The sequence below is a fragment of the Mytilus californianus genome, unplaced genomic scaffold (genome assembly GCF_021869535.1).
Source record: "Mytilus californianus isolate M0D057914Y unplaced genomic scaffold, xbMytCali1.0.p SCAF_3, whole genome shotgun sequence".
Classification (NCBI taxonomy): domain Eukaryota; kingdom Metazoa; phylum Mollusca; class Bivalvia; order Mytilida; family Mytilidae; genus Mytilus; species Mytilus californianus.
Genome location: NW_026262679.1, coordinates 107581697 through 107703592, shown reverse-complemented (window position 1 = coordinate 107703592; position 121896 = coordinate 107581697). Strand labels below are relative to the sequence as shown.

The 121896-nt window shown below is 31.8% G+C and overlaps 2 protein-coding genes across 10 annotated transcripts; one reads left to right on the top strand and one right to left on the bottom strand.

Annotated features, from left to right (window-relative positions):
• The first annotated feature begins 267 nt into the window (after positions 1-267).
• LOC127733600 (uncharacterized) lies at positions 268-3062 on the top strand. Its single transcript, XM_052242931.1, has one exon. It carries the CDS (start codon positions 393-395, stop codon positions 2427-2429), a length of 2037 nt encoding a protein of 678 aa, XP_052098891.1. The 5' UTR covers positions 268-392; the 3' UTR covers positions 2430-3062.
• Positions 3063-19230: 16168 nt separating this feature from the next.
• Positions 19231-77678, bottom strand: LOC127735722 (exocyst complex component 4-like). 9 transcript variants are annotated; one of them, XM_052245992.1, is made up of 33 exons: positions 77534-77678; positions 71678-71718; positions 70759-70847; positions 70493-70555; positions 68890-69028; positions 67987-68075; positions 66403-66479; positions 65828-65975; positions 65138-65295; positions 63570-63596; positions 61849-61919; positions 61120-61258; positions 59637-59663; positions 56188-56259; positions 55689-55820; positions 54013-54033; positions 47379-47459; positions 46507-46549; positions 46372-46416; positions 39880-39943; positions 39266-39366; positions 38131-38148; positions 34022-34095; positions 32907-33045; positions 31503-31584; positions 30655-30862; positions 29289-29378; positions 27904-27935; positions 26606-26720; positions 25394-25512; positions 24082-24177; positions 22790-22901; positions 19231-19876 (listed from the first exon to the last, which is right to left on the bottom strand). In XM_052245992.1, exons 1-33 carry the CDS (start codon positions 77585-77587, stop codon positions 19703-19705), a joined length of 2940 nt encoding a protein of 979 aa, XP_052101952.1. In that variant the 5' UTR covers positions 77588-77678; the 3' UTR covers positions 19231-19702. The 9 variants fall into 9 exon arrangements, with proteins under 9 accessions (XP_052101952.1, XP_052101953.1, XP_052101951.1 ...); XM_052245993.1 differs by lacking the exon at positions 46372-46416 and adding an exon at positions 46327-46371; XM_052245991.1 differs by lacking the exon at positions 46372-46416 and having other exon boundaries at positions 46462-46549.
• Positions 77679-121896: the final 44218 nt, after the last annotated feature.

The window sequence follows — 121896 nt, the reverse complement described above, 5'->3', positions numbered from 1 at the left end:
ATTAATTGCAAAGTTTCAGATACAGGAATGGTTTAAAATGCAGTGATAAGTTGATTGTCATATCTCACAAATATTCAATAAAATACGATCATAACAAAAGGGAGTAGGCAACACTGAATCAAGGAAATTTTTCTAATCGGATCTGAGTAGAAAGGAAATATTTTTGAACCTTAGAAAAGTATAAGTATTTCCTTTTTCTGAGTTGCCAACTATTTATATTCACTGTCTCATTCTTTTAACTCAGTTATATGTTAAGAAGTGATTGAAGTTCATGCATAAACTTCAACTTTTACCTAACTGCTGAAAAGTTTGACTCTTTAATTACTTGACTGATTTTGATGTAATCAGCAGCGTCTTGGTGTATGTTGGGAAGATAGTTTTACCAAATTACTATGGACTCTAGAAATGAAGAATTAGAAACAGCTTCAATAGAATTATACCAATATATGTGTAATGTATTGGTCGGATCGGAAAAAATTGTTAGATATAGACGATTGTTTTTTAAATTATTTGATGAAACATGGAATACACAACATGGCTTTGAATTAATCAGTAGTGGAAGTAAATCGGAAGGTTTAGACCTTCATGGAAGTGATTTTGACGTGATGACTTTACACAAATATTTAAAGGTCTATGAGAACATTGACAGTTCAGGTTTTGCTGTAAACATCGATACAAACAATGCTCAACCAGGATTTGCTCTATTAAACGTTCCGGAAAGCATCGGCAAATTTTGCCCCGTTTTGTTTTCTAAGACTGACAATGGGTACCTACTATCAAGTAGAAAAATTAAAGATTTACTCATGGTTAAACCCCGTTTATATAATGGGGCTTTCAGTATTCATGGTCCAAGTGTTTGTCATAATGAAGTAGATTTGGATATGGTTTACTGTTTACAGTGCAACACATGGCCGTTTGTAGCCAAAAATTGGCTGCTCAGAAACAGATCATCTGAATGGCCTCCTCAAGAACTAATTGACAACATTGCCGAACAAGGCGTGTTATTAGTTCCCGTCGGTAGCAAGAGTTCTTCGAATGACGTCAACGAATTGGAATGGAGAATGTCATTTTCTTTGTCAGAAAAAGTACTTATTCATTCTTTCAATCACGTGCAGATTATTTGTTATGCCTTGTTGAAGATTTATCTGAAAGAAATCGTAAATAGTAATAAGATTTTGTCTAAACTTTTGTGTTCATACTATATGAAAACGTTACTATTCTGGATACTGGAGGAAACAGATGGATCGAAATGGACATCAGAAAATTTAATTCACTGCTTTCTGGTTTGTGTTAAACGTTTATTGTACTTCATTTCATGTAACTATCTTCCTAATTATTTCGTACCTGCACACAATATGATTGACGGGAAATTGTCAAACGAAGCACGCAACGAGTTGATTCGCATGTTAAACGGAGTGCTGTCTGACAAAGGATGGGAGAATATCTTTCATGCAAATTCTTTAGACGGATTTCGGGCTAGATTATCGTTTAACCTGGTGAATGGCTATAATGTTTTTGATAAAGCTATATTTCCTCTTTACATGACTTTAGAAATGAAATACTTTGACTTCGAACATAAGTGTAAGCATGTTATTCACAGAATAGTGTCTAGTCTTCCAAAAAGTGTAAAAAATATATGCGCGTTGCAATTTTTGTGCTTTAATTACTCTTCGTTGTCTAATGTCAAGTTTTGTAATGGTGATCCTAAATGTCGACGAGCTAAACAAAGTCATAATAAGTGTACGTATATAACATATAGACTAATACTGGCAAAATTGTTAATCAATACGTACAGTGACGCTGCATCAGGGTGGTTATTGCTTGCAGCATTTTTCTATAACCATCGAGAACACTTCAAAATGTTTCCACTCTTAGATCTTGTAACGGTTCAATTATCCATTGACAGACTTTATTTATCACATCATTTGAAAACCAGTTTTATACACACACTCACCAGAAAAAGACTGTCGGCGAAATGTTCGTTTCTAAAACGATTACGGCAAGAAGTAATGAAGGATGTACCATACAATATAGATACTAAAAATTCATTTCTGGCTCATGAAAATTTAGGAGCTAGTGAAATTCATGCATTTCTTCCGTGCTACCCAGTTGTTATTTTACATTATTTTTCTTTTTTGATTCATTTCGAGCTTGGAGATAATTTTCAGGCGGATCGTCAGTTACGAATGCTTCAAAATACTGTAGAGAACACTGTTTCTGGAAACACACATTTATGTGTAAATGCTAACACTTATCTTATGAGAGCATTACGTTTCTCTAATAATTTAGCAGGATTTCACTCAACGTGCATACGAGTCTCACAAATAATGAAACAATCAGACGAGTATAAAACATTTCTGGAAGATGTGTCATCCGTTAATGATAAAATAGCACCATTAGCTAGGATGATGCAGAACCTTGACGGTTAATTTACAGCAATTAACGTATCGATGCAAAGTTATATACGGCGGAACACTTGTTAATCTCCTCATCCTATTATAAACGTCCCCTTTACTTTTCAGGAAAATTCTTCAAAAGTCAGATAGAAAAACCATGAACAACCTCTAAAAGTGTATTTCAACGAGTGTTTTTTTTAAGAAGGTCAAACTACAGCTGAATAGTTTCTAACAGTATATAAATTGCTTAATTATTTTTAAATACATTCAAATTCATTACAAAATTAAAAAATATTGTGGGTCGACTTTCCCTGTCATGCCTGATCCTTTGACTTTGGTCCAGTTATTGAGTAGATTATCATGAGACGTCAAACTTAATACTACTGCTGGTAGCCTGTTAGTTCTCCAAGGCAAATAGATCTCTTTTGGAGAAACAATTCATAGATAATATAAAATAAGGAGATGTGGTGTTTGCCCATGAGACAACAAAGTTAAAAACGTGGAGTTTAGCAATTATAGGGACTGTAAGGCCTTCAATAATGAGCAAAACTCATATCAGATAGTTAACTATGAAGAAGCCATGACAAATGTAAAACGATTCAAACGAGAAAACTAACAGCCTGATTTATGTATAAAACAATAAACCAAAAACCAAAAACCAAAAATATGAAATTCAGCTACACAACCACTGAATTATGGGTTCCTGACTTGGCAGCCACACACAGAATTAGACGGGGGTTTATGACCTTCCCTTGATCTGGGACAGTGTTGTAAAGGCACAGCATAAGAGCAAACTATAAAATCAGCTGCAATGGGCTAGACTCATCAGATCGATACAAAGAACAATAACACTAAAGATACAAAGTACCATCTGAGAGTACCCGCAGTTACTGAAAGCAAGTTCAAGCAAATAACAACCAGAAGAATCATGTACTTTTTTATGTCCGGACAAAACAGAAAGTACAAATAATAATCTTTCAGGTGGTATACAATACAGTCGTATATTAGGTGAATTAAATTGTTGTTTGCTTAACGTCCAGTGGCAATTAGTTCATGTATATTCATGACGACCTATAACACAATATCTGTAAACTCTGCATGATTAACATCGTCGGTATTCTACATATGTCAAAACTTGAAATTTTAGCTTTCGCATGTTTAATGGTTGAATGAAAGGTATTAGAGTACTTTGACAAAAAAAGTTTGAATTAAATGTTACATGAAATAATTCCTTACTTTTTAATGTACTTTGTTTTTCAGAGGATTACGCAATTTTTATTCAATCATGCTTCTTACTAAACAATAAAACTATTTATATCAAAATAAGAAAATGTGGTATGATTGTCAATGAAACGACTCTCCACAAGAGACCAAATGACACAGAAATTAACTACTATAGGTCACCGTACGGCCTTCAAAAAGTAGTAAAACCCATTTAAAATTCAAGAGTCTATCCTAAATTGAGGTAAATTATATGGCCTTCCAAATACCGTTTCGATCCCTAACATCACTGAAGAGACATTAATTGTCGAAATCCGGATATGGTGTACAAATTTTTGCACCTCATGTTTGCGGTATACCACCTTCTCCGCAAGTTTATTGTTTTCTGTTTGGTATTAAATTAAATATAAGATCTCTGTTACATCTGGTGATCAATTTATTTGGCAATCGTCAATGGCAGTCAGCAGGGTTTAAGAACATCCGTTGTTCGACCTGCTTGTCAAATGCGTTTTGTTCAAATATACTTTTTCACTTTTTTGGTCTTTTGGAAAATGTTGTTTGTGCTGTATTTAGACCACTCTACCAAGAAATTTGTTTTCCATGCACACGTATAAAAATTGCGGTTTTTATCCAACGCAATCATAGGTTTGAACGTTGTTTTCAATTTAGACTCGTTTATATATATATATATATATATATATATATAAACGCCTAAAAAGTGTACACAACAACACCAATAACAAAAAAAGGAACTATAAATGTAATTATTTATAAATATTTCGGATAACAGATATCCTTCATCAGTAAATATGATTGTGATGTTGAATGAATCATATATCAGTCTACTTAAATTAAACTATAACAATCTTGAAATTTATACAATAAAAAAGTCAAACCGAACATCAGGTTAGACGCTCGCACAATTCTAAATATGTGTTAAACACGACATAGGTTATATGACTAATTACAGCAGAGAGTTCAAATATATGCTTTAAATAAAAATAATAATGTGCGATATGAACTAGCACAATTCTAAAGCTTTAACGGTGACGACAGTTATGATGTTACAAGAACGATTGCGTCAATAAGAATTCCAAATAAACAGCACTGAACGATCTAAATTTGTAAATATTTCAAATTTGACAACGGTAGAGTAGTTACAACAGAGTCTGCGTATTTAAACATCGCAAACAAACGGCCGTTAAAATATGATAATAAATTTTGACTAAGGTTAACTAGTTGAACGTGGCTTGGCACTTTCACATCCCTCAAAAATTAAGCAATTTAAATTGGTATATTCAACAGATTTTAGAGATGAGTAAAGTAAAGAAATAGAAACAGAGACTGTAATAATAAGTAATATAACCCAAATGTGAAGCACTGCATGGAGTCGAACTACATCTTTTCATTTATCCCATTTGGTGCCAAAGTTGTTAATTTTCTTATCCAAAATCTTTCCCGAGTGAGTCTATCCTCCCTAGACCAAGCAGAGTTGTGGTCAATGATTGTAATGGTCAGTCGATTGAGATCTGCCTTAGTGTGGCCAGGGGATCTCAAATGTCGACTGAGAGGGAGGTCTGGCTTGCATTGGTAGTCGCTACGATGACCGTTCATTCGTTTGTGAAACGGCTGTTCTGACTCGCCAACATACTGTTTACCACATTTACACTGTAGGAGATACACAACATTTGTAGTCTTGCAATTAACATTGCAAAATATGGTGTATTCTGTACCAGTGGAGTGACTGTTAAAAGTCTGGGTAACCAGTATTTGTTTGCAAGTCAGACATCGTTTGTTCCCGCAACCCTTGCAAGAGCCCACAGAAGAAGAGCCTGCTTGAGAGGATAAATCAGCTCTCACCAGCAAGTCTTTAAGGCTTTTGGGCCTACGGAAAGCCAGTACAGGTGGCTCGGGAAAGATCTTGGATAGTTTAGGATGTTTTTCGATTTCTTTCCAATTTTTGCGGATTAGGTGAGATAAGTTGTCAAATTTTGGATGGTAAGTCAACACAAAAGGCACCCTCCTGTTGACCTTTTTGACTTTATATTGTAAAAGTTCATCTCGGCTGATGTTGTTAGCACGAGAAAAACCTTTATCAATGTCTTTTCTTTTGTAGCCCCGATGTTTTAGGTGACCGCGAAGTTCTTGTAGTCGTTTTTTTGCAATATCGTTGGTGGAGCAAATCCTTTTTATTCGTATGGCCTGGCTGTAGGGAATGCTCTTGGTGCAATGTTTAGGGTGACAACTCAAAGGAGATAGATATTGATGTTTGTTTGTGGGCTTGCAATACAGATCTGTAAATATGTTTCCATCCCTCACTTGCGTTGTAGTGTCAAGAAATGTGATCTTAGAGTCAGAGATTTCATATGTGAATTTTATTGAGGGATGGGCATCGTTGGCATGTTGAATGAACAAATTTAGTTCTTGTTCATATATATATGATTAGTACGTCTAAACAAGTGACAACTCCATCCATTGGGTCACCAGTGAAGTTGATACACGGCTGAAAACACATTTTATATTCAGATTTACTCTAAATATCAGCACAACAATGTTAAATCTGCAAATTTGCGGAAGCAAATTTTGTTCTTCCCTCGCGTGGATTCGAACTCATGCTAATGGGATATCGAGACATCACCGCCTGCACTGTGTCCATCGCTCTAGACCACTAGTCACCTAGATTGAACTTATAATTCAGCTTTAGGTGGCCTAGTGTTACCTTTCCTCTTCAGTAGAATCTAGAGTTGTAACACAGTACATGGTATATTAGGCATGAAGATGGAATTGATTGCAGATTAGCTAAATATTTATCGTAAAGGATCGTAAGATACAGTCACAGAAATAATTATTTTGATAAGTACGTTTAAACAAGTGACAACTCTACGACAGATTTGTCACTTGTTTAGACGTACTTGTCATTATTCTCATAACCAAATGTTAACAACATAAATGCTAGATCGCTGTTTCAATTGCTGCTAGGTTAAAACGCACAAATGACTTCCAATACAACCTACCCCCTTAAACCCCCTTAAACCATTTGTGTATTTATTAGAATTACAATGATGTGTCCAACCTCTTCTCCGAGTCAGTATAAAGTCGTGCAGTGAGCCAGGACCCAAGACTATTGAAAAGTTAATTGGTCGCCATACTTTCGTGACTTCGAAATTTTATGCAAAATAAAAAATGAAAACATTTTCGACAAGAAAATATACTTTTTTTTTTTAATCTTAAATAAACTTTCTAAGGCTGAATTTTCCGCATTGTCTTGTTTTGTTGAATATCTTGCTTTTTAAAGACACATTCTGGTTTCAGAGTAAATGGTATACTTCATACCCGGTAAAAGTTTATTACACTTTAAAATCTTTAAAAAAAAAAGAGATTCACGCCTTTGACTGAGTGATCACAAGAAACCCTTCTTTATTTGCCAGTAATGTTTATAATAGCATATTCCGTCTAATGTGCCGAACAAAGCAGGGTTTTAATTCTCAGACTAATTTCACAACAAATAACTGCCCTGGCTTTGTAGTTTTTTCTCAAGCTGATTTTTTTTTTCGAAACTTTACAAAAAATGTAAGTAAATATTCTGTTCTTTACTAAACAGTTGGAATTTAGACCATATGTTGAGTTAAACAAAAGTAGCCGGGATAAAGTTTGGAAAATAACTGTCCACGTTTTTTCTGTCATGTTTAGACACTCCCCTAAAAGATAGTGATGGTAGCCATCACATAGGGTCTCGCAGTATGTAAATCATTACATTGCTATGCTATGGTTATTCCAGTTACATGTGTATACACAGGAATGTCTAGGTTAAACTAAGTTCTTTTACCATGATCACCAAATTGACAATGACGTGCTGTTTATTTACCATTTGTATGCCACATTTTCTAGGCAAGAGGTAAAGTTTAAACATTACTTTACGAAAATTTTACGGACGCCATTACTAGTTGGTTGATCGTTATGAATATCTATTTCACAGATAACGACGGATATATCAATTGTCGTAACTACAATTCCGTCCTCTTTTCCTCGAATGTGATGTACCGTTTTAGACTTATCACCGGGTTTTTACTAACATGAGCAACACGATTTTTTGGACATATGCACACGGGTGGCTCAGTTGAACTAAGTTTTTAATAGTGATTTTCAACGTGCATTTTTCTTCCTTGTACGCAACACATCTTCTAAGAGGAGTGGAGACTATTCATTCCAAGTTTCATTACCGAACACCAAACGATTTTAAGGTAGGATAGTACATGATTGACAAACGGACAGAAGGGCACATGCAAGGACGGACAAGCTGATTACTATAGGTCTTCTGTTGATTAAACGGCAGGGTTCTAATTAGTAGCTACCACTCCTGATTGACTGTTAGTCTATGCTTAATAACGAATTGTGATAGGTACAGGGACACTTTAAAGGTTGAATGGACATATTTAAGTTTACCACTATATCTGTAAATTCCCAGTTTTGCAAACTTAGAGTATCAATACCAAATATGAACATCTTACTGTTTGAATTTCTTAGATTTTATAGATTTAACTTCATCAGAAGTGTGCAGAGCCAAACATGTATAAACATGAGAATTTCTATTACTATAACCAAATTGGGAATGGAGAGTATTCAACATAATCTGAGAAGAATGTACTGACAATTTACAGTATCTTGAGAACAAAATTAAGTTCATTAAAAAATCCTCACCATTAGAGCACGAAAATACGGTCATGATTTTGTGACACACACGCATGTACAGATGGAATAACAAATTTTATAATGAGATTTAAACCTAACAATATTGAGTCACCATATTGTAAAAGTAGTGGAAACCAGACTTATTCGGTATGGGTTTTGCTCATTTTTGAAGGTCGTACAGTTACCTATAATTGCTAACTTCTACGCTATTTGGTATCTGGTGCAGAGTTGTTTCATTAGCAATCGTACCTCATCTTCTTATTTTCATATCAATGCTTAAATTCTATAACATGACCATTAGAGTATGAATGAAAGTAAATTCAACATGTTTTGCTGTTGACAATTGTCATTTCTGGATATAGACTTCAGGAGTAAGTCTAAGAATTTAAAGTTTAAGCAGCCAAGATGGTTTAAATCATGAAGGAAATGTGTGTTTCTTACTTTTTTTTTTAGCTTTCGGTCAGTTTCTTTATCAAAATTGTAATGGAGCCTATTCAAATTATTTGCCCTTTTCATACATGAAAATTGTGGTTTAAACCTGGTTTTATAGCTAGCTTAACCTCTCACTTTTATGACAGTCTCATAGAATTCCATTATATTGACAACAATGTGTGAGCAAAACAAACAGACATAATAGGTAAAAATGTCAAAAATTGGGGTACAGCAGTCAACATTGTGTTATAATCTAAATCATTATAAAAACAAACAACTATGTCAACAAAGAAAAACAAAATGACACAAAGACACTCTATAGACAAAGCACATAAGCAAAAATGAAAGACAAGAATACAAAAAAAAATTGATCATAGCACAATAACACAATGGCGGGATGTATAAATACCGTGCCATGCCAAAAGGATATTACCAAAAATGAACTAAACAGTATAGATCAAAGATGTTCTCGATAAAATTGCATTTCTATCAGTTCATATCAGTTTGAAGACTATTTCGAACCCCATGCCCTCTAAGTCATGGTACAGTGACTTTGAAATTTCAATGTTCAGTTTTCTGCTTAGGGCGAACAATTCGGATAATAAATATTTAAAAGAATAAAAACTGAAACAAAGATATTTATTAGTCATTTTTATTATTATGACAGTTTTTTTCTTTGGATTTTCTTCTTTTCAGGGAAAAATTTAAAATAAAAAATGAACGAAAGGAAAGGAAAGCGGACGGTAGTATCTAATCGCATCAATCGTCAAGTGTTTAGTAGATGTTTTATCTATATGATTATATCTACATTGTTGATAAAAATAGTTGATGAGACAGAAATTTATGGGAAAAGAAACTAAGAAATGAAGTACTATTTAATTTGAATAAAGCCTTCACTCTTTTCACTTGTTTGTACAATCTGTATTGTTAAACAATTAAGAAAATCAATTGTGATATGTTTGAATTATATTGGCATATATTCCATGAATAATCAGGGGGACAAAATACCAACAAATTAAATGAAATAAAAGTGGGGCGTTCGAAACGAAAGGTGACAAATTTAAACAGAAAATGGAAAAAATAAGATGTTCAAGGCAGACATTTTGGCTTTGAAAGCCTCCAATGTCTATATATGGATCCACTCAAAAGTTATTGCAGATGCAACATCCCAATAATGTCTTCTTAAAAGATAATCGAATTAAGAGAGCGAGACATTGAACTTAAATGTCTGACAACTAAGAAAAAGGAAATACTCATACTTTTCACTGAATGAGAAATATTCCCCTACTTGACAGATCCGATGAGAAAAATTTCCTTGTTTTGGTGTTTCCCACTGCCTTTGTCGTTTATTGAATATTTTTTTTATATGACGATCATCTTAGCATTGTATTTTAATTCATTTCTGTAACCGAAGCTTTGCAATATTTAACTGATAATGAAATAAATATTATCAAGTAAAATCCCTTATGAAATATGATAAATAGTGACCTTTGAACATGAATGTTTGACTGTTAACGTCAACGAAAATAACACTTAATGAATTGCGTGCGTCTGAAACGTTTTCTGGATTTAACCTCATCAATCAGGAACCCTCAAACCGAAACATTTAAAAGCAACCTATATGACCAAAAGGGACATTAAAAGAATACCCAAATTCATCTTAGGTTAACTTTGTAAGAGGCAGTTGGAACTTTAGTTTCTTAAAAGTATCTTTTTATCAACGGGGAATTTAAGAAAAGTATGTTATAAATTATTTCAGCGCAGAAGCACTGACCACTGTGTTGGTGATACCCTCGACTGTACAAACAGTCCACCAGCAAAGGTATTGACCAAGTGCTAGTAAATGAAAATAGCACTTCATAAATTTTGTGATCCGAAGCTCTTTTCTGGATTTACCTGTATCAGGAAAATCCACATTTGTTCTTTGTAGGTTTTTATATTTTTAAACGTGTATCTGCTTAAATGCATAAGCTTAAATTAACCAAAGAATCTAAGAAAATCAATTTGTTTTAATGAGGAAGGCATTGAAGTTATTACAATCACTGGCATACTGTCCCTAGAAGAAGCATTACAACTTAAAAAAAATATTTAGAATTGAGATCATAAAAGTTCTGAGATTGTAAATGGCCGTTTAATTAAAATCCTTTTTTCCATTATTCAGAAACCCACTAATTCAATGGTTTTGCTCGATAAATTGCTGTCTCATCAACTTTTTTTTTATCAACAATGTAAAATTTTCAAAGCCAAAATGTCTGCCTTGAACATCTTATTTTTTCCATTTTCTGTTTAAATTTGTCACCTTTCGTTTCGAACGCCCCACTTTTATTTCATTTAATTTGTTGGTATTTTGTCCCCCTGATTATTCATGGAATATATGCCAATATAATTCAAACATATCACAATTGATTTTCTTAATTGTTTACCAATACAGATTGTACAAACAAACGAAAAGAGTGAAGGCTTTATTCAAATTAAATAGTACTTCATTTCTTAGTTTCTTTTCTCATAAATTTCTGTCTCATCAACTATTTTTATCAACAATGTAGATGTAATCATATGGATAAAGTAAAAAATATACTAAACACTTGACGATTGGTGCGATTAGATACTACCGTCCGCTTTCCTTTCGTTCATTTTTTATTTTAAATTTTTCCCTGAAAAGAAGAAAATCCAAAGAAAAAACTGTCATAATAATAAAAATGACTAATACATATCTCAGTTTCAGTTTTTATTCATTTAAATATTTATTATCCGAATTGTTCGCCCTCATCATATATTATTGCGTGCAAAGTTATCTAACAAATCATCTGAAAGTTTGTTGTGTTTCTCTATTCTATAACTATTATCGGACACATTGTAACAGTATGTTTAAGACATTTTTTACTCGTTACTCTGTAGTTTATTAATTACCGCAATTTTGCGTGTTTACATATACATATAAGTCCCATTTCAACAATCGACGTTGTCGACATCGGGGGCAAGAATTCCGCTCAAACAAGTACTAGGGATTTCTTGAATTTGCAATTAAGTTAGATCTATTGCTTCTTGTTATGTCTCATGTGACTTTGAGATACACATAAGGCGCTATTCTTGTGTTGCTACATGTTCTCTAAACAGCAAGTTACAACTTATTATGGAGGTCTGTTAAGGGGCGTTTTGCTGTGAATGATTACTGAATCCGGCGTTACAGTTGGTCTGATTTGAACACCGGTATACTACTGTTGCCTTTATTTGGGATGCAATCAGCAGTACATATATGTTATAGTACATAAATATGTCAGGCCCTTATCACGTAAAATAACCCTTACAACAACTCTTGCTATATGCTTCCATTTTGCTATTTCAAAATACAAGGCTTTAATAAGGGGACAAGGCCTCGAAATAGTCGTCAAACTGATAAGTATTGATAATAATGCAACTTTATAGTAAATAATCATTGATCTATCACAAGTAGTTCCTATCAAACTGTTTAAGTAGAAAACTTAAAATTAAAAATTGCTAATTAATTTAAAGTCAATGGACCATGGCCTACGGGGGCAGGGCCTTAAAATAGTATGCAACTTTATAGAAAATATCATTAATCAATCAGAATCAATTCCTATCAAACTGACTTAAGCAGAAAACTGAACATTGAAATTTCAAAGTCACTGTACCATGACTTAGGGGGCATGGGGCACGAAATAGTCTTCAAACTGATATGTACTGATAAAAACGAGAACATCTTTGATCTATACCGTTTAGTTCATTTTTGGTAATATCCTTTTGTCGTGGCTCGGTATTTATACATCCCGCCATTGTGTTATTGTGCTATGATAATTTTTTTGTATTCTTGTCTTACATTTTTGCTTATGTGCTTTGTCTATAGAGTGTCTATATGCCCTTTTTTCTGTGTTGACATAGTTGTTTGTTTTTATAATGGTTTAGATTATAACACAATGTTGACTGCTGTACTCTTTTGACATTTTTACCTATTATGTCTGTTTGTTTTGCTCACACACTGTTGTCAATATAATGGAATTCTATGAGACTGTCATAAAAGTGAGAGGTTTAGCTAGCTATAAAACCAGGTTTAATCCACAATTTTCATGTATGAATATGGCAAATAGGTTCGGCATTGATAGTAAAAAAAATATCCGATAAAAAACGTCGAAAGCAAACGATATGATCCTACGAAGGCTAATGTTATAGGACTAACGGAATAATATAATAGGAACTTCGAAGGAATTCAAATGTGCAAAGTATATTCCTGCGCATGTTGCCATTTGTCAAATGTAAACGAGTGGTATTTAGAAATTTTCAGCGATGAAATATTTCTTACAATTGTTCTTTAACATCTTTACCAAAAGCACAGGGGATAAAAACAATGTATGAATTTCTATTGAGCCCTTTTTCCCATGTGCAACGTTAATTATTTTCGGTTGATCGTTTAAGGTTATTCTGGACATGTTTTTTGAATTGCAGGATTAAAAGTATGAAAACTAGACAAAGTGATGCCCCCGCACTCCATTCTGAAGTAACTGTATTATAACAAAGTCAATGTAGGACTTTCTTCGAGATATTATTGTGTCTAGGAGCCACAAATGATGCCCCCGCAGATGCAAAGTGTTATTTAAAAATACACAAAGTTGAGCATGGGAGCACATAGGTCAAAGGTTCAGATCAAATGGTAGCTCCTTAATCAGCATTGTATGACATCTATTTTTAAGCACCTCTTATGCAAGTATATACTCCAAAAATGACAAAGTCCAACTTTCTCCCAATTCAGCAAATATTAATAAAAATCAAAATCCTGACAACATGCACACCTTCAATATATGTACAAACAGCCAGCAAAGTGAAAACTTCCTAGCATTCAAACTGTAGGAGGAGTTATCCGGAAATGCTATGCACCTCTTATGCAAGTATATACTCCAAAAATGACAAAGTTCAACTATCTCCCAAAAGAGCAAATATTAATAAAAATTCAAACCCTGACCACATGCACACCTTCAATATATGTACAAACAGCCTGCAAAGTGAAAACTTTCTAGCATTCAAACTGTAGGAGGAGTTATCCGGAAACGCTATGCACCTCTTATGCAAGTATATACTCCAAAAATGACATAGTTCAACTATCTCCCAAAAGAGCAAATATGAATAAAAATCAAAACCCTGACCACATACACACCATCAATATATGTACAAACAGCCAGCAAAGTGAAAACTTCCTAGCCTTCAAACTGTAGGAGAAGTTATGTGGAATAACTATATACCCATAATGGGACGGACGGATGGACGGACGGGGGTAAAACAATATGCCCCCAACTTTTAGTTGTGGGGGCATAAAAATGTCTAATTAGTTATAATTAACTTACAAGCCTGCTAGATAATGGCAATGGCACCAATTTCAGCATTCGTTGGGAAAAAAAGCAAATCTGCTGTGCTAGCATAAGGCAGCTTAACTGCCTAAAAATATCATTGATCTGTCACAAGTATAGTTCCTGTCAAACTGACTTCAGCAGAAACCTTAACAATTGTTGACGCAGCCAACATCGACGACGACGCAGAAAAAGCAACACCTATGTCTCGCCTTCCGCGACTTTCGTCGCAGGCGATACAAAAACACAAGCTCTATATTAGATACCCTAAGGATCATTCAGCCCAAGTAAGATTGAAATTGGTCCAGTAATTCCAGAGATCTTTGAAAAATTTACACCGGACACCGGACTGACGAAGGAAGATGGACGCAAAAGGATAGCCTTTTAGGTCAGGCGAGTTAAATGAAAAAAAGGACAATAATGAATATCAGATTTTCATACTTTATTCTTTTAAATTTTTGTTATCCCAATTATTCGCCCTAATCATACACTGTTTCCTGCAATGAGGTTTTCTGCTTTTAGCCAAAGAACAAGATCGATTTTTTTTCTTCTTTTGCAATGGTTTGTGTTCTGCTTGAAAAAATGTTTTGTCATCATTGCAAGAAAAAAATCAACTATATATTTTTGCATACAATTGTATTGACAAGAAAGTTGTCTTCAGCTTTCGGTCATTAACAGTAGCACAATTTAACAACGAAAGATCTCTTCTGTATCTCATCCTTAAAGATATGTGCAATTTTTGGTTTCAGAGTACTATTACTGTTGACAGAAACATCAGGAAACTACAGGGGTTAATGCAGAGTTTACCAACCTATCGAGACCACTTTCTTACATGATATGTAACATACTAAAGGAATATAAAGATACCCGTAAGTCGGCCTATAGAGGTAACTGCATATTTTATTGGAATATATTTTCGGGATTATGCGAGATAATCTTTCACAGGTATAGCTTTGGTGTGTTACAGAGAGGTCGGATGTGGTCAAACTTTGTGTTGCCAGTAAGCTTAGTGAAAATTGTCATATGATTGTTTAGGAAGGGCAACTAAGTGGTTTTCTGACGGTGAAGTTTTTAGAGGATCGATTAGAAATTAAAGTGCCTTAAATTGATTATGCTCATTTAAGTGGAGTACATTGTGACATTCTTTTGCTATAAATATATTAATATTGAATATGAATATATTTTTCATAAAACCTAAGGAAATTCTAGTTGAATAATAGATATGGGAACTGTAAACCAATTACATTTTGCTACAATTTATAAAAAAAATCTTCAAAAAGACTTAGGTTAGTAGAAATAATAATGCAAATTTAAATTTTCTTGAATATGTTAAATTTTATAAAAAAAGAATTGGATCTTCTCTTATATCAGTGTTTGACAAATGGTACTTATTTTTAATATCATACATGTAAACAATGCAGATATTAACAACTTATTTTTAATATCATACATGTAAACAATGCAGATATTAACAACTTATTTTTAATATCATACATGTAAACAATGCAAATATTGAACCAATTTGTTGTCAAAGTAAACTATGATGAACCATGAAGATTTCTGCCAGAATAACATTAGTTTTCTGTTAGATATGGGTTAGCCTTCAACATGAAATAGGAAATCTCCAGAAAATCTATTTCATTTGAATGAAAGGCAAGGTGAGCACTAACATTACTATAATTTCAAGCAATTTGTTGTTATATTTTTTTTTATCGGGATAGTACAGATAGAATCTGATAAAAAGAGAGTCATTAGTGCTAAATGGGCTAAAAATAAATATATCAGTAGATTTCTCAGGTATATCTATTTCCATAGAGTCTGATGTTAAATATTCTTCCCCCTCTAGGTTGGGTATACTGTTTTTCCCCTTAAAACAAGGAATTATTTGAATCTGGAATAATTTTGAATTCTGGAAAATTGATGAGAAATTTATGATGAAAACTAACCCAACTAAATAGGGTTAGCCATGCGTGCATGGCTAAGGGGGTGAGTTAGTTCATACTGAAATGATAGTGAAAGTAAAATCAACCTTAGCCATGCGCGCATGGCTAACCCTATTTAGTTGGGTTAGTTTTCATCATACATTTCTAATCAATTTTCCAGAATTCAAAATTTATTCCAGATTCAAATAATTCCTTGTTTTAATACCCATCTTTGTGTTGTCCCATCCTTATTTCCAACCATCCATTGAAATATCCCCTACCTTTTTTTTAGTAACTACAATCCACACAAAGTGACGAACTTTCTACAATTCTATATCCAGTTTTTAAGTGAGGATGCTTTACTGTATGATAAATTTTCACATTCTTTGATCATCAACTTCATGTTTACTGGACACTTAAGGTCAAGGAACAGTAAATGGGCTATGTCACAGATTTTGGTAAAATTTTGCATATAACTTGGACTCGTTGAATTATATCTGAAAATCGAAAAATAATACCTTTATCTTGTTTATTTTCTGAAATATTACTGATTGAAATTCTTTCAAAATAGATGAACATTTGTATAGGAAGCACGTGAAATCGAAGAAAAACGTTCATAAATTTACCTTAAAATCATCATGTTTTAAATTTTTACTATTTAGATTTTTCTTAAAAGACTATATGTTGTTGAGACACAAATTTTTGTTTTAATGATATAAAATAATCATATGGTCATTGACTTCGTTTTTTGTGTATTAACCAATCCGTTACCTTGAATGTAGTGAAAAACGTCAAAAATAGACGTTTTACAGTCTGCAACACGATGACGTTATAATTATTTCAACGTTTTTTTATATTTGTTCACCTAGTACACCACTTTGATTGATGTATACCGTAAAAATGAAGTCAGTGACCCTATTATTATTTTACACCATTAAAACAGAAATTCATGTGCTTTCTATAAAAATGGGCACCTATTTTGAAAGAATTCAATCCGTAAAATTTCAGAAAAAAAATTTGTAAGGGTTCCGCAGAACCCAGTGTCTCGCCTACTTTTGCTGTTGTCTATGTTTTCAGTGTGATAGGGGAATGTACATAATAGATTTACAGTTTATGAATCTAATAAATGTTTTAAAAACTTCAACTGCAGACTGTATGTAATGTTAACTGGAAGAAAAACTAAGTCCATTTATAAGTAATATACAGAAAAACTGGAAATAAATTTTTACAAAATTTCCATCTAGATACTAGCTTTTGATCATAAACAAGCTTCTGTTCAGTTTTGGTACAAATCCAGGATAGTTTAAGAAAGTTATTAAAATTTTTAAAACTTTAACCACAGAGCGAATGTAATGTTAACTGGCAGAAAAACTAAGTCCATTTATAAGTAAAATACAGATAAACATGATTTTTTTTTAAACAAAATTTCTTCTGAATACTATCTTATGATCATAAACAAGCTTCTGTCCAAGTTTGGTAGAAATCCAGGATATTTTAAGAAAGTTATTAAAATTTCAAAAACTTTAACCACAGAGTGAATATTTGTGGACGCCGACGACGACACCGACAACGGAATGTAGGATCGCTATGTCTGGCTTTTGCAACAAAAGTCGCAGGCTCGACAAAAAAGAGGTAAAGGCATTATCTTTCGATTTTCAGATACAGTTCAATGATCTAAAGGTGTATGCAAAATTTTGAGAAAATCTGTGACATAGCCCATTTACTGTAACTTGACCTTAAATGTTTCTACACTAGCCATGTATGAAATTGTCATCTAATGACCTAGGAATTAGAGCTACCTGAAACTTGGTATCAGGCTTCATGTGAGCCTGCTGTACCATGTGTTGCCTGTTTAATCCACTGCTAATCAACTTCCTGTTTACCTAATACTTAAACTGGGGCTATCAATTGTGAGCAATAACTCATGGTTCAACTTTTAATCTTTCATGATTTTGAAAGCTAAGTTTAGTAATCAGCAGTCAAATTTTATAATGAAGTTGTTGATGGGTATTTGTCTTTTTCTTCAGTTAACCTCTTAAAAGTTATTTTGCCTTCAATAACTTCAGGTTATACCGAGAAAAATGACATTTCGTAACCTCTTAAAATTTAAACCTTTCCCAGCTATTACAGTATTAACCACATGATTACTATGTTTGATTGTACACTTGAATTTGAATTCTAAATTCTTACCAAGTTGGAGAAGTTAACAGATGTCAGATAAACAGGACTTGAGTAGAAAAGTTTGTTCCAAGGAGGAAATCAGGGCCCTGAACTCTAAAGTAGCGTTATATTAATCAGTAATCTGTCATCAGAAGCCATTATTCCACAACAGGAAATTATTAGTGATGTTACGCAGATGAGGACCATAGCTAATGTACATGAAAGTCTGGTATTTATTTGTATTACTTAGGCCATGAAAAGTAATTCTTAAAGTCTCACCTTAAAGCAAAGACCAAAAAAATTGGTAGAATAATATTCCTATGGTTAACATTTTAATGAATATATATGCCAACTTTTTCGTAAAAGATTATCTGTGAGCAATAAAAGAGGAAGTTGAAGTACAGAACAAAATGGCCAAAATCAAAACTATGACAAGACAAATAACAAATCAGTCCATAAATTATTACACATAGTACTAGTGGTTGAGGAACATGAACCCAACAATCAAAGTGTAAGTGAGTACTAAAGGGTAAAGATTGCTTTCATTTTGCAATATGAACTTAAGATTAAATATAATGGAATAATTTGAATAAGAGTAATCTAAGTTATCTTCCTTTGTTCATGATTGCATGATTGTAGTTGAACCAACATATAAATTTATATGCCATGCACAACTTATGTAATTTATTATTATGTTTTTTTCACCACTGAGGTTATACGCATAGAAATCAATTTGAAACTTAAATATCTGAGTAATGTTATGAATAAGTTACATGACATGTGTCTGGTTAGGTACTCAACAATGTTATCCTAACTACGCTATGGTGTTTAAGCTCTCGAAGGTAGAGATGAGGCCTGGAAATAAAACTCAAGGCAGTGACAATTGGGGTTAGATTGCATGAAAAATGTGATAATACTCATGCACTTGTTAAGGATAAACAGCTTGAGTTCCATCAGTAGAATCCATCACATTACCCATGACTAGCAAATATCTGGTCTTGCTCTGTGAGGTACATGTAGCTCAAAAATAGTCTCTAACATATGAAAAGAACATTGTTATTTATCTCAATTTTATATATATAAACATACAATCAACATCAATATATCACAAATTAAACAAAATAATATTGCACTGTTTAAAAGGATGAATAACTTTTTCATCAATTCTATTCATAGATAGTAATCATGATTATATATGTTTGCTAAATAAATACTGCAATGTTTTTAAAGTGGCGTTTTGTAATTATTTATCTTCGCATATCAATGTTCAAAAAGCTTGTATTTAATGCTTGTCAATTATGTAGGCTGATTTAGTCCATAAAGTTAACATTTTTGGGAAACATGGAACAGTTACAATAATATGCAACATTGTAAATCATTCGCACATAAGCAAATATTATGAATTTTTTTTTCTCAAAAAAACTGTTGTATTCATATACTGCTGGATCATAACTCCATGATGACTTTTATATCACAATAAAACAATACATGCTCGTAGTTATCCAGTTCTAAATGGATATGATTATTATGCAGATGAACCATTCTGTGTTTTGTTCATGACTTCCTCAAGTTTATGTAACAATGTGTCTAGATTGGCTGGTTTAATGTGTGGATGGCTTTTCTGGTATAACTGGAACAGTGAGACATATTCTGTATAGGAATAATCTGGTCCTTTCTCCACAATCAATGACAGCACATCCTATAAAAAGACAAGCATGAATCAAAGTGATTGTAAGCACTGTAGGGTAAATTGCTTTAATTTATCAGTGGAAAGTGAAATTAAATATTGCATTGTATAAAGCATTGGTTGTAAGTGATTCAGGTGGCAGGTACCAGTTTTGGTGTACCAGAACATATGTCCCACGCAGAAATTTTGTTATAGTTAAGCAATGAGGTAAATAATTGCATCATGTGGACTGAAAAAATAAATGAATGTAAATTCTAGGCTATTATACTACATAAGTAAGTAGTTGCATAGACAGGTTGGGGATTTCCTTCACATATGGGTCCAATCAGAAGTCAAAATTGTGGTCTCCTCTCTTGACGGCATCCAATCAAAGTGGGGAAAAAATTCAGTTTTATGTAAACAAAAATATCTTGAGATTTTGATGGTAAGGATAGGTGCGGACAAGGCTCTAATTCATTAAATATCATTTATCTCTTGAATTTTGCCTAAAATTCTTGTCTGACATTAGCAGGATTCTGAAGGTGAGGATTAGATTTGTATCAGAGCATCACATTTTTTGCCTTATTTGCAATGCATTTATAAATTTTCAAATCTCCATGCTGGACAGACACCCAAATTTAAAGGTTTTCTATATATTCACATAAGCATGTACACATCTTAGTTACTCGAAACCATAAATTTTACTTGTATATAAGTTTGAATGATTTTTCAAGAAAATTAAATCATAAATCAATGAAATTCTAAAGATTTATTGTAAAATAACTGGTTTCTGCCACCTCAACTACAATTCTCGACAAAGGAAGATAACTCCATTTTTTTAAGATGACTTTAACAATGACATCATTGATATTTTTAGAACAGATATTAGATTCCTGCACCTTGCAAAAGTTATGCAATTTTCTTGACAAGTATAACATCATTTTGTGACTTGAATATATGAGCATATATTTCATTGATAAATTTCTGGAATAGTTCATGGATGGGATGTATAGAATGTTATGATCAATGCACTATATTTTGTGTATCTCAAAGGTAGTGATAAACCTTGGAAGATTTAGATATCAAGTCAGTACCATAGGGTTTTGATTGCATTTCATGCAATCTTTACCCAAAAACTATCATTTAAAGTCCCAATATCCTAACTAACTTGGAATTTTTGTCAACCATTCAAATCTTTTTCTGTATAAATTATGCAGATTTATTTTCTTTTAAAGTACTTAAATACTTTGGACGTATCTATATATTTTAAAACACTTAATATTTAGCTAATTTCTCCTGTTATGAAATTAGCTAGCAACAGGATAGCCATGGTAGCCATCAGAGAGGGCCCTGCAGAATGTTAATAAGTAAATTGTGATGAAATTAGGGTTATTCAATGCACATGTATAAGATTCAAGATTCAAGATTTTATTGACCAATCATGGACCCTCAAAGGGCATATACTCAAAATTTGAAAATTTCACAATGATTATCATAGAATAGAAAATTATCAAAGATATATTGCTAGTGCACAAATAAATGTACAAAAAGAGGCAAACAAAAATATGTATTGTATATTGTGTATCATGGAATTTGATATAGTTAATAATTAGCGTATAATTAAATTGGAAGGTTTTCTAAGATATGCTCCCTTATTTTCAATGTAATTTTTATATCTTCCATAGTCATTAATCATATAAATCTGTTAAGACATACAAAGTTAGGAAAAGCTGTCCATTCTGTGGTAATAAAGTCAATCAAAAATTTTCTTCGCTAAAAAGAGAACATTATAAGAGGAAATGAATTTCCACCTCGACATCATAAGAGAAACATCTGTCACATATTCATTCTTCATAAGGCACACTTAGTTAAGTGTATCGCCCAGTATCAACCTTTAACTTGTAGTTACTTAATCTGAACTTTGTATAGTTTTTTTCTTTTTCTTTTTTGAAGTCTTGTATAACAACAGGCATGTCTAAGTTCAACTACTGTGAAAGTGCTTTTATTCGGGGGTTTTAATTTTCGTGGTTTGAGCAAAAGTTACATGTTCGTGGGTTGTTAAATTCGTGGATTTTAGTTTTCTGAAGAAAAAAAATAAGGAATTTGGAGCAATCAGAAATGAAGATTCTTTATAATAATCATATGTAGTTTTATATGATTTGTGGACATTGAAAAATTAGGTGTTTTTTTTCACTTACTTGTTCCGTCTTTCATAACTGACAACATTCAACAAATTTTTAATAAAATAATTGCTTTCAGAAATATGCTAAGCTGATTCATAAATGACAAATTTATCTCGATTGAAGGAAACTGCAAAGTAAACATTTGAATTGTTGCTCACGTGTAACAAAGTGATGACACTAATTAACCAGAGATCGAATGATTAACAGATTAAAAATCATCAAAGGTGTTAATTGTTTCATAAACATGTTACTTAAAAAAAAGGCTACATAAACAAATTCATAAATATATTTTGAATTGTAGAATTAGTTTTAATTCCAACATGAAATATTTTTTTTCCTATGAGAATTTTGAGTAGATAACATGAACACTTCATCATAGCATATCATTACCGGAAATTTGACTTTCATCGATCGAAACAAAAATTTATGCGGATTAAAAGGTTCAAAGTTGTACAGTTTAGGTTTTTAAAGATTACATGGATAAAAGCCTGCCTGCAGTTGTATATAAAAAAAAAATAGTTCATAGTGCGTTTGGCGATATTCGATGTGTTATTAGTAACAGTGACCTTGAACTTTGATCTATCGACATAAAATCAATAGGCTTCTGTCCCTTTCCATTATCTACACAATGTATATTTTTTAATCAAATCAAACAAGGGTTATTCGAGTTACCATCTTGACAGAAAGATAGGACAGATGAGCAATGCCATTACTGCCGGTATATACTTCTGATTTTTTTTTAAGCGGCATAAAAAGCACTTACATCAGGGTTCATATAAAGGAGCTCATAATACTGTCTTGCATGATCCAGGTCTGTTTCTCTAGCCATTGTAATGTTGGTCAGGTTTTGTTGTATGGCAAATAAATTTCTACACCTAAAATATTAAATCCAATGAATAATTTCAGAAAACTTTCCTCTTGCATTTTAAACATGGATATAAGCTTTTGATCACATTAATTCACAGATGCAGGCATTACAACTATTTAGTATCTATTTTCTTTATTTTCCTGCCCAGGCATTAGCTATGAGTATCTTGACAAAGATGACTTTGTGAAATTTTGGAAATAAAATTATAACAAAAGACTTGTAGGTTTCTATATCATACTAGATGCATATGAATAATACTGATTTTGCAATGAAATATTCCTGAGAGGAGACATAATTCAAAAATGTGTGGTCCAAGAAAGCTCTGTTATTGTAGAGAAAGGAAACTGATGAATGATTTATTCAATTTGTTCCATATATATATAGCAAAATTTGCAAGGTTCAATATATTTTCAATATTGAAAGTCGTCTTGTAAAGTTTTCTTTTGAATCATTGTCTGTAATTTCATTTACCTTGTGTTCAGTTGCTTAAAAAAATTTAAATTGGTCAGACAAATAGCATATCCAGTATTTTTGTTCCCTAAAAATTTCTACATAATTTGGTAACTGGTTGAGGACCACACTAATTAAATATATTCAGGATCAAGACTTCCTTCTTGTCAAATTTTCCCCAAAATATTCCTATATAATGAAATTCAGAATATGACATAAGAAAAACACAAAAAGAAAACATCGCTAATTTGGTTTGGCCTTTAAAATGAGGAAATTTAAACTCTGCAAAATATACCACTTAACAGTATCCATCTCAAAAAAATATTTTAACTCACAAAATGTCTGACAACAAAATCAACATAAATTTTAAAACAAAGAAAAAACTGTTAAGATCATTTCATCACACAAATACATCCAAATATAGAATATAAGAATTCCTTTATATGGATATTGTAAAATATCAATTTGCAGAAACCTGTTTATCAGTATCATTATTAAAAAAACAGTGCACTGGAATAATCAGTGTGTGATAATGTTTGTCAGTTACAATTTAAAGATCATTGGTTGACCCTTGGGTTTCTTCTACTAAATGAACTGAGCATCATCAAAATAAGCAAAAATGTGCAAATGCACATAGTGAAAATAAATTCCATGAAAAACAGAAAAAAAAACCTCTCCACAAGCACTACAAAAAATCCAATACCCTAAAAAATATTTCACTATTATTTACAACTTACATTTTCTTTATACCATTCTCATTTATCTTTTTCAAGTACTGTATACTACTCATTAAAATGGATGAAACTAAAAATCCAAGACTTTCAAATATATATCTGCAATAACAAACATATTATTACTTCATGAGAATGTTAGTGTTATTGGTTGCTGACTGCCATATTTGTTGTTCATTTCTTTTTTATCATAAATCAGGCTCTTGTTTTTTTTTGCTTTAATTATTTCACATTTTGTCATGCAGGGGCCTTTTATAGTTTATTATATATATGGTATGAGTTTTGTATATTGTTGAAGCTGTACAGGGACCTCTAGTTGCTCAAATCCACATCATTTGGTTTCTGGTGGACTGATGGATAGTTGTCTCAAGGGCAATCATACAGCATTTCCATCTTGTTATAAGGCCACCTTTAAAAATTATTTGATGTTGCCTACCCATGCCTCAAGGGGTTTGGTAGGTAGGTAGGGATTTTATTTTTTTATGGCCAACAACATAAGTTACAAGTTTTAGACAAGAAAACAATGTTAGAGCAGGAAAAAAATATTTGAAAAAAAAAATTTGAAACAATTTGTGTCATATCATTTCAGCAAAATGTTAAGCAGTTTGGCAAATGCATAAAAAAAGAATAATCTTATCTATAAATACTCAATCATTTCTTTCTATCTATAGCCACAGTGGTTATGTCATTTAGAGGGAACATAAAACAACATTTTGACACAAAACATCTTAAGTATCATTCAAGTCAAGTTTCATTCACTATTTATTGTTCTGGTGATGACTATATCCACTGCTTGTATGAGAGTAGCAAGACAAAAGAAATATAACTGGTGCCTAATGAACTAAGCTTTCAAGAAATATGTCAGAAATGTATACACTGTTTATAAACACAACCTGACACTATAATGATATGCAATCATAAGGTTTCTTTCAAAGAAAAACTGTCATTTTATTTTCATATGAAAATAAAAACCTTTAGTTCACAAGTTAAAAAAATCCTGTAATTTCACTCTGTGATGATTTAAAACAACAGGTGTATATTATGCAACATCATAAAGAATGCTTAGAAAAAGATGTAGTTCCTTGCAAGTTCTACTTTATTTAAACTAAGTCAATGTAATAAAAAGAATAACTAATCCAAGAATTCAAATATAAAAAAATATTCAACATGTGACTTAAGAGATGTGATCAATAACTCATGTGCTGGGTTTATTCATAAATTATTGTGTTGTTCCCTCACTTTTTGCATATTTATCAATATCTGCATTCTTGGATAAGTTTTCCTATAACCTCAGATAATAAACCCATTTTAAACTTACTTAAATTTTTGTGGTTGTAAGCTCTGAACCAACATTTCTTCCATTGCAGATAAATCTTTATTTAGTTTAAGTACATTTGAATCTGGATCAAGATCATCTATAGGACCAGCATAATTTGACTGAAAAAAAAATCAGTTGAAAATAGAATCTGTTCATTAACTAACGGTTATTGATTCCCATACTATTTTCTTTCAAGCTATAAATTTTTAAATATTGAGAACATCCACTTTGACTAAACCATGCCTGCAATCTAAAATTTTAAAACTTTGAATTAGATGCAATAATGTATAGTAAACCAAATCTGACCTGGCATGGAATCTTTGTCTAGAATTCCAGGCATGCATGCAATACAATAGTAAATAAATCATAATATCATACCTTACATATATGATAAACATTTCTATTGGGTAAGACATTATCATGTGACATGGAATTATTCAGTTATTTTTCATTTTAATGCAAGGAAGGATTATTACCCTAGAAATTAACAGCCAGTGATGAATAACCCTTTTATTCACCAGTGAATAAATTTGAACTTCTTGATTTGTGCATGAATTGTCTCCCATCAAAATGATGTATCAGGCATATGTTAACAAAATGGCAAAAGACATCAAGTGACAATGAAACAAAGCTTGGAAATTTATCTAGTGCCAAGGATATCTTTCGTAAATAGCCCTTTTCAGGGCCATCAATATTTTACAGAAAGAGTCTACTTATGTTGTACATATGAGAAATTCTAGGACATAAATAATTATATAACGTAAGTGTTTTGACAATCTGTTACTACAGTTAATGTAAGTGCTTTTTCAATGGTTCAAAAGCCATCTACTATAAGTTTGGTATAATTTCACAATTGTGGCCCCTTAAAAGAAATGAATATTCACCTTTTTTATGGGCTATAATTGTATACTGTGGATTCATTTATTTTCGTGGGTATCAATTTTCGTGGATTGAAGAAAACTTGCATGTTCGTTGATATTTGATTTCGTGGTTTTGCCAATCTCTGTATACAAAGCCTATTGAAAATATGATATTCGTTGAACATTTGAATTCATGGTTCACCTGTACCCACGAAACCAACGAAAATTGGTATCCAACGAATAATAATGAATCCACAGTTATATACTTTAGATGCTTGGTATGCTCAGTAAAACATCCATGCAGTCCAAATATAAGAATATAGATATAATATAGAAGTTTATAATGTTATACCTGTTTTGCCACTGGTAACAGGAAGTAGAAACAATGAACTCTGACCTCCAAATGCAACAACAGCAAACAAATTTCAGCTAAGTCTTGGAAATCTTTAACTAACATTTTAAGTGATCTGAAATATTCAAAGGTGCAAACATAAAATGAATTAATGACTAATATTTTGGGTCAATACAAAACAATCTAGATACAACAACGATGAAATAAAATATGCAAGAAAAAATGCATTAACAATAACTAAATTTTTCCCAGTGGAAATTCAAGTAGTAAAATAACCAATCTCTGTTCTTAGTTCTACCCTTGTGTCAGTTTTTATTGAGGAGTTTAATAGAAATTAATGGAAACTTATGTGCATAGTGTTTTGTATTCTGAATCATGGTCCTTCCCTTTGCATATATCACCCTGCTTAGTAGCTCTGTACTTTTTGTATCACTGCTTTGAAACCTGAGCAGAACTTATAAGCTATGTCACAATGTTTAAGCTGAAGTTATCAGCGATGTCACAATATATGTGCAGAAATTATCAAGCATACTTTTGACAAGCGTAAAATTGTCTAAGGGTGGGGGAAAAGACCAGAAATAGCATTATAACAGATTATCTGGGCTTTTAGCTGATATCAAAGTGCAGAAAACCTAATAGTCTTCACTAATTGAACTTGATCGTCTCATAATTGTTAGATCACTTGTCGACATCTACCTGAAAACCCATTGTTTCCTTCTACTACTCTTTCTTTCGACTTAATTTAAGACAATAACCATCAAAGCATACACAAAATAATATTGAAAGCCATGGAATGAAGCAATTTTGTAAATTATTACAAGGTATGCTATGTGTACCCTCATTCATGCAATAATAGTATTGACTAAAACAGGAGAATTCTAATGAGAAAGAAGTCAAAAAATAGAACATTAACTCATCAAAAAAGATTTCAAAATCGAATGTTAAAAGTACTTACTCCAAAGACTTATAGCTAATGTTTACAGTACTCAATCCAGTGACTTACAGCTAAAGTTAACAGTACTTTCTCCTGTGACTAACATCTAATGTTTACAGTTCCTACTCAAGTGACTTATGGTTAATGTTAATTGTACTTTCTCCAGTATATAATGTTATAAGTACTTACTCCAGTGACTTATAGCTAATGTTATAAGTACTTACTCCAGTGACTTATAGCTAATGTTATCAGTACTTACTCCAGTGACTTATAGCTAATGTTATCAGTACTTACTCCATTGACTTATAGCTAATGTTATCAGTACTTACTCCATTGACTTATAGCTAATATTATCAGTACTTACTCTAGTGACTTATCAGACACAGGTGGGTATTCCTGAAAATATAGAAAAAATAGGCTGCATTCTTAAAAGATTATGTGTATTCAGATATTTTTGTGGGTACTCATTTTTGTTGATAAAGGTTTTTTTTTGCATTTTGTTGACACCTTCTTTTATGGTTTCATCAAATTCTGCATACCTGCCTAAAGTTTGTATTTTACCCAAAACCTAACTTAATGGTTCACCTATACCCATGAACTATGAATATAAGTATTAAACAATACTGTATCCACAGTTTAACATATCCAAACAAGAATATGATCTATCCACAGCATCATCATAAACTTCCTTGACCATGACCTGATATGGGACGGACAAACAGATGGACGGATGCACTGACCAGAAAACTAAATGCTCCTCTTCTATAGTAGATGGGGTATAAAAATTTGTTTTCTCAAAAAGTACTTCTCTGAAATATATCAACAGCAAAATAAAGAACTTATTCAATATTAACTTTTCTGACATACCATGTTTTCTCCTCTCAATTAATATATTATTAATCATATGGTCAGTAAATTGCAGAAAATTTGGACGTAACAGGCTACACTCAGCCTTAAATATACATAAAAAGGATAACAGGCTACACTCAGCCTTAAATATACATACAAAGGATAACAGGCTACACTCAGCCTTAAATATACATACAAAGGATAACAGGCTACACTCAGCCTTAAATATACATACAAAGGATAACAGGCTACACTCAGCCTTAAATATACATACAAAGGATAACAGGCTACACTCAGCCTTAAATATACATACAAAGGATAACAGGCTACACTCAGCCTTAAACATACACAAAAAGGATAACAGGAATTACCAAAAATACAACAGACCATACCATCCATAAATATTCAACAATTCCAAGAAAACAGACATACAAACAGTACAACAGACCATTACACCCATAAATATTCAACACCTCCAAGAAAACAGACATTGCTCGTTGTTGAAGGCCGTACAGTGACCTATAGTTGTTAATTTCTGTGTAATTTGGTCTCTTGTGGAGAGTTGTCTCATTGGCAAGCATACCACATCTTCTTATTTTTATATATACAAACAAAGACAAATAACAACAAACAACTAACGATCCAGAAAGCTAAACTTGGTACAGGCACAAAATGTTGGGTTAAACCAGTTTTACATGGACATAAACCTCCCCCTCTGTGCCATATACATCAGGACAGAGCATTTTGGGGACATTGCTCCTTTATTTGGATTCTAATGAATGCTTGAAAAACATTAAATGAGAATAATAATTTTTCGCCATGAGCAAGGAGCATTTGATATCATAACATATGATAGAGCAATGATAAACATATAATAGTACCAGTAAATACTTTACTTACCCTGGTGGATAATTCTATTGAACTCATGGAGGTGGGTGATCTGGCTGATAGTAACTGGCAAAACTGTCTCAATCTTCCAGCAAACCATTCCTGTTCAAAAGAAATTTTCAAAATGATATTTATTGGTGGATGTCAACATGTGTCATTGCTCTTTCTTTTTGCTCCTAATGTACTTCATTTGTTGACTATCTTGATACAGATCATATCAAACAAAATAGTGCTGTTGCATATTGATAATTATCCTGTTATTTTCTAAAATAGTAACAAAATAAATGGGGAATGTGTCCATGGGACACAGATGATGCCCCCGCTTGCATATAACGTTATAAAGGGATATAACTCAAGAACTGTTAAAGTGACAACCCAAATTTGTACTTGATTTGAGTTTTGTGGTAATAAGCATTGTGCATATGTTTCATAACATTTGGTTGAGGCAAACTAAAGTTAGAGAACAGAAACAAATATTTCAGGAATTTTTCCATTTGTAAAGGGGCATAACTCTAGAACGGTAACAGTGACACCACCAAAATTCAAACTTGATCTGAGTTTTGTGGTAATAAGCATTGTGTAAAAGTTTCATAACATTTGGTTGAGGCGAACTAAAGTTAGAGAACAGAAACGAAAAATTCAGCAATTTTTCCATTTGTAAAGTGGCATAACTCTAGAATGGTAAAAGTGACGCCACCAAATTTGAAACTTGATTTGTGTTTTGTGGTAACAAGCATTGTATATAAGTTTCATAACATTTTGTTGAGGCAAACTAAAGTAAGAGAACAGAAACCAAAAATTCAGTAATTTTTGCATTTGTAAAGGGGCATAACTCTAGAACGGTACAAGTGACGTCACCAAAATTCAAACTTGACGTTTGTTTTGTGGTAATAAGCATTGTGTATAAGTTTCATAACATTTGGTTGAGGCAAACGTAAGTGAGAGAACGGAAATGAAAATTTCAGCAATTTTTCCATTTGTAAAGGGCATAACTATAGAATGGTAAAAGTGATGCCACCAAAATTCAAACTTGATCTGTGTTTTGTGGTAATAAGCATTGTGTATATGTTTCATAACATTTGGTTGAGGCAAACTAAAATTAGAGAACGGAAACTAATTTTGGGACGTACGGACGGACAAGGGTAAAACTTAATACCCCATCCACTATGGCGGGGGCATAAAAAGTACTGTTAATTTATTAACATTTTCTTTTCTCAGATGATTATCATTTATTGATTTCCATTGAGTGAATTATTATTAAATATTAGAAACAGTAAACAATAGTATTATTATTCAATCAATCTTTTCGGTGTTCCCTATTAGATGAGAATCTAAGATTTACTTTTCATGGCCTACATACCGTAATACAATTACATACCAGACTTTCATGAACATTAGCTATGGTCCTCATTTGTGTAACATCTGTAATAATTTCCTGCTGTGGAATAATGGCCTCTGATGATAAATTACTGATCAATATTAACGCTTCTTTAGAGTTCAGGGTCCTGATTTCCTCCTCAGAACAAAGTTTTTTACTCAAGTCCTGTCTCTCTGACATCTGTAAACTTCTCCAACTTGGTAAGGATCTGTAATTCAAATTCAAGTGTAGAATCAAAGACAAAAAACATGTGGTTAATACTGTAATACTACTTAGAAAGGTTACAAAATTCCTGTCATAATCTCAATTTAACCTGCAGTTATTGAAGGCAAAATAACTTTTATGATGTAAACTGAACAAGACCAATACCTATCAATGACTTCATAAAACTTTGACTGCTGTTTAGTTAACTTAGATTTCAAATTCATAAAAGATTAAAAGTTCAGCTGTGAGCTATCATCCACTCATGATACCCTCTATAAGTATTGGGTAAGGAGGAAGTTGATGAGCAATGGATTAAATAGGCATAACACGGTATAACATGCTCACACGAAGCTTGATACCAGATTTCAATGTACTCTGATTTGTAGCTCCTAGGGATAATTTGATTAAAATTTCATACATGGCCATTTAGGGTTAAGAAAATTTAAGTATGCAGTTATCATGAAGTTTGATACCAAATGTCAGGAAACTCTGATTTATAATTACTGATAAAATTGTAAGCAATATTTCATAGGACAAACAGACAGACTGACAAGACATCTCAAACAGGTATAAACTGTATACAAGCTATGAGTGGGGATAATAAAATGTTCCATCAAACATCTGACCTTACAGAATATACATACCTGAGAAATCTACTGATATCTTCATCTTTAGCCCATGTAGCACTAATGACTCTCTTTTCATCAGATTCTATTTGTACTATCCCTATTGAGAAAAATAATAACTTACAATAACATGATTAGATAATAGTAATGCTAGTGTTCTCCTTATCTTTCATTCAAATGAAATAAATTTCTGGAGATCACCAACTTTATGTTCAAATCTAACCCATACATGTGACAGAAAATTATTGTAATTCTGTCACAAATCTTCAGGGTTCATCATAATTTACTTTTGACAAACAAATGATTCATTATTTATATTGTTTACAGATAATGCTATTAAGAATTTCAAATTTTGTTATCAAAATATTTCACCAAATTGTCAAACACTGACACAAAAATATGAGTCTCACTAACAAATACTGTAAACCTTCTGTAAACCAACTTAACGACATTGACTTTTGATGTGGTGACCGGCAATTTTTGATGCACAAATTTCTGTGTATTATTAGTAACTTTGACTCTGCATCAACCTCAAATTTGGTCTCTGGTGGAGAGTTGTCTCATTGGCAATCTTACCACATCTTCTTATTTTTTGATTTTTTATACATATCTGACCTTCTCTGTAGTGTAAACACACTGAAGCTACACCTGTGCATTATTATCTCATATGATTCCAGCAGTAGTAAGACATCATAAACAGTCAGGGGCATTACTTAAACAAGTAACTTTTAAAATTACCTATACAAGTAATGTTGAAAATGAGGCTATTTTAAAAATTACTTATATAGGTAACTTTTCTAAATATTATTTTTATAGGTGTCCAATTATACAGATTTTACTAGCTTTAACAATTTTTCACAGTGATCTGGTTATTTTTCCCATGAAATATAAAATCTAATCCTGAAGAAACACTAATTGCCTTTCTGACGCACTTATCTTTCATATTCACGCTTCTGGGTCAAAGATTGGTCTCTTGGGACTATTAAAATATAGTTTTCCTTGAAAATCTTGAAGATAGACAGATATAAATAGATAGAAACTTGTGAATTAATTAAGACTTGAAGTTATTTATAACTTGTAACCCAAAACAAATATATTTGTTCCATAAATAAGTGTTATTACTAATTCTTTCAAAGATGTATTAAATAACTAATTCAAGTAATATTTTTGTCATTATTTTTAAAGTAACCCTTTATGTCTATATTTCTTTCAAATCTAATAAATTCTCAATTTTATGATATAAAATGATGTAAAAATTCATGAAACAACATATAGTCCATTTTTCTACTGAAATTTAAAATAACTCTATTGAGTAATTTTATAATTTTTAAAAACAAAAATTACCTATATAAGTAACTAAAAAAAGTTACTTGTTTAAGTAATGCCCCTGACTGATAGAATTAAATCAAATTATACAGTTACCTCTATAAGCTGAGTTACAGGTATCTCTATATTCCTTTAGTATGTTACATATCATGTTAAGAAACTGGTCCCCATAGGTTGGTAAACTCTGCATTAGCTCCTGTAGTTTCTGAATGTTTCTGTCTACAGTAACAGTACTCTGAAATCAACATCGCACATGATTTTAAATAACTTTGTATTTAACGTTAACTTTTTCAATGTACATTTGTAGATATAAGTTGTACTTTTTTAACAAAAGTGCACTCAGTGAAATGTAACAGTATCTTAAAAAGACCAAAACACAAAAACTTAACATTGAACAATGAACCATGCAGATGAGGTCAAGGTCAGATGATACCAGCCAAAAAGACATGTTCACCTTACAATCAAGTTGACCTGCTGCTTTTGTATCCGAGACACAGACCAAAACACAAAATCTAACATTGACCAATGAACCATGAAAATGAAGTCAAGGTCAGATAAAACTAGCCTTTCCAAAATGCACATCTAACAATTATTCCATATAACAAATATGGTTGGCCTATTGCTTATACTATCTGAGAAACAAACCTAATCATTTAACTTTAACCTTGATCACTGATCCATGAAACTATAGTTTTTTTAAGCCGTGGCTTAACCATAATGCATCTACATACAAGGTATGAAGCATCCAGGTCTTCTACCTTCTGAAATATAAAGCTTAAAACAAATAGTTTACGTTGCTGCTGCCAGAAAAATAAATCTCTGTCTTGCATTCTGGTGACAATAAAATATCACAGAAAATTTCAACTTTAGCAAAGTAACCTGCATGAATTTATCTATCATGCTTTTGTTTTCATTCAGCTTTATTGTTTACTTTTTTGTTTGTATCATATTTTGTACTTTCCTGTGTTTTTAATTAGCTTGTTTGTTTTATTACTTGTTTCTTTCAGAATTCCAATTAATAATGATTTCAAAATATCTATGTGGAATCCTTTGAAAATAAAGATCATAAATGAACCATCAATTCAAGCAATATTCATTGAAAAATATTTCTTTGTATATTTTGCAACTACCTGTACAAAATGCAGTACTCTTCAATAGTTTAACTGTCAAAATACTAATAGTTCCATTGTTTCAAATGTCAAAATACTTACAGTTAAAAGTGGTCTTGTCACTCCTAAATCTTTCTGAGTTTTGTGATCAACAACATGTCTCAATGCATCAAAACCTGCAGAAAGAAGATAAACCAAATTAGCATTCTCCTTTAACAGTCATATATTTACAATAAAAACTAGAGGCTCTAAAGAGCCTGTGTCGCTCACCTTGGTCTATGTGCATATTAAACAAAGAAAACAGATGGATTCATGACAAAATTGTGTTTTGGTGATGGTGATGTATTTGTAGATCTTACTTTACTGAACATTCTTGCTGCTTACAATTATCTCTATCTATAATGAACTTGGCCCAGTAGTTACAGTGGAAAATATTTTGTAAAAATTTACAAAAATTTACAAAATTTATGAAAATTGTAAAAAATTGACTATAAAGGGCAGTAACTTCTTAAGGGGTCAATTGACAATTTTGGTCATGTTGACTTATTTGTAGATCTTACTTTGCTGTACATTATTGCTGTTTACAGTTTATCTCTATCTATAATAATATTCAAGATAATAACCAAAAGCTGCAAAATTTTCTTAAAATTACCAATTCAGGGGTAGCAACCCAACAATGTGTTGCCTGATTGGTCTGAAAATTTCAGGGCAGATAGATCTTGACCTAATGAACAATTTTATCCTTGTCAGATTTGCTCTAAATGCTTTGGTTTCAGAGATATGAGCCAAAAACTGCATTTTACCCTATGTACTATTTTTTAGCCATGTCGGCCATCTTGGTTTGCGGGCAGGGTCATCGGACATATTTTTTAAACTAGATACCCTAATGATGATTGTGGACAAGTTTGGTTAAATTTGTCTTAGTAGTTTCAGAGAAGAAGATTTTTGTAAAAGATTACAAAAATTTACGAAAAAATGGTTAAAATTTGACTATAAAGGGCAATAACTCCTTAAGGGGTCAACTGACCATTTTGGTCATGTTGACTTATTTGTAGATCTTACTTTGCTGAACATTATTGCTGTTTACAGTTTATCTCTATCTATAATAATATTCAAGATAATAACCAAAAACGGCAAAATTTCCTAAAAATTACCAATTCAGGGGCAGCAACCCAACAACGGGTTGTCAGATTCATCTGAAAATTTCAGGGCAGATAGATCTTGACCTGATAAACAATTTTCAGTTTTGCTCTAAATGATTTGGTTTCAGAGATATAAGCCAAAATCTACATTTTACCCCTATGTTCTATTTATAGCCATGGCGGCCATCTTGGTTGGTTGGCCGGGTCACCGGACACATTTTTTAAACTAGATACCCCAATGATGATTGTGGCCAAGTTTGGTCAAATTTGGCCCAGTAGTTTCAGAGGAGAAGATTTTTGTAAAAGTTTACGGACGACGGACGCCAAGTGATGAGAAAAGCTCACTTGGCCCTATGGGCCAGGTGAGCTAAAAAAACACTTAGTTTTATATCTTGGATAATCCAATATCATACATCAATGTACATAGCTATCTTAATTTTTTTTTACATAAAAGGTAGAAAAAGCATGTGTACAATTCTGACTAATTACTAAAGATATTAAAAAAAATATCTTGTAAACAGAAAACATTGTAGATTATTCCCTTTACAGGCTTTGTAAATATATGTTGTTTTTTTTCTATTCTGGTTCCATTCAAAAATATGTTTTATATGCCAATATTATTTGATCTTTTTCTGTTTTTGTTAGTTTTCAAAATTTTCTACCATGAAAAAAGTTTTAAAAATATCATTAAAAAATTAAGTTGGATCTTTCTTTAGAATAATTTGTCCCAAGTAACTCAAAAATTATTAGATAGCCCAAAGTAATTCACAAGTAATATTAACTGATAAAACCAAGTAACTCAAAATCATTTAAAAATATCAACACTTGTAATCATTAAAATATGGATACCAAGGAAAGGAACCAGCCAATGAAGGTATAATGATTAAATCATAACCTGATAGATTCAGACAATACAAGGAAGAATGTTTATGGAATGGTTATGAGCAAACTATTTGCCACATACAAAATGAAAGTAAAAAAAAAACGTATACAATTTTTACAAACAAAAACTTTTTTTTTTATTCGAACTGTAAACAACATACTGTATATAAAATTATAATTATTTTGGTCTCATACCATTTTTTTAAACTGCATATCAACAAAAATAACATAACAGTTCATGCAAACAATAAAAATAAATGATAACCATAGGACCAGATGAGCTAAAAATGTACAATTAATATAGGTCAATAAAACATAAATTCTAGTCATAATTTCCTTATATTTGTTGGAGGCTGCCTACTCCCCATCCCCTAACCTTACATCAAGTTATTTTATGGTAGGTGACTTATTATCTGATGAGATCTGAACTAGTACATAACAACCATTCAAAATAAATGAAACATAATCTACGTGAAAATGTTTTAATGGACTAAATCCAATGTCTCTGCTTCATCTCTAGAAGTCACTCCAGTAAGAAAAAGGGCCAACAAACACATACTAGGACTAAAACGGTATTGTCATGGCAAATTAAAATATATATGTAAATATATGGTTAATTGATTCCTAAACTATTTAAACTATTTATATGATATTTAACAATTCATGATATGAGGGGGTTTCGCATGGCCCCCTCCCCAATGGGCAAAATATAATATGATGAACTTGAAAGGGTCTTGTCATGGTAGCTCAAAATATATATGGTTTAAGTAAGGTGGGGAACTGAACAGTTTTTACACATTTAACAATTAACAATATAAGAGGGTTTGGCATGATCACGAGCAAAAAAATATCTATAGAATTTCCCCAAGGGACTAGAAAAATCTTACCAAGGCAATAAAGGCTTCATCAAAAAGGAAACATAAATATAGGTTAAGGAGAGCTACTTTTTGTAGGACTTGCTTCTTTACTTCCCAAGATGCATCATTACACCAAGAAAAGGTAAATTAGTATCAGAGATATGAATTGGGATGTAAAACTTAAAAGAGTCAATGAATATAAGATGCAACATCATAAGAAACATATACATGCAAATTAATTAAACATTATCTCATATCTACCTAAGATAATGATCTGAAGGCCTAGGGAAAAGATAGCATTTCACATTTGTGTTTTGTTTCATAATTTTTTAGAAGATGAAAAGCAATTAAATATATAGTTGAAGTTTCCATGGTGACATTTAATGAAGATAATATGTTTTACATATTTTTCTCTGATAGGAAAACAATAGATCAATTTTCTTTTTCAAAGTGGAAAAGAGCAGCATTGTGATTATTTTTTCTTATAATGTGAAAACCCTTGAAGATTTTTGGTAAAAAATAGAAATTATGTTTAAGGCTTAAACATTGGTACAAGAGGAAATATAAAATTTTGAAAATAAATTCCCTTTTAAATAATTGAATTATGTTTTATCAAGGAAATAGTGAAAGCTAAATTAAAGACAGCTATGATGGCTATGGTCATTTCATATGTAGGTTTTTTGAAGTGCTATATGTCTTTTCATGAAATAGTAAACATATACATGTATTCAAATAATTGGGAAGAAATTTGTGGTCTTTAATGGTAGATGTGGGCATGTTTACATGGATTTGGGGCAACCTATTCTAGTGCTTCATTTTTTGCAAAGTTACAATGGTTATCATATTGGTAAAAGTTGTATTTGTTTTCTTCGAAAAAAAAACAGTTCACCTATAAAGACAATACATCTGCAGTGTTTTTGGTAGATACAAATTGAAACTGTCAAGCTGCCATTTCAAAGCTATGAGCAAAAATACGAAGTGCACATGAAAAAAACAGAGAAACACTTAAAAAACTGTGGACAACAAGGATTCTTCCTTCAACTTTGTTGAGGCAAACAAATAAACATGCAAATTTAATGCATTCAGTAATGTCATGTCATATTATCAAAAATTTTCATAAAATAGGTGATGCATAAAAAAGATATAACAAGATTCTTGTTTCTCAAACTGTATAGAATTAGGTAATAATGTTAAATAATACGTTATTAAGAAAGAGGCAAGATATCTTGCACATTAAAACAAATTAGAAGGGGAGATTACAAGAAAGCATCACAATATCAAAACAACACAGTCACATGACAACAATACTACAACATGTGACCCGACTTACTTCCATCTTCTTCATCAACTATCAACAAAGTTCAAGTATATTAAAAAATTGTATTACAAATCCTTGTTAAAATGAGTTACAGTGAAATTCTTGATGTTATAAAAAGTAGTTTTTCAAATCTTGGTCGAAAATTAAAGTTTATTACATTTTTTAATAATAATGTAAACAATTATTTTCATTTTTCAAAGAAAAAATATAATTTATACCATTTTGCTTCCTTCAAATCGTGGTGAGTATTCACTTTTCATTTGGAAACTTGACAGTTAAGACTTAGCATGCAGTCTATTCTAATCATGTTATTTTGCAAAAAAAATCATTTTATTGGCCATGTAAGGCCCTTATTGCCGTCTTTCTTTGTGTCTATATATTAACAACATGGCACATATTAAAACAAACCAACTGTTTAATACCATTACCATATACTATAGATGATGTATACGCCTCACCAATGTGTGGTGATGGGAAATAAAGACAGGCAACTCAGAAGCATTAAACTATCACTTCACTGTGTTTGGATCTTTGTTTGTTCTTAATGCAAAATATGGCAAGGTGCATTCAACTATGATCTTAATTGACTAGGATGGCCATTTTTCCTGCCGAAGGTTGTGGGTTTCACTCCATGTTCTCTGGTTTCTTCATCAATAAACACTGGCAGACATGATATAGCTAAGAGTGCTGATAGTGGCCTCAAACACCAACAAACAATCAATCTTAGTGTAAAAGCCAAATGAAGAATGACATCAGATTTAATTATGTTGTGTTATTGACATATATCCTATATCCCCTTTAATTTCTGTGGATATTTTTCTATTAAAACAGGTAAAAGACAACTTCCTTAAACCTACAATCTTAAATGTGATTGTCAGTGAATGTGAGATGATTGAGCTCAGTTATAGCTGTAAGGTTTGTTATAACTTCTTCATACCATACTATAAAATAATTTGACAAATGTGAAAAGAATGAATGAATGACCTTAGTTTGTTAGTTTCAGAGACAAATACCATTCTAGTATCTATAACCTGATAATTCTTTTTTACAAAATTTGTAATGAAATCGTTGTTATAGTCTGCTCATTAATGAATCAAGTCTGATTTGTAAGAAATACAAAGTACAATATAACAACAATGTCTTTTACCTTTAGTAGCAGCAGCTATGCTTGAGGACACTGTGGCATGAACTTGTCCAAGAAATATATTCTGTATGAACTCGGTTACAAAAGACTGTAAACTTGATGTTCTATAAATTAAAAAAACCAAGATATTGGTGTCTGACAGAAATCTTAAAAGTGCTTAAACCACACATCTCATTATTAGCTACTGACCAAATATGAAGTTATTCTATTCAGTAGTTCCCTGATAAGAAGGTAGAGAAAAACACTTGTTGGACAGACAAGGTGAATGGAACATTTCTGCATGAACTTTCATAAAAATAACTTGACTGAATGTTCTTTAAATAAACACACACAAAAAATATATTCTGCATGAACTTTGTTTGATTCTGAGCAAATGAGGGGTTCTGAAACTTATTCCAAGGTCGCAAAATAGTATTCTTCTTTTCTATCCCTTGGTTGAAATGCATTAAATATTCACTCTTTCAAATTTGGAAAGAGTTTCATTATTATGTGATAAAGGAATTTGCACCTAATTGTTGTCTTGGCTTTAGGCTGCCTGGATCCTTTGTTTTTATGTAATGTTCCTATTGTTTATCACATCAACATATACTCCATATTATTTCTCTAATACTACTTACCCATCTTGACAAGCTACTGCATCTTCTACTTCTTTAATGAAAGCTTCTAATGGCATGAATATGGCTGTAATAAGAAGAACAATTTATAATCACATACACAACCAAAAAAAGTTCTAAATAAAATCAACTCCTTGGATTTGAGTATCTTGATTCAATCCAACATGAAGTTACTTTATAACAAATCTATGTCAAGTTCTCGGATATTATTACAAAAAGTCCTTTTGAGGATTAGCAGCCAATCATCAATAAATCATTGCTAAGACCGATCTCAATTTTTCCCCAGCTGACTTAAATACACCTGAAAATAATCACAATTGGTCTGTTATTCTTTGTCTTGTGACACCAAAAAATACAAGAACACGATTTATTTCCTTCAATGGTAGACAAACTCAAAACTGGTATATAGACCATTGCAATAAAAAATTAAGTTTGAGGAATAAAGCTATTCAAAACTAGAGGCACTGCAAACAAAGCTCACAAATGATACCCAACCTCTTGCAAAGTCCAATAATTGCTATGGGAAGTCTCAAAAATAATTCGCACCAAAAAGCAAAATAGGAGGTGCAAAGTAATACAATTTTATGGTTAAGATTGTGAGAAAATTTCAATAAATTGTAACATGGGTTTTGGAGAAGTTGCAGCATTTTTGGTAAGGGAAACACCCAAAAAAAAATTCTTATGAAAAAAATATAGAAGTTGCCTAATGGCACCAAATACATGTTATTAAGATTGTGAGAAAGATTCATTAATTATGATCAGAGGTTAAGGAGGAGATGCAGATACAAATGTGTATTAAAGTGTGTATATATGACAAAGGTGTACTAGAGTATGCAAATATGACAAAGGTGTACTATAGTGTACACATGACTGTTAAAGGAAAATGATTCTGAAAAATTAGTATAAAGCAGCCACATGTTCATATCTAATCTACCCATTAACCTATTTACAGATATATTTAATTATGATCAAGCCAGGCCAGAGATCAATATTGTTATGAAACTTCTAAACTATGGCTAAATTATACCTGAAATTACCACAGACTTTTACCAAAGATTTATATTTCACTTATATTTATTATGCCTATAAATTATCTTTAAATGTGTGTCTGATGATTTAATCTATACTTTTTACTGCCAACAATCTATATATATATTTATTGCTGATTTAAAATATTTTCTCTCTAAATGTTGCCAAAAAATTCATAATAACACAGATTTTAGATGACATTTAAATCCCCAGGAATCATTAGAGGAAAACACATAATTCAAAATTGTAAAGATGATTGTGGTAAGTGTTAAGAATATTTTTTAAATCTTCAGATAACCGACATTTAAATTTAACAATATTTCATGAAAATATCATGTTACAATGTTTAAATCTATAATTATGAATTATACTGAATTAGCTCAGTAGTAGTTTTTTGTTAAATGGGTGATAAACATTGCTTAGTTTGAAAATAATCTATCTTGGATGTTAAAACCAAAACTTATTATAGATTACAAAATGGAGTTTTTCTTTTTCTTGAACATGAAATAAATTGAAAAAAAAATTAGTGAGCTGGTAACAGAAAATGGAATTTCAAGCTGTGAAACAATATAAAACAAATTTTCCTGGGATTTTTAAAATCATTACTTGCTCAGACAATTCAGCATGGTTATGCAACAATCGGACTAAAATCTTAAAACATGTTTCAACATCAGGAAACACACTTCAAGAAATTTCAACCATACCAGTGTGGTATATCGATGTGGCCATCACCAACACAGGAGATCTGTTGTTCTCAACAGAGGAAAATAACCTTAAAGTTGTACCCTTTGGAACAGCAATACCTATAGAAGCCCAAAATATAAGGGTACCAGCAGGAAGAATAGTGACGATTCATTTAAATGAAGAAAGGCGTGAAATCATTCTAGGAGTTTGTATGAAAGAATATAATAGGCAAGGGCAAATCGTTGTACTCAATGAGGAAGGGAACCACGAAAGAACATATCCACTTTTTGCTGCTCCAAACAGTATTGCTACTCACAAAAACATTATTGCCATTGTCGACAGAGCAGACATTCACACAAGAGACAGTAGTGGAAGAGTTTTCATCTTAGATCTTGATCAGAATGAAATTACAAATGTTTATAAAGGTTATGCCGACTCTTTTATGAATGGAAGTCATCCATTTAAACCATATGATGTGGTTTACACAAAAAGGAATACATTTATAGTTTCAGATACATGTATAAATAATCCAATATTACATGTTTTGGACATTCAGGGCAATTATCTAACATTCTGTAATACAAAGGATGAACTAGGGATTTGTCTGCCACTGTCATTGGCTATTGATAAAGATGGCTTCCTGTTCATTGGATCACAAACATATAAAGGCAGTTCTCATGCAAATCTGTATGTTGTGGAAATAAATTAAATTTATTTTTGAAATTATAGGTAGGGCAGAAACTTAATTTACATAATTTTAAAAGACCCCTCCCTCATAATTATTGATCATCAGACATTTACTAAAGTTTTAAATTGTGCAAATGGTTTGATATGTTCCATTATCTCTAAGAAATAGACAAATTTTGACACCTATGATAAGTTAGCCAAATCACAATTCATCTAATTAACTCAGCTTACTAAATTCTTATCCCAAACATTAGATTAAGAATTGTCAGACTTGTTTTTAAATGTTTTTAAATAGAATTTCCAGTAAAATGATCCAATGATTCCTTTAGTCCAAGTTTTTTACAAACTAACAAACAAGTCATGTTGGATAAGGACCCCCCTAACAAACTATGAGAATTAAGTATGTTTAACAGACATCCATCATACCATGTAGTACTTTAAAGTCCCACTGACCAAAGGGGAGAACAAATAAGAAGATTTCAGCCATTCAGCGGGGAAAATTTTCAGGCCGCAGGTCATTAACAGGGAAGTAGTTGTAATTTATCACACAGGGAAGTACATTTTAAGAAATTACTGCTTCTGTAACAAAGCCAGCAGTAGTATTTGTGGTATTTTTTACTTTGTATTATTTTTTAGTTTTGTATATATACATAAATGAACACCTTTATATACATGTGGTGTACATGGGAAGTGTCCGTTGTTATTCTGTGGTTTATATGTTGTAATGAACTATTATATTATTTATTTATGTATTTCTCTGTCCGAAGTGTTCTTGCTTTTATTTGTATTGTATTCCTGTCACATAATGTTGTCATTTTAGCGATATTTTTAACATTGCTATATAAGCGGGGAGGCTAGCCATAAAACCAGGTTCAACCCACCATTTTTTCTTAAAATGTCCTGTACCAAGTCAGGAATATGGCAGTTGTTATCAAATAGTCCGTTTCTATGTATGTTGTTTTTGTAGCAGTTCAGTGTTTCTGTTGTTCAGTTGTTTTCCTCTTATAGTTGATGTGTTTCCCTCTGTTTTGGTTTGTGACCTGGATTTGTTTCAGTTAAATTGACTTCTGACTATTGAACAGTGGTATACTACTGTTGCCTTTATTTATACTTATCATATAATATATGAATAAACAATATAAGCATTAAAACAGACTAAGAGTTGTGACTATTTTAGGCAGATATGTTATAAATAAGGGAAATACTATTTTAGTCAAATAAGTTATACATTGGGGAAATAACTCTTCTCTGACTTTAATTTTAAACCCTAAATATATGTATATCGGGTTTTTTTGGCGATTTGATGACAAAATGGGCAGATTAAATTTTCACTGTGTATAATTTTCGCTGAATGGGAAAATACATCCGAAAAAAAATAATGTATAGTATTGTTAACAACATAAACTTGATTGACTGACAGGTAATCGATTGCAAATAAATATGAGTACTACAATTGAAAATACACATAATTCACTGAACTTTCAAGGAACATAAAATATGTAAAGACATTGGGGCATGCTAAAACTTGAAGGTTTTGATCATTACAGATTAACAAATGTCTGTGTAAATGTGATTTATTTTGATTTTAATTTCACATCAGATGCAAAATGTTCGTGTTATGACACCAATCAATAAATCATCGCTAATTAACATCTTTTAACCTGTCACTGATTGCTGTATACACTTTCTTGTGATCTACCGAACAACACAACAACACAAAAGACTCGACAATCAACAGTATACGTTTGTAATGTATGAAACTTTCAAACAATGATAAAGCTGGGAATACGCAGTGAAATTTACACAGGGTCAAATGTTCGCATTTCTTTAGCTGCCGCAAACAAAGCGAAAATTAGACACACTCCAAAAATACCCGATATACAGTACATCTATCATAATTTAAGGACTTGATGAACACTAAATTATAGATTTTGGAAGGTGCATGTGTTTTAACCAATAAATTTCACAAAACATCCATAAAACTAAATCACTCCATTGCATACATATTTCATTAGCTTTTTTTATGATTATACTATCACTATCACTTGATACTTCTTTGACTTTAACAAATGTAAAATACCATAGAGCCGTACATTGCAATAAAAAACATTGATTGGTTGGATTGAAAAAAGGTATCCAATTTTATTTTAAAGTGGTAAATCAAGAAATTTTAAGACAGGAGGAAAAAGAAATTTTGCGAAAGATGATCTACGTTTACAAAATTTTCCAACTGCAGGTTGGCTAGAACCTCTTTATGCAAATCCCTGAATCCACCAATGGCCTTCACATTATAAATAAAGATATTCAGACGTATAATCTTTCTCACAAACTTAGTAATGGTGCAGGTGTTCTGCAATTGCTGTCCATAATGAGTTGTAATTGAAATACTGGTTTGCTATTTCTAACACGTGGGAGATTTTATTTGACATGTTTTGTTTTAATCACAAATTCTTTCTTCCAAAGGGCAAAGCACTGCTTGTCACATGAGATAAAAAGCTCAAACTAAATACAAACAACTACAACTTGTATTAGTGACATAAAAAAAATGAAAAAAAACAAGTAATTAATTTCATGCATCCAAAGCGCTTTTCTGGATTTACTTTCATCAGGAACTCTCAAAGCCAAATATTTGAAAGCCGAGGATGTATAAGAACAGTTGAAGAGCTATATAACCAAAAAGTACTTAACAAATAGCCAAATCCATCTAAGGTCAACTTTGCCTGAGGAAGCTGAAACCTTAGTTTCTAATTTTAAAATTTATAAATGGACAATTTTAGAAAGGTTTGTTATTAATCACTACTGAGCTGATGATACCCTCGGGGACTAATAGTCCACCAGCAGAGGTATCGACCCAATGCTGTAAAAAATGAAAACAACATATACATGTAACTTGTAATTTAGTTTTCATTGATTTTCATTGATTTCACGTTTCCTGAAACATATACCTGTAATATTTTCATTGGGTTTACACAATGTCATGTGTTATTCTAATGATACCTATGATCTTGTTTACACCACCTCATGTGATGTGGTTAACATAATCTTCTGTGTTATTTAGTTGTGATCATTTCTACTTCTTGTCCTGTTTTATTTAGCTGTGATCTTGTTTGCACAATCTCCTGTGTTATTTACCCATTATCTTGTCTGCATCATCTCCTGGGATACTTACCTGTGATCTTTATTACACCATCTTCTGTGTTATTTACATGTGTTCCTGTTTACATCATCGCCTGTGCTATTTATCAGCAGTCTTGTGTACTTCATCTCCTGTGCTTTTTCCTGTGATCTGGTCTACAACATCTCCTGTATTATTTACCTGTGATCTTGTCTGCACTATTTCCTGTGTTATTACCTGTGATCATGTCTACACTCCCTCCTGGGATACTTACCTGCAATCTTGTTTACACCATTTCCTGAGTTATTATCGGTGACCTTGTTTAAACCATCTCCTGTGTAATTTACCTGTGATTGTGTTTACACCATCTACTGTGTTATTTACCTGTGATTGTGTTTACAACATCTCCTGTGATCTTGTTTACACCCTCTTCTATTGATGTTGTTTACATCATCTCCCGTAATATTTACTAGTAATGTTGTTTACACTGGGTTTACACATTTCCTGTGATATTTACCTGTGGTATTGTTTACACTGGGTTTACACATTTCCTGTGGTATTGTTCACACTGGGTTTACACATTTCCTGTGTTGTTGTTTACACTGGGTTTACACATTTCCTGTGATATTTACCTGTGATGTTGTTCACACTGGGTTTACACATTTCCTATGATGTTGTTTACACTGGATTTACACATTTTCTGTGATATTTACCTGTGATGTTGTTAACACTGGGTTTACACATTTTTTGTGATATTTACCTGTGATGTTGTTTACACTGGGTTTATACATTTCCTGTGATATTTACCTGTGATGTTGTTTACACTGGGTTTACACATTTCCTGTGATATTGTTCACATTGGGTTTACACGTTTCCTGTGATGTTTACCTGTAATGTTGTTCACACTTGGTTTACACATTTCTTGTGATATTTACCTGTGATGTTGTTTACACTGGTTTTACACACCATCTGATGTTTACCTGTGATGTTGTTCACACTTGGTTTACACACCATCTGATATTTACCTGTGATGTTGATTACACTGGGTTTACACACCATCTGATATTTACCTGTGATGTTGTTCACACTGGGTTTACACACCATCTGATGTTTACCAAGTCCAACTTCTGATAAAAGGTTGACATGAAATAAATTTCCCTGTGATAAAAAAAACAATGAGTAGTTTTAAACTTTTTAAGTTTTGTATTTTAACCCGTATAGTGCGTACAAAAAGTTGTTATCTACCTTACACATCTATCCTACTCACTGTTACTAAAAACATAGAGACTTTTTTAAATTGAGTTACACTGCCTCACTTTATACTTTTCAGCTCTTGACTGAAAATGCTAACAATCACATATAGAACATTGACATAATACAGAATGGACAACTGGACTGTACCAGAAAAGCATGTAGTAAGTCTCTTAAAATTATGCTGCTGACATTTTATCACTATCAAAACAGATAGTGTAATATATATCAACACTAAATTGGATTTGTTAACTGAGAAGGAAGTTCATTACAATTTCTGAAGTAAAATATTGGTGAAACATTTGGAAATTGAACATAAATCATGGGAAATATGTTTCTGATTTATTCCTGAAGTAATACTTTTTAAATGTTCTAAATCTTGCTTCTTAAAATGCATGTTTTAATTGTTTTTCGTTTCCAATGGTTTCAGTTGTATTGGTATACTGGCAGATGATTTAGTAATGGTAAATCACTGAAACACGAAAAGGAAATCACAGTCAACTAGCATATGCCAGATGGAAACTTCAGATAATCATCTACATACAAATTATATGTTTCATGAACTCTTGCACAATCTGAACTTTAAACTTTTTTAAAATTTATAAATGCCAATGTCACTGTATTAGCATACAGAGGTCTTGCTTTCTGTGACTTTTGTGGTCATAAGATAGCACACATTTATATTGTTGTACAATGTTCCCAAATAAAGGGAAATAAAAGTCACATCCATACTTACTGTATCAAAAGTCATGTTATCATCTACATAGCTGTTGGTACTCATAGCATGGATAGAGGCATCAAATCTAAACAATGACATCTGTAAATAAAACAACAAAAATAAGAATATAGAACTTCACTAGTATCACTGGTACCAGGTCAGGATTGATTGCTTGCTTAACGTCCGCTGGCAAATATAACATGCTTATTCAGTATGATCCTAGACAGAAAGTCAAATACACAAATGTACATGTAATTCAACATTGACAGCAAAAAAAAAAATGATTGAATAAAATCAAGCTGATTTCATTTAAAAATCCTATAGATATAGTTCTATATGATTATGTGCTGTATGTATCAAGAAATTAAGATATTCTACCAATTCAATATGAATAAGATGGCCTTCTCATTACAACTAACTACAGTGCATTTTAAAAAGTGTTCAAACTATTTCAAACAATCAAAGTGACACCTAGAGATCAACTCAGTAGAATTATACAGTTGAACAATACAAAACTGTCAAGGTAAAACAAAACATTTGCTTCTCAGGCAAAGTTCTGTGATCCAAATGTCCACAAAACCAAATGTGTTTACAATTTTTAAAAACAAAAGCCAAAATTTTGAAATTCTTCATTCCAATATTTCAGATTCAAATTAAGTGCCTAAAACGCAATGTCCAATGTGATTCAGCAGTCTTTACAAACAGTGTGACCAATATGATATCTTCATTGGGGTCTTTCCAGTAATGAGTTATGAGTAAAGAAACAGAACAAGCCTCTGCCGTTTCAAATTATATATTTCTAATGAGCACAGCAAAAAATCCAAATAAGACTTTGCTTGATCAAAAATTTATCAAATTACTGATCTTTTTTTTTTGTATGAATTAATATATGTACTGGCATTCATGGGCAATAAAGTATAAACTCAAATATATACTTTCAAGTGATCAGGACCAGGTTGAAAGTACATTATTCATCCTGCATGAACACATAAACATTTGTATTTTCTAAAATATTAATCAAATAAATTTATACTTTGCAAAAAGAGACAAAATGTTTTAAAACACAAATATAAATTCAACATTAAGACACTGCAAGAATCATTTCAAAATTCTTTAATAAATATTGAAACAGAATAATAATTGATTGATTGATTGGTGTTTAATGCCACTTTCAGCACTATTGACTATTTCCTAGCAGTCAGTTATAATTGGTGGAGTACCTTTGGCAAGAAAACTGACAATCTTAGTTATTAAGATTGGAGTTGAACGCACCTGTGATGTGCTGGACAACAACTCACAACCTCAGTGTTGACAAGCTAGTGATACAGTACTTAGATCAAATGGCCACAGAGGTCCAGTCTGCACTGTTAGCCACTAGTCCGATGGCCAAGACCAGTAAAATTTTATTCGAACTAGTAAGTATTTGCAAAACTTTGTTGAGGCATATAAGAAAAAGTGGGAATATTTGTCTTTGGACTTGTAGTTGGAAAAGATTTTGGTGTAGGCTGGAGACCTCAAACAGAATAATGAATGATCCTTCAAAACTCTAACAAATTATGCTTCATCAGAATACAAATGCATTTAAATAATATATTTCCTTTTTTTAATTACATAGAAAAAAACAATAAAAGTGTATGGAACGCCACAGCTGTCTTATGTGGTACTCTGATATTACTTTATGTTGTTTTATTATTACTTGATGATATTTTGTCTTTACTTAATATGGTTTTGACATTACGTAATGATGTTTTGATATAACTCAATATGGAATAGTCATTACTTAATGATATTTCGATATTACACGATATGGTTTCGTATTGACTTGATATAGTTTTGTCATTCCTCAATATGGTTTTGTCATTACTCGATGTGGTTTCACCATTATCTAATGTGGTTGTGTCATTAGTCAATGTGGTTTTAACATTACTTGATGTGAATGTGACTTAACGTTATGTAGTTGTTTCATTACATGATGTGGTTTTGTTATTTTGTAATGATGATTTGCCTATTCTTTATATGGTTTTAACATTACGTAATGATGTTTCAAAATTTGACGATTTTACACTACATGATGTGTTTGTTTCATTATTTGATGTGGTCCTGTCATTCTTTGATGTGGTTATCCCATTACTTGATGAGGTAAAATCACGTGACCAATTCGGAAAAACCTGTTCTATTTTTAGATAGATTTCCATGTTGTATGTGCCTTGGATGAGTGTGACCATCCATCGAATTAGAGTTCAAATTAAAGTTCGGGTTACTGTTTGAGTTAAACTTTGAGTTAGTCTTCGATTTCGAATTCAAGTCATTATTAGAATTAAAGTTTAAGTTAGCATTGAGTTTCAAGTTGGACTTCGAGTTTGAGTCACATATAAAGGTAGAGTTCTAGTTACAACATTAAATTTGAGTCATCTTTTGAGGTAGAGTTTGAGTAAGATTTGAATTTAAGTCTCATTTAGATTAATTAAGATTTTGAGTTGAAATTCGAGCTATCTTATATGAGTTCGTAATTAAATTTTCTATCGCGGAACAAGGACTTTTGCTCGGGCTTCCGAAAAGAGGGCATCGGGGTATGCGTACAAAAGATAAACAATGTTACAGTATACAAAACGCAACATAGAAGTTGAAATAAAGTTAGATGTGGTGTGATTGACAATGAGACAACTATCCACCAGAGTTTATATGCAGTGGATGTAAGAAATCATATATAGGCAACCGTACAGCCTTCAACACACCGTATAGTCAGCTACAAAAGGCCACCATGCACCATGTGAAAAAATTCAAACGAAAAAACAAATGGTCTTATTTATAAATAAACAATCTACAAAAAAAAATTACACACATTTATACAACGACAACAATTGAACTTCATGCTCCTGACATGGGGCAGGTACATAAAAAAAGTGCACGTGGCGGAGTTTAACATGTATGTGAGCGCTAAATCCTAATCTTACATCGGACTGTTACAGTTGTGTAACAGCACAACACGAGAAAAAAATGTAAACTAGACAAAGTGATGCTTCCGCACTCAACTCATTTAACCGCTTATACCCCCAAAATGACAAAAAAAAGTTCAATTATCTCCCAAAAGAGCAAAAGATAATAAAAAATAAAAACCCTGACCACATGCACACCTTCAATATATGTACAAACAGACAGTAAAGAGAAAACTTCCTAGGATTCAAACTGTAGGAGGAGTTATGCGGAATAACTATATACCCATAATGGGACGGACAGACGGACGGACGGGCAGACGGACGGACGGACGGACAGGGGTAAAACAATATGCCCCCCAACTTTTAGTTGCGGTGGCATACAAAATAGTTTCATTTGGCTGATTCAATAGATCGGTATGACTGGGTAATATAAATCCTTCGGGGCGATCTCGGATGCTCCATAAAGGCACCCGTCGTGTTATTCGAGAAAGTACAAACCCAGTGATTTGGTTTTATTTGGTAGTTTACCATCAAGGAAAAGATGACGGTATTATGGTTACGACCACTGGAACATGTCCGTCATCACATGTGAAACAGATATTCCAAAAAGTTTATTTTTCAATTAGTGCGAGGTCGATCAGGGAATTCAATTGATTACAAATAAAAGATTGATATTCGTATAAGTTCAAATGATCATTTACGCTAAAAATAAAATTGGAGAATTCTTATTTTATAGTATTGATGCTTTGTCGCTTAGTCCGAGCCCCCCTCCCCCCGTTTCCCTGTAACTTTAGTGTGAGTTGATTTGAAGTGTTTCATTTGTTAACAATAAAGTTCAAGTCTTTTGATTTGTGTCGAGCCTGCGACATCAATGTAGCGGCAGTGAGAAACAACAAACCTATATTTCGTCGTCGATAGTGGCGTCGGCGTCTCCATCTCCATTTTTTTTTTATTTCTATTGAGTTTAACCTTTCATTATACATGTTACTAAACATGTATGCCATCATAATTTTGTACTTTTAGAATATCATACTGTATTTGTTTACCTCGACTATTGTATGTATTTATATTGTATGTTTCTCTGTAAACTTGTATTTAGTTTTTAGAGAATAAAGTATCTATCTATCTATCTACAGATCGTTAGGTTTCAAGTTTTTTACTTTTTTCATTTCGGGACCTTTTATAGCTTACTATAGGGTATGGGTTTTGCTCATTGTTGAAAACCATACAGTTTTGTTTTAGTTAAATAAAACCGAATTAAACTATTTTGACATGATACATTTGTAAACCTCAATTTCAAGAAAAAGCATCTACAGAAAAACATTTTAAAAAAAAATTTTTTTTTACCGATTAATGTATTATATATAAATGTACAGCCGACCAACATGACGCTTTTACACTTACAGCAGCAATATCAGGCGAGTCACAGGGTTTCGTGGAATATTTTACAAATTTATTACAAAAATACTGCTTCCGTTTGAGAACTTAGGATAAAAACAACAGGACCAAGTGGTTTGGGGATATCCCAATTATGTCCGAAATACTGTAAACTTTTTAATACTTTTTTTCTTATTATTGTCTGCCGTTCCCCTTTTTCATACCAAATAACTCTGAACAACCACTCGAACTTTGATTTGAACTTTAACTCAATGGATAGCGATACCCATCCAAAGCACATTAAACAAACGATATATTGAAATCTGTTTAAAAATAGAACATATTTTTTCCGAATTGGTCACGTGGTTTTACCTCATCAAGTAATGGGATAACCACATCAAAGAATGACAGGACCACATCAAATAATGAAACAAACACATCATGTAGTGTAAAATCGTCAAATTTTGAAACATCATTACGTAATGTTAAAACCATATAAAGAATAGGCAAATCATCATTACAAAATAACAAAACCACATCATGTAATGAAACAACTACATAACGTTAAGTCACATTCACATCAAGTAATGTTAAAACCACATTGACTGATGACACAACCACATTAAATAATGGTGAAACCACATCGAGTAATGACAAAACCATATTGAGGAATGACAAAACTATATCAAGTCAATACGAAACCATATCGTGTAATATCGAAATATCATTAAGTAATGACTATTCCATATTGAGTTATATCAAAACATCATTACATAATGTCAAAACCATATTAAGTAAAGACAAAATATCATCAAGTAATAATAAAACAACATAAAGTAATATCAGAGTACCACATAAGACAGCTGTGGCGTTCCATAAAAGTGACGCTAACCAAATTTGTACTAGATCTGAGTTTTGTGGTAATAAGTATTGTGTATTGGTTTCATAATGTTTGGTTGGGGCAAACTTAAGTTACAGAACGGAAACTAAAAATTTTGCAATTTTTCGATTTATAAAGGAGCATAACTCGATAATGGTTAAAGTGACGCTACCAAAATTCAACTTGATCTGTGTTTTGTGGTAATGAGCATTGTGTATAAGTTTCATAACATTTGGTTTAGGCAAACTCAAGTTAGAGAACGGAAACCAATTTTGGGATGTACGTACAGATGTACAGACGGACAAGGATAAAACTTATAAAAATGTTTAAAAAAATAACTCAAATAAATTGGGGTCTTCCCTGTGAAATAAGCAAATGCAAGTTATTGAATTTTCAGCATTCTTTTCTTTTATTACAAGATAGAAAGAAACACAAACTACCAGTATACGTTTTTCTTTCCTTTTCGAGAAAATATATATTAATTCTGTCAGTGTATATGGAAAATATATAGATTGTAAATCTGAAAAGATTACAAATATTAGAAAAAACTATATTTGACTGATAGTGTGTAAAATTGTTGAAACTTACATCAACTTCCTAGAAACAACAGAACTATTTTTTATATTAAACTTTAAAACTAGATTGTATGAGTATTCACATTGCTTTCCATCTATAAACAAATATTTTCTATAAAGATTCACAGAATTAAAGCTGTTCTTATTTTTTGCTTCAAGAAAATATGTTGTATTCTAAACATGGCTTTGAAACAGGAAGAAATGCATTTATAAAACAAAAAACAAACAAAAATTCATCTCAGGTCAACAACATTATTAATAGTATGTTGAATAAATTTATTTTCTTTTCATACTGGTTAAACCTATGAATTTAGGACATCAAATGCAGAATGTCAAAATTCTGTGAGACTAACATTTTTCTTAACATCACAAATAAGTTACTATAGAATACTCTGTTACTGTAATAAAGTAATTTATTGACAAGTAACTGCTCAAGTTATACTGATACTTTTAAATTCCCTATAACTTAAATTAAGTTTGATATTTGAGAGCCAGTGATCAGTTTCACAAAAAATCTTCCTACTAAAGTTGATCGTATGTATCCTGATGAATTGTTCATGACTTATAATCAACTTTAGTGGTAAGTTATTTTTTGAAACTGATCACAGATGCTGACCTGAATGTATCTATATTTTCCATTTTATGGATACCTGATGTTTTGACGGTATTTTTTTTTCAAGGTTTCTCTTCTATTCTGGAAGATAATCCTTTACTCTTATTTTAAAATAATCCAACAAAAGAACTCCATGTACTGCTGGTTATGTCTATATATGAATAGTATGAAAATTAGTAAAGCTTTATGCTAATTATTGTTCAACTGTTAGATTTATACTACTAAGGGAGATAATTTGAAAGCATAGTTATAAAATCTTGGATTAATAGACCTTATCACTCTTTCCTTTGTCCTAAAAACAGAATAATTGGTATAACTTTCATGTAATAAATGATTCTAAAGTCTTATGTCTTAAAGAAGAAATGTAAACTTTAATTCAAGTGAAAATATAGTGAACAAATATGAAACACAAGGAGACAATCAAAACAGAATATGAGTATAAATGCAAAACACGTCACAACATAAATGATGAAATTTAGAAAATCAAAAAACCAATTTTCTGCATATCAATTTGATCACTGTGAAAAACAAACTGTTGACACACAGTTATGTCTTGCCTGTACACATAAAATTCAAAAAAAGACAATTTGATGGACAGCAACGTTGCTTATTATTTCAAAGTTGATTGACCATGATCTTGTTGGCAGGGCCTAGAAATGGTCGATAAACTCAGATGTACTGATTGTAATGCAACTTTATACAAAACATCATTGATCTGTCACAAGTAGTTCTTATCTAACTGACTTAAGCAGAAAACTTAACATTGAAAATTGTTAATATAAAGTCACTGGACTATGACCTGGGAGCAGGGCTGCAAAATAGTTGTCAAACTGATATGTACTGATAGTAATGCAACTTCGTATTAGATATCAATGATCTATCACAAGTAGATCCTATCAACCTAACTTAAGCAGAAAACTTAACATTGAAAATTGCTTGTTAATTCAAAGTTGCTGGACCATGACCTAGGGGGCAGGGCCTTGAAATAGCCGTCAAACTGATATGTACTGATTGTAACGAACTTCATAGTAAATATCAATGATCTTTCACAAGTAGATCCTATCAAACTAACTTAAGCAGAAAACTTAACATTGAAAATTGCTTGTTAATTCAAAGTTGCTGGACCATGACCTAGAGCCTTGAAATAGTCTTCAAACTGATATGTACTGATTGTAATGCAACTTCATAGTAAATATCAATGATCTATCACAAGTAGTTCCTATCAAACTAACTTAAGCAGAAAACTTAACAATTGTTGACAACAGAGCCAGAGCAGGAGCCGTCATTGCCGGAAAGTAATCCCTATGTCTCGCTTTCCGCGACTTTTGTTGCAGGCGAGACAAAAACTGATCAATGTGGTGTTATACCAAAATGGTCTATTTTGGTATTACCTATTACAAAAAGTTATAAACTTTGCAAATTCATATTTTTAATTTAATGTTCTATACTTAGAGGTTTCATATTAGTTAAAATATTATGCAATCTGTTATTAATAATTTATTTTCATACAATTATATCCTTCATATTATGGATAGTGGATTGTTCCTTTGGTTAAGAGGTAAGGATTGTTAGGTATTTGTGTAAGTACACATGATTATTTAGGTATTTGTGTAAGTACACATGATTATTTAGGTATGTGTGTAAGTACACATGATTATTTAGGTATGTGTGTAAGTACACATGATTATTTATCTTTAAGTACCTAGGTAAATCTTGAAACTTGACAAATCTTTCCTTTTTTGTTGAATGTTTTCTGGTTGCCTACATAGACATAGGGATTGCCCTGTTGCCACTGACTGTGCACCAGTGTTAAATAACCATGCCACCAATAGCTTAAATTTATAAACAATGTACTCTGTCTGGTATTGAAGTTCAATTATAAGAAATTCAAACCCCCACACACTATGTGTACACATTTTATATCACTTTTAAGTCATCTGATAGTACCTTTTTTGATTTGGTTGGCTTTTTCTTACTGAAGTAGGAGTTTATGTCTGTACTTGGTTCATCAAAACTTGTGGGAGCTCTTTGTCTGGATGACGTCTGTACATCTAAATATTCTCTCAGAACTAATTCAAGCTATGAAAAAAAAAATGCAGTTAATGTAACTTATTTGAATCTGTATGATTAACTAGATAATCTTTATTATTCGCCTTGTAAAATTCAAGCTGTACCTATTTTTAAACTTCATATCAGAAAACTACTGTCTTTTGGTCTTTAAACAAAGTTGTCTTATTGACAATCATACCTCATCTCCTAAGTTTTATATTATATTGAACAGAACAGCTTCATCGTGTTCCAAGGTGGATGAGGCAAAAATTTGGCACTCTTATTGACAATTACAATAGCACATTAAAAAAAAAGTGTTTGTATGTCAACCTCATAAAAACAAGAAAAGAGGATACAATTTTGTCTATTCATAATTAATTTCAATAAGAATACTTACAACTGCTTGTATTTTGGACCAAACATCATTCATATCATATAACAATTCATTTCTAATTGGTACACCTGACACCTGTGTAAAATAAATGTTTGAGTAAAGTTTCTCAATAAAGCTCTACAAAATTTAAAACCTAATAGGTGTACTGTATTAAGAAGTTTATGATTTTTGTCCATAACAAATGCATTGTGACAGAAAAGGTTTATGTCTAACAGCAAGATAGATGCTTTAATCAAATTTCAAGTTATAAAGAAAGAAAAACATGTCCTTTGGCAATCAGTGTGAAATCTTTATTAGTAACATGGTTGACTGTTGGGTATGTAGTCAATCTAATGTACCGGTATTATTATTTTTTTTTAAACATGATAAATTTTCTTTTTTTGTAGCATTTTAACCTTACAAGTCAGAGAAATAAAAATAATATCCTATTTTTCCTAATGAATGTTCCTATTAAGTCAATGGTTCTTGCAAGCATGATTTAGTGAAAACTAGAATATGTGGCTATATAAGAGACATTCTAGTAGATGGCGCATAACCAACCCTGGTAAACAGGCCTAGGAAGTTAATGAGGGATGATTTTGAAAATATATCAGACTGTAAAGCATGCTCACATTAAGCTTTATAACAAATTTCAGAAAGTTTTGATTCATAGTTGCTGTGAAAAATGCAACAAAAATTTCATACATGGCCATCAATATGCGTAAGAATATATAAGTTTTCGGTAAATAGGTTGTTGATCATCACTGAATGTGAAAACCTTCATTGACTAATACTATTGTTTCCCCATAAAGGTTAATTTGGTGTGACCTAATAAGTTACTTAAATAATTCTTTTTCATAAATTAGATTTACAAAATAAAATATATTATACTTATTATACTATATAGGTAACATTCCTTATATAGAACAACCATAGTTCACATTAAACAATGCATTGAAAGCACTGAGCCTACATTGCCAACAGTCAATTTGATAAACAAGAGGCTCTCAAGAGCCTGAATCGCTCACCTGTATTTCAGAGGAGAAGATTTTTAAATGTTAGCAAACTTGATGAACAAATTGTGTAAAATTGTCTTTAAAGGGCACTCCTTAAGGGGTCAATTGACAATTTTGGTCATATTAACTTTTTTGTAGATCTTACTTTGCTGAACATTATTGCTGCTTACAGTTTATATATATATATAATAATATTCAAAATAATAACAAAATACTGCAAAATTTTGTTAAAAAACTACCAATTCGGTGGCAGCAACCCAACAATGGGTTGTTCAATTCGTCTGATAATTTCAGGGCCGATAGATCTTGACCAATTTAACAATTTTACCCCATGTCACATTTGCTCTAAAAGATTTAGTTTTTGAGATATAAGCCAAAAACTGCATTTGACGCTTATGTTCTATTTTTAGCCATGGTGGCCATGTTTGTCTATGGATACAAACTTCGGATACAATTTATAAACAAGATACCCTAAGGAACATTTAGTTAAAGTTTGAAGGTAATTGGCCCAGTAGTTTCAGAGGAGAAGATTTTTAAATGTTAGCAAACTTGATGAACAAATTGTGTAAAATTGTCTTTAAAGGGCAATAACTCCTTAAGGGGTCAATTGACAATTATGGTCATATTAACTTTTTTGTAGATCATACTTTGCTGAACATTATTGCTGCTTACAGTTTATATATATCTATAATAATATTCAAAATAATAACAAAAAACTGCAAAATTTTGTTAAAACTAACAATTCGGTGGCAGCAACCCAACAATGGGTTGTTCAATTCGTCTGAAAATTTCAGAGCTGATAGATCTTGACCAACTGAACAATTTTACCGCTTATCAGATTTGCTCTAAAAGCTTTAGTTTTTGAGATATGAGCCAAAAACTGCATTTGACCCCTATGTTCTATTTTTAGCCATGGCGGCCATGTTTGTCAATGGATCAAAACTTCGGATAAAACTAATAAACTAGATACCCTAAGGAACATTTAGTTAAAGTTTGAAGGTATTTGGCCCAGTAGTTTCAGAGGAGAAGTTTTTTGAAATCGTTTACGACGACAGACGACGACGACGGAAGCCAAGTGATGGCATAAGCTCACATGGGGCCCTTTGGGCCCCGGTGAGCTAAAAATGGACAAGATGCAAATTGCTAATTAATTCTATAAATGTTTCAAATGACAATGTCATAATGGTAATATACATAGTGATGAAACAGAATTTCTATAAACATGAAAAAGTTTCCAAAATTAGTTAAATTCTGTACACAAGAATATAAGTGACATTCATTGTTCAGACATGCCTCCGGGTGCGGGAATTTCTCGCTGCATTGAAGACCTGTTGGTGGCCTTCTGCTGTTGTCTGTTCTGTGGTCGGGTTGTTGTCTCTTTGACACATTCCCCATTTCCATTCTCAATTTTACTTTTAATACATGATGATTATCACAATAAAGTGTGTTTTACAAAGTCACAATCAAATGAATATGTTTTAAGTGAGAAGAAAAAATATAAGAGGATAAAGTTCTTTATGGTCCCATTTATTAGAAAAGACACGACATATAATAATTCAACATGCAAAAATATAATGCTGTTTAAAAACAAAATGAAACAACATAAGTTGAAAAAGCATATATAACTATACAGTCAGTTAGTTATAGGATCCTTATTGCCCAGTGAAAGCAAAAATTGTTGACTACATTTTTTGTTCAGCTGCTGATTGTAAAATAGGTCAAAAGAAAAAATGCTATATTTCTGGTTAATGGAACCCCCCTTTTATTTGACTATTAATCAATTTTATGTTGATTGCAGAATTAGAGATATCAGTTTATGTGCTGATCATCCTGTTGTGGATCAGTTTTTGCAACTTTAAGCAACGATAGAATATCAATGCTTCAGTTAGAACATTAATTATTTTACAGTTCTTCAACTTATTTTACTGTGCACTTTATACTTGCATTTCCATATAAAATGTGCTAAAATAGACAGCAACGACCGAATGCATATAAAATGAAGAGCTTCAAGCTGATTCTTTAGATCTAAATATACCATGTATACAGTTAACATGGAATATGTCATGAGGGGTATTTTCATTTATTTTGGGATCATAAATATAGTTTTGATTATTTCACCCCACACAAAATACTTGTCCAATGAAGTTATAAATAACCCCTGCAAAAGTTTCCTTGTTTTAGTACTAGTGTTCCATACTTCCACATAAAATGTACTCCACTTGAAACAAAAAAGGGGGATTCAATTGAACATCCCTATCCATTGTCATTTGTAACCAGAAAGACAGCATTACTACCTAATTAGAGTCTTTTGTATAAATACATCAAGGATATGTGTAAATATAAATATTGATGAAAAACAACTGTTTTCAAAAAGGTAGAAAGTAAATAAACAAGAAAACAAAAACAACATATAAGGATACAAAATCATAATACAAACAGCAAGATCCCAATACACACCTCATCTACGGTCTCCTCTGGTGTCGGCTTAAATAGTAAATACCAAACGTGTCATTTTTATAACATTCATGTCAGCTTCATGTGTGTGGATATCTACTTTTTGAGTCAAAATTTTGATTTATAAAAAGATTTGGCTAAAAACAACCATAAGCTCTACTGTGCATGTAGTTTCATATGATTATTTCATATGCCTGTACTGCTCTAAAGGATTTTGTAGAACCCAGGTAATACAATATCAGGCTTTACAAAATATAATATACATATCAAACCTGTTGAAGAAACATGGTGCAAGGAATCTTACTTATTTAAAGAAGAAAAATCTAAAAATTGCCAACCATTTTAAAGGTTTTTTCAAGGAGTGAAGAAAATGCTCAATGATTAGTTTATTTCTTATTTGGATAAGAATATACCTGAACAGTTCTCATATAAAAAGAATGATGGCAAAGGCAACCAATGAAAAATAATAACAAAAGATCTCATAGCTTTTTAGACTAACAAAAGTTTTGATCAGCCATTTACTTTCAACTATTTTGAGGGAAGGGTTTTTGTATTTTGTCAGTTTTAAACTTTTAACAACAATTTCGAGAGATTGATTCACAGACCATCTGCATTTTGATTTGTCATAAATGTATATGAAATATACTTCCTTATACTGTAAACCAATTTATTTTTTAGGAATATTTTATATATCATTTAAACCTTAAAAAAGCCTACTATGGGACGATTTAATTTTGCATTTTTTAAGATTGTTAATGTATTCCTTTAATAAAATACCCAAGTGACTTTTTCATAAAAAGCAATATTCCCATTTTTTAAATGGTATCAGAGCAAATCTTATATTTCAATCCTTTTACCTCATTTCATGTATTGGTTTTCTTACAATTACAGCACCTTTTAAAGACTTTTTCAATATGTAAAACATTTTTCCATTACATCAAATTGTCATATTCATTCTAATACTAAGTCAACTAGTTTGTCCATCTAAGGAATTTTATTGCTGAAATGAGAAAACTCTCTAAACTGAGTTTTCTAAAATAAATAAAAGAACAGAGTTCCAATGTCCCCCGGGTTGCACATATTTTATATTTCTTAGATGCTCAGAATTTTGAAATAAAACATGCAGAACAATTAGCAAAATAGCAAAGAATTGTTTAATGACTCAAGAGGATTAAATAACTTTCAAAATGGCAAAAAATCCAAAAAAAAAAATGAAATTTACAAACAATTAACTAATTTGTTTATCAGTTTACTTAGGTGTCTACCATGTCGTAAGAATTGGATGGATTTTAAGAAATTTCTTCAAATTGTAAAGAATGAAGAAATCAAATGTATATTTTTGCTTTTTTTTAAGTTAAAAAAAGTGACATAAAAAGCTGCAACAAATGTTTGGCCAAAATAAAGAAGAAATAGCTGACAAGTAAGAGAAATCACTGATTTGTTAAAATAAAGGAATAAATACGTGTTAAAAGAAACTTGTACTTACTATAATTCTCTGTAAGTTACGAAGAACAATCTTATGCATTGTGGCAACATTTCTGAATTGGTGAAATACATTTTCTAGAAGTTCCAATAAAAATCTTGGTTGATTCTGACTAGATAAAGACTCTCCTGGTTGTGCATAACTGCAAGGATAAGATTATACAGTAAAAGTAAACTTTTTTGCTAGAAATTACTACATTACTTATTTTGTTAGAGTAAAAATGTTGACTATACTATAATTATAATCTTTTTTATGTTCATTGAAGACTTCAGGCACCATTCCATTTAGTTTTCAGTGATATAATTTCATATCTGTTCTCTATAAATTCTCACCACCTACTACCAGAGTTATACAAAATGAAATGGTCTTGATTAAAAGTAATTTTATCACAAACCTGTCAATCAAAACATACAATTAGGCTTCTCTGACAATTTTTTTTATACTTCACTGATTTAAAAGATGGAGTTGAGACAACACCATATGTAAATTAAAACTAGTCTAAATAAACTCTGAAAATGACTTGATGAATACATACATATGTTAAAGTCTCATTTCATCCTTTATTTTAACTTTTTTGGGGTCAAACGTCAGATAACAATAGTACTTACCAGTATTTCAAATTGCAATTATTTCTTACAAATCACACTTTTAAATTTACCCAACAAGTTTTGTTATTTGACAGATATTTTTTCAACATTGCTCAAGAGTCCTCTAAAAACTAATGAAACTTACCTGTCAACAACCTGTTGAGATGTTCTTGCTACAATGGCCGATAATTCTGGTTCTATCTTTGACTTTATACCCTGTCATATAAATCATGCAAAAACACTTATTACCTTTATAAAATAAGTCAACACATATTGATTATTGATTTCTAAGAATAATTGCCAGCAAACAGAAACTAAACGGTTCTAAACAGTACAACAGTCATCATTAAAAAAAAATGGCCATCACCAAAACTAATTTCAAAATCATGTGTTAAAATATGATGTTATATCTCCTTTTATTCACACCAAGGGCACTCCATACTTCCCTTTTCCACTTCAATGAAGCTGAGTGAAAAGAAGGCCAATAAGAAGTGTTTTTGTGGTTTGGAAAAACTATGTTCATAACAAATAATATTTCCAACACATTTGTCTTCTCAGGATAATTTAGGGGTACTTAAATGGTGAGCATACTATTTCTAATCTAGGCTAGCAAAACAAAATGCTAAATAACACAATCTCTTAACTATTACTTATAAAATTTCAATATGACAGAAGTTTCCATATCCAAATCATACTTTTTTACATTCTAGTGTGCCTGACAATTAGGAGTATTTTCATGAGGTAAGAGTATTTTTAATGCACTTTTCTTGCTTTAAACTAACAACTTTTCACCAGGTAATAGGCTAAAATGTTGAACAGTTGATAACTTTTGAGATGACTTCAAACTGTATCTTGGGGAAAACATTTATGCATTATTATTGTGAAAGGGCAAAACTTGGATCATCAACCAAACTAACATACCGGTATGCAAGAAATGATTCTCTCTATATTTTTTAGTATATGATATAACTTAGACAAATCTGTATTTCAGAATTTATGTGAAATTGAAATTTTATCATTTACAGAGCAGACTAGTATTTATTGAAAAGCTACCTGTGCAATCTAAACCTGGAACAAATATGATTGATTAAACAACACAATAATTCCTAAGTGAGTATATAGGTCATGAGTGAATGAAATGTGTTCTTATGCCAAACAAATTTTAAAAAATATTACAATTGGAATCAAATGGGAGTTATTTATAAATATATTAATATTTTCTACATTTCAGTGTTATGGTGATCGTGTTGCCCTTGATAACAGGGCTTATTACTGACAGTTAAATGTGAAATAAATTTAGTAACTTCACTCAGATAAATGCAGGATTTCTCTCACAGATAAATCATGATATTTCACTTGTATTTTTATATTAGTATTCACCACTAACAAAGTTTAAGTAATAAATAATTTTCGTTAAAACAATTACATGTACTACTGTGTGAAAATTAGGAAATATAATTAATAAAATTTATATTGTGTTAAAGGGGGTAGAGTGTGAAATTCAGAAAAATCATTATTTCACTTTATATTTTAGCCATAAATGACAGCTTTATATTCACTACTATTTTGAAAATATTTACTCAATATAGGTAATATTTCAATCATTAATAAGCAAAAAAAGCAAGTAAATTGTAAAGACAGTCATTACAGTTTTACTTGATATTTTAATCATTGGCATTGTTATAACACAGAGAACTGAAATAATTCCTAAATATTAACATTTTCTAAACCAAAGAAAGAAAATCATTAAAACATCAACTAGATAATTAACAGAATGAATTTTATCAACATTAAAAACACTTCAAAATCTTGCAAAAGATGTGAAATTGCAATGCTCAAAAACACAGCCCTTAAACCATTTCTTACCAGTGGATCCTTCATTTTCTTATTCCTCTACATTAAAAAATAATGATAAATTACAGATCATTACTTAATTTACAATGTTAAGATTAACAAGCATTCTGTGAGTATTGCATGGCAATACATAGTCCCCTACCGGTTACAAATTCATTGTAATGGAACGAAATTCTAACTTGATCTATAACTTGTCATGGTGTAAACTACATGAAAATATCAAGTCAAAATCTTCAAGCATGATGAAAAAAACTGTTGAAAACTGATTATTTAAGTGAATTTTCTATGTCCAAAGACCATAACTCTGCACAAAATTATCAGACTGGAACAAAATTCCAACTTGATCTGTAACTTGTCATGATAAAACTATATACTAATTATCAAATCAATATCTTCAAGAATGACAAACAAACCTACCACTAAATTCTTCAAACAATTTACCAAAGAAAAGGAAAAAAAATCCAAAATGTCATTTTGTCTTTTAAAAATCTTTAAAAAAAAAATGAGCTATTTCCCTTTGAACAGAAATCTAATAATTAATAAGTATTTCATCAAAAATTTAATTCTAGGGAAAGGGCTTTAACTGAACAAAGAGAAAAGCTAAAATCGTGAAAATTGAACTTGACCTGAAACTTGTCATGATAAATCAATAAACCAAATATCAAATCAATATCTTCAAGCAAAAACAAAAAAAAGTCTGGAAAACTGATTTGCCCGACTGACAGATGGACAGACAGACAGACACATGGACGGACGGAGTGCAAACCTATAGTCTCCATCGACTTCATCAGTAGGGGACTAAAAAAACAGCAAAAAATGGGCCAAACAATGGGTTACACAATTTTCTTCCAAGATCCTGTATACTAAAATTCTTCTTATACCATATCATTTCCAGAATTAAATATGAGTGTTTGGATTTGAAAACCAAAAATTTATTAAAATTGTTCACAACCATATACTTTTTATTAAGCCTACCTTCCAAAATTATCTCCATTACCCACCAACCCAAACATCATATAATATTCATTATAAAACAAAAATAGTTTTTTCCATTCTATATTGAAACTTTTATCAAAAGACCACTTTTATTTCAAGTCATATATATTAGGGTTATTTGACGTTATCTTATGAAAGCATATCACCATATTTAACAATTTATACCAGCAAACCATCCTAAAATATACCCTAATTGTATCTACTTTTTAATGAGCAATCTGTAGTTGGTAAGATCACAGATATAAGTACCAAATGAAACCACACATTCTGAAGACCTTGAAAAAAAACTTATCCAAGTTAATCATTGTTAATGTAGACACTTTTTAAAACTTTTTTATTTGGCTTTTTTTTTCAAATATTGTGCTAAACAGTTTCTTTTTCATCTTTTCTTTTTCAAAGTAAGTTTTTCTTATACCTTTGCAGAATCTGTAGGAACAGACAATGATTAAACTGAAAGGGAAGACCAATGAATTAGGTTGACAAGTTTGACAGACAATTTTACGTTATTTATTCATTCTTATATTACATTTTTTGTGGTAAAATTCAAAATTTCACTTTTTCTGTCTTAAGGTTAGTATGTATACCTCAGCAGAATCTGGAATTTTTCTAAGGACAAACAATGCTTCAACTAAAACTGCAATGAAATGTGCAGGATTTTCCTCTGGGTTTCCATTCAAATCTTCTTTTATTTCCTTATTTAAATCCATCATTTCTGGAGGTTTCAGCATTTCTGTATTTGGCTCTAGAAATATTTCAAACATTTATGTTGAACTTGTCATAGAATAAAATTATTGATCTTTTCAACAGATAATTTTCCATTGCAGTAATTTGAATTAGAGCAATTTCTCTTTGGCTGCTATGTTGGAGTATAACAAGCTCAAAATCCTTCATAAATCAATCAAATTCAACTTGTTAGAAAAAGTAGTTTTCTAAACAGTTTTCATTTGTTTAAGCCCTGTATAAATTATCACTACTATCTAGGATCATTTGTCAGACTTGCTTAGTCAAATAAAAAAATCAACCAGTTAACCCTCACACAAGGTGGCAAAGGGAAATAACTTCAACTCAAATAAAGTCAATGGCAAACTATCTATATATTAAAGTAAAAACAATATTTGATTAAAGAAGGTCAACAATCACTGTTGCATGACTTACTGCACTTAAATACTGTAGTGTAAAAAGATCAAAATATGTAATCTTTTATTTTATATATTTGATATCATTGTTAAAAATTGCCTTATTCAATAAAAAAGGACAATTATTGCACTACTAACTTGTCTGCTTGCATTCTGGGTCAGATAACTGCTTTGTTAGATTACTTCCTCTTCTGTATGATGAAGAACGTTTTAATGAAGCAGACTGATCAGGAACTGCTGCATAAATCTGTTTGTTCAATTCCTCTATCAAAGTCTCATGAAGTTGCTAAAGATGCAGAAATTTGTAATTATCAAAGGGTTAAGTAGTTAGACCATTGTACATGATATTCTTTACTATAAAGTAAATGTCCACTTTTATGTAATCATCATCTTTACTTTTTTTTTTATAAATAAATAAATAAAATTGATTTTGTAAAACAGAAAATGAAAGGCGATGGATGTGATAAACATAGCATGGTCACACGAAACTTGATAAGAAATCTCAAGATACTCTGATTCCTATTTCCTGAGAAAAATGCGACGAAAATTTCATGGTTCTACAGAAAAAGAGGATAAGCAGTATACCCCTCCCTTGGATCTGGAATATAAGTTTACCCTAACAATGAAGTTTGAGTTCAGTAAGTAAGTAACTTATCTTGTTTCTTCAATGCTTAGGTAACATTACTATTAGCATAAGATATTTATAAACTTACTTCATTACGAGCAATCAGTTCAGCTTTCAGATCTCTAAGAGCATCAATCCCAGCTAATGGCTTCTCTAATTTAGCAACTAAAAAAGATTGTGATCTACATTTTGACTAGATGAAACATATCTTGAAATTATAAAAAACACATGTTTTTTTAGTACTTAATAAATGGAATAAAAAATAGTTCAAACCATTCAAGTCATTAACCTAAATAGCATACCCTTTTTAAAGAATAAGACAATATCTAAATAGAGAAAATTATTTAAGCTGGCTTTATCTTAGAATTCTATTACATGTATATATGATATTAACACATCTCTTATCTGGGTTGTTTTTTGTTTGTTTTTGTTTGTTTTGTTTTGTTTTTTTTATTTTTTTGTTTTTGTTTTTTTTTTTTTTTGGGGGGGGGGGGGGGGGGTTGTTAATGTTAAAAATCTCTGGATAGCCTGTTTTAAAACCAACAGCTGTTCATGAGTCCTTGACAAGTTATATATCATATTACTGAATTGAGTGAAATCTGCCAATTTGGAAATGATCAAAACTCTTTTTCTTTCATTTCTATATCCTCAATTACATTTTTTCCTTTTTTCCTTTAGCCTTACATTCACTTGTCTTCTTTTATAGTCAAATGTTTCAATTGTTTGCTTCAAATCAAACCAGTTCTTAACAGCCTCTGTCATCAGTGATCATTTCAAGTGTGGAAGGTCATAGGTTTTATCCCTGGCTATGTCAAACAAAAGACTTAAGAATTGGTATTTGCTGCTTCTCAGCCAAGCACACATCATTTAAGAGTAAGAGCAAATACTAAAAGGCTCAGAGTCAGAATAATGTGTCCAGGGAGGGTGACATGTCTATCTGTGGACTGTTAACTTGTGAGTGAGCAGAGTGAGCATGTTAAAAATCCTGCTTGTCATGTTGGTCTAGTACAAAGCAGGGTTCATTATTGATATCCCATTAATATGTTCTCATCCTGAATATACATTTAATTTGCCACTGGACATTAAACTGCCACCCATCATCATCAAACCAGTTCCTATTTAATCCAACAAGTGACAACCCCTCTCGTCTCTCAGTGCTTTAGTTCTGTCCTGAAGCTCAAGTCCTCGTTTTTTCCCCTGATTAGCCTAAAAAATTACTGATTAGGTTATAGAATAATCTAAACCTTCAATAAAAACCTCAGTGGATATGAATGAAAGGAAATGAGGGGTATATGTCTATGATACAGCAATGCAATAACAAAAATACTCAAAGACATCTAGAAGTCAACATACCATCTATAACAAAAGACAAATGTCTATTGCTTGTATGTAATGCCAATCTTTAAATCAATCATTTCTAAAAAAAGTTGTAAATAAATTTAACAGAGACCAACAGAGATCAATAATAAAGACTCAACTCTTAACTAAAAGTACAAAAAAAAAACAAGACGCGCAACTAAAGCAACCACTGACAAGGTTCCGGAAGAACAGGTAAATGGAAATGTAGGAAGGTTAAGCAAACTTTGAGTCATATTGGCTTGATCAGATATTTTACACAATGACAGTGTTCCCTTGTTCTTCTTTTATCCTATGTACAAAACATTTTATTTACCTGCATTTACTAGTAGGTCTGTAGCGTGCAAGTAATGCTTACTGATAATAAAATTATCTAACTTTACTGGTACCTCTTTAATAAGTTCCCTGAAAGCAAAAAAATTACATGCAAAGTTAAGTTTAGTGAATTATCATTATCTTACAATAGATTATTGTACTTTTTATGTAAACACCTAAGTCAGCAGCTCTTTTCTAAAAAATAAACTGTTGAGTGTTGACACAGAGACATGTCTCGCCTGTATGTTATTTTGATTGTTTTATAAAAAATCAGTGTTAAAGCTAGAAATTGACAAATGAGAAAATCTGTGATTGAAACTTGGCCTTCAGACCTCAGAATACCAAGGCTATTTTCTGTGATTTCAAAACTGTTCAAACCTTTAATCTTCTTAAATTATCTGTCTTGTTAATGATTATATACACAATATATAGAATATTAGCGTGAACATTGCTTTAAAGGTAAAGAGAAAAATAATCAAAAGTAAAACAGTAAGTCTGAAAAAATGAGCCTTAGAAACTTTCCTTTAGATGGTTCTGGTCAAAACCTGGATAAATGCTCTTATTCTGTTTATCCATAATGTCATTGTCAAAAATGGCATCATGGTAATATTGTCAATTCTAATATAAAGTTCTACGAATGAACAATGACGTAAGAATATCAGGATTCTACGGGAAAATGCAAGAATGTGAAACATGAAAATCTTCAAAACATGGAAATTCAGTTTTCTTTGTCTTTTATATTAAAAGTGTGTTTTATTACAGGAACAGCAAATATTTGCAAGTCCCCATGAATCATTTCTTAATTTTTGCTCATTACTGTGATTAGACAATATTATCAATAGGAAGACAGAATGGGTCAACTTTTCATTAAGTTACTGATAAAGTCTCAGTGAAGGAAACTTACACCTGATCTAATAAAGCTACCATAGCTTTGTGTTCAACTCCTTCAATCCATAATCTTCTCAGTTCATCTCTCTTACAATGTAACAATGTCTTACAACTACTTAAATCTTCTCTAATCTTTGTTATTCTCTCCCTTGAATCTGGAAAATAAACAAAACAAAACTGCAGAAACGGATTCAAAAATTTTTACTTTTATTTCTAGACAAGAGATCATGTTTATCAAAGCAAACATTTTCCATTTTCGGGAAGAAATTAAACATACAGGGTGATGCACACATACAACAGCCAGAAGCTATTGATCATGTTCTCTCATCTAACACAAATTGGAAAATATTTCGAAATAATTAAGTAGGCAGGACTACTTGTATCAATTATGGACTACATATTACCTAAAATTACTAGGTAATTTGGACAAACACTAAGGGACTGTCAGTCTTTTACTTTTTAAAAATATTTGCCTGAAAACTAATGACAGAAAACAAAATGTTCCTACAAAGCCTATAATATCAGTTCTCTTCATGAAACATTTAAATTATTGTAGTGTGTGTCAAAACTATTTTAAGATTTTTCAGCCACTGGCCTTCTCTGTTATCCCTGAAAAGTGTCCATAGTGTTATGTTTCAAAATTATATCAATAAATAAATTTAAAAAGTTGTATCATTCTAAAACTGGCGACGTACATTTGCAACAATTTGAATTTTGATAGGTATTACATTTGTGCCAACAAATGGTATTACGTTTGCTCGAATTTACCTGTAATTTACCTGAGTTTTTGTCTGTGTTTATATTCTGAGAATATCCTGAACTAAATGATTTATTTGTTTAAAATCAATAATATTGACAGATAATTTATATAATCAAAGAAGTCTTTCTTCGTTCATATAAACATTAAAAAGCACTTCATGTATCAGTATGTCAAATAGCAAAGTTTTAAATAAAATACAGTTTGTCTTTCCTGGAAAGGAACATTCTAAGTACATGAAGTATAAAAACCTTATTCTGAAATAAAACACTGTATGTTATCTTGATGGGAGCAATATACAAGTCAGTTCTTGCTGTTAAAAGACTCTGGGCCATTATGGGTATGTTTTTGTGCTTCCATTTGGAACAGTTCATGTTTTGGCAGAATTATAGACTTACTGGTGACGTAATTTTCAACTATGTAGTTGGCAAATAGTTTAAGGCTTTCATTCTCAGTAGCATTTGACATTAAATCATCTACACAACTGCCCTAAACTTTCACGCTGGAAGGACTGACAATCACAAATACTGGCTGTGTTAAAACCACTTTTCTATTTCAGTTGACAAATTTTTAATCATTTTTTTATTAGAAAATTTAATTAATTCGAGCAAATGTAGAAACTTTTCAACAGGTAAATTTGTGCAAACGTAATGCATTTTGTCGCGCAAAAATGGAAAATTGTTCAAGCAAACCATGTAAATGTAACGCGCCAACTAAAACATGTAAAAGGCTACAAATACAGGCTTTATCATATATCACAGGTACTGTACTTGTCAGAAAAGTAACAAGCTATATATGGGTAAAGATAACTTGCTTTTCCTGATTCATTCTGTAAATAAAATGTATCCAAAAGTATGCTTACCATTTATACATTTGCTCATCCTACTAAAATCTTGTGTAACTTTGGTAAGATCTTCATAGTGTGCTGAAAACGTGAAAAAAAGTTGCAAATGAGAACTTACTACACATTTTAATATAAGCATTTTTTTTTAATTTAATATAAAACCTACTTTTTTCCATGATGCTATAAACCCACAAAACAAAGACTGGTTTTCTTTAAAGTAAAGTAATACTATCATTCATCAGATAATAATTACTAATTTTATTTTATAAATTAAATATCCATACCTGTAACTAATTCTCCCAATTTCTTGTCACTCTGTTTGTATGCTTTGTCAATTCTTGCCTTTTCTTTTTCTCTTTGTTCAAAATCGGCACTGAAAAAAGAGACCTGACATGTGAAAAATGTACAGGTATATTAAAGTTAACATAATTATATAATTCTCTTAAATTCATTAAATTCAACAGTGACGCACATTGTATGATCATAAATCTTTATGTTCTTAGTAATTATCAACGCTTATGATTATACATATTTAAGATTCTTTCATAAATTTCTGCTAGAAATATAAATCTACTTGCATCTTATTTATTAAACATGCATGATGGGTCTGTGGGCCAGAGGCAATCAGTTGCATTAACACATACTAAAAACTTAACAAAAAGAACTCTTAGATTGGTACTATGTGCTTTTTGTCTTTTTGTTAAGTGTTCTTATTATTAGCATTGACCTGATGAGTCAAACCCCTTACAACTGATTTTTACAGTTTCTTATGTTGTGTTGTTACAACACTGTCCCAGGAAAGGGACCAAACATATTTAACCACTCCAAATTCTTTGTGTGCCTGCCCAAAGCCAAGAGCCTATAATCCAGTAATTGTCGTTGGTTGATTTCTGAAATAATTGTTTTCCATTTATTGTTTTAGTCTTATTCAATCTATTGTATTTCTTATTCTCTATGTGAAATACAGCTAACTTCAAAATGGAAATTATATCAGAGCATTGGTTAGATACATGTATCTATTATTTCTATTTTGTGTTTTTGAAAATATTACCATGAAAGCATTATTGTCTGAATCTGTGCATTGAAAATTGTTCAAACATATCATAAGAATGAGTTAATAAAATTACAATCCAAGTTATCTGGTAATGATCATTAAGCACCCAATGGTATTTTACTCTTAGTATAAAAATGTTCAGTACTTACCTGTGAGAGAGTGTTCTTACAATTCTCATCAAAAATTCAGACTGAAAAAAGTGACATTAAATTAATTTTAATTGGTGCAAAGAATTGATAGTGATGATAGTGAAATTCATAATTCATTGACATGAAAACATTTTTACATCAGATTTACAATTACCATATATTTTATTCTAAAAATGGATCAAAGATTAAAATGGCTGGATTGCACAGATTTTTCATAAACAATGTAGAATCATGGTGCATATTGAACATTAAAAATATCAATGAATATGGAAATACAAAATGAAAAAATGTGAACAAATCTTTAAACAACTTCATAATGGAAGGTTAACAACCTAAATAGGTTTTCAAACTCTCTTTGAAGTTCCAAAGATCTCCGTTAAAAACAAGAGTAATTAATCAATCATTGGTAGTCATGTTCAGTAAATTGATGGAAATAAATTGAATTTCTCAGAATATAAAATTAACGCTTTGACTGATTTTACTGATGCTGATCTCTTTTGTCTGATTAAATTTTCAGGTCTATTACAATTGTTTCCTTACTCGTCTTCCTGGTTCAAACCACTCTTGTGCACACTCAATTTTAAAATTTAGCCACAACATGCAAACAAAATTAGTTTCCTCTGTAGCAAACCACTGCAGTACTGTTGGCTTAGTGAAGAGTTATTTTTATCTATGTCATTTATTAGGAACTGATGCATTTGTATAATGTAATACAAATGTAAATGACAGAATTTTGCACTTGTGTTGATGCTATTTTTGTTAAATGTTAATGACATATTTGGTGATAAGTTGACAACTCATTGAAATATTCCCACTTGCACAATTACATCCGTTTCCAATCTTATTCTCTAAAAAATCCAGAGTTCTTGAAAAGTGGTGGTCCAAAGGTTTTGACCACCAAAATTTGGAAAGGACAAACACAATTCTGGTATTTTGCAATAGAAATAATAGAGGACAAGCAGAAATTCTTCAAGAACCACCAGGGAAAAAAGGTTTTGGGAACTCTCAAGGATCTAATCTCAATACTATAGTCTTTTCTATAGATCTATATCAGCATTATTGTACATGTACTATATAAAATAGAGGTTTATGGTAATATCTATTGGTTCTCTGGTTCTTATCGAGTTCTGTGGAGTTTCCGCAAAAAATGATGGTATTGCTTATCATCAAGGAGGTTATTTTATGAGAAGGAGAGAAGACGATAATTACACATAAAATGTTACCGCCTTTTCTGTAAGTGGGTGTTAATTAGTTGAGATCGACTTGGTCGCAGTGGGAGACTGTGTCCTAATTACACATCCGAGTAAGAACGGAAACAACCGAAGTGTTATAAACCGTTCGAGATTCTACAAAATAAGCCTGAGATCATGGCTCAATTCTCGACAGTATATACATCTTCCTTACGAAAAGTGAAGGTTTGGCCAGGGTCCCAGGCTATGAAAAAATACACACCGGATCTTTTCTGTTGACGTATTTCAGTCATCATTTAATTTGATCATGGTTGCCGATTTATTTATAAGAGATGCCTAAGTGTTGGGACTCGAAAAAGAATTTGATCTAGAAATAATCTGCATCTGCAAGACGAACGACTCAACCAACCTGAATTGCTCTGTAAATGATGTATATATAAGGAATTAAAATTTAAAACAAAATATTAACAAAATGTGCAGGAAAAATGTCCGTAAATAAAGATAAGGCACGCTTTCCTGTCATGGTATTCTTATTAACAAATTGACGTATTTTCCTTTTTTTTTTAAATATTACAACCGTGCATGGCCTGAAAAGAGTATTGATTAAGAAGAAATCTACAAATACCATGTGTAGTGTCCAGGGGAAAAACATTTAGAGAGGTACCAATCTACATGACTGGCAATCCTAGTATCAATGTACAAAATGTATGTGTAAATTTTCTGACATTTTACTGCTTTATTAAGCCAATGAAGTACTGGTTTCAACAAAATCTTAATTAAACTCAGTGTATGACAAGGTATTGATTTGGTGTGGTCACAATTTTCCTTATCACATTTCCTAATTTTTCTTCTTTTTTTTTTATTCCTTTGCTTTCAGTGAGAGCCCGTCAATTTAAAGGGAACCAACATTAAAATTTTAAAAAATAAAATGAACCAATGCAAAAACATTTAATTTTTGTGAAAAAAAACTGCCATGTCCTGATGTCTACAGCATTCCACTCGGAGATTGTAACTTTTTGGTGGTTCTCGTATAAATCCTCTACATGTATTTCAATATTAAAAAATATCGCCCCAGTCACAACCGAAACGGTTATTTTAACAAATGTACCTCACATATTCCTTTTCGAGGATATAACCTACCATTTCCCATTTCCAGGAGCCAACATGGGAAGTGAAAATCTAAGCGCCAATGCCTATATATCTACAGCCTAACGCCATGAGAATCAAACTTTTCGCTGGCTTTGATAAATTTCTCTTCGTTTCAATTACAAATATTCCCTCCGGTCGCAACCGGTCACTGTCACGAAAGTACCTCACATTTTCTTCTATTTTCTATGATATTACCTACCAATTGTCATGGGCAGCGCCATACAGGTGAAGCGAAAATCTTTGTTTAAAGCAAGGTGTGGTTCAATAGAAATTGCAGTCTTATACTTCTTTAAACCCTCATAACTTCGTCATTTCTTAGTCGTTTTTCATCGTAGTTCGACGATATACTTTCGAATTTCTCCTCAAATGATATTGCACAATAAAAACATATTTAAACTGATTTGAATTCATGGTAATGATAATTACACCTGTATTTTAATGACCCAGTCACCGATTACAACCACGTGACATTAGCGATTCTACTAATCACACAGACTGTTCACGGTAACAGCCTGGTACATCAGATGGACATATCAAGTGGATGATAAACATGTCGGTCTCTTTAAATTTTTATCATTTTCCTCTGATTGAATTGCTATCCTGGGGATGCTAATTTTATATCAAGCAGAGTGTTCACTCTCCTTCTCATATATATGTTACCTCCTTGTTATCATGTAGGCTTTCATGTCGATCCGCCCCCAAGTTGATCCGGCCAACTTTGATCTGTCCCAGGCCAAAATTAAAATTAAGTTTGTTTCCCCTTACCCGACCGACCCTCTAAAAATCTGCCGACTGAAATAATTTTTTTCGAAAATCACGTTGTTGTTTTTTTGTTTTTTTTTCGTTTCGCTCAAAAGTTCGTTTTTTTAATTTCGTTTCCTTGAATGGTCCGTATTTTCAACATTCCGCGAAATCATTGTCGCCCGTGTGTTTGCAGCAAAGGGTAAACAACGTATGCAAGGATACTGAAATTGGAATGGAATAATGTTTTAAATAAATGCATCCGAGCAATCTTAACTACTCTTCCATTCTAGCTACGCCTCCAATAACAAAATGCGTAGCGAGAATGGCCGAGTAGTTACGATTGCGCATCCGAGCTCACCCTTGAGCTTAAATGTTAGGCCTGGTGTTTCTGTCGTGTTTGTGGTAAATCCCTGAGTTCGCCTTTATCAGTGGTTGACTCAATAAGTTGTATATTGGCGTGCTATTTATGCTATTTTGTTTCATTTCGTATGTGATATTATACCATACACTAGTTGTCTTTGGATAAAATAGTAGTTTTTTTTTTCGAGCTCAGTATCATATTGTGTTGTGAAAAGTCGAGATGACTATACCAGCTAAATTATGCTTTGATAAAAGTTCTTGTAAGTTCTTATGTCTTTTATAAGCTATAATGGGCTGATGATTAAATATGGTCACACATTCAGGGTTTTGTGAAATAAGATGCCAGTGTTTCATTATTATATTTTTAGTTTCTGTATAGATGGGTTGAATTTTGTTAACATTACTAGCGGTTGCTCCCATTTCGATGGGCTATGTGTTAGCAAGTTTTCCCTTTCTGTATTTTGTGTTTGATAAAAAAAATCGTTGATTTCAGATATTTGATATCCTTGTTTGAGCTTCTTACTGTTTTTAAAGATCAGTTTTGCTGCTTGTGTTTCTGAGATACCTCAATACTTCACCCTTGATAAATCCTTTCAATGAAAACACTTTTTGGGTGTGAGCAGTGTCTGTGCAGATATTGATATGTTTCAGTTGGTTTGATATTGGTTTTAATGTCTTGTATCATACTATGCCTTCGTTAAAGAATCTTTCTCCTTTGTATAATTATGACAGTGTCTAAGAATATTGTTTCATTACAGGAAAATTCGTAGGTGAACTTCAACTAAAAATGTATCATTATCATTTTGTTTCTCTGTGTTGAAAGAATTGTAAAATGTGTTCAAGAATTAACAAACATTGTAAGGTCTGCTAACTCAGCGAATACTGATCCGCACATAGACACACCCAAGGTTTCATGGTAAAGTTTATTGTTAAAAATAAATTCATAGTTTTCTAGAATAAGCCTTAATAGGCGTAGTCATACTCGCTTGGATCACGGTTTGTGGCTTCTAGTATTTCCTTAAATGAAAAACAAGTGTACATATTTTTTGCATCAAATGTTACTAGGTAGCAGTCTCGTTGGGGTTTTATATTTTCAATTGAATTATAAACTATAAGAAAAATATAGAACCGTGTCTCAATTTATATGTGGTCTACTATAAGTCACAAAGACATTGATATTTACAAACATTTTCTAGTCTGAAATTGTAAGGTCTTCTAGTCATGCATATTACGTTATACAGTATGTTGTTTTAGTATCAATAAAGTTCAATTTGTTGTTTTTCTGTGTTTTCCTGTGTGTTAGATATATTTCAGGGATTTTCTCTAAAAAAAAAAAAAAAGCCTACCTACCTACCCACTTCCAAAATGTTGGGTAGGGTAAGGGGAAACAAAGATATTTTTAATTGCGGCCCCAAGTTGTTCCGGCCCAAGTCAGATTTGGCCGATATTTACCGTAAAGTCAATCTGGCCCCAATTTAAAAAAAAATATTTAACAAGGGATAAAAGTTATATATATTTGACTTGTAGTTAATATATTCTAATGAATTTTATAAATTACAACAAAGGTGGACGATTACAAATTGTGCCTTTGTCACATATTTAAGTATATGTATTTGAATATTTGTTTTAAATAAGAAGTTATCAAGAATACTGGATATATGCATAATTATACTCAAAACTTTAGTTAGTTCAATCATTAGTCAACATTATCAGCATTTTTCATATGACTTTGATCTTAATAATCTATTCTGCAATTGGTGTAATTAACACAAGTTGGTTACATACAGGTTGATCACCAAGCTAATGCATGCTAACTTTTTCTTTTAAAAGTTATAAAAACTACTCAAATTGAGAAATATTGTTTGATTTGCCGAATCCCTTCCATAAATAGTTACTAATCTTTTGTATCGATCATCAATACTGTTTCCTAAAAAAATATTCCTCTGATCAGCGAAATTTACACAACTTTTTTATGTGCAAATTGCCACTTATCCTGATCATATAAGTGTGCTTCATAACACTCTCTGACTTTTATAATAACTAATCATTATGTGATAATGGGCTGAATCGACTGGGTGCCGATAGACTTTGGGCAGATTGACTTAGGGCCGATCGACTTGGGGCTGGAACGACCTGATACCATCAGGTATAACCTACAAAGGCTACATGTATCCTGGTTCCCCTTCCTGAAACCCTGCACCTACAATGTACCTCTGAAAACCAATAACACTAGGGATCTTAACAGGTAGCACCTGACTCATATCATAACAGGTCTAAAAAGTTATATAAGTTGCTCAAGTTTGTCTACTATACTCAGAATATTTTGAGGTGTAAACACAGCCATAATTTTTCCCAAATGTTATCAGGTTATGGAAACCTGAATAAACCATTGTATATAAACGTAATAACATACCGTTTCCCTTCCTTTAGAAGATGGAGAAGTTGTTATTCTTTCTGTTTCGTCCATGGTTTATAAATAATTCAAAAACATAAGTAAAACAAGAGGATTTTAGGAGAAAGAAATATATGTGTTTCTGGTTCAATCTTCCGATTACAATTTCTTCCCTCTAACCTGAAGAGGTAAGCAGACCGTCTGCATGGGTGCGTTCGAAATTACGATTAGGTTTAATAAGTAATAGATTTTCTTAAATAAAAAAGTGTCAACATGTTCTTCCAGGAAAGTATTTTTATCTGAAGTAAATTTACTAACTTCTTGAATAAATAGGAACAATGTGCTGAAATTGAATGAAAATGTGGTAAATATCAATGAGACCATAGCAGGCATATATGCAAATAAAGTTCCCTGACTGAGCATAGATATAATAGCCATAGCTATGGCTATTATATCTATGCCTGAAGTCACAAACAACTTCGGATCCCCACTTGAAGCTCTAGATCCACTACTGACGCAATAATTTATTGAATAATAATAATTGTGTCCACGTTCTTTTTGTTATAATGAATAAAAAATATTGAGAAATGTTGGGGGTAGGGGGACGTGACAGTTACATGTGAAATTTTCATGTGAAATTTTCATTTCTTTGGAAGGGGGACTTAAATTCATTTACCTTCTGTAAGGTGGGGATTCGAAAAAAAAATCCTAAGTTTCCTCCCATGTCCCCTCACCCTCCCCCCCCAATGAAAGAAAATGACCGGCAGTTCCATATTTGGTGCTAAAAAATCTTTTTAAAATATACTTTTATATACCTGGATCGTTTTCGCTTCGCTCTGAAGCCCCCACCCCGTATCATACATACACAACGCCCAGCAAGGTGAGTTATAAAAAATAACAATATTCTGTTAAAAAAATTATAAAAACGGGGGACCTAAGATATCCCTCGGTTTTTGGTGGGTACATGTATTCTTCCTGGAATGCACGTCGTTTCGTAACCTGGTCGTTTCGTACCTGGTCGATTCGTAACTACCTTGTTTTGTAACTGAGACGTTTCGTAACTACCTTGTTTTGTAACTGAGACGTTTCGTAACTTTTGTAATTATATATGGTTATAAAGTGTTAGTTTAAATTAATTAGTTTAAATGAAAAAGTTAAAGTTATTATTTAAAAATAATCAAATTGTTCATCTAATAATAACAATATTGTAATATTTTTAATTTAAAATTTTCTGAAATCTTTTTAATTATTGGCTAATTGGCTAATTGGTAATTACACTCGGTGACAGCTTTAATGGATTTATGACAACTAATGACAGGTAATAAAAAGTAATTACAGTAGGTGCAAAGTGATTAAGTAGATTAATGGCACACGACCTATGGCACACGACCTGAAAACAATAATTATTTTCTCCTTTTTTTTCACTTTTACATGCAATTACATAACCCTCCTCCTTTTCACCCGGGCTGGGGACCGGCGTTGGCGGAGTTAAATTTTTTTTTTTTTTTTTTTTTTTTTAGAACACTTTATCTTACTCTATTCTTTTTCCTGCACCCGTTTCAAACAGTCTTTATATTTCTATGTTGTGTTTTGTAGGCAGTTGTTTGTCTTTTCTGCGTTTTTATATTTGCCATTGCGTTGTCAGTTTGTCTTCGACTTATGAGTTTGAATATCCCTTTGATATCTTCCCCTCTCTACATGAATCTAACCAACTAACATATGTGTTCTATTATAGATTAATATGTATACGTATGCAATGTTTAAATAATTCTTTCTTTTCCTTTATACATGTCTTCTCATTGATTTATAAATATGCAATTTATATTGTGTCATCTTGTACACGTTGTGTCTGAGTTTTTTTATCATGTTTTTTGTTCGTCTGCAATATCGAATTTATATATAGAGGATCATAGAGCTAAGCGTTCTTTCTAGAAAATGAAAATTTATACCATATTTTTAGAAAACGAAAATTCAGTGTAAAATCGCTTTTCCGATAAGGGAGCTACCATTTGATTTTTATGGGGGGGGGGGGGGGAGGGGGGCTAGGATGAAATTTGAAAAAAGGCAGGACAGGAGTTTTGAGTAAAAAAAAGGCAGGATGAGCAACTTAGTGGCAAAAAAATAGACAGGATGACAATCTATGTAAAATGGTAGCTCCCTAAAGGTCATTGCGAACACATGGAAATCTAGTTAATTGCGGGAACCCCTGAGGGTTCGCGCATATTAATTAGTTAGAAATATAGTCTATGGAGGAATATTCGGAACCCTAATTATTGTAGCCTGGGATCCTGGCTCATTGCTTGACAGTAGACGAAGTATTAGATTGGGTCAGGATGCCAGGCTATAATTATTGTTCATTCGGAACATTTATATTTCTTATCTGTATTAGCTTCCTGCAATTAAGAGCGCCTCCATACGGATCATTTAAGATATCTAAAACTTGGCAATAAAGAACTTTACACAGATCGCTTAACCTCACTTATATGCTATATTGTAATAAGAGATATAGTTGATAATCTATATAAAAAATAGAAATAGATTCCCATACGAATAATTCTTAAAGAATAATAATGATTTAAAACATTGACACATGTACCTCAGTCTTTCAAAAATTCATTAAATTAATCTAGAAATAATTAATGAGGCATTGAGTAATGGTCAACTAGTAGGAGACATTAATTAATGTTCCTTACAACTGATCATCAATAAGTGTAACTCTACCAAGAGACGCATTGAGAGATTAAATGATCTAATATAAACTAGTATTACTGCGGAGGCGGTGTTAAAGGTTGTAAAACACTTAAAGTTAAAAAAAATCTGCTGGTTGTGATGGTATAACAAACGAAATGATTAGATTGTCATGTGATAAATTAGTTAAAACATATGTGTTAATTTTTAATTTGATATTTAAAAGTGGAATCTTAATTTCCTTCTATATGGAGAGAAAACATCATTAAGCCTAATAATAAGTATATTTAAAGGAGGGTGTTTTAATGATCCTTCCAACAACAGGGGTATAGCTCTTTCTAGCTGTTTAGGTAAATTTTTCTTAAAGATATTATCTACCAGGTTAGAGAACTTCCTTGAAACTAACAATATATTACAAAAGGAGCAAATAGGCTTTAGGAAAAATAGCAGAACAAGTGATCACATTTTAACATTAAAAACTCTGATTGACAAGACCTTTAAAAAATCTAAACATCTATACACTTGTTTTGTAGATCTAAGAAAAACGTTTGACACAATCAATAGAGATGGCCTTTTTTATAAGTTACTAAAATATAATATAAAAGGGTCTTTTTTTAATATTTTAAAAGATATGTACAAAGATGTCTCTTTCTCTGTAAAATTAAAAGAGGGACTAACACAAACATTTCCCTCATGTGTAGGATTAAAACAGGGTTGTACATTAAGCCCTACATTATTTTCATTGTATACAAATGAACTGGTTGAAACGTTTGACCACAAATGTGATCCAGCATGCCTAGATGATAAACAAATGTCTTGTCTTCTTTATGCAGACGATTTAGTAGTGATATCAGAATCTGCATCAGGCCTGCAAAATGCTTTAGATAAATTAAATATGTTTTGTGATAAATGGAATCTATCTGTTAACTTAATAAAACAAAGATTATAATATTCAATAAAACAGCAAAAATTATTAAAAAACACAATTTCTATTATAATGGAAAACTACTAGAGCTGACTGATGAATACAAGTATCTAGGTATAATTTTTAAACCATCTGGATCTTTTACTACAGCATATTGATCAGTTATCTAAAAAGGCTAGCAAAGCTATTTTTTGTATTAGAAAATTATTATATTCTGAAAAGATGAATTTACTACCACATTTAAAGCTTTTTGATTCATGTGTTAAACCTATTTTATTATATAGCAGTGAAGTTTGGGCTACTGTTAGTTTAGTGAAACAAAATACTACCATCGAGTCAAACTATGCAAACTTTAGTCCAAATAAGATTCAAATCAAATTTGCTAAATTTTTATTGGGTGTAAATAAAGGTGCTGTGAATAATGCTGTACTTGCTGAATTAGGTTTATTCCCACTTTTCATTGTCAGCCCTTAAAAATACAATTAATTTCTGGATTCATATCATTAATATGAATAGCGAGAGTATGGTAAAGAAAGCATACAGTGAAAACTTTAACATGTCTAATGGTTTTTGTAGTAAAATAAAAGTGTTATTAGGTAAACTTGGTTTTCAGCATGTTTGGGAAAATCAAAATACTATGTCAAAGACAAAATTACTTTTTTCAGTTCAAAAGAAATTAGAGGAGGAATTCATAAAATCCTGGAAACAAGCTCTTTTTTGTGACTCTAATAAAGATAGTCATGGTAATAAACTAAGAACGTATCGCAAAGTTAAAAATAATTACGAATTAGAAAAATATCTCCTACTGGACCTTAACAAAAATGTTATTTCTAAAATGGTAAAAATTAGAATTAGTAATAGCAAATTACTAATAGAAGTTGGTAGATATACTAGAACACCTTTACAACAGAGAATTTGTCCACTTTGCAAGGATGGAATTGAAGATGAATTCCATTTCCTCATTAAATGTAAAGCGTTAGAATTTAATAGAATTATACTCTTTTGTAATTTAAGTGATATAGTTCCATCTTTTGTTAATATGTCTGAACAAGATAAATTTAGTTTCATTTTGAAAAGTAATGATACTGACATTTGCACTGTATGTGTAGCTGGAATAAGCGATATGTATGATTCGAACATTCATTTAAAGCAAACATAATGTTGTTAAGAACTGTTGTAGTATCAAAGCTTATTGTAATAGCTTGAAGTGATAATATAGTATGAATAACACCTCCACACAATGTAGATATAAAATATGTGTCTCTTATCATTGAGAAAACATATCTCTGTATATTTGTTTTTTTTTTTTTTATTTTTGTCTGTTTTTGTATTTGTATTTTGTAAATGTCAGCTGGTATCATTCCTGTATTGGAATTTACACCAATAAAATTATTTGGTTTGATTTGATTTGATTTATAAAACCATTTTTGTAGAGGCATAACTTTTAAGTTCAAGATACAAAAGATTTCATTAATAAAACACACGAGGTAAAAAGGGAATGCATTCTTATTTCCTATGATGAAATGTAAATGTACACAAATATGATCATTGATAATTTAAAAGAAACAGTTATCAATGCAGAAGAATTATAATTGACACAAAAGAATATCCTTTAAAGATTCTCAACAAAAAAGATTAAACTGCATTTGTTTAATTAATTCTAAGAAACAATAAATTTGAGTTTAATGGAAAGTTATACAAACAAGTTATAGGAGCGCCCTCTCCATAGGTGGTATATTTTCACCATCATGCACATATCTGCATCCGTCTGTCATATTAATAAATATCTTAGATAAGTTCAAATGGAAAGAAAACACCAAATTACGCTGTCAATATAGAGATGACGGTTTTATGGTCTTCACATGCAAAATAGAGCAAGTAGAAAATTTCTTTTAACATAGCGAACAAAATTTCCCCTATACTTAAGTTCACATACGAGCTAGTAGTTTGGAGACGTTTGAAAAGGGACCCATGCTAAAAAAGTTAACTTTAAGCAAAAAATCCCAAAACACTGTTAAATTTCTGAATTATAGGCAACAAACATAAGTTAGCAAAAACAGTGTAAAGTTTTGAGATTTATTATGCATGTTGATTTAAGGAACCGCATTTCATAATTTCATAATAATCGAATAATCCTGCGACTGATATGATTATATAATATTTGGTTAACTATGCTTGCCAATGAGAGAACTTTTCAATAAACATGGCGTTGAATGTTGAGTCTTAGCAAATCGAGCTTAATGACATCAAATTGACCAGTGTTGTACAAGATATAAATAAATGGCAATATTTTTATACAAAAAAAAAAACGAAAAACAGACACGATAATAAGCAAACAAAAAAAACAGGCTCCCGATTTGGACAGGTATATTAAGTATATCTGTATAAGCAGCACACTGAATGTATTAGCTGGATCTAAACCCATTTCTAAGGTGGAACGGGATTTTACGGCACAAAATAAAATGGTAAGCAAGTAGATTTTGTCTTATTTGGTAGGAATAAAACTTTCACATTTTATGAAACAAAATATCGTACTTGCTCTGAAATGTGTATTTTAAAAAGAAAAATATATAAAATTACTGAGGGATTCTAGTTGAAATATTACCTCTACCAGAGACATATAATGTATTATATGTCTCTGCCTCTACCAATAAACACCCAAGAAGTGTCATCCATTGGTAGTAGTTTGACCTTTCACACTGGTAAAAATGAAAGCTAACACCTCCAGAAATGAACTATTGAAATTAAAACATTCCATATCTCCCTACTTTATATTTAACACCACTCTCAACATGCCATAATTGTCCTGATTTACAATAAATAGAAAATATTATCCTCCACACACATGGTAATGAAAATACTGAGATATAGTTTACAATTCAATTGAAATAATAATTAGCATAAAAAAAGTTCTAAGGTTCACGTATTGACTTTTTTTTTTTTTAAAAAGCAACTTGTTTTTGTTTTCATGTTGAAAGAACGTGCATTATCGTTAATGATTTTGCATCGATCATTACTTAATTAACACGCCAGTAAAGTATACAAAACACAGGGTGTTCTCCTGTAGTTTTTTTCAAGTTATTTGTTTTTAGGCGATGAGAAACCTTTGGCGAACCCGTGCTTTTATATAATGTCCATGCAGTGTAAATAAAACGTATGTAACGTTTTTCATTTGTTGCATGCAACAGTGGGTTTTATTATCATCGTATAATCTGTCAGATTACTTATTCTCATTAACCGTTATAAAGTAATTCATTACAATCTATTTTTATCGCCTTCAATAAGAGTGTACTTGTTAAATGTCGAATCAATCATGTTAATCAGCTGGTGCCCCGTTGCTATGTTTATACAGGTGCCTCGGATGACCTCAGCTTCGGTTGACCTTAGATCCGTGCTCCGGGCATCGGGCTCCCGTAATTTAGCTCCTGTACAATATTTCTTTGTTCAGAGTCATTTAACAATGGGCTCCGGGCTCCTGTAATTTAGCTCCCGTAGAATATTTCTTTGTTCAGAGTCATTTAACCATATTGTAATCAGGTTACTAGAGTAGTATAAACGAGTGAAATAGCTAAAGCGAGTGGAGACGAGGAGTGATGATTTTGTGTACGAGAGAAGTGTACGTAGGAGATTTAAGATTATGCCACCGTATTGTTGAGCCTGCAGTTAAGATGTTGTAAACTTATATTACTGTTACTTTGGATTTTGAATAATACAGTATTGAACTTTTAATCGATTTTGTGTTTATGTTCACTTGCAAGACTTCGTTCAGACTACACCAGGATCCATTAATTTATTTATGTGACCAGGATTCCCTTAATCACGCTACCAGTAGATTTCTAGGGTAACCCTGTTAAAGAGTATCATTGGCATTTGTTGTCAGTGTACGAGTGAAACTTATACACCCAACATCACAGCACAAACACACGTATACGTGTGTACACTTTAGTTAAAGTTGCATAACGGAAAACTTTTTCGTCGCACGTAATTAGTGACCCCATATATATTTCATTATACACATCTTGGCTGCTTGTCTATTATCCTTAATTGCTGTAGTTCTACCTCAGTTAAATTTGACTCTGGCTTGGCCTGAGATATTATAATATTTGTGGTAACTAGTACCATTCTGGTGAGTGTGTATATTCTGCTGGTTGCGGGTTGCGGGTTGTGATCTAATAAGTCAGTTGAACAATAAGGAGGGAAGAAAAAAAATCACCAAAACACTGTATATACTTGTAAAAGGTTCTATTTGTGAAACTTCGAAAAATTGTGTAAGAATGTGTATTATTATTAATAAACTTTTAGTGATTTATTGCTGGTCATTCATTATACCAATATATCAGAAAATAAATACAAAATATCAAAACCAAAAATATCACTTAATATAGAATTGATTAAAAGTAAAAATTGTTAACCAACTAGGCCAGTGCTCTAGAAAAAGCACACAAAGCAATGACACTATTTAAAGTGTACAAAAAAAAACTTTTCAGGAAAAATTACATAATTTTCTTAAAATTTCCCTGAATTAAGTGTGATAATGAAAATAATGATCATACATGAACAGAATTTTTTTAATAATTCAAGTAATTTAAAAGTGTCCAAAGATTGCTAAGATTTTATCTTACTATGATTCTAGATCATCTCATATTAGATCTATATTTGCAATACATTTGGCATACGGACCTTAAACTATTTATGTGCAATAACACATTGCTTTGTGTTGTTATATATTGTTATATTAAAGATATATTATCATTTCTTCCTATTTGTTTGTGTTTCTTTTTCTCCTTTTCTTTAGATAAAACATGATTTTAATTGAAACCATTAGATAATTAGACAGATTTACCAAATTTTTAAGGTCAGAAATTTATTGTGTGAATCGAACCATCTAATTTTAGGATGGATTTATTGGTTTTAGAGACAGATTCTTCAGACTAAATTTTATATAACAAGTTTGATTGTTTCAAATGAAGGATTTATGTCCTTCTGTCCAAACTCATTAAATTAAAGCAAAGGAGATGTAAATTGAATAGTTATGTGCAATTCAGCATCCCTTTGCATACATATAAAAAAGACCTTTCATCCTTTTTTTTTTTTTATAAAAATGAAATAATTTTATAAAGTACTAAAACTTAATGAAAGAGAAGCCATAGCAAGTGAATACAAAGTATCTTTGCAAGAAAGAAAAGAAAAGTTATCGCATAAGTCAATAGTTATGTTTACAATTATATATAATTGCAATCACCAATGGCAGTCAGCAGGGTTTAAGAACATCCGTTGTTCGACCTGTTAGTCAAATGCGTTTTGTTTAGATATACTTTTTCACTCTTTTGGTCTTTTGGAAAATGTTGTTTGTGCTGTATTTAGACCCCTCTAGTAAGAAATTTGTTTTGCATGTACACGTATAAAAATTGTGGTTTTTATCCAACGCAATCATAGGTTTGAACGTTGTTTTCAATTTAGGTTTATATAATATATATATATAAGTACGTCTGAACCAGTGACAACTCTACAACAGATTTATCCATGACACCAAATCGCCTGCACTGTATCTGACGCGCTAGACCACACGACCACCTAGGCTTCGGGTACTGCTATTTTGCATGTTGCGTGTTGCATGTTGCGTGTTGCGAGTTGCGTGTTGCGTGTTGCGTGTTGCGTGTTGTATATTGACTTAAAGGATAAAGTTAAATGACATTTTTTTGTTTGTTGTTGTTTGATTTCTGTTTCAATGATGTCATTCAAAATTATATTACAATACCTTCATTACATGTTAGATGAATGGTGGGTTGATTTTTAAGGGTGGTTAATTAATTATCATGAGAACAAATGTATGTATTTTATGTTTTTACCAGTGTCTGTAAATTTCAAAAGTAACAGAATCTGAAAAATAAAGGCTAAAAATTTTGAATATTCATTTGTTAAATTTACATGAGGTTCAATGTTTAGGTTTATGTTATAACTAAATGTATATGAGTCAAACTTATTCTGCACTATATTATTTTTGGTAATAAATGGATCAAACATGAAACTATCTATTGACATAGTGTATCCTTCAATTTATTTGAAATTTATAATTAACCTATCAACAAAAGTCATCAAAACTTGGATTCTGGAGATTGATCTATAGTATTAATTAGATGATATGGGATAATTTGATAGAATTTTATGACCTGTTAATTATTTTCAATGACAGAGATTTTCTCTCAACATAGAGATTTTTATATTCCTGCTAAAATAAATAAACAATCAAGCTAAAGGTACATAGGTTTGCTCGAATTAACCCCAGATTTAACTTGTGTTTTAAATTACCTGTTGTTTAAATCATGAGAATATCAACCTGGTATTGGTACATATCAGATCATTTATAATATCAGAAGTATTATTCGTTTATACAAATATAAAAAAAAAAGATTTTAAGAATGCAGTCTGGATTCAAACACAGCTGATATATATTTTCAAACATGTATGTTTGAACAAATGCTTTACAATTAAAAAGTCTACTTTATACGATTTATTTGTCCATTTGGGTATCTCCTGCCAGTTCCTTCTTATTTGGTAGATATTCTAATAGATAATTAGCAATGTTTAATAGTTATTTTTGGAAAATTCAAATTTGCTTACAACAAGGATTTTATTCTGAATGATGGAAAACTGTATAAAAATAGTTATTTTATTAAGTATATCCTTCAGAAAGCAATAAGTTGCCACTCATTATAATGATTTCATAAAAAGAATACATATTTACGTATCTATGTTAACATATATTTACAGTAATTTTTATTGAATTTTTTGTTTATATCTTAAATTCCTTAATTTCTTTTTCAAAAATGGTATAAAAAGATGAAGCACTGTGAACATTCAATAAACATCAATAGTTTTGATTTGTTTTAATGTATATTATACTCACAATTTGATGCTGCATTGTTAGTTTTATAACTGTATTATACTTGTTGAGAGAGATGAGACTTAACTAAAATATGGAATTGAATTGATTCAAATTTCATATATACATATTTGTTATCTACAAGTTTGATCATATATACAAATTCATAGTTAAAAAGAGACACATTCATTAGCATAGGCGTATCAAACGGGAATAGCTTATCAGAGGCGGATTCAATTTTTCCGAAAGGAGGACAGGCCTGCTTCATTTTTCTAACCTGTATTTCAATAAATCGTTGTCAAATCCTATCCCAGCACCCCAACTCCATAGATCACAAGGTGTTTCGAACATCTATTTAGACCAATTAGAATTAACTAATTGACCATGGCCATGTCCATCGTCAGGAGCCCAAGCCATTGCATAGTGACACTTATCATAAAAATACTGTAATTTTTATTAGGGGCTCCACACCTTGTGATCTGTTTGAATAATACTTTTCTATACTCTTTTTCCTTTTAACCATGTTTATCAATTTAACAAATATTGTATAGAATCTATTTTCATAATCTGCAACATGTTAATTACCCAGAGTTGCTGATGTTACTGTTTCTTTCAAGTTTTTATGCCTACGGAAAGCAAAAAGAGGTCTTTTATAAAATAAAAGTTTTGCCTCTTCGTCATTCTTTAATTTATCCCAGTGTTTTAAGATATTGTTCTTTATGTGTAATTTCTGTCTTGAAAACACTGTAGAGAATATCAAGGGAAGGGACTGTAATACAGATTTGGGTTTTACCATTAATGTGTCATTTCTTTGTTTTGCAGTCACTTCCTGCATAACAGTTTTGATTTCATTTTTTGGATATCCCCTTTTAATAAGGCGTTCAGAAAATAACGCATATTTTGTTTGCAAATCTACTGGATCGTTCGTACATCTCTTAAAGCGAAGCATTTCAAAAGAATGACCTTTAGTTATGCTTCTGAAAGTAGAGGATGGGTGGCATGAGGACCTCTCTAAGTACTGATAATTTTCAGTCTTTAATTAATTAGTTATCTCAACACTCCTGAAAATAGCAAATTATTGTCAGCAATTAAATAGTTTTTCATATTAGAGATAAGATATAGTTTACAAACTTAAGCTCAATGACAGTATTTTAAACTTTAATTAAAAAAAAAGATATTGATAAAAGTGCATTATCCATGATGTATGTCAAAGACATAAGGGTGAAAATACGATGACTGATAATTTTTTTTTTACATATTTTGTATATCCAAATTTAAAATTCTTCCAATTTTACAAAAAATGTAAAAGAAATAATCGAAGATCATGCAACACGCAACACGCAACACGCAACACGCAACACGCAACATGCGTACTAGTCAATTTCCTAGGCTTCATAATAATAAAGCTTTCGGTGGCCGGGTGTTACCTTTCCTCGTCAGTTTTAATCTAGCGTCGTAATACAGTACATGATATATAAGGCATGAAGATGGAATTGTTAGACGAGTTATATATATATATATATATATAAACAAATCTAAATTGAAAACAACGTTCAAACCTATGATGGCGTTGGATAAAAACCGCAATTATTATACGCGTGCATGCAAAACAAATTTCTTGGTAGAGGGGTCTAAATACAGCACAAACAACATTTTCCAAATATATATATATTGTATATTTTATATATATTATATATATATACCATCTTTTCCACAAGTTTATTGTTTTCTGTTTGGTATTTAATTAATATTAAGATCCATTTTGTTAGATCTGGTGATCAATTTATTTGGCAATCGCCAATGGCAGTCAGCAGGGTTTAAGAACATCAGTTGTTCGACCTGTTAGTCAAATGCGTTTTGTTAAAATAGACTTTTTCACTTTTTTTTGGTCCTTTGGAAATTGTTGTTTGTGCTGTATTTAGACCCCTCTACCAAGAAATTTGTTTTGCATGCACACGTATAAAAATTGCGGTTTTTATTCAACGCAATCATAGGTTTGAACGTTGTTTTCAATTTAGACTTTTTATATTTTTTCGTTTGGGCTTGTATTATATTTTCCTTCGGGTTTATATGATCCGTTCATCCTATTTCGACTCTTTAAAATTCAAGAGTCTATCCTAAATTGAGGTAAATCATATGGCCTTCCAAATACCGTTTCGATCCCTAACATCACTGAAGAGACATTTATTGTCGAAATCCGGATATGGTGTACAAATTTTTGCACCTCATGTTTGTGGTATACCATCTTTTCCACAAGTTTATTGTTTTCTGTTTGGTATTTAATTAATATTAAGATCCATTTTGTTAGATCTGGTGATCAATTTATTTGGCAATCGCCAATGGCAGTCAGTAGGGTTTAAGAACATCAGTTGTTCGACCTGTTAGTCAAATGCGTTTTGTTAAAATAGACTTTTTCACTTTTTTTGGTCCTTTGGAAATTGTTGTTTGTGCTGTATTTAGACCCCTCTACCAAGAAATTTGTTTTGCATGCACACGTATAAAAATTGCGGTTTTTATCCAACGCAATCATAGGTTTGAACGCTGTTTTCAATTTAAACTTTTTATATATATATATATATGTAAACCTCAGATCTGTGTACGGTCTCAAATCTATGTCCGTTCCTCAAATCTGTGTCTAATCGTGACGTCATTCGCAAATCTATGTCCGTAAAAAAAGATACGGCCTCAAATCTATGTCCTGTTCTCAATTGTTTGTGTTTTTTTTTCGACATGCGCGAATTTATGTCCGTCTAATAAGTATGGCCTTACACTTGTGTACTATTAAGTCTTTTCCCATAACTTAATGTTATGTCTGGAAATGTTTTCAACTTGCTTAATTCTTTTAGATGTGTGCGTAATTATTATATTTTTATGTTTTAATGTGAAACTAAAGGGTAAATGTAGGGCCTCCAACAATGAATTGAACTTATTCTTGTGAAACTAAAACTTTTTCTTGATCCTATGTTTGTGACTTATTTTTTAATAACAATCTAAGACAAAATGACATGTGTATAAACAACTATAAAAGGTTAATATATGGCCTTCAACAATGAATTTAACCTATTCTCTATAGTAGGATAATGTGAAGATACGATGTTTTCAAATCTTTTGCTTTCCTTGATCCCATGTTTGTTCTAGTAAATATAGAGACTTCTCCTTTAACAACAGGTTCTTTACATACGTTTTGTTTAATGTTGCAGTTGCATTGTATAGATACCACATAAAAATGTTATTACATGCTTGTTTTCTTTGTTATTTCATGCAAACGATCAAATTTATTAAGTTCGACAACAATAATTTGAGCAACTTTTTTATTAATTACTTTGTAAATTAGAAAGTTTATACTACACATTATGTATTTTTTGTTTATTGCTACATCTTCATACGTCATTTTGTCCCTGCCCATACAGTTGTAAATGCATCATTCCCATTCTTATATTTTATTTATTTTTTACATTAAATAAAAAAATCTGATTCTAAACCATATAAATTAAAATAAAATATTATTTATTCTTTTATATAAAGGAGAATCTGTAAACCATAGTGGGACATAAACTAACTTTTTGGTCAGAACTGATATTTATTTAGTTTAAATGTACAATTTGCAATAATGTCTTAATACTAGCAAAGATTTTTCCCCGAGAAGTGTAATTCTTTATGTGTTGGCATGTTCCTTCTCTCCAAAAACCAGACGTACTAGATACCGCAATCCCTTTGTTTATGTCTAGATTTGTCCTGAATTGTAAATTTTCCCCAAAAAGTTAGAGTAAAGATGTCCTGATAATTGTTAGAACACATTTCAAGAGGATAAATCTTTAGTTGTTGCTTTTGAAAATACCCCTTCATTCCTTGTATCGCTGTTACTTCATGCAGTGACGGCATATACACGATGACGTCATGCTTTGTCTTGCGTCAACAGATTTCGAAAAAGGACATAGATTTGAGACAATAAAGGACATAGATTTGGGACGTTTATGACGCAATACTAGAAAGGACATAGATTTGAGGAAAGGACATAGATTTGAGGCCGGACATAGATTTGAGGCTGACATATATTGTCAGATACAATTGGTTTAAGTTCAAAATTCACTATTTTAATGTTTCATTGTTATGGTCAGTCAATATGTCTTAATAAACTGGAGAAACAAATAAAGGTTTAAAACAAAATAAAATAATGTATATTTTTTTTTCAAATTTGTGATAATTTAACAAACAAAAAAACAGAAATACTTAATTTTTTTATTTTCATCATCTGGACAAAAGTCATCTTCTTTTAATATTCTTTCAATTATTTTTAACAAAATTTGATAGTTTTTTCAGTTCTTTCCCTTTTTCTTTAACCAATTTGCATGAAAGTTTGGCGAATTTGTTTATATCTATTGACGATTTATATATATTTTGGATTTTACATTTCCGAGTGATGTGGTTTTATTCATTAAAAAGGGGGGGGGGGTTCCAGTTTTCGGACAATAACTCAAGAATGCTTTGAGCAGTTTTCATGAAACTTTGTTGACTGGTTTATATCTATTGAAATAACCTCCCTTCAGTTTTAAAAATTTTCTGATATGACATTGAGAAGTTATGGAACTTTATTCATTGAAAAAGCGACAGGCGTATCATGCGCTCATGGCACAGCTCTTCATTAACTTTTAACCTGTAAAGGAAAATTAGTATTTAGATTTTTATGTAACTTTGTAATTTAATGAAAAAGAGCAGCCCGCAACCCGCAACCCGCAGCCTGCAACCCGCAAAATAGTGATACTGCATTCTGGTAGGTAGTATTCTCCAAGCCAATACAGCTATATGTGTTGTAAGGTGAAATAAAGAATCAATGGGGAATTCTACAGACCACAAATCACAGGCATAATTAACTCAATACTATACACAATACTTAGTTTTGATGTATACAAAATCACCCCCAGCATCTCATATGTTAGAGAGAAATATGTATAATCTATAGGCAAGGTATATATAAACTATTCTCCAACGCATATGGATAGCAAGTGTAGATCCAGGATTTCAGGTAAAGGAGGCGCGACCATAATAAATCCACAGAGCGTAGCGAGTCAAAATTTAATTTCTTTATTTTTTTTATGCTCGAAATTTTTTTCTTTCTGATTCTAGGGGAGCCTCTTAGACTTTATTTTCCATCATTCATACCCAATTTATTACCTCGCCAATAAGATCATCTATCGTCTAAAATCTTATAATAATCATATGAACTGATGTTAGTTAAAAAAAATCAATGAAAAAATGTATCAAATTGAAAATTCCGAACAATTACATCGAGGGAATTTTAATGTACGGACAACGGAACTGAGGAATATAGTGGCGAAACACAAGTTTTGCTATTTAACGAGGGCCAATTTAGCGGGGGAACACTGTATCCTTAAATTCAAATTTCCAATAAAACGTTCCAGAGAATTTTCTTTAGGTGTGAATCATCGTAGTTATCACCAAGAGCAATGATTGAAAAGATTTTCAAATTGTTACTTTTTTTGTAAAGTTGCACGGAACCATGCAATTACAGACTCGAACGACCGTATATTTGTGACAGAGAACGTAATTAACACTTTTTAATGCAAAAAAAAACAACAACAACCAAAGCCTCAAATGGTCAGGCAGCAATACCCTCATACGGTCACGTGTTTTACCATATAATAATGACCACCGAATGAGAATTTCAACAAACTCAGTTATGAAGATGTAAATAATAAAAGATGACAACGTACAGGGATATGCACTCTTTGTGTCATTATCTCAAGCCACGACCCTGATCTTTTATTGTCCGAATAGTTAAATCTTAAATGTTTTCCATTCCTTAGCAATATTGGTGTTAATGGCAGATATTTGAAATAAAAAAATAAGATGTGGTATGATTGCCAATGAGACAACTAACTACCAAAGTTAAAATGAAGTGGATGTAAGCAATTATAGGCATCCGTACGGCCTTCGACAATGAGAAAAACCCATACCGTATAGTCGGCTATAAAAGGCCCCGACATGAAAAATAGACTGTGACAGATTTACTCACAATTTTTCAGAATCAAAAGAGTCGAAATATTGTATAGACATATGTCTATTACAATTGTTTATTGGTTAAATCCGTATTTTGTAATTTTAAACACCATCTACAATAGAAGAAGTATTCTATAAGTTTAAGAACAAAATCTTTTCATCATATACTATTTACTACATAACATGAACTTTCTTCTGGAGTAATGGATGGGTGGGTGGGAAACGATACTGTACCGTCGGAAAGGCGAACCTCGAATGACAGTTCTCTAAAACCTATACTATAATTTAGCCTTTGAATTCTTGCATGAAATTATCCAGATTATAGTAATATTACCTGAACAGGTAATAACTGGCTCTAACTGAGTGCAGATAAAAAGTCCAACGACCTTTCAATGTTAATGTCAGGTCAGGTCAAATAGGGTGTTTTTTTTTTATACAAAACTAAGCTATTAAAACTTTCTAAGTCAGCAGAATCCATAAGCCTCGATATGTACCGTGAAAATTGGATCAAAACCACAAAATAGACAATTGTATTTTTTCATGTTTTTCATACAATACGCATATACAGCAAAAACGAATCCGGTGACCCCCTTATATTTTCTTATTGTTAAAACGATCATGTTAACAGCAATAACATATAAATTACGAAGAATTCCAATTTAAATTGAAAAAAATGCATATGTTTCGATGTTTTTTTACATACATTCTATACATTTATAGAGCTTTATCACATTTTCAATTGACTATCATTGCAAAATATAAACGCTATAGGAATATTTGTTTCGACATTCAGATGCAGTTTAAGTACAGCTATTTATAAGAACCAGGCAAAGTGCCATATACATGTGATATATGAGAGTTTAAATTTTTTTTTCTATAAATGGCCTGGTAGAAGCAGTAATTGAATACTGCTAAAAAAATAAATTTGAGTGGTTGCCATGGTAACGGACACTCTAATTTTTTTGGTATTTAACTGTGGTAAAATCTTTAAAAAATCAGCAAAATCACTACAATTCAGAGTCTGATAATGAATAGAATCAAACTTTTTTCATAAATTTTCATATATAACATTGATATAACTTGGTTTAAGCTTCATTTTAGTTAAGATTCCATGTCAACCAAATTTGTAAAAAAAATTAAAATTATACCAAAAAGTGCATATTTTCAACTTTTCTGAACTGTGGATTTTTGTGAAATTATCAAATTGTGTCGTGTGTTTTTCAGAAAAAATCTGAAATCTGAAATCTACCATGAAATCGCAATTCTTCAAATAATGTAACAATTTAGGAAGAAGCCTAAATATAAAAAAGTTAATAAAATGAATTAAAACTTGCCAACCTTTTATTACCACATAATTAAAGGCGTATTTCCCCTTTCTTTACCCTACAAGAAACTTTCCTTGGAGCCGTGGATTGCGATTTATCGTCCGCATATTTCCAAAATGTACAAGTAAATTGGTGGCGTCATGTGTTAAAACAGTTATTGGCGAATCGAATCGGTATATATTATTTACTATGCATGGTTGGGATGACCCTTTAACCCGAACTCCTTTAAAGATACAGAGTGATTGACAGAATGGGACAGTAATTGACATTATAGGAGAAAAGGTGAAATATTTGCGTTTGCTGCGTTAGTTTAAAAAATAAAGTAGAACATGAAAAGTCGAACATACTATAAGAGGAAAAGAAAGGGCTCCAGAAGGGTTCTCCTACGATCAAATGATCACTTTGAGAAATGTCTTTAGTTAACCAGGTCATTTTAGGAAAACTATACTGTTCTAAACTGATCTGGTTCTCGGTTTTAAACATTTCTAAAGTATTAATCATTCAGCTAGCTTACACACAAAATTGACAGAATATTTCAATGTAGTGTACATCAAAATAAATAATACATTTGTAGGTTTACAATTGAGGTCAATAATTTGTGTATTCAGTTAGGTGTGTAATATATTGTGTCTATTTAATTATGTAACAGGTCATGAGATATTAACTGTGGGGAATTAAGACTGGAGTTGATTCCAATTAATACTTACACCTTTGAGTGTAATTGTTTGAAAATCATGAGTTGATAATCATACTGGTATAGTATCAATAAAGGAAGAATTGGAGTAATAGCATTTCAAAAAAAGTGTGGGAATCAACCTAGATATATCAATACACATCTTGAGTGACCCAAATTTTCTTCAATAACTTATACAGGCATAAGATACTAATAAAATACTTTCAAAATTCTTATCAATTAATTAATTGATGTATATTATTTTTTTCACATTAATTCATGAATAGTAAATTATTATAAATTTTGATTTCGAAAGGAACTATATGCAAGTGTATATCTAAAATAAAGTCACTATTGGACCAATATTTTCTTAATTTAAGGGCAAATAACATGTCAAAAGTTGATAGTTGATGATTGAAATGGTATAAAGTTTCTGCAAGTCATAAAAACACATAATTAGTTTCATGACATGTCTTCAACTTAGTATTCTGCACCATCTCCAAAAACAGAGTGATCGGCATAGATCCAGCATGGCTGAATCAAAAATTACATATAATTATGTAAATGATGTTCAGTTTTCTAATGGGAATATAACTGCATGCTATGCTTTGTTTCACTCCTAGTCCTGTATTTGCTCCTTGAGAGGGTTCAACAAACTTGAATATATACAAAAGTCAATGTGGCATTTTGGGGGAGGGGCAGGAGGATGGGTAGTTTTTGTTTAAATCTTTCATAGATCCTTATAAGGAAAGTTTAGAGGTTTAGCTAGCTATAAAACCAGGTTTAATCTACCATTTTCTACATAAGAAAATGCCTGTACAAAGTCAGGAATATATGACAGTTGTTATCCATTCGTTTGATGTGTTTGAGCTTTTGATTTTGCCATTTGCTTAGGGACTTTCCGTTTAGAATTTTCTTCAGTGTTCGGTATATATTTTATTTTACTTTTTGCTACAAGATTTGGTCAGGTTTTGTTCAGAGTTTTCAATCTGGTAAATAATAATTATTTATGAAAAGTTACTAACAGATGATGGACTTCATGGGGTTTGCAATAGCCCATTCTAGCTTTTGTCAAGGTCCATATTATTATTGAAAGTAGTGCTCTGGCAATATAACGTCCTTTGCCACTTGTAAGAAATTAAGAAATTTTGGCAAAATTTCCTAGCGCAATAACTCTCACAAATTTAATACCGCAAGAAACTCAACTTGAAATCTCACTTATAAATATAAGCTTACAAACCAAAAATAGAAACATCTCAAACTGAAACTGAAGTGACAAGGATAGACAGATGGACGGACAGACCAAAAGAAAACATATAAAGTCATGGTGTTTAAGAACACTGAACACTGAACACATAACATAGGTAAAATCTCTTTGTTCTTATTGTGCTACAATCTGGATAATGCACATCTAAGGTGTGCAATAACTACCTCAAATATACTGCACAGTTCAAAAGTACTCTTACCTTTAGGGGCGGATCCTGGATTTTGAAAGGGGTGTAATTCCATAAAATTAAATAAAAAAATATCACCGAGTGTAGCGAGACTAAAAACAAATTTTGATTATTTTAGTGTCAAAATATGAAATAAAAAGTGTTTCTCATTCCTTAAACTAGGACAAAAAATATTTCATGATATTTTGTGTACAGTGTAAATCTTAAATAAGTGCTTCAAAGTCAAACAAGATAATAACTATTTTATTTATTTCTGCCAAAAAAGAAATGCATTTTTGAATATCCAAATAAATGAAATCTGATTTGGATTACCAAGTAGTTTTTGTGCTCATTGGAATTTATTACGACTTGTTGAATATTTATTCCTATTAAGTGACTATTTCGGGATCGCATTTAATGAAGATCATATCCAAGTGTGTGTCAAAACAGGGGGCGGCGGATTAGCTACAGATTAATCAGACTTCGTTTAGATGGACATGTCTTCAACAATTGATACAGTAGGAAAAAAAAAATGGGGGGACTGGGGAGTTAAAAATGGGAAAGTGAAACTTTTTTTTCTGTTTATTTAACTTTCTAAATTTAGGTACATCTCTCCTCGGTTCATCTTTCTCTAAGCATATTATTGAGGGAAAGAAAACCAACTAATCTATAATCAATAACCCTTTCAGTTATGATACACCTATTTGAAAGTACACCAAAACGGAACTAAAACTGTAGGAGATATAGGTTATACATTAATAAGATAGCAATCAAACGAAAAAACAACTAAAGACATCTTGCGGGCAACATACAATTTTCAAAAATAGTTATAGGTGTCTACACAATATATAACCAGGAAGATTTGTTGTTTCTAATGGTATACTGTTTCACCACTATTATCCTAGAGGGAAAGGACACTTATCAGATAGGGTCATTAAACAACTAGTTGTACCGAAGTCATTGCGTAACGACGTACTTTTATCGTACCATGATGCAATTATTGCAGCGCACCCCGGTTATATATTGTTTGAGGTACCCGCGGCACGATCTTGAGCTAGTTCCCCCAAACTAGTAATGAATACCTCTAGAAGCAACTATATGGAAGGAACCTGGAATTACCAGCCTTGCAGAAATAGACATCCGTTTCCGATGAGAAAAGCAGATACCTATTTGGACTTTCTGTGCAAATATTGCGGTAAGACATTGAACGTTTTCACCTACCATCGGTGTTATGCAGCTAACGCTTATTGTTACAAGTGCAGACATCATGGACATTTTGCCCGTATGTGTAGTTTTCACGTTAAGTCGTGTGAGAACCCAAAACCGAAGAAGAAATCAAAGTCAAAAATTCAAAGAGACAGCGACCGAATGAGAACGTTTATTGAGAAGAAACAAATGTCTCAATTTCCGTTTCAAGAACTCGAGGACAAGGAACTCTCCGCTTTTACGTGCTCCATAAAGGACGAATCCGCGAAACTACACATTAACAAGTTGAAAGTGTCTAACCGAAACTTCATCAAAGAAATCGCTGTGCTGAAGTGTGAAAATTCTAAATTGGATACCGTAGTGAAAGATAATGTAATGTTGAGTGACAGTTTGGACAAATTAAATTTGGAACGTTTAGAACATGGCCGGATAAATCAAAAGATCGAACATAAATTAGCCGAACATACAAGTCGAACTAAAAATTTTGAAAAAGAAATAAGTGGTTATACAGATAGAAATGAACATTTGGAAAGAGTAATAGTTCAACTGAAAGAGGAAAACCTAAATTTAACGAACACCAGACAACGCTTAACAATGGAGTTCAAAAATTCTGACATGCAGTACAATCGCATCTTAAATGATATGGAAGACGAAATTCAGAGACTTACGGAAGAGAACGTAAACAGTAGACACGAGATTCAACATATAGATATAAAACATTTAAACCGAGATGTGCGTTCGACCCTTGCAATTTGGTCGCGTGGCTATTCGCAGCAACGTCATCGGCGAGCAGGAGGATACCCACGACGATAACAAAATTCATTCGGCAATCTCAGAGACCGAGTTTAGGTGGAGTAGTGGCGAATATAACCAGGAAGATTTGGACAAATGTGAAATAGAAATAAAGCTAATTCCGACAATATATTTTAAGTGCTATAGTGACAATTTATTAATCCGTTTATCAAACCTTTTACATTTCTTTGTGTTTAATTAATTCTATTGTTAAATATATGTTTGTCGTAATGGAAATCACTCTGACGATGACAAGTTATTCCTTTGGACACTAATCCTTTGCTATAGTAACTGTTTTCTATATATGCTTTTGTATGTTATTTTGTAGTTAGTTTAGGTCTTAGGTCTGGTACTGTCCGGACCTTGCTAATAAAGTTTAAAGTATTGGTATTCCGTCTTTGAATTACTATAACACGGAAAACGCCCGGTTATATATTATGTCAAATTCTTAATCTTTACTAATTTATATAAATATTGAGAATAAATCTACTAGAAACGATAAAAAAATCTACCACGAAATCGCAATTCTTCAAATAATGTAACAATTTAGGAAGAAGCCTAAATATAAAAAAGTTAATAAAATGAATTAAAACTTTCCAACCTTTTATTACCACATAATTAAAGGCGTATTTCCCCTTTCTTTACCCTACAAGAAACTTTCCTTGGAGCCGTGGATTGCAATTTATCGTCCGCATATTTCCAAAATGTACAAGTAAATTGGTGGCGTCATGTGTTAAAACAGTTGTTGGCGAATCGAATCGGTATATATTATTTACTATGCATGGTTGGGATGACCCTTTAACCCGAACTCCTTTAAAGATACAGAGTGATTGACAGAATGGGACAGTAATTGACATTATAGGAGAAAAGGTGAAATATTTGCGTTTGCTGCGTTAGTTTAAAAAATAAAGTAGAACATGAAAAGTCGAACATACTATAAGAGGAAAAGAAAGGGCTCCAGAAGGGTTCTCCTACGATCAAATGGTCACTTTGAGAAATGTCTTTAGTTAACCAGGTCATTTTAGGAAAACTATACTGTTCTAAACTGATCTGGTTCTCGGTTTTAAACATTTCTAAAGTATCAAACAAAGCAAAGTAAAGCAAAACGGGCATAACTCGGTAACGGTTAAAGTGACGCCACCAAAATTCAAACTTGATCTCTTTTTTGTGGTAATAAGCATTGTGTATATGTTTCATAACATTTGGTTGAGGCATTTATATTAAACTAAAGTTGTTAGAAAATGGAAACCAACTTTGGGACGTACTAACATACAGACTGACAAGGGTAAAACTTGTCGTGTAACCATGGCAACAATCTGCATTTTTTTTTATACAAAATATTGCAAAAAGGGGGGTGAAAATGTCACAAAAGTCTCCAAAATTTGGTCCAAAGGAAAATTTCGCTCGACAAAAAGGAGTTCTGAATTAAGAAATAAACTGATTCGCTGAGCGCCGCTGGATACACCTGCAGAGGTCCAACCCTGAACAGTTGGGGCAAAAATGGACACAATATTCAAGCTTGATACAGGTCTGAATTTGGATTGTAATTAAATATTTGACATATTATAGTTTCTGAATAAATGTAGTCAAAGAACTTGAAATCGGCTATATGAATTGAATTTATATTCAATTAAAGATTTCTTGCTGTTGTGCAATACACTGTGCTGTTGCGCAATACTTAATAAATCTGTTGCCAGACTATAAACAAATAAAGTTCAATTTCTTCTCAATGTCATATTTGAAATTTATGAAAATCAATAGGGAGATTACATCAATAGCTATAAATAATTCACCAAAGTTTCATGCGAACTGCTTAAAGCATTTTTGAGTTGTCCAAAAACTGGAAAATCCCCCCTTTTTTAATGAATAAAACCCCACAACTCAGAAATGTAAAATCTAAAATATTCCAAAGGGAGCTTACGGATTGATAATTTAGTCTTAGATGCAAGATTTTTTTATCAGTTGTTAGTGGCTTTGAACTAGCTGTCAGTAAATGCGAGTACTCTCAGATCTGTATTTAGTGTCTTTTAGTTGTTTGGATGTACAACTACCCGGCCACGTCCACTTGTATTTGTATTTATCCATCTGATGAGTTAAGCCTCTTTCAACTGATTTTTATAGTTCGCTCTTATATTGTACTGTTACACCACTGTCCCAGGTTAGGGGGTGGGTTGGGATCCCGCTAACATGTTTAACCCCGCCACATTCTGTATGTACATTTCAATCAATTAGAGTGATACCTTTCCTGAAACCATAGACATTTATCTATCAAGAGGTCCAAAAAAATTCATATGCCTTTCTGCTCGTTTTTCCATAAAATTGAATTGAAAAGATCGAGCGTCAAATCTTTGTTGATAAACACTACAATAATTTCTGGACCTATGGGCTGTACGGATAGGAAAATACGGACTGTCAAACAGAAAAATGGCCTATAAAACATGCTTAAAACAATCTAAATGTTCATATAAACCCACTTCGAAGGCTAAATTATTCTTCAACTATCAAAAAATCTATTTTATTGTACAAAAACTTTCATATTTAAAAAATTCACCATGGCCATAATGCGATGGCCATAATGCGAAACTAAACTTCGAACTGTGTATTGCTATCTATTGACATGAGCTCCCTTTCGTTTTTTATGAATTTAGATTTTACGTTTCCGAGTTATGGTATTTTATTCATTAAAAAAGGGGGATTTTCCAGTTTTCGGACAATAACTCAAAAATGCTTTCATCAATTTGCAAGAAATTTTGGTGATGGTTTATATTTATTGACATGAGCAGAGACATATATATGTCTATATGTCTCTGACATGAGCTCCCTATCGAAATTTATAAATTTTAGATTTAACTGTTTCCAAGTTACGGGGTTTTATTCTAAAAAAAGGGGGATTTTCCAGTTTTCGGACAATAACTCAAAAATGCTTTCATCAATTTGCAAGAAATTTTGGTGATGGTTTATATTTATTGACATGAGCAGAGACATATATATGTCTATATGTCTCTGACATGAGCTCCCTATCGAAATTTATAAATTTTAGATTTAACTGTTTCCAAGTTACGGGGTTTTATTCTAAAAAAAGGGGGATTTTCCAGTTTTCGGACAAAAACTCAAAAATGCTTTCAGCAGGTCTAATGAAACTTTGGTGAATAGTTTATATCTATTGACGTAAGCTCATTTCAATTTTTATAAATTTTAGGTTTTACGTTTCCGAGTTATGGGGTTTTATCGATTATAAAAGAGGGGATTTTCCAGTATTCGGACAATAACCCAAAAATGCTTTCAGCAGTTCTCGTGAAACTTTGGTGAATTGTTTATATCTAATGACGTAAGCTCCCTTTCGATTTTTATAAATTTCTGATATGATATAGAGAAGTAATTGAACTTTATTCTTTGAAAATGCGACGGGCGTATCATGCGCTCATGGCGCAGCGGTTTATTACATGTTTACTATCAAAAATTAGAGGAGGGGGATTTCGGAAGGATTAAATTTGTGCTTCAGCTAAATCCCCTCCTCCCCCGCAAAAAAAGATCTATTGTTACCGGAATCGTGAAATTATGAGTATATGTAGTACGGTGCATAGTTAAGAATTATACAATTATTTTGAACAATCACTTTGTTTTGATATATTTTTGCCGTTAATAGCATAATTATTTTACCGGGATTAGCACAATTCAAACTTAGCAGATGTATCTATTCGTCTATCTCGGAGATCCAGAATTCCAATTGCGGATTAATAGTACAACACGAGTTATTATTGATATGTTAATAGCTATATATTAACAGAATTCAATTACTGGACTTCTTATATCAACGATCTCCAATTGACTATTCATTTTTTTAAGTCCCCACCGACTTAATATATGTTCAATTGGTCTGTCCGTCTATCCGTCCGTCCATCACACTTCAGTTTCAGTTTGGAAATGCTTTGACCAAATGATTCTATTTTTGGTTTGTAAGCTTATTATTATGTTACAGGTCAAGTTAGTGATTTTTGCTGGTGGGATAACATCTCAGGCTTGTGTGTGCCCTGAGAAATTAAGAATTTTCTTACAACTGGTAAAGGACAATATTTATCTTGCCTTACTATAAGCCAGGTTGGGCTATTGCAATCCCATGAAGTTCTTTATTTGTTAAACTTTCATAAATTGTTTATCAGATGAAGAACTCTGAACAAAATCCGATCAAACGTTGCAGCAATTATTTTTTCAAGGATCTACATGTATGAAAAATTAAAAAATTAAACATACCCTCCCCCTTTTTTCCCCAACCCTCCAACCCTAATGTTACATTATATATTATATTAAGAAAAAATGGGTTGCCATGGTGATAAAATTAAAAAGAGTCCCACGCATTTCTCTTTCTAAATTGGTAAAGAAGTATTCAAACTTTATAACTACAATGCTAACTATGCTGTACACGTTTGCACTTTTCTTAAAAACACACGACAAAATTTGATAATTTCACAAAAGTCCACAATTCAGAAAAGTTGAAAATATGCATTTTTTGGTAAATTTTTACAAAAAAATCACAAATTTGGTTGACATGCAATCTTAACTGAAATGAAGCTTAAACCAAGTTATATCAATGTTATATATAAAAATTTATGAAAAAAGTTTGATTCTATTCATAATCAGGCTCTTAACTACCAAAAATTAGAGTGTCTGTTACCATGGCAACCACTCATATTTCCCCACTCAAATTTAACTTTTGAGCATTATCATTTACTGCTTCTACCAGGCAATTTATAGAAAAAATCTGAAACCCTCATATATCACACTCTGCCTGGTTCTTATAAATAGCTGTACTTAAACAATAACTACATTACTGTACATATACCAACATATAGGTACCCAGGTAGCTATACGCTGGTATTTGTACTGTAATGTTGTTTTTCTTAGACAATGAACAGAGATCCAGGCCAAGGGTACCTATATCCGGTGGTGATGGTACACAGTGTTAACAAGATTTAAATGCATACATAATTTCATCAAATTCCGAAGTATCACCCAATTACGTAGACTACGCCTTAAATGAACTGGACCAGGTCTTCCAGGTCAATTCATTTGGGATCGGTGTCATAATCGAAACATATAGTAAAACTTGGGATCTTTGAAATTAACTCCTAGCTTATCTTTAAGAGATAAAAACAGCCAGTCCATATAAAATGAAAAGCAGAGTTAAGTAAAATAGTAAGGTACAAGATCAGTGTCTTCTTTTGACAGGATTTGTAATACCAAAACATGGGTGAGTGTACATTTACTTCAAATAATCAATACACTGCAAAGTAAAAAAAAAAACCCAAGAATTATAAAATATCACAACAAATACAATTATAATTTGTTTATTCATAATTATAGTTTCCTTGGTTTCTTGAAAACATGTTTTCCAATACACCTAAGTGAATTAAAAGGAATTAATTGATTGTTCCTTTCTCAATATCCAGTATCAAATATTTCAATTATAATCAGGACTAAACATTCATCATCATCATCATCATCATCATCATCATCATCATCATCATCATCATCATCATCATCATCATCATCATCATTTATATTTTGCAGTTTTGGTTTTGTTATATATTTTATCATCCTGTATACTAGTTGCTGTAATCAAACAAAAGATAGAATCATTACATACGTCAGTATTATATATATAACCTGGACTGCGTAAAAAAAATTAAAATAATATACTCAACATATATGCACATTAAAATTAGTAAATATTTTACATGTATGGAACCATTATTTTTGTTCCAACACACAGTTGGGGAAAATACAATTTCCTTAACTTTTAACAAAAAAAGTTATGTTCTTACTTTAGACTTGCAAAAAGTTTATTTAATTTATTCACCAAAAATCTCATGAACTTTGTTTTAGCAACCTTCATATACGCTGCGAAAAGATTTTCGTATGGGAATAATCAATAGGTTTAGAACAATGGGGATTTATAGGGCATCAAGTTACAATGTACGTCAATTTCTAATTATGTCCTTTTGAAACAAAATGACCGTGTTAAAAGTACAATTCGATATGTGTGAAATGGTTTTTTCCTAATTAATTTTTGGATTTAAAGATTCATAGGATCATAGGATGTTATTATGCCTACACACACCTATCGATGTTTCTGTGGTAGCTGAAATTCCTGGTCAGCGAATTTACAGAATTTAGCACAACTGTTTTATTGTTCATGTTTTTTTTTGCCCGCTCGTCCTGAAGAAATATGAATACAAGGAGATGTTGAATACACTTCAATGTAACAACAACTCAACATTTAATCAATAACACCACCTGCTCTTTGTCCCCCGCTATAGACCATTCGACCAATTTGGTTATAAAAAAATATCTTTCGACACACTCCAGTGATGCTCAATTTTTACTTGTTGTTGTGACACAGTTCATGATGTTTAATGACATGTAGATGGACTACTTTGCATATCAGCTGTTTTTGTCAGTTGTAAAGGATTATCATACTTAGCATGCAGTAGCATCTACATATTTGTATTTTGTGACAACTTTACGACAGACGTTCTCCTTCGGTTATCCTAGGGTTGAATAAAGATAACACCATTATTAACATCTAATGCGTCTGAAATGTAAGAGAACACTACTACCCTTTATGAAGCCGACGAGAAAGGCATCAATCAACTAAGGAAAGTAAGTTTGCAGATATGAAATTGCTGTGTTAAATTTTAGGGGAAGTATATGTTAATTATGGTGTTGGATCTGTGTAACCACCTGACACTAAGGGCTTTGACTATCATTTAGTGTCCGTCATCTGGTCGTATCTGTAAGTTTTGAGTTTTGGAGTTTATCTCTTTTGCAATGACAATTTTGTCTGTTTTTCATAAACTTATTAGACTGAAGAGAATTGTGAATACAATCAGCATAATGCATCCTGATTCTGCAAATGTAGCTCTGCACCGTCAGAGCTGATTCAATGACAAGCTCCGCATCCAAGGCGTTGCATTGTTTAATTTAAGTATAATTATTAATATTTCGTAACAAATAGTAGCTTTGTGCTCATACTATATTGTTTGTTTTGCGCATTAGTACGCACATATGATGAAAAATGCTAGAGTAGCAGATAGTTTATCTTCTCGATGCTTTAGGATTGAGGTGTCTCCTTTTCAGGATGTCTAAGTCAAAATAACTAAATATTTAATCATGCAATTTGTGTAGACTCAAGAAATATTTTTCACATATTTATTCATAAAAACTATACATTATATTTAAATAAGATCTAAATCACAATAGATTCCCCAATTGACAAAGACATTAAGATATTACAAAATACGACGAGGCACATACACATTTAGTTTTTCTTCTTCTGAAACTTAACTGGTAGACGTTGTTTCTTCTGAAACACTCCTTGTGCTCTTCCTGAAAATTTTAGTTGTTCTTGCCCATGCATTTTTCATACCATTTCGAAATGACGACGAAAGCCAGCTAAACATAAAAAGTGTTATTGGAATGCAACAGATATAACAAATATTAAAGATTAAGCTGGAGTATAATGCAATATATATAAACGATGGAACGATATCTGAGAAATCTGTAAACATTTCGATTGCGGATATTATAAGCCTTGGTGACAGGAGTACAGCAGAAAAAATAAAGGATAAAACAGTAACCTTTACCAATCTTTTTGTAGACTTTTCTCTTGCTGTTATTTCTTTGTTTTGCATTTTCCAAAGCTTTGTATGTTTTCTAACTACCCTTACAATTGATACACAGAAGATCGTAAGGGAAACGAAAGGAAGCACCGCTGAACAAATATAATCGGCTATTTCAAGGACTTTATATTTTTCCTGATTTTTAGAGAAGGTTTGCGGCTCTCGACATACTTCCACAAACTGTTTGGAATTTTTGTCAATAACATATGTTTTCTCAAATTTGAGATTAATAAAATGAAATAAACTTAAAGTGAGTGACAAAGAAAACACTATTAACATATATAATGATAATATACATCGATTAAAGTACCGTCTATACGTCAATGGTTTGTGCACTATAATGAATATCTGGAAACTGTGCATCATTTTTATCCAAACTGATATTTGAATTAAAAAATGTGTTCCAATAACAGTACCGAACTGAAAAGCATAACACCAATTATATTCTACATAGTTCTCTTGTCGGGTAAGGAAAGCTATAAGAAAAGCGTCTTGGATGCTAATCGCAAGTAAATCAAGACTTGTGTAAAGAACCATGAATCCGTACTTTTTAATAAACCCATCTGCTTTACTCATTATTCGGATCAAATTCATATGCCAAATCAAACATAGTAAGATTATACACGGCTCAAAGTACTTGTAAAACATTTGGGCATGCTCTTCAGTTTTTTTCTTCGGGCAAAATAGGAGGTAGTCGTACATTTCCATTACATCATTAACAGTCAACAAAAAGTTTTTCAAATAACCTGTCAGGTTCCTCGATGATGCCATTGTTGTTAATGAAAAAGACCTGCAATTATAGTTAGAATAATAACATATACGTAAGAGACCATATGACACCAAACATTTGTTTGTTGTTAATTCTGTACAAAATCATCTAAAATGTTGTTTTATTGCAGACAATTCACAAGTGGCGTGTCAAATACTTCTAGTAGTCTGTCTACCCAGCATTCTGCTGTTTTGTAATATCTTTTTGTGTCAATTTTCTTGTTTCAAAATCATATAGTAACTGTTCAAAATCACATTTCCTAAATCTTTATGTCTGTACTCTAGATCCAAATCATATAGATATAAGAAGATGTGGTATGAGTGCCAATGAGACAACTCTCCATCCAAGTCAAAATTTATAAAAGTAAACCATTATAGGTCAAAGTAAGGTATTCAACACGTAGCCTTGGCTCACACCGAACAGCAAGCTATAAAGGGCCCCAAAAATTACTAGTGTAAAACCATTCAAACGGGAAAACCAACATATCTCTATTTACATAAAAGTTAATAATGTTCAAAATAAGAATCAGTTCAAAGGACAGAAATAAACGGCATTGGTTTTTTTTAAAATTATTTCTCTTACCAGTGAACATTTAGTTCAAATTGTCTTTACCGTTTTTGCCATCGAGGTTTAAATTGGACCAAACGTTTTGTATTTTTGGCTTTCTATATTTTTTAGCATTCCTGAAGAAAGCTGGTTATTAAGGTTATTTTGCTTGGTCTACAAAAATGGTCCATGATGACCCTTTCCAATTGACAAAATTTATTGTATCTATCAGCAATTAAAAGCGAGCGTTAGAGTTACTTTGAATCATCATCCGCTAAGGACGATGTGAATCAGGTGTTGGCAATACTTTCAGTGCGATGTGAATCAGACGTTGACAGTGAAAAGGAACGATGATCTATTCGAGTACTTAGTACATAAAATCTAAGTCCCTCTCCTCATGCAATGGAATAAACCATCTGGCTTCTTTTTTTTAGGAGGAATGGTCAAAATATATTTTAAAAAGATTAACACTGATTCAAACAAAAAGTTCTTTTAAATTGACAACATCATCAATATGTTTGATTTATGATTGCCAATTTATGTGTTACATTTGGTGGACGTATATGAACTTGTTGTTTGTGATCTCAATTCTTTCCGTAAAAAAATACAATTTTCTGCAAACAGTTTGGAGGAAATTGTATCCAATTTTACCGATCACATTCACATATTTTTCTTTCTTAGTTAGAGCTTAGAATAACCACGTCCAACAATTCAATTAAAAGTTGAAATAAAATTCACAAGTCTAGATATAAAGTTGGAAATCACTGTCCTGAAGCAAGTAACAATTTATTGTTTCGGTATATGAAAAATACATGTCACTTGATAAGTAATTGAGGTTTCCTGTTCGATGCTATCAACATTCCAGTAGTCAGCACGTCTATCTTGACATGAATATTCAATTGATATGGTAATACTAATAAATTAACTGTTTACAAAACTTTGAACTGTTCGAAAAACTAAGGATTTTCCACACCAGGAATAGATAACCGTAGCTGTATTTGGCAAAACCTTTCGGAATTTTTGATAATCAATGCTCTTCAACTTCGTACTTTTTTTGGACTTCTTACGTTTTTGATTCCAGCGCTACTGGTAAGTCTTTTGCAGACGAAGCGCGCGTATAGCGTACAAAATTATAATCCTGTTATCTTTGATGCGTTCTTTGTTGATCATATTAACTTTTTAAAACGCGGTGGTATTTTTCTCTCCAGTTTCATGACATTTTAAACGCGGAAAAGCAGATTATTTTTTCAACAACATAAAACAAACTTAATCAGGGTTGACTGTGGTATAGAAATATGGTCATCCCTTGGTCTTCTTTCGACTGGCAAAAAAATCCCTCATCAAAGTAACTCTGTGTGGGATTTACAAATTCGTAGCCACGTTGGGTCAGAATGGTGACTGTAAATCCGATGCCTAGTGTAGAGAGAGTACCACGCTCTCAGCACGTTCAGAATGCTTGAAATAACTCTGAGGGGTCCGTTTATGGCATATTGAAAGGTTAAATTTCGGTAACTTTCCAATATATCCTCGTTTTCCAGTGACATTACAAATTTTGTAATTTGATAGTGAAAAAAGGTATATATAATTGTAAAAAATCATAAAATGGCACGAAGATAGCACGACAACGTAATGTAAATGTAACACGAAAAAAAAACGTACATCCATAGGTCATAGTACTATTTCCAATATGGCGAAAATCAACAAGATTTTATGCTTTTGTTTTTCAATAATCCTACACACGAATGTGATAAAATTTGGCTTGTTTTAAAAGTGTTAAGAAAACTTTTGCATTTTCATTTTTTTCTCACACAATGTCTCTTTTTGTAGAGATAAATTAACAGAACTTTTGGTGTCGAAAGTTCAACTGTGCATGAAAGAAGTTTTCTGATACTAATATTTCGATTTAACAAATAGAGAAAGGATTGTTTCTACATAAACCTCAAGATTATTAAAGATTAGAAATTGTACTATAAAACTCCAATGGCAACATCACACAATTACTATCAAATGAACTATTGTTTGCATATTAATCGAGGGAAATAATTACCTTTCACGGGGTATTATATTATGCCTTGAAGCACATTTCATTGTCGTCCGGGTTGAAATACCTATCGTACTGAATGGAAATAACTCCACATAAGGATATAAATGGATGAAACCATTATTTGTTCCCCAAAAAATAGTTGGGAATAATTTCCTTATCTGCTAACAACAAAAGTTATGTTCTTACTTTACACGGACGAACAGTTTATTTAATCATTTCAAAGACTTAAGGATTACACGATAAAAAAAAATGATGATCGTTTGAGTTTAAAAAAACACTTACCAAATGATATGATCAACTTTGTTTTAGCAAACTTCATATACTCTGCGAAAATATTTTCGTATGGGAATGATTTATAGGGATCTAAAAATGGGAATGTATAGGGCATCAAGTTGCAAAGTACGTCATTTTCTAATTATGTCCCTTTTGAAACATAATCTCCGTGTTTAAAGTACAAATTTGATAGGTGTGAAATTTCTTTATTTAAAGATTCATAGGATGATATTATGCCTACACAAACAAATCGGTTCAATGTGTTTTGCCCACTCGTCCTTAAGAATACACGTTGAAGTTGGGTACACTTCAATGAAACAACAACTCAACATTATAGCAATAACAAAACCTGCTATTTTTCCACCACTTTAAACTACTCGACCAATTTGGCTATGAACATTTATCTTTCGTTACTCGAGTGATGCTTACCTAGCAGACAATTCAACGTTTAAACAATGCTGAAATGTTTAATCTGCAACCTAAAAATGACGTTATATGAACTGTTAGTTTTAAAAGTTGACATGACGTTTAAAAACGCTATTTAGCAACGTTGTTACAATGTTGATTTTTGATTGAATAAAGGTTAAAACAACCTCACAATTCAACATTGAAATAACATTGGTTCCTGTTGAAAATAGGCAATTCCATGGTTGTTGGTTCGTGTCTGTCATATTTGTTATATGTTATAAATCAAGCAGGTTATTTTCTCGTTTGAATGGGTTAATACTTTTCATATCGTAGCCTTTTATTGTCAGCTATATGACGTGAGTAGTGTGCATTTTTCAAAGCCGTACGGGGACCTATAGTTGCTAACATCCACTTTATGTGTTCTATGTTTGATAGTTGTCTCATTGGCAATCATATGATATCTCCTTATTTTTTTAAAACATTGTTACTGAAAAGAAATTGAACCCGCAGAGGAGTTCACTTTTGATGTTATTGTCATTTTTTTTGTAGTTTCTGTGTCAAACATCCTCCAGCCATGTTTCTGGGGGCATGTTTCAGGTTACTTTTATTTTTGGGAAGATGTCCATTACACACAAAAATTATACAAAAGACTAGGAATATACATAAACCGCCAATATCACCTGATAGGGATTTGTTGTCTACCCTTATAATTCTAAACTAAATCATTACGGATTGATGAAAAATAGCAGAAAATACTGATGGTATTGAAAGAAAATCTGTACGTATTTATGTTGAATAAGAATTTTAAAATTTGTTCTCTTGCACCTTTGAACTCAAGTCATTTCATTTAAAAAAATAAATATTTTTCCCCCAAATTTTCTTCCTAATTACAGTTTATGTTTCAAATTAAATATGCATTTAAAAAAATGTTTATGCATACATTTACAGCTTTAACTGCTAACCTTGAATTATTCCTTCTATTTTTCTCATTGACATTATTTCCTAAACCTTTTACGAGGGGTACCACTAATTTTTTTTTACATCTAATTCCTGCACAGAATATAAAAGTAGCATGCAATGTTCTACATTTAATTACAATTTTAATAACATAAACGGTACCAATTTTAATTCACCAGATGCGCATTTAGACAACTCGTGCTCTTCAGTGACGCTCGATGCCAAAATATTTTAATATCTGCAATCAAATACAAATGTTGAAAAGCAGATCAAATAAAAAAGGATCTGAAGTAAAGCCAAAATCCAGACAAAGAATCATAATTTTGCATGAGGGGGATGTATTCCATAATTTAAAATGATTTCAAAAATATCAGCAAATTTTAATTAAACATAACCGTATTTTCATGCTCGTAATATTAATTACAATAAAAATCTCACAACAGAGTGAACAATAATGATAATAAGATGAGTGATGGGTTTAAATTTTACACAAATAAGGAGGAGATGATAATCTTACTTCGCAAAAGATCCTTTTCTAACAATTTTAACAGTAAGAACTCGAATACATTTATGAGAGTCATTTATATAATAGAACAGATGTATTCAGATGTGTAGATTTTTTTGGAACTTAAAACACAAAAAAATGACGACAGACACACCACAGTTAGTGATGAATCTACAAACATGACACATGGTGATGTTTTCAAAATATTACATGTTTGTGAAGGTCTATTTCCCGAGGTTAAAATCAAACAGATATCAAGAAATATTTAAGCAACACAGAACACTTTTAAAGAAAATGCTTACATTTCTATTAATTTATCTGTGCTGAAAAATGAAATAACAAACATACCGAACTCCAAGGAAAAATTAAAACGGAATGTCCCTTATCAAATGGCTAACTCAAAAGCTCAAACATATCAAACGAGTTGAAATCAACTGTCATATTCCTGTCTTTGTACAGGCATTTCCTTCTGTAAAAAATGATGGATTAACTCTGGTTTTAAAGCTAGCTAAACCTCTCACTTGTATGACAGTCGATTAGAATTTCATTATATTGACAATAATGTGTGAGCAAACCAAACAGACATAAAAGGTAAACATGTCCGCCCCAATATAGAAAATCGCCCAAATTTAGTCCAGGAAAACTGTTATGTTTATATGTACACATATATTCACTTGTTGAAGAAGTTAGATGATCGTTCACTCTTTGAAAAGGCGGTTATACATTAATTAGAATAATGCCACGTGGTAATTCAATCAGAGATTAATGGGAGTGTCAACCCGCGTGCATGCCTACGTTTCTGGATAATAACGGATTAATTAATTGAATAATAATATATGTTTTGCATATTTTCATGTCCAAAGAATAGTTCGAAGCGCGACTGGGTTAGACGTCGGTTCGGGCTTATTTGATCTTGTTTCTTCGGAATATTCCTCATTCTATTAAATATTTGCAACAATTCTAAAATGTGACAGGGTATTCAATTTTCGATGGCAAAATACATATATAAAACAAAAATAAAAATTTAAAAGACTATAACAGGACATTTAATGTTCAGGTAAATGTTGCCCAGAGAAAGACATTGTCAACCGAGCACGATCTGAGAACGAGGTTCATAATGTCTTTTTAAATTCTAATTCGTAAACTCAAACGAACATAAAATATTTGTCAAATAACCACAAACTCTCACATGGGAGACGCCACTTGCAGAGACAAGCGGACATTTCATTATAAATATAGGTATACAATTGTGGAAAGTTCGTGTTAATACACCGAAATTAAGCAGCTGGTACTGGTTTCCCATAACTAGTGGTCTACAAATCTGAAAATAAATAATATAATTAATATTATTAACTTGGCAAAATGCTACTGTACACTTTGACTGCAATGGCTCGAATGACTTTAAACCACCTAAGTTCACTCGTGCATGAACTCAATATCCCAATAACTACCAGCCCAGTGGCTTCAACAACAACCTCCCAGTGGCTTCAATAACAACATGCCCAGTGGTTTTAATGATAAACAGCCAAGTGGCTTAAATAACTATCAGCCCAGTGGCATCAATTACAACATGCCCAATGGCTTCAACAACCTGCCTAGTGATTTCAATAACAACCAGTCCAGTGGCCTCAATAACAACCAGCCCAGTGTCTTCAACAATTACCTACCCAGAGGCTTCAAAAACAACCTGCCCAGTGGCTTGAATTATTATCAGCCCAATGGCTTCAATTACGACATGACAACTGGTTTCAATAACAACCTGCCCATTGGTTTCAATAACAGCCAGTTCAGTGGCTTCAACAACTACTTGCCCAGTGGTTCTAATGATAAACAGCCCAGTGACTTAAATAAATATCAGCTCAGTGGCTTCAGTAACAACCAGTCCAGTTGCTTCGATAACAACCAGTCCAGTGGCTTCAATAACCTGTCCAGTTGCTTCAATAACAACCAGCCCAGTGGTTTCAATAACAAACAGTCCAGTGGCTTCAAGTCAAGTGGCGTCAATAACAATCAGCACATAGGCTTCAATAATAACCAGTCAAATTGCTTCAATAAAAATCAGCACAGTGGCTTCAATAACAACCAGCCAATTAGCACCAATTACAACCAGTCAGGAGCACGTGGTTCCAATATTAACCAACACATGCAGTAGATTTAACAACCAATCAGCCAAGTGGTTAAGACGAATAGTTACTCAAAATGTTCTCAGCGTCAAAGAAATCTAGTATCAAGCCCAGTGGCATATTAAGAAACAATAATCAAAATAAAACTCTTAGTAACTGCATTAAAATTTAGCTAAAGCTCATGATAACTATACATAATATCATCTGCGCATGTCAGATTGCTATTTCCCTTTTTTCTAACTTTTTTAACAGTTGGTAATCTTTCAAAATCTGATTTTTAACTGGATACCATCAAAAGAAGAACTGAATTATTGCATGCACACGTTTAAAAATTGCGGTTTTTATCCAACGCAATCATAGGTTTGAACGTTGTTTTCAATTTAGACTTGTTTATATTTTTTCGTTTGGGCTTGTATTATATTTTCTTTCGGGTTTATATGATCAGTTCATCCTATTTCTAATATATCGACTCTTCAATATTCAAGAGTCTATCCTAAATTGAGGTAAATTGTATGGCCTTCCAAATACCGTTTCGATCCCTAACATCACTGAAAAGACATTAAATGTCGACTTTTTCAATTTTTTGGTCTTTTGGAAAATGTTGTTTGTGCTGTTTTTAGACCCCTCTATCAAGAAATTTGTTTTGCATGCACACGTATAAAAATGCGGTTTTTATCTAACGCAATCATAGGTTTGAACGTTGTTTTCAATTTAGACTTGTTTATATGTTTTGGTTTGGGCTTGTATTATATTTTCCTTCGGGTTTCTATGATCCGTTCATCCTATTTCTAATATATCGACTCTTCAAAATTCAAGAGTCTATCCTAAATTAAGGTAAATTATATGGCCTTCCAAATACCGTTTCGATCCCTTACATCACTGAAGAGACATTAATTGTTGACTTTTTCACTTTTTTGGTCTTTTGGAAAATGTATTTTGTGCTGTATTTAGACCCCTCTATCAAGAAATTTGTTTTGCATGCACATGTATAAAAATTGCAGTTTTTATCCAACGCAATCATAGATTTGAACGTTGTTTTCAATTTAGACTTGTATATATATATATATATATATATATATATATATATATATATATATATATATATATATATATATATATTGCCAAATAAACGGATCACCGATGTAATAAAAAGTAAAATCACAAAAATACTGAACTCCGCGAAAAATTCAAAAAGGAAAGTCCCCAATCAAATGGCAAAAAAAACCAAAAAAAAAAACACACATCAAACGAATGGATTACAACTGTCATATTCCTGACTTGGTACAGGCATTTTCTTATGTATAAAATGATGGATTGAACCTGGTTTTATATGGATCTTAATTATAAATTTAATACTAAACAGAAAACAATAAACTTGCGGAAAAGATGATATACCGCAAACAAAAGGTGCAAAGGTTTTTGTACACCATATACGGATTTCGACACAATTAATGTCTCTTCAGTGATGTTAGGAATGGAAACGGTATTTGGAAAGCCATACAATTTACCTCAATTTACGATAGACTCTTGAATTTTGAGGAGTCAAAATAGGATGAACGGATCATATAAACCCGAAGGCAAATATAATACAAGCCCAAACGAAAAAATATAAACAAATTTCTTGTAAGAGGGGTCTAAATACAGCACAAACAACATTTTCCAAAAGACCAAAAAAGTGAAAAAGTATATTTTAACATAACGCATTTGACTAACAGGTCGAACAACAAATGTTCTTAAACCCTGCTGACTGCCATTGGCGATTGCCAAATAAACGGATCACCGATGTAATAAATGGATCTTAATTATAAATTTAATACTAAACAGAAAACAATAAACTTGCGAAAAAGATGACATACCGCAAACAAAAGGTGCAAAGGTTTTTGTACACCATATCCGGATTTCGACAATTAATGTCTCTTCAATGATGTTAGGAATCGAAACATTATTTGGAAAGCCGTACAATTTTCCGCAATTTACGATAGACTCTTGAATTTTGAGGAGTCAAAATAGGATGAACGGATCATATAAACCCGAAGGCAAATATAATACAAGCCCAAACGAAAAAATATAAACAAGTCTAAATTGAAAACAACGTTCAAACCTATGATTGCGTTGGATAAAAACCGCAATTTTTATACGTGTGCATGCAAAACAAATTTCTTGTTAGAGGGGTCTAAATACAGCACAAACAACATTTTCCAAAAGACCAAAAAAGTGAAAAAGTATATTTTAACAAAACGCATTTGACTAACAGGTCGAACAACAAAGGTTCTTTAACCCTGCTTACTGCCATTGGCGATTGCCAAATAAACGGATCACCGATGTAATAAATGGATCTTAATTATAAATTTAATACTAAACAGAAAACAATAAACTTGCGGAAAAGATGATATACCGCAAACAAAAGGTGCAAAGGTTTTTGTACACCATATCCGGATTTAGACACAATTAATGTCTCTTCAGTGATGTTAGGAATGGAAACGGTATTTGGAAAGCCATACAATTTACCTCATTTTACGATAGAATCTTGAATTTTGAGGAGTCAAAATAGGATGAACGGATCATATAAACCCGAAGGCAAATATAATTCAAGCCCAAACGAAAAAATATAAACAAGTCTAAATTGAAAACAACGTTCAAACCTATGATTGCGTTGGATCTGCAAAATTCAAGAGTCTATCCTAAATTGAGGTAAATTATATGGCCTTCCAAATACCGTTTCGATCCCTAACATCACTGAAGAGACATTAATTGTCGACTTTGTCGTGTTTTTGGTCTTTTGGAAAATTTTGTTTGTGCTGTATTTAGACCCCTCTATCAAGAAATTTGTTTTGCATGCACACGTATACAAATATATAAACAAGTCTAAATATATATATATATATATATACATAAGTACGTCTGAACCACTGACAACTCTACAACAGATTTATCCATCGGATCACCAGCAGCGATGGTGATACATGGCTGTGTACATTCTGTATATACAACTCGTCTAAACATCAGCCCAATAATGTTAGAGCAAATTTACAGATCTAACATTGTTGGGCTGATGTTTAGACGAGTTGTATATATATATATATTTAATACCTCCATCTTAGGCGGAAAGTCAAAAGCATCGACCTTTATTTTACTAGAAATCAGGTCGTTGGTCCAAGATCTTGGAGATTGGAAACATTGGAGGATAATAACTCCATTTGTTGGATTTTTTGTATGGACAATTTAAAGTTTCATCTACAAAGTGGTTAAAACCCATTTTGTTATCCGAATTACTAATTGCCCTCATTTGGTGTCTGTGGTTCGATACTTTGTCTCCTCTTAAACAACTCAGTAAGTAAGATTAATTCTAAAAGAAAGATTTTGTTGTGGTTGATTATTTTGTTATGTTTTTGTATTTTTTTGTTTAGGGTTGTTGTTTGTTGATTTTGTTATTTCCGATTTGTTTTGATCTTTTTATTTTGTGAGTTGTTTTGATTTGTTTGTTTGTTGCTTGGTTTTTGTTGTTTGTTTGTTGTTGTTTTTTTGCTGTTTGATTTTATTGTTTTTATATAAAACAAGTAAATATGATTTGTTATACAAGATATATGATATGGTTTGCTGTCCTTGAACGGAAAAGCTGTGATTACATTTAAATATCTATATACGATGTATTTGTATAAAAAACGTATGACGCCCTTCGTCAAATAGACATTAAATTTATTATGAATACAGCTTATATTTTGTCGCCGCATAACAAAGATGTTCTAATTAAGCAATTTTAAAATATTTTCCATCCAATTTTATAAAACCAATTACCTGGCAAATAATACTATTTATTACTTCACCTTATCTGTGTGGTGTTCACAACAAACTAATGTTCTAATTTTTTATTGTCAAAAAGTTGATTTAACTGTAACAGTGATTCAATGGTTAAATGAGAAAAGAAGATTGATGATGGTTTTTGTTTTCAAAGAAATATACCAAACAATCTGATGAACCTTTTACAACTAACCTGCATATACTTTGCGGGAAGTCGTTCAGGTGTAATACTTTTTCGGGATCTACAAATGGGCATTTCTAGGATTTCAAGTTAAAATGTACGTCAATTTCTGCATGAGTATGTCATTTCCCCTTCGATTGAGAAACAAAATTTTTCAAGAGTATATGTTGATGAGTGTGAATGATCCTTTGTTGATCATTTTTTTCAAAATGATACTTGGATCTCAAAAGATTCCATTATACGGCCACTGGTATTTAGAGAGATGGGAATTTGTTGATTATTGCGAAGACCAATACTACGTTCTTGTGTGCTGTCCGATATCCTGTTTCGTGGATGTTGAAAATCGGACACTTCAAACGATGTCTATATGAAGGACGATTTAGCAGAACTAAATTTGGGGAATTTGATAAAACAAAATTTGTTGGAGAAACTTTATTTAAGGATGTAGTTATGTCAGGTTAAGGAATTTTTGTTAAATGTTCAGATTCCTTGGTTGTTTTCCTACGAAACAGGGTAATATATTTCGCCCCATATCACCCACTTTTCTTTTCATAGAAGACTTCAACAATACAAGGTCATTATCAAAATTCAAGCAGATCCTAGATTTCTGTTCTTACGATTTGAGACCAAAATAATGCCAATTCTAAATATAAGGTTCAAGTCCTAGTCAGCCTTTTCCCGCCATTTAGTTGAATAATCAAATATCTCGAAAAGGAGTTCCATTACCTATCAATATTTTTAGCTTATTTTGTTTCTTAACTAATACTCTTTATAGTATCAATTTTAAATTCCAGATTTGTTTATTTTCACCTCCTTAAATCAAATTTTTTGGACGTTGATGTTTTCAAATTGACAAAGACCGTTCTTTGGATTAAATCAGCGTTTTCGTACGACCATTCACTTCAGTATTTTATATTTATTAGGCATTTTATACCGTTCATTCAAAATATAAATTGTATACTTGACAAAGCAGTCAGCAGTTTTTAATATAATGTAATATCTGGTATTTAGTTTTGGTTTTATGTCTACAATGATGAATAGTTAATGCTAGGAGAATAGTGCCTATACTATTTATGATTTTGCCCATTATGAAATAAATTATGTAGTATGTATATAAGTCGATGAAAGTGTTTAAGTGCCAATCTGCCTAAGAATCAGACAGGGGTGAAAACATGACAAACAAAAACCCGCTCAAGTTGATATTAATCTATGTTAAAAATGTATTATAATGCACGAATATAACATTCGTTTCCTTTTCCTGTTCTGGTAATTCAAGATATAATTTGGTTGAAATGCATTAGAATTTAACAATTAAGGGGAGCTAACTCCGTAATTTGCTATCATTCTAACCAAAATGTATCTAAATATTTCTCGAATTACCAGATACTCAGAAACGAAAGACCTTCCATTTCTAACTCAGGATGAGAGTACATTCAAAATAGGGTGATTAGGTCGGTGCGGTTTGTTTTTTTTCGGCCACGTTTTGATTTTTTTCTAAATTGCCTGATTCTTACAAAGACTGGTACTTTAAAAGAAGAAAGTTCCTTGTCAAGAAATGAATACTTTTGGTTTGCTTTTATTTACGTTGATTGTTTTTGATAGATATTATACATGTTTGTCCTTGTCTAAGGGAGACTTAAATTAAAAATTGTTAAACTTTGCTGGATATCAAAAGATTATGCTGATATTTTTAAATTTGTTTATTTTTTTCCTTTAAAAAGGATATTTAACTCTCCCGTTGTAATTAATATAACACATGTTCTGCTTAGTTTGAACTGACCGGAACTGAACGCATGATGAGGCTCTTTTATGGGCCCTTTAATTGTGGAGTCAAAAAGTGTAATAAAGCATATTTTATATCGATAATCAAGCGACATCATTCTGTCTGTCATATAGCTGAAAATACATATCTTTATTCATAAAGTCTCTCAGTTCTAGTAGTTAAATGGGCTTTAGCTACGAATTAAACAAAAAAAATAAATATATTTTTTTTTGTTTCAAACATTTATAAAAGTAGAATATAGAAATAATATGTAGCTATTAGCAGACAGTTTGGTTCAATTTCGGCAAAATAAGTTAGAAAACATCGCTGATCTGTTATTGACTTGTGAGTCAATAATTCAACCTCGTTTAAATCCGTATGCATGCAACCTTTAGTAGACATGTATTCAGCATGTGGTTCATTCATTAAAAAGAAAAAAATGAAAAGTGGAACAAGGGAGAAACCAGGAATAACCATTTCATTGACTGATCCGGACCACAAAATATTATTTTATACAGGTAAAACGATGATATACATACATTTTTAATCTATACCATGATATCAAACAAACCTAGACAACTCGTTATTAGACAATTGCACGTGCTTGAGTGGCAATTTATATATTTATTTATATTAATATCGTGTTTTATGACCGTCGTCAGTCTCCGGAGGTAATCTAACTGAATAATAAGATGGCGTCTAGTCCAAAACACGCAGGACATGCTGATACATTATAACGAGTCCATGCATTTCTAATTGTATCTTTGTGACTTTTTGTAATTTGAATAGGAGTTTTAGTATGTTATAAATCAAATATGAGAATTTGGGTCATATCAGTGAATATGAATTTGACAGTTAATGCCCCTTAAAGGAAGAACGATAAATGCTAAAAAAAAACCCTCATGTTGCTAATTGTAACATAATAAATTGAATATAGAAGTCTTTCCCAAAAGAGATTTTGCGACGAGATGTCTTATACACTTGTTATTGTGAGTCGAATATAATGTTCAAAGTACATTTACTAGTAACAGTAAAAAAATTAGATTGACATATTCAGTCAGCTTTGCATTTCCGGTCAAGCATTTATGTCAATTATGACATACTTTGACCTTATAGAGACATAACAGATGACTATCTTGACTGAAGTTATCAAATTGTATCCTCCTTCCTAATTATCTGTAAGATTAAAGTTTAAGAGTTTTCAACTACACGTATTTGTTTGTCAAAATAGTTACACACTGAATTGTCATTAATTTGACTCGTCAACGCGCCTGATCTCACTCAACTTAAGTGTTTTCCAATGACAATTTTGTCTGTTATTTCATAAACTCATTAGAGACAAGAGAATTGTGAATGCAATCAGCATATTGCATCCTGGTTCTGCTGATTTAGCTCT

Coding starts and splice junctions, on each gene's coding strand:
- LOC127733600 (XM_052242931.1), top strand. CDS start 393: ATGGACTCTAGAAATGAAGAATTAGAAACAGCTTCAATAGAATTATAC.
- LOC127735722 (XM_052245991.1), bottom strand. CDS start 77,587: ATGGACGAAACAGAAAGAATAACAACTTCTCCATCTTCTAAAGGAAGG. Junction 70,848..71,677: donor GTAAGAACACTCTCTCACAG/GTAAGTACTGAA, acceptor CTCTTTTTTCAG/TGCCGATTTTGAACAAAGAG. Junction 59,664..61,119: donor GTAACTTACAGAGAATTATA/GTAAGTACAAGT, acceptor TTACTATTTAAG/CCGACACCAGAGGAGACCGT.